Consider the following 112,611-nt stretch of genomic DNA (forward strand, 5'->3'; position numbering starts at 1 on the left):
TATGGCTTACATTTGGCGATGGCTCAAGACGAGCGTGACTCTAGCAAGAGAATGCACCACTGAACTTCTTTTTTTGTTTGGTTTATGGGCCAACGAAAATGCTGGAGTGTCAGGAGAAAAATGCACCCAAAACACTAAGGCAGGCAATATGTTAAATTCAAAACTTATGGGTGGTTTGTGAACAAAATCCTAAAGACAACATTCTAAAGCATTAAAGAAGTACATATAATTGTAAAAAATAATTTGGCAAAGTAGGTAAAAGTAACAAAGAAACATAACAAAAACCCCATCGACAGAAACATTCTTCTTCTACTTAATTCTCCTTCGATCTATATTAAAAAAATGTAAAATGGACATCGGTGATAAGCAATACAGGAGTTGCAAATTTTTTCAAGAGCTCAAAGGAGAGAGGTTTCTCAAATTGCCTGTTGAAAATGTTGGCAATGATCGAAATTCAGGCCTCATCTCACAATGCATTCAGGACATAAGAGCATTTTGGAGCGATCTGTTGTGAAACATCAATTTTTATTTTACTACCAAACTTCATAACTCAATATTTGAAGCTTCTGAGTTAGCTGCAGAAATGAGCTGTAGGAGTAGTTGTTCACTTTCAAAATACTAGACTCGAAAAAAACAGGGAAGTCATCCAAAAATGTAATTCAAGGATTGTTATATCACAGGGGCTGAAATTTGTTGGTTAATTCATTGGTGCTTAAATATACTTCTGACATTGAAAAAACTCTCCTCTAAGCTTGAGCAAAAATTTGTGATAGCTTCATTGTACAATAAGCTTAGATAATTTAATTAGAGTGTTCAAGTAAATTAGTGGGATTTTTGGGTTGGCAATAAGTAAGTAGAATAACAGTTTAAGTACTCCTAGTGAAATGTGTGAATCGTTCATTTTAAAAAGGACCTAACTTGTTTTCTTTCCGATAAGAGGTTCTTTGGGATGTAGTTTGAGGATTTTTTTTCTTTTTTTCCTTTTCCATTTTACACAGAAAAGAAAGGCAAAAATTTCATTAGTTTTGGAAATGGCAAAATTCCAAGGTTAAAGCTCAAAAACGATCATATTACAATACGAAAGGACTAGAAAGTTTCATACTTTTGGCTGTAGGACTCTGTATGGGAACTACATAACATTTGCCAAAAATACTGTCTGCTGAATTCGTTTTTTTTTTCCTAAAAAAAATCTTCTTTCATGGAGGCCGGCCCTTTTCAAAATAAATCATTCATGTAAGGTCTAACGTAAAATAAAAGTATTCGTTTCATAATGATCTAGAAAGGCTGTCGTATCTTTGTTGTTAACTTATATTAAGTGCATAAAACTCTCTTTTGGGCCCTATCTTTGCCTACACTGTTGCTTGGAAAGATCCATAATGGAGACTTGGGATACTGTCGAGGCTTATAAAGCATAGTTTTCAAAATTAACAGATTTTATTCATACCCAATTGCACTAGAAAATATGAAGTCTCTTTCTAATGCTTATGAAGGTTCAAATTTCACTGGTTGAATAAAGGAATACACCTCATCTGAAGTTTACCGTTGAAGGCAAGGGAATGATTTTCTAGGTCCCTCGACTTAAGGAATTTTAACCAACGTTCACAGAAAATTCACTGACTACTGAACCTAATTACTTGACATGCTCAGTTTAAAAATTAATGTTCAATGGAAGCCGAGGATTTTTGAGACATGGTTGAGAGCCAGTGTAATGAGTACGCCACGAGTCTTCCCCCGATGCGAGTAACTCTTTACAGAGTGGACACTTTGCTACGCCATCTAAAGCTAGAAACAGAAGCAACATCATCTTATCACTTGTACTCTCAAAGGAGGAAAGGTAAAACTCTGCTTCACATAGAACTTACCATTATATTCTAGATTGAGAGTAGTTGAGCTGAGACTTACGTCATTTTGACAATTTTCAAGGCTACAGCATTGCAGAGATTTTATTCACAAAAATAGAAAAAAGGATGCAATTTCAAGTAAGTTCGAACCAAGTGTCTATAATTTGCACAAAACAGCATCACAATGACAGCGGGGCAATTATTGAAATGATATCGACTGTATGTCGCCGCTTTGTCGTGTCGCGCCATCGACTAAGCAATAGTCGATGGCGCGACACGACAAAGCGGCAACATACAGTCGATATCATTTCAATAATCGCCCCGCAGTACTGATGGTATTGTTGAGTGCATCAGAGTGCAATCAACATGCACTCAAAATGAAGGAACTTGAATTGATAGGGGAGGAAAGCAGTTGATATTTCTTAAAATTTTTCTGTTTAGGTATCTCTCAAAAAATTATTAAAAAGATGGATTCTTTACCACTTCTTACATCTAACGTTTTAGTTAACTTGCATAGGTTCTTATTAGATAAGAGTGCTGGGTTGGAAAAATTTTTGAGATTCCGATGAGAAAGATTTACTTCTTTGTTGTAAGTATATTCCAGGGATTATGGTCGGCTAATAGAGAATCTTGAGATAGAGATTAGGAGAGAGAATGAAGAATAGTTCATGCTTTAATCCTTCTCCAACTCCTGCCACCCAGAGCAAAAACTTTGTGACTCCATTCTGGTTTTTTCAATTTATTCCTCGACAAAATGCTCCATTACCAGAAAACTAGATATCGTTCTGGGATAACTTGATCAAAACCATTATAATCAATGAGAACTTACAGTGAAAAAAATGAAACTTTAGGATAATCAGGTTTTCATGTAATTGAGCACTTGATTTGAGGAAAATTTGCAAAATCTAGAATGTATTCACAGTGAGCTAGCTCCATAGAGCAGTGTTAAAGTGAGGAGTAGAATGTTTCAAAAAGGCCGTGTGACTCTTACCAATGCAAGAAGAAGATTTTCTGTGCAAGTCAAATTGTTTGGCAAGAATGGGTTCATTGCATTTTTTACACTTGATGTACAGCGTCCTAAAATCACACTCCTCTGAAAAAAAGAGAAGACATTTTTTATAAAACTACATTTTACAAAACTAAAAAGTTATCCTTGAAAGAAGGGTTTCCAGCAAAGTTTCCTTTTCTGAAGAAACCTTTCAGTCTTTTATTAGGTGCTGGGTATATAGGTAGACAATGTACGCAAAGTTAACATAAGCTCAAGAGAGAAAAATACAGATTTCAAATTGATAATAAAATAAAAAAGTTACCTGATAGATGATTATATAGGCCAGAAAGTTCAACAACTTCTTGGCAATGGTGGCAACGGGTGAGCATTGGACAGTAACGCCAGTAGTGGATGTTTAAACCCTCTTCAGAGAAGGAGTCAGATATAGTTAGACAGAATATACACTGCCTGAAAACACAAAAAAATTATGATTGATGACATGAAATCAGGGAATGACATTGAAAAGCTGGGTGCAAAAAGGGCAAATCTTGGTTGTGGTGTCTCAGAATCTGATATCTGATTGCATCTACGCGTTATTAACTGGAGATTTCAAACAGTTTACGAGATTTTATGAAAAATAGCCTGTTTCAATCAAACAATGCATGGACAATTTTTTCCAAATTTGATTTTTCCAAAAACACGTTTTTGGCACAATAAAATTACGTTTTTTGGTGGGAAAATTCGATTTTTCGAAAAATTGATGGATAGGGAGAGAATGAGGTCATTTTCAGTCTCAGCGCTGAAATTTCATCAGAATCGAGGCGCTAGTGCAGAAAGGATAAGTTGCGGTGTCTCAGGATCTCTGTTACAATTTCCATCTACTATAATTAAAGCAAATGCATTGAATTCGTTCTAACTTTTACTGAATTTTTTTCATGATTTTACAATGGTCAAAACGAAAAATTTCGGAAAATTCTTTGAATAGTTTCCTCTCTTAAATATGAATTAGCAATGAAGATTTTTCGACACCGCTACCAAAAAATGCTCTTTCTGCACCCACCGCCTCAATTTAGAGTTGACAGGTGAACTAGTCTAACTTCCTTAAAATAAAATTTAAAGACACTCTTGAGCTGAATTAGGAGAAAATTTACTAAGTAAGCATGAATGGAAAAAAAATATGCTCACTTCTTCCACTGAAGGATAAATAATGTCTCTTTTTGGCGAAGATAACCTGCTTTGGTGCCTTTCCAAAAAAATTTGAGTACATGTTGTACAGATAGATAGTTTAACATCAGGGATGCAAACCTATCAGCTTTAACAAAACCAAGCTTATTAAAGCTCTGCATAGTCATTGCAGTTCCTTTCATTCAGTAACTTAGAATCATAGTCTTTGATCAAAAATTATGCAATCCTAGCTGATTAGGTGAAAAAGGACTTGAGGAACCTACACTGCGAGTCATCGAATTTGAATCAGTACTTAAAAAAAGGACAGAATTCCATTTTTCAAAATCTTTTTTTTTTTAAATTCTTGAACCCTCTGGTTGTCCTTATCATATTACCTACCCAAAAGAGCAGCTGTGGTCCGCTTCTTGGAGCGCAAGTGATAGACGCACAGAAACGCAAATGTCACGTAAAAAGAGCATAAAAATTGCAAAAAAAAAAAACAATTTTTCAAAATTGGACTTCCCCCTTTTTTGAAAGTACTGATTCATTTTTGACTGTAGCCAGCTGAAACCTTGCATGTCATTTCCGTTTTAGTTCAATTAGTTCTTAATACACTTGTCTATGTTTTACCCAATTTTTTGGCTTGATGGTGGCCATCAAAGCTGATCATCGAAACTTTTTGCCGAGGATTTGTTCGATCACCCCTGATCTGGATTTACATGACTACAATATGTATGTTGGATGGATGTGTGAACTTGAACTTTTTCATTCAGAAATTAATTCATTTTACTTTATTTTTATAAGATGGTTGAGAACTTGACACTTTTAATTAAAGTTAAGTAGCAGTGGTTCACCTTAATTTGGAAGGAGAAAAGGATTCATTTTAATGTTATCGTATGAAACGTACTTGTCAGATTCACAAGTTGGAGTTAGATTTCCAGTGGAGGATGAGGAACTACTACAAGTAATTAAGAGATTCTTGGACGGATGGGATGCATTCATGTGCATGTGCGCTGGCAAGACTGGCGTTTTTTTCTCAAGCGTTGACGATGTGCTGGAAGACTGGCGAATGGGTGGTGAATGCATTAATGAATTGGCGACACTTTCACTATTTGATCGTACCATTTTGTTGCTACAGTCCTTTGTTGGCTCACCTTTATTCTGCAAAAATATCAAAAGAGAAGACCATGGTCAATTCGATGGTCGTTGAATCAGTAATTTTAACAAGGAGACTAATTCGTGGATAAAGATACTCAACTATCATTAAACTCAGAAATTAAAAATCCCAACTGCTGAGTTTTAAAACCTCCACTTTTGTTGGGCCTTTCTAATGGGAAGTGAGTCTGTTCGCTGAAGAACAGGGGGTGCCGTAACACTTGAAAAAACATATTTATCAAATGGAAAATTAGGAAAATTCACTATGTTTACATGGAAACAGGAATTTTATTCTTGATGCATTTTTCCTTCTATAATACACATTTCTATTTCACAGAACCAAGCGCCGATGGCTATAATATAATGTCAACACCTCTTTCTCTATTCTGAGAAATGCTTCATACCGGCGCTCGTTCATTCAAAATTGGACAGCACAAACTTACTTCTCTGGAATTCCATATTATCCAAGGAAAATACTGATACGTAAAATCCAACTGTGATTGCATGAGACTAATTACCTGACACATTTTTAAAAAGTGTTTTTTATTTTATTCCATCACTAATCCTCCTGTACTCATGAAAAACTAAACAGAGACAATTCATAATTAACGGGTGGTTTATTGCTATTTTCAACTGTTTTGATAAAAAAAAGAGGAGAAAAATAAACATTGTTGGCTCTCACCTCTTTGTCAATGATGTCAAATTCTTGCAATAGATGGCGATACAAAATGTTTCTCCGAGAGATATCATCATCGGGTGGTAACTGCTTACGAACTATCCTTGGATTTTGCCGATACACATGAATGAGCACTTTTTCCGCTACTTTGCGAACAGCTTCAGCAGGGTGATGGAGACCTGACGACCCAAATTCTGCTAAAATTCGACATGTCATACCACTCTGTTTCTCATTGGATATTCCATGGTTGATAATCAGCTGCTCCACCATCTGAAGGCGGCTCAGTGCTAATCTCGGATGTGTATTAGCAGTCAAAGGTCTTGTTAAATGGACGGGAATGATGTGCAAAGCTTTTATGTCCGGAGCATCAGCCAGGCTTAAAATTGTGTGGACAGCTATGTTGTGAATCCTTGGCATTGTATCTCCACTTTTTGTCAGTAATTCCGGTAAAAGTTTTTCTATACTACGTGATACTTCACCTGTTGTTACCCTGCCTGGGACAAATTCGTTGAAGAAATATCTGATCACTTCAGTTGCAACATTGTAAACAACAAACACTTTGTCTCTTATAGCCCGGTGCAGAAGAAAAATGGTCGCTCGAGCAACTTTATTTGGCGAGTGGATATCTTGACTATCGGGTAATTTCATCTCCTTCCTGACAAGAGTTTTTAGATGAGCTTCTAATAATCGGAGACCTTCTTCCTTATCAGAAAAATGTTTTGAGTAAAATTTTTCTACCTGAAAAATACAAAATAGCAATTAATTTTTGGTTTTTAGGTTTAACGCTTCATTGCATTTAAATAAAAAAATCGATCAAATTTTTTTTTTGTTTAAAAAAAATATACATGTACATGAAATTGAGTACTACAAAGAATGAGAAAATATGTTAAATTACTTACTAATCTTAAACCAAACACAGTGATGGGAAGAGAAGCTTGCTTCTTTTCTCGCTCATTGAGTTTCGAGTGTAAGCCAAAATTACCACCTGCCATAGAATTTTCTCTAGCAGTGTCCACTGAATGCATACTAAAGACAGAAAAAAAACAGAGAAAATAAATCTACTCGCCTAAGCCTGTGACGCAGTCAGGTTGATTCTAGTCAAATCCAGCCTACTTTTAGACTGAATTTGATGTGTAAAAGGAGAAAAGTCTTGTTTAAGATACTGGCTGGGAGGATGTACCCAATAAATTGTCACTTGGGGGTTCTTTAGTATGTTCGTAGTGCTTTATTATTTTTCCTGATTTTTTGTGATTGATCTGAGACTCTGATATTTGTACACAGAATTTTAAAATAAAAAACTAAAAATGATCCTCTGTTCGTTTTGTTATTCTGAACTTCTTAATGCTTCACAAATAACATGATCATTTCTTTCCAAAACACAAATATGTACTACCACAGTTTAACAAGATCAAAATTGATGGATTACTTCTCTACACTGTCAGGAATACAGAACAACAAAATGATACTGACAGGTACTTACTTTCTTTGAGCTGGAACTGTGCGTTCATCATATGCCTCGTAACTATTTCGGCCACCAGCTTGTGGTTCGGCTGATTTGTTGCGTCGGCGAAAGGACCCTGTTTTTATAGAGACTGGCTGGACGATAATGGCTCGGGGTTTCACTGGGGGTGTACCGCTACAAACAATCAACAAAAATTTCAACAAAATCAAATGGTTTGATCCAAAAATAAATACATGGGAAAACTTAAAGGGTCTTTTGATCTTCTCCCTTTCTCTTGCAGACTAAAGTGGATGGTGATGATTTTACAGGGTTGCTACAGAATTTAGAAAATGAAATTCCCTAACATTGCCCTGATTTTTCTGACACATTGTGGTCAATTTCCCTGAAAAACTTTAACAACCTTATGAATATTACTTAAAGTTTATAGCAAAAGTCATTGGGTTTACCCTACAGTAAGAACTACTTACATTAAAAAACTGAAAAATACCATATCTTTAGAATATAAAACTCCCTTTCTTATCTTAAAATTAAAGACATTGTTCACCGCCTATCTGAGGCCCTGTGCTTTTTTTCTTTCCATTCCTAAATTTTTGACCCCCTTGAATTGCTGCGCCCACCCATTTGACGAAAGCAGCAGGAATGATAGTTACACCACTGTATAAAAACCACCTTAAAGGCCGTAACTGAAAAACATTTCACCTCCTATAACTACTGCAACACAGGAGCCATCAATGCCACTAACCATAATCAGCCTACCTGCATTTGGTGTTGCAAAAATTCTTCTTGTTATTTATTTACAAAAAAAGAAGAAAAAAAATGATTGGGTATTGTTGAACCTTGAAATTCTTTAAGAATGCTGTGCATGATTTTGGGAAAAATCAGCAGTTTAAAAATACTATGCTCCTCAGTTTTAATTTAAAAAAATTTACGAGAGAGGAAATGTAGCGCCCTTGAATGCTCTTACTCTAATTTTGATCAATGCTGCTAAAATAGCCATATTCTACTTGGTCATACCCGGAGGGACTGTCAGAAGATCCACCGAAAACACCATGGAGAGGCGAGACAGGAGACTCGTACATGCCTGGATTAGTGCGATCTTTGCCATCGATGTTCACTTCAAGCGGAGGAGACGGGGCGCAACTATTCAGAAGTTGGTGGTTATTCAGTAGGCTTCCGTTCATGTGCGGACCACTGAATTGCTGTGATGAGTTGAGCATATCGATTACACTTGTTGAGTTTGATATTGATCCTTCTTTGTCGCAAACATCACTCTCCTCGTCATTCTCAGCTGAAACCTGAGCAATTAAGCAAATGACAAGCATGAAAGACCTGCGCATAGAGGTTCAATGCCAAACTATAAAAGTAGCAAGAGCGGCTGAATATTTGCATAAAACGGTATGAAGAAACAGGTTCAGGGATTTACTCTAATCACACTCATTTTTTAGGAATATGTATGTAAATCCTGAAGAAAAATGTTTTGTACCTTATGAGAGAAAAAAGGTTGACATGAACAGAGGTCAGATGTGTCCATGGAAATTTAATGAAAATTAAATGAAAAAATCTCACTCATACATTAAAAACAATAAAAGCAGTTCATGAAATTGCTTTTAGAAGTATACTTACTCCATTCTTTTCAAGAAGATTATCTACTTTCACTTTTTCGAGAATCTCCTTCTTGAGAGATTCTATTTGCAACTTTTTCCGTTTTGCCCTAGAATAATCTTCATCTTGAATTGCTTGCTTTTTAGCTATTTCTAGTTTGCCCAACTTCTCTCCAACCACTCGTAAATCTTCAATGGTTACTTTCAACTTCCTAGCATACTCGTATCGCTCGTCTGAAAAGAAAAACAAACTAAGTACAAAGTGAAAAAACTGATTTAAGACGGAAAATTAGCACATACAATTATTAATTTTGGATCATCAATTTAATGTATATTTTCTTTAATTTGATGATCCTCGATAAATCATAATCATTTTTTTCCATTAATTTTCAGGTGTTACTTATTTAATTATTCAATTCAAAATGGTTTATTAATGATTTTTAGACATGAGAAAATTCTCTCATATTTGATGGATTTTTGGTTGAAAATGTTTTGTAGACCATTGATAAATGTTGACCAAAAAGTCTCTATTATAGTCCCACAATGAAATTTTGCTTACCTTGGACAGCAACCTGCTTTCGGGCGTCTAAAGATCGAATTATGTTGGCAATGTCTCGATCAACATACATCTCAAAAGCCAGATCGTCATAGATGGAAGGAGCAGAGGAAATATTGACTCCTGATTCATCATGGGAGCAATCGACTTCAAACAGACCTTTCTTTTCATCGCCTAGTATTTGCACAGCAACAATACTGACCTAGGCATGAGGATGAGGTATGAGGATAATATAAAATTAAATAAAAAATAAAACCAAAAGGACGAAGGAGAGGTAGAAAATACAGAATGAACTTTGCATAAAAAATTCTTAAACCCAAAACCCTTGACCAAGAACTCTGCGTTATTTGATTTAGCAGCATTATTCGTTTTAACCATTCATTCAGGCATCAACTAGGAATTTTATATTTTGAATTTGTCTGCAACAAAATTATGCAATTTTGAAATTGTGGTGAAGCAACATACCTATCCATCAGAATGCTTGAATTTTCACTTTTTCTAGCAGTCTATTCACCTTCATGACAAACTTGCCTTAAACTGAGGGGTTGGCTCCTTTGTTTTCAATTTGATAAGATGGTCGCTTTGCCTCCGTTGAGATTGAAAGAAACCCCCTTAAGGCAGTTCTTCAGCACTTTAGAGAAAGATCCGATAGTCAAATGATAAATTTATAATTTCAAGATTTTACGTTATTTTGAAAGAATTTCCAAGTATCATATCATGCTGTAGTATGTTAGGTATCTGTTCACAAAATTTGGCCAGGAAACACTTTGATATATTGCCGAAAGTACATTTTGAATAGGTATCATGTCTTGACTTACAATTTGCGATGTTCACTTGGGACATACTTTTAAAGCTAATTCAAATATTCCTTGGTAAAATTTTGCACATAAATACCTAGAATGCAACACCAGGATGCGATTTTGAGAAATTTTTTAGTGATGTCCTAAAATCCAGAGATGATTAAGTAATCAATCAACCATCAAATCGTTTTTTTGAAATACTGATCTTAAGTGATTTCCTACACAGATAAATTTTGTTTTTCTTGCTACTTACTTGGTTAAATTCATTGTACTTGTTTGCATGATTCTGATGAAGTGATAGCTTGACAAAACTTGTATATGGCGAGGACGGGACAGTAATTGATTTCAACTCTCTCGATTTAAAGTCAGATTTTGTGTTGTCACTCAAGAGAATATAACCAAGAAATTCAAAACTCAATTCATGGGCAAAGTCACTGAAGTCACTGAGAGTTCCTTCAATTTCCGGTCCGATCCATAAGTCTATTCTTTCAGCTAGAAACAAAGATGTATAATCTGTATAAGACTAAACTTTCAAGACACATTAAGAACTTAAAAAGACAAAATTTTAGACATAACTTATTAATTCTAAAAAGTTTCTTAATGCAACTTTGGGCTCTTCTTATGACCATTTGCTCACAGGAAGGGATTTGGGCAGCGCTGGAATGGCAGAGGCAGTGACTAGAAATTATGCAGTACCATATTAAATCAGTCTATGCATACTGGTTTGTCATACAATCTAAGATTTGCACAGAGGCCAGTGCAGGATACATGCTCTATGAATTAGCACTGAGATAGAGCTCACATCAGCTAAGTTGACAACTATTTACTTTCCATTTGCAAGTGACTGCATTGTTGCCGCCTGACATCGATCAAGGATGGATCAAGTGCAACACTTATGTTGGGCTACCTTTGTGCACAGATACCGAAAACAAACACCTTCCTCTGAGGAGAAATTGCTAAAAATGTCTACGGTGCATGACAGCCAAAAATAAACAACTGCCAACTTATCTGGACATGAGTTCTGGGTACAAATGAATAGAACTGAGTTATTGGGTAAATTTTGAATTATTTCTACTACAAATTTCCATTATAGATAAAAACTATGCACCCCTCATTTATAGAGCAAACTCAAAACAGGCAAAGATTGAAATTTACAGTTTGGTAGTTTCGCCATTGATATAAATGTTTCGTGGCATTTGATATTAAACAGGGACGCATTTTTCTGAGCAACATTTTTCAAAGTCACTCTCCTCAAAAGTTCAGCGATTTCTTTATAAATACAGATGGTCTTACGTATCAAATATTGATGAGCTAGGATTTGGATCTGCTGAAGTACTGCTGGCCGATGCAGAAATAATATGATCTCTTGTGGAAAGTCACAGTTCCTACTAGATTGCCATCCTCTAATAGCTGGACCATGTTTGTCCAGCTCATCAGCTTTGTGTTTTTCATCTTCTCCTGATAGAAAACATAGTTCAATAGTATTATCAGAGTGTCAAAAATGAAAAAGAATCTCAAATTTTAAGAAAAAAATGGTGACTGATTTTTCCTTGCAGAATAGAAAGTCAATGGTTGAGGTTGAAAAATATGTACCTCAATTGCAACTTAATGTAAAAATCTCCAATTACGCATGATTTTCTTAAAAGACGACTAGCCAAAATGATTCCTGAACAATTGTTGAATGAGTGACGAAAATCCTCAGGAAATTTCGAGAAAAACTGAAGCTTGCTTCCTTTTGAAAAAAAAAAAATTAAAACTTGAAACATTGCAATCAGAGATATGCATATAGGTATCAACTTCAGTCATTGATGTGCTCCGGTATACCTAATTTTAGCCCTAAATTTTAGAATTTAAGACTTTTTTGATTTGAAAATTAGAAAGAAACTTGCCACTTACTGAACGATAAACTTTTTTATAATCTTGTCATTATATGAGAAATGACTGACTAATTGGAGTGCTCGTGGTAGTATGCTTTGTAATCAAAACAGTACAAGCACGCAGTGTGAAGTTAATAACTCTGAACTGATACAACAGATGGCAATTGAGCGATACATGATGAAAATACCAATTATTCTCATTACTCACACCATTTAAGGCAAAAATTAGACTATGACTGCTTTCCGCTTCAAGAAAAACACTTCTACATTCATGATCCTGGTGAAGGTCAATTAAAATGATATAAAGTATTCAGAATGCAGTTGTACCTACTCAAAAACAGAACGTTTTTTGGACTCTACTCTTCTAAATCTGCGAAGAATCAGCACAAACTATGGAAAAGCATTCTCTTAGATAACATTCATGATACCCACTGCTTGCATTTGTCACAAGGCAAAAAAAAATTAAAAAATCTTCACAGCTCATGCAATTCTGGTTAGAAACACAAACCTGAGGCATGGATCACATTAAATTTTATTTTCTTAGTCATCATGTACTATACAGTCACCAACATCATTTAAGAAATTATGAACCATTCAGAAAATTGATAGATTTTTTTATAAAAAGAGGATGTTAGTCTCCTATGTTAGTAAGATCCTTCTTATTTCAGAAATCAGATAGTTCAAAATGAAACTCATGGTGGTCCACTCACGGGTAAATCCTATCACTGAGAGGACATCTACAGTGCAAAGGCTCCTGGCAGCATTTGCACATGTGCAAAGGAGAGGAGATATTTGCGAATCATGGCATCTCTACAGGGACCTTGGGTTTCCCAAGATGCTGAGCTCTCATTTTGAAAATGAGCTTGATAAGAAAAGTTCAACCCTTTTGGGTAGCTTTTACCATAAACCACTTACAGAAGTGACACAATGAATGTCACTAAAAATTGCGTGTAAGTCGATGGATTGTGAATTTACTTACAATGATAATAGTGGTGATATTGGTACATCTAGGTCCAGGCATATTTGAAACGAAAGTGACAAGAAAATCAATAAGTTCTTCGAGAGAGATGACGTGCGCGTGCTCAGATCTTTCGCCGGTTTGCAATCAAAACATTGATAAGGGTGTCGGCTCGATTTTACTGATAACGAAACTGGAAAAGAAACGGGGTGGGGAGGAAGCGTGTTGGCCGACATCGTTCGTGACGTAGACAAGATGTAGTGACGTCAGAGAATCAATCGTTTCGATTCTACGCGCCATTTCAATTCTGGCGCGAATATTTGAAAAATGCACGACTCGTGACCCGCGCCTCCATAATAACACTTCGTCTAGCGTTGAGAGTTCAGTAATTACTTCTCTCACACGACCAATGTATAATTTTAAAAGTAAAAAATTTAAAGAAAAAAAAAAAAACTACCCGAACAGCCCGATACACGAGTTTCTCCGCCAGGAAGCTCTCCCCGCAAGAAATCGTTCACCCCCCGCCCGCCGGGATAGCCTAGAGTCCCTTTATACCCAGAGTTACGACAACTCACTTTCGGTTGGGCCAGGGTTGGGCTGAAAGTGGCCTAAAAAAAAATCCAATTCTGATTGGTTCTCGCTCATGGAGGCCGAAACGAGTGCACCAAGATGGCGGTACCTCGTATGTGAACAAGAATAATGAAAATATTACCTAATTGTGGTTTATCAAGAGTAAATTGTTATTGCCATCGGTCCAAAATGAAAATAGATTAAGAAATTATTCACAAACCAATCTCATTTTCTTTTTAATTGATCAATTTGTTAATGTTGTTGTTTCTGTGTGACAGACATCGCAGGATTCCTGATCCTTATCCCCCAATATCGTTCGTTTGGGTGCACTCGTTTCGGCCTCCATCTCCATCATGGCCAGCCAAGGCCGGCTGTCAGTCAGCTGATAATCGAGTTGTCGTAACTCGGGGTATAAAGGGACTCTAGAATAGCCGTGGCGCGGCAAGTTGCCAGCAGCGCGAAACGCGCACCGACGACGCCTACAAACCTAAAGGGCTACACCACGCATTGCGCAATGCTTGAAGTATCCCTTTAGGTTTGTAGGCGTCGGTGCGCGTTTCGAGCTGACAGCATGCCGCGACGCAGTGTGCCTGTTAAAATGTAGGCAATTTGACATTAAATTCAAAATCAGCGACTCAAAAAACAACAATTACGAAACTTTCGTGATCGTTCACTTATTATCCGACTTATTTCTTCCTATTCTCGAGTTGTGAACCATAGTGCGCCGCGGATGGCGGCGCTCATGGAATTCTCCCCTGTGCTCAATCGCATTCCACCACAGGAGAAGAGGTGTTCGATAAGTTTATCCTTTGTAGAATTATATTTTTCTGGTTAGCGGTCAATATCGCACAGCTCAGTCTCACACAAAATGAGTTGGGTTCTATCTTTCCGAAAGACTGCTAAAGTACTCAGTTGTTGTTCAGTAACTTGATAGTTCAAAAAGGTCCACGGTCAAATAATTCAAAATTCCTCTCACTTTCTTGAAAATATAGACAGTCGAAAATGCAAATCTCAAGTGCAATGTTTAAAAATTTCCAACCATTTTTTACTTAAAACATAACCAACATAAGTACCTCCTTAAAATTTCCTTTAAATATTTTTGAATGAGAGAAGAAAATTCAAAGATTTCGAACTGTCCATAAATTTTCTTCAGTAACATTGAACAAGAGCAAGGATTTAACACACTGCTGTCGGAGATGTCTATTCTTCTGCTTCAGCAATCGATATACATCATTTGTCTGAACTAAATAAAGTTAAATGGGACTGCAACCCTCACTCGCCAAAAAGACGAGTAAAGCTTAAGGAGCAAAATTTACATACTTACAGCTTTACTAAGTGAAAACTTAACGAACTGTAAATTTTACATGGGAGATATGCTTGCAATTTGTGAGTATGGAAATTGCAAATTTTAGAATTTTTGACAGATTTGCAGTAAATAAGGGAATACTACTTGTTCAGTATCCATCTTTACTTATTCTTTTTTCTTTTCCGTCGTAAAAAAGATGTCACCGATGGACGTATGTACCTCGCAAATTTGTTGAATTGATGTACTTAGATTAAATAAGTATTTAGTTTTTTGAAAAATGTCCTCTTTTCGTTTGGAATACCAGCTCAGTATTTTTTCAGTCTGCTTTTGTAAATTAATAGTCACCAACCTTAAAATAGAGTTCCTTCCCTATTTAATAATAAAAGTGGGTTAAGATAGCCATGAGATTCGGATAACCTAACAATATTTCTTAGAAAAGTCAAAGGTTGAAGGTCTCATAAGAAATACTTCAGTGTAGAGCTCCAATGTAGCATTACATAACCTGATCTGACAGATTTCTGTAGCTAGGATGGTAAATAAAACATAACAATTGGAATCAATAAATTAACTCTTCACTGATAAGACTGCATAAAATGCAGTTACATATTTTTTCAATCCACTAGTGCAAATATTACGTTCATTTTTGAAGCAACGCAAATTCAGGATGGCAGGCGGAATATGACTAATTAGGTACATACAGCGTTCATAATTTGTGGATCAACCATTTACAAAGGGTCAGCAGATGGTTAGTTTTGAGTACGAGGTTGATAAGATTTTGTACGTTGCGAGAGTATCAACTTATTTTCATGACATTGAGGCACCGAATGCAAGAACAGCTCTTTAAACTTGTGTGCTTTTAGAATTTCCACTGCTGATTTATCTTTTAAAGAGGCACTCCTGTGTAATTTTTATGGAATTTTTTATTTGGAGCTCTGCAAGATCATAAAGATTACTCAATGAGAGTTTCAACAAAGTAAGTACTTACATTTGCTTTCCTTAGATGCAATGGTTAAAGCATTGGAGAAAATTCTACGACACTGCAACTAAAAGTGCCCTTCCAGCACCCAGTGCTTCAAGTTTAAGTGAATCTTAATTTACTACGGTATTTCTTACTGCATAAATTTACAAATTACCTGGTTTATAAAAAGGATTTGGACAAGAAAGACGAAAAATACAAGTTACTGAGACTAATTTATTGACTGATTTGGTGAATACCGTAGTATTCAAATATTAAATTGAGGATGTAATACAAATACATTAGGAAAATTGTTTGAAGTTTAGAAGTTGTAATAATGTAACTCATTACAGTCAAAGGTATAAAACATGAGAAAAATTGAATGACAAAGATAAGAGTGAGAAATACATAAACCCGTTTGATTTTGAGTTTGAATTGTTTGCAAACAATGCACTGGTAAAAAGTTAGCGGTGAAAAATCACAGAAAATAACCTCATGAATGATCGTATCGATTTTCTTTTACAGATTGACATAAAGAAAGTAACAAAATGAAAGGAAAAAAGAATAAATATGAAAGTGCTTTGAGAGCTTTTCATTTCGGTAATAAAATCTGGAACACAGATATGATGAAAAAATAAGGAAAAAAAACCTACCTAGTCACACTAACTCTAGCAAAGAATCATTTGCAAAAGAGAATCTTAGCATATTTACAGATTTAAAATCTAGGATGAACGATGAAAAGGAAATTATAATAGCTCTCAGGACGCAACTAAATTTTCACAAGAAGAACTTGACTAAGCATGTTCTTAGTAGATCATAAGCTTTGAGAAACTCAGAGAGATGGAAAAATTCTTAGCCGCATCCAAGTAATTTCCTCGAGTCCGGGAGTGCAGGAAAGAGAAAATATTTTGATGCAATGTCCATACAACGAAAAATGAGTTGAAAAAAGATCTTGATGCAGTATCCATTCATTCATCAGAGGGCAGTGTCTACCGTCCTTCAACTGTAAATAGATAAAAAGGATTTACATTAAATTCAACGTTGCTCATTAATGCAATTTGAATAATAATTAAATGGGTAATTATTTAATAGACTTAAGCTCCATAAAATCGAGAATTGAGTTTTCGGTGGTTCGATATTGCTTAGGCATACATCCATCTTGTTGAAGAAAGACAAGCAGAAAAACCGACTCTTAAAGCCTATAAGACATCTGAGATGTTCAGTCTTCTCAATTGGACTCAAGCGCTCAAGGGCTACTTGGTACTTGCTTATCCGTATTTGCTCTGATTCAAATCCCTCCAGCAATGATCTCAAATTTTTGAGAATGAGGGCGTAAATATTTGTTCTTTCTGGGCAAACAGGTTTCTGATTTTAAGATTTGAATAAGTTTTTGTACTTTTTTTTTTATTTTATTATTTTATTTTATTTTGGATGAAACGAAAAATTCGCTACAGTGCCCCCATCATGAGGGTTGCCGAGACGCCCCCCATGAAAGGGGCCCACCAAATACCAGGACGGCAACGGCCATCAGCTGGTGAAAAGCCACCGAAGCGACCCGACTGCTGAGAGAAAAAAAATCCGGTTATGTGGGGGTGGAGCACGCCGCTGTGTTCCGTACCCACTAAACGATCCCTACAGGCCACACCCCGTGCAAGTGTGGCCCATCAGACACTCTATCCTGCCGTTGGATGTCCCTAAGACACTCTTCGAACGGCAGTCCCTGACCCCTGCCCCGGTGAAGCCGGAGCCCCCCAGGCCCTCCATTTGGGGGAGGGTCCCCCCCCATCTCCCGGGACCGATCTGCCGAAGCCATCATTGTACCCGTAGTCAAGAGCGTAGGAGGAGAGCCTAGGCCTGGCTTGCGCCAAACCCAAGTTTTAGTGCTTATAGTAGATCTTCGGTAATTAAGGTATCATTGAGTTTGAGGTGAAGAAAGTATAAATGTAAGTTTTTGTACATATTGTGGCTTGAAACATTGGAAACTTGACTTAAAATGGGGAAAATATGTTGAAATAAGTCTGTTCGTTCTCAAAAAGACTCTTGCACCAATTCATTGTTGTCCTTATTATCCCCATTAAAATCACAGGTTTCTGCGAGAACCACAATCCATTTAAAATTGCAACCTTCTCAAAAATTCATTATTCTGACATCTGAGATTTGGAACGGGTCGATTAAAACAGTTTCTATGATTGCTTGTGTCAATGTGTTGGTAATCTGTTTATGAATTTAATCATAGGTGTTTATAATCACCTAAGACAGAGCAGGAAAAGGGACAAACTTCAACTTTTTTGTCCAATTGACCCACACAAAAATCAAGTTTTTGCAAAATATTGGTCAAGTATTCAGGAGGCAAGACTCTGGTTGGTTCTTCAAATTTTCGGAACGATCTTTTGCAACACACCCAAAAGAAAATCTCCCCCCTTTTTACAGTTTGTGAGACATAAAAATGTAAACGAAATAGATGGAACTTACTGTAAGAGGAGAGATCAATTTCATCGGGAAGGAGAGAAATATTTACATCGAATCGGTCTTGCACGTCATTCAAAATTTTGGCATCATTTTCATCACTGGCAAACGTGATTGCTAAACCCTACAAAAATAAACGAAAGGCAGACATTAGTTGGGAAAGGTAAAAATCCTGCACTTAGATATAAATAAAATCCTGATAAAACAACACAACTGTTAACCTATAATAACTTTAAATAAATAGGAAAAAATATGGACTACATTTTGAGAAAACAAACTAAACTACCATTTGAGACTCTTTTTGGAAGAATCATACTTGCTATTAGAATTTTTATGAAGAAAAGAAGTTTGTTTCGTCGATGAGCTAGAATGGAGAATTTGCACGCAATTTTTTTATTGCTTCATCTGAAAGTGCCTAATGAGCTGAGTTCGCAATATTTCTCATAATTTTTTTCTGACATGGGAAATTGGAGAAAAATTGATTTAAAAGTGAGAAAATGTGCCGCCTTGTGACGTCATCTGGCGGCATTTCCCATTTAAACACATGTATTTTAGCAGAATCGGTTATTTTGTCATATCTCCTCTAATAATTGCTCAATTTATGAATCAAGGGTATCTTCGTGTTCAGTTCACTCAGAGGATTCCACTTAAACAGGAAATTCATCAAATTTCAGACCCTTGCAAATTCTCCATTAGTAATTCTTCATTGAAAAAGGTGGTCAAATTCAAAAATGACTGATTGAATTGAAACTCTAAAATTAGTGAGGTATGCCCTCCAGGGGGGGGGGCAGAAACTTCCCAACCATGCGACCAGCCGTTTACGTGAAATGGGGGAACCCATGTGAGGACGAGAAAAATGGGGGAGCCCATGCGAGGACAAAAATATTGAGGGAACCTTGGGAGGTTTTTTTGGGGGGGAGGGGGGGGGGTCAGGGGGAATTGACTGTCAAGCGCGCTGTTTTTAGGGGAGCAAAACACTCAAGCGCGCTATTTTTGGGGAACCAAACTGCTGACCGTGCTGTTTTGAGGGAACCCAACCGTTGACCACGTTACTTTACGTGTCGGGCAAAATTCTGCAAAAATTTGCACCCCTGATGCACTCTTACGCTGTAATTTTCCCAAGAGAAAGTAAGTTACTAGGTTAAGTTTAATTCCTCAAAATTTGCTCAGTTGGCTCATAAAATATAAGTGTCTTTTCTCGGCTGAGATGGTGTTCAGTTGTCCCTGAAAAAGGAATTGCATAACTGCATCTGGGGCTTAAAATTAAAAAGAACACAAAATTAGAATCTTACTTTGGTGCCAAATCGCCCTGCTCTTGCGACTCTGTGAAGATAGGTATCAGAATCTTCAGGCATATCATAGTTAAATACAATATTCACTCGTTCAATATCCATTCCTCGTCCAAACAAATTAGTCGCAACTAGAATACGCTGCAAAAGACATAGAGGAAAAGAGAAAAATAATTATCTTCCTCACTATGAAATGACATTTAAAACAAAGTGGAGAATAATTCAACTACCTATATAATATCAGAAAACAGAGTCACATCATAATTCAGATGTCCCTATCTGTCTTGTTGTCATCATTCATGGGATAAAAAATAACAGCATAAGTAGAAGGAAATAACCCAGCGAAGTTGAAAGTCATTTTACAGTCAGTCAGTCCACGAAGCTAGCAAATTTTTGCTGAAAAAATTCTGCATGAAATATGATACATATGGTTGATTTGGTAGGCACTCTAGCTTATCATCAGAAAACAGAGACGCATCATGTATCAGATGTCCCTATCTGTTTTATTGTCATCATTTGAGAGAAAAATTACAGATGAAAATACAGCCAACCATGGGTAATGCCACAGAATTTCTATTCCACTAGGTCAAATTTTCGCACAGTTCCGCACGGCTATAGCTACAGGAGAATAGTATCTACTTGGCTTGAAGGAATTTCTTCCCAAAGGGATTTTTTTCACATAAGTCATCAAGTATTTCAACCCAATTACTGCAAGTTCAGGGGAAGACGGTTATTATCTTTTTGTTCTGTATCTGTTTGTACCCACAACTGCGCCAGTCTTTCACGGCTACCAGCATTTCTTGGTGAACAGCGAGAAGGATGAAGTAAAATGATCTTTGCTGTTCCAATGCAGGAAAATAATAAATGAATGTAGCCGATACTTTGTCACATTGTGATAAAACTGTCTCTTTTTGCTGTGTTCCGAATTCACCAAAATACAAATAGCCAGTCGTATTCCCAGAATGGGCCTGTTGCAAACTTTTGCTAGAGCAAAACTAAGAGTTGTTCCTTACAGATAATGCTTCAAAAATCACGATGAGCGCATCGGCAAAGTCTGAAATGCACTCATAACTTCACAATCTGCCCAAGAAATTTGCGGTTTTTTGAGCTTCCCGCTTCGAAAACGATACTACGGTACAGGTGAACATTTTGTTAGAGGAGTCGTTCCATTGGCGGCAATACTCATCATGGCCGACGCCAGTCCGCCGAAACACCTGTGATGGGACGAGAAAACATCTGAACAGGATTAAACCAGATAACAATCGGCGTGTTTACGTTTATATTTTCCTCGCCCGCCTTAATTGATCTTGAACTCTCCTCGAATTACTCGCGGAACTGCGCAAGCGTCGGCCATGATGAATATTGCCGACGATGGAGGGACTCATCTAACAAAATGTTCACCTGTGCGGTAGTATCGTTTTTGAAGCGGGAAGCTCAAAATAACGCAAATTTCTTACGCAGATTGAGAATTTATGAGTGCATTTCAGACTTTGCCGATGCGCTCATCGTGATTTTTGAGGCATCATCTGTAGGAAACAACTCTTCATTCTGCTCTAGCAAAAGTTTGCAACAGGCCCATTGGTAAGAATTGCCATTACAGTTACTCATCATGCTTAGTTAACTTTCTTTCGGTGAAAATTTGACTATTGAGGTGGATGCTAACTCAAATTTCCACTTGAGTCAGACTTAAGTTTGGTCTCACAGCGATTCAACTTAACAGGGATTGACTGTACCTCCATCAAAATTTCTCAGCTTTAGAGGGTAATTTTAATTTTTTTTTTCCTGTTACATTAAGCTCACACAATCAAATCAATTTCTCAGAAGACATTAATTCACAAATTGGTTGGAAAAATTCCTGGAAAAGTAATTCCACAGAAAAATGATAACGACTAAGACTCATGATTAATATCAGAAAACAGCATCACATCATAGATCAGATGTCCCTATCTGTTTTAATTTCATCATTTAATCAGCGAGAATTAAAGTTTCGATGATATAGCGGGTTAATTTGAGTCTTAAAATAAGGAGCTGATAAGAAGTTTCCTTGCACAAAGAAACAGAAAAATAAGATGTAGAAAGTATGAGCGGTACTCATAAAGTGCTGTGAGCTGTGTTGATAAGAATGAAATTTGACAGACACACCTTTTGGAAATCTTTGAATTCTTGATACTTCTTCAGCCGTTCGTCCTGTGTCATGCCTCGGTGAATAGCCACAGCAGGGAAGTTCTGTTCCGTTAGAAGCTGTGAGAGCGCCATACACCTTGTTACGGATTTCACAAATATCACCACCTAAAAAAATCGAATTTGATAGATGCAGGATTTGAAGTGAATTACAAAAATAGGTTTGCACATGCAAGTTCAACTGAATCCCCATTTGATAACTTTCATTCTTTGAAAGTTTCTAAAAAGGTTTGACAATAATCATTTTATCCATATTCATTGAGCATCATCAAAATGTTGGCTATTCGGAAAGTTTCGGCCATTGAAATGAGACTTCATGAGTAGTATAATTGTCTCATTGAGCTCACTTCAAGTCACAGCCGAAGTAATAACTATGGAATACATGCCTGCGGCTACTGCCACCACTAGATTTTATGCTCGGAAGAAAATATGAGCTTCATAAAATCATACAGTCCAGAAACATGCTCTCATGTCATTTTACAGGAATGGGGAGGCATACAGAACTCATTAGAAAAAAAAAAAGAAAGAACACTTCTACAAGACAGTTGTATCGTAATTTAATATCTCTGTTGCAAATAATAACTGTCCAGCTGCCATCTGAGAGGATTAAAACTTAAATGATTTGGGAGTAAGATCAAAGCAAAAAGTCTCACCAAAATGTGTAATGCAGTATTGATTAGGTAGTTTGATTGACGATCTATCCTATGCCAAGTTTTGAGCAGGCACGATGGCAAACTAAAGGGCAATCTTTTGGACCCTTATTTTACAGTTAAGGAAATTAATAATCAAGGTACATCAATTTCTACTTCGCCCCCCCCCCCCTTTCTGAAGAAATCAATCAAATCTGTAAAAGCATGAAGGGGAAAAATAGGTTGATAATTTTACGTGATGCTGTCGCAGGAAATTTTGACAAGCTCCCGTTGCCCAGCTAGATCATTTTCCATGAGGTGGGAGGAATTAAGAGGGTTATTAGGGGGAAATTTCATGTACATGATAGCATCGAGCCTAACCGGCACATCAGTTCAATAAAAAACGTTTCCCTAGAAAAAGGTCCACAATGAAAGAGGTGGAACATCTGATAAGAAGAAAATGGGTTTCATATTACCTGATTGAATTCAAGGATATCTAACAATTCAAAAAGTTTCTTATTTTTCTCATTTTCCTTCAACTTGACGTAATGCTGCTGCAATCCGTGAAGGGTCAATTTCGCTTCATCATCTACGTACACTTCCATGGGCTAAAAATACAGCAAGACATAAGTAAAGGCATCAAAGAAATGAAAAGCAAATGGACTGATAACACTTTGAGTCCTCCACTCTGAAATTCTTCAACTGACGATAGGAAGAACACTTAACAAACTGTGCTCAAAAAGTCTAAACGCTGCATTCTGGAGATGGTAATAAAGTATCACTGTGGCAAAGAGCAGTACTTTCCGCCATACACAGGGTGTCTACTGACTCAGCAAAAAAACATTCATGACCAAAATTATCAAAATTCCTTGCTTTTCACATTGTCAATTTGCAAGCGCAGAAATAAAAAAGATAACTATTGGCTTTAATTTAACTGCAAATAATAAAATATGAGAACATTTTTTCTTCAGGTATTAATTATTCAATTGACTAAAATTGTAATTCTTTGTTGAAACTTATTTCTCTGCTCACTTTCTAGGGTATATCGCATTGAGCCCGAACCAAACTAAGACTCACTTTGATTGTGTGGACAGAACCAACGTTTAGTCACATCTCAAGTTTCAACATTTTTCAAAACTTCAGTTTTTTTAAAGCATAGTCCTTGACTTTTCCCTGCCCTGATGAAATTCTCTGACGATTCCCTGCCTTCCAGGTTTTGCTAACCAAAAAACACCCTGCATACACTGTCTTCTCTGCAGACTTTACTTTTAAGTGATCATTTACGGGAGAGACCTTAGAAGCTTTAAAACTAGGATACTGCTGACATTGCAGGAAGGAGAGCCACCAAATTTATTCCCTTGTGAAACCGATTGTTTCATCAAATATTTTGGCAAAGAACTCTCAGAAAAGAAGAGCAATAATGCTATTGCCATAATACAATGATGCAATTAATTTCCTATGTTCAGGGCTCAAAACTATCGGATTGAGATGCAACTTTACAACCCACATTGGCTCAAAAGGAATTCAACTGCTTGCAACACTTTCTCTTTCTGGGAATACAGATATATTTGTCTAGGGAATAGGTAGATTCTTGTCCTCTTACAGATCATTCCTGCCTAAGACTTAAATTTTGATTTATTAACTCAACCTGACAAATAAGCTTCTGAGCATGAGGGTCTCTTTTAGTGTTGTCAGTCACGCATCTCAGTGAAGTATATCACAATGATAGCAGATAAAGAGGCAGGAACCATTATGTCATGGAGGTTCAAATTCTCATTTTGATAAAATCAGAGTAATCACTATTATCGACTGAGGACTTGATTTTCTGAAATTCTCATCTCCTGGACATTATTACAGTAACAAAACTCTTTGCATTTAAAGAACCTACAAAATTCTCTGATCAGTGTGATTTGTATTTAAGACTTGGACCAAAAGAGCAGCAAAAAATCAGTCTTTTCATTAGGACTCAAAGGGTTAAAGCAGTTAGGCGCTATTCAAGTATTAGATGGGCTACGAAGAAGGGGAGGGGGTATCGAGCCCAGTCCATCTTCAGCCTCCTGTTTAAAAAAAAAAATTCCGAAAGAATTATTTTCTAGCCATTTTTTAAGCTTTCTTTCCTTATTTTTTGACGAATTGAGTATACAGGGAAGGGTCAGAAGCAGTCTTACAAGGGGGAAGGGGAGGGGTCAAGAAAAGTCGACGAGGGAGCCAGATCTAATACATGAGCAACCCCTTACATATTAGACATAAATCAACAGAACTTAAAATAAAACAGATCACAGCAGAAAAACTTAAGGTAATGGCAAGATTATGGCAGTTGAATGATTGACTTGACATCTTAGTTTACAAATCTGAAGAAGGTTCTTCTGTCAGAAGATTTTAATACAGAAAAGCTGCGAGGGCAGTGAAAAACTGAATGGACTAAATTAATCTGTTATTTTTTTTTCGATGCTGCAGCAGGGAGGCCCTTTGAAATTCAATAATAAATTGCCTTGGCATTTTTGGAGCTTAGCAAATCATAGAGGAGAAAAGTGGTTGCTAAGCAGACCAATAACATCTGCATCAAGAGATTTGCGAAAAGACCTGTGTGTAATAATGTGGGACTGGTAACATATGCTAGATGGGAGCTTTTACAAAATCTGAGGGCAGTGGCTGGAGTAGAATTGTCATAATCTATTTTTAAGATCACTATCTCTGACAATAAATTTCACTACAAGATGATTTTGTTTTCTGCTCTACCCTGAAAGCGTATTGTTCATATTGCCTTGTTTCTACCCTAAATGCAGTGTTGTTCCTTATGCTACAATTTGCCTTAAAAGTTCTATAAAAAATGTCTTTATTACTTCCTGTTTAGCCACAAAATAATTAAATGCTCCAATGTCGATCTTTTAGAAAAGTACACGGTATATATCATTTCTGGTCTAATTTTTTTTTTTTTTTGTGTGGGTGTGTGAAACTGAAAATGCCAAGTAATTTATAAACATCAGATCAAAATATTGATAGAATCCTTTTTAGACTAACAGTTTTCCTCCTGATAAATCTTAGAATATTAAAATCCTGCTACTGCTTGAGCACCGAGTACAAACTGAACGACAGCTTTTGAAAGCTACTGACGCAACTTAGGGGATTATCTACGCATCCAGCAAAAAGTAGCAAATGTTGATGTCACTTAGTATGTTTGCAAAACAATAATGTAGACCTAAATGAACAGTTTTACACATTTCATACTGGTGCGTTTTTGAGTGGCAAAAGTTGACAAAAGAGGATGCTTATGACTCACTTTAACTAACTGAGAACTAAAAAGACCAGCCTGGATTATGGAAATATTTTGGAAGAGAAGAGAATGTTTCTTTCAATTAAGTCAGCACAGACAACTGGATGATTCTATGTTCAACAGTTGAGTTCAGATCATAAACTGGAAATTGATCCTATAGGTAAATCTGAGCCTCTTTGGAGGTTCTTTTTTTTTGTTTTTGAAAATTTGCTGAAAATTTTTTGACTAATTTTAACAAATGTTTGAGATGTTTGGTGTATCACAAGAATGTTCCTGACAAAATCTTTACCTCAAGCTTTCAAGAGCCCTTTAAATGGTAAAAAAAGAAAAAAAATGTGTAAGGAGACATAAAGTTTGATGCAAACCTGAGCTTAAAAATAGCAGAAAAACTAATAGAATCAGAAGTTTCGTACTCACAGAGAACATTTTGAGGCAGAGTAATAAAATACATAATAGGCTCAAGGTAGTCAAACCTGTTCAGGAAGACCCAAAAACTAGGCCGTTTCTGTTTCCACCGATCGATGATGTGCAACCAGCACCATGAGGAGTTGAGCTCAAGCAGACAATCAAATCATCAGATGGAATGCCGAAACGATGAGCACAGTATTCTCCATGAATGCGTTCATCATCCAACGTCATCTTCGATTCAAATTCAGGAACCCCACCCTCCCTCTCCGCGAGACGCTCGGACACGTTTGAATTCTTGCTTTCACGACTTACGGCCAGCGAAAAAAAAAACTTTCAACTCCACGAATTACTAATCGGCACTAAAGTAGCCACTTGCATAAAAGTTCTTCCACCATAAGTTGTAAACCGCTTTGTTTTTAGATGCACATAGGAATTGAAGGAAGGAGTCAGGAGGTTGGAAAATAAACCTAAAGGAATTGACTTGGAAAATAAGGATTCTTCCTAAGGAGCCTATGATTCCGCAACTGCAAAGGACGGAGTAGATGCGTTATTGGCAGATTTTTAGGGTGATGGAGCAAGTGTTTCCTCCTTAGGATTTATGCAGAAAAAAATAATACATTTTTTAAAAAATTGATGGACGACAAAAAATTCCCCTAAGATGAACAATGCGAAACTGATGTAACACAAGACGGCACGGATAAACGAAGAATAATCGACATGGGAGCCAACCGTGGAGAGCTGTGGCAGAGCTTAGAGGTTGAAAGGGAGCACACAATACAGATGGAATGATCGACACATGTAGTCACATCGTTGTACGTTTGATGGTAGTAGGAGCCGAGATAGGTTTAAAAGGTAGACACTAAATGAAGGTATTAATAATATGAAGCGGAACGGTAATTACATCTTGCATGAATTTTTTGCAGACTGGACGAATCTCCTTGCTAAGGGTGGCACTGAACATCATAACTTGTTTGCCGTGTGGTGTGTTTCGGAAGATTTCTTGAACATCTCTTCGCATGTCTGTGGAAAAAAACAAAACAAATATATTACAAAAAAAATAATACATAATTGACTAAGCCTGATAAAAACATTATCAGATTTGAGTAATTTTACTAGCCACTGCTTAAACACTATATCCCTCACATATGAGTACCACAACACTTACAGTACAGTGCGGTACAGCAATTTCACTGGTGACAGCCTTTATGATGTATTTTTTAAAAACGAACACAAAAAGTATAACAAAAAATATTCCTATTTTGATAAAAATAAAAGCAAAAAAGTTTTATGAGAATCATATTTTTAAGGACTCAGCATTTGTGGCCGGTAGAATAGTCAAATTTGAGAAATTAACTTTTGGCAATTTCACTGTAAAAATAACAAAACCCCCAGAGCCTCCACACTCGCCCGGTAAATTGTTGACTTTTTTGTTAAATAAAAAGGTTGGAAGGTTAAATGCTAGAGTTGTGCTTTTACAGATGTTCAATTTTTAATTTTTCTGTTTAATTTTAGTCTGAGATACTTAATACTGCCATCATCACCTTCCAGTCGAAGTATCTCGAGCACCATTAGTGGTCAGGGCAAACTTCTTAAACTTTTCCGATTCTTCACAGAAAAATTGGTGAACATAATCATTTGAAACTTTCACGTGATATTTTTTCCGTTATCAAGATTAATTCTTGAAATTTTTGTAGAAGTAAGGGCAAAATTTTAAAAGAAAAAATTAAGACAGTAATGAGATGTAACGCAACTTGGCGTCAAAGTGTAAATAGTGCTTGTGATACTTTGGCGGAAGGTGGCAACATGGAAAGAGTAGAACATCAGGTTCATAATAAGAGTAATTCAGAAAACTTTAACTTGGCATTAATTTTTAGAAAGCAGATTTGCTGGAGATTAAAATTTGTGCTTGGATTAAAGAATGCATGTGGGCAGTGACGGTCTCAAAATTTTTTCATCTTCTGCTTTCCTGACTCCCAAAATTTTTTTATTCCCTGACTATTCCTAAACTTCAAACAAAACTTCTTCTTGGATTTTTTCCATTAAATTACGCTGACTTCTGCAATAAATTTGAGCAGTAGAATCTACTGAAAAGTTGGGGAAGGGTCACTGAATAGACTCAATCACCTATAAACCCATATTGCTGAGACGCAGTCTGGGTTTCTGCCTAAATGGGAAAAACAAGCATGGCGGTTAGAAACAGTGCTCTGTGTTTCCTGTCCAGACAACACCTCAGCTGAAAATTGCAAGGATGAGACAAAGTGATGTCATACAGAATTTTAGCTCCTCAGTTCCCATGTGAACGCAGTCAGCCCGGAAAATCAAAGTCCCGTGTAAGGCCCTGATTGGCCAAGAGGATTGGGCCGCAGGGGAGAAGGAAGGCTAGGGCGACGCTACTCGCAATTTTCAGAAAATCTCTGAAATTAGTCTCGTCTTAGCTCACCAGCGATCCTGGCCAGGCCGCGATCAGCCCGTCACGCCAAGCTCTAAACGAACTCCGGCTCCGGCTGGCCCTGATTGGCCAAGAGGATTGGGCCGCAGGGGAGAAGGGAGCCTAGGTCTAAGAGTGTGTTTCATTTGGTGTTGTTATTTCAAGTCTGGAGGAGAGGATTCCGTCGAAAGTTTAGAATAAAAGTGTCTGTAGAAACTCTAGTAGCAATGTGTAGTTCATTTCGTCAAAGTTCCCTACCTACCTTTCGTTCCAAGGAGCAGCAGAAGGCTCCTCGCTTCTCCCCTAATAACTTTTACCCTTCCGCTGGTGGAGCTACCCGCCCCCCTTTCTGAGAAGAGATCGAGTGTATGTGTCTCCGTCTCTTTTGCCTCGGCGCCCTTTTGGTTGTGTGTGCTTTATTCCAGCGTTCCACTTCTGCTAAACGCTGCTCATGAAAATCCCTGACTTTCCAGGTTTTCCAGACTCAAACCGCCAGAAAACCAGATTGAACATACCTGTACACTTGGCTTACTTAATTATAATTGAAAAAACTTACCGAGTTGTTCAAGCATTTTGTCGCACTCATCTAAAATGAAGTGCTTCAGATTTTTAAGATTCAATTTCTTGCTCCTGATCAAAGCCAATATCCGTCCTGGTGTTCCAACCACTATGTGAGGGCAGTTAGTTTTTAAAACCTCTTCGTCTTTTTGAATCGGTAACCCGCCAAAGAATACTCCGACCTGGAAGTTTAATATTTAAATAGACGTTAGAAGGGCGTAAAAAAACAAGATACAGAGAAAGCAAATGCTGACAAGGGGAGGAAAGTTTAAAAAAATTCTACTTAACAGTTAGTCTAGGTTTCAGTTACGTATCTCACTGATTAGGTTTCAGTATTAACACTGATGCAATTCAGGTAGCTGCCGAATGGTGAAGTCAACTAAAAACAGTCCTTTTTTCACTAATTAAATGGAACACATAGTTGAACAACGTTTGCAAAAACGTAAGAAGTCCCGAGCCAAAGTTTAAAATTACATTTAAGGACAGTTTCTGAAAAAACTTTCCTTCTTTCAGCTGGCATTATTAAGTAATTTTCTGTGTCAACTTTTCAATTTCATAGATTTTTGACAAGATTAAAGAGCGCAGAATTTCATTTGTAGAAATGGGCGGGAAAATTTAGAAGCATCTTGAGAGTTACAAAGTATAATATTACAGTTCTATCTATGCTACATAAAATTTGAACACTTTCTGGGGAGAATGTTACTGAAGGAAATCATACCTTAATTTGAGACATGTACTTGGAGAATCTTTCATATTCCTTGCTGATCTGGAATGCCAACTCTCTTGTGTGACACATGACTAGCACATAAACATGATTTTCTGTTGCTTCCAACTGTTGTAACGTTGCTAGCACAAAGACAGCTGTTTTACCCATTCCTGACTTTGCTTGGCACAGAATATCCATCCCCAAAACAGCCTGAGGAATACATTCATGTTGGACTGTAAACAGAAGATCAATTAAGGAATCAATCAATCATAGGTTTTAAAAAACATCATTACCTTCTTTCCTAGTTACCTGAACTATGAAAACAATATAAGTATTGTTAAAAATGAATTTCTAAGAGAATTCATTTAAATGACTTTAAAATTACGTATAAAATCATAGAAATAATGCGAGGTTACACTTGTCCTGGCTAGCTAGGGCAAGCCCTGATATTATTGTAAAATTTTTCTATCCTAATGGAAGGTTTTTTTATGTGATTGTAAGCTTGTCACACAAGTTTCACGTTATCTGTTATCTACTGATTTGTAATTTTGTTGTCTTTTCTGGAATTAAAAATTCTATACTAAATATTTTTAAATGGAGCACTAGACAAGGTACGAATTTCAGCATTCTGATTCATGTTTCTCAACCAAAATTTTACGTAAAACACGATGCGCACAACGAAAAATACCGAAATCAACTCCTTACGAAGATATTTTATGATTTCTGATGCGTAAATTCAAACCACCCGCTCATGAAAACTCAATACTCTACGTGATTCACATCGTGCGCTAAACGTTGTCATGACAGTATCTGCGATTTAAAAATGTGGCAACCTCAATTTTAACGCTTTGGCTCAGCTATAGCAAATTGCTCATAATTTGAACAACACATGGTGGGAAATGAACATTGCTCAATTGAGAAGCTTGCTGAAACCGTTTAAGTGCGCGATTTGACTCACGTAGAGCTTTGAGTTTCTTGTGAGCGGGCAGTTCAAAGTCCTCGTACCGTGTGAAATGAAAACGTTGATATCTTCGTTGGGAGTTAGTGTCAGTAATATATATTGCGCTAATCGTGTTCTACGTGAAATTTTGGTTAAGAAACATGTATCAGATTGCTTTAATTCGTACCTTGTCTAGTGGTTCATTCCTGCTCTGACATCAGTTAAAAAAAACAGAGGTCTAAAACAATTACGCTTGTGGGATACATTATAATTGATAGTGTTACATACCTTCAGAGGGATGTTCAAAACCACAGTCAACAATAGCTCTTAGTATTTCCGGCTTGAGAAGAAAATCTCGGAAACCAGAACTGTGGATAGAGACATAATTTCCCTTAACTTCCTTTTTCGGCTGAACACCGGTAGTTCCATCAGCAATCACTGGTTCTGCCTGCTCTTCATCTTCGTAGTCTAAAAGATCGTCGTTGTCTGCCATTTTTTCTTTAGAAGGAAGTTGTCTCTAATTAGAAGTACAGGTAAGCCGGAATCTGAATGGACAGTGACTGAATCAATTAGGAGGGGCATTAATGACATCAAAGAACAAATGAGAGGAATAAGAAATTCAATTGGAAATTAAGAACAGTTATTGATTGATACGAACTAAGTTCAAAACTACATTCTGTCCTACACTGTTGGCTACATCCGAGCAGTGGAGTATTAGCAGCAAAATCATTGTCACGGCTAACCTTTGATCAGCAATACTAAGTCAACAAACAGTGGCTAGACTGGACATGACTGGTCAACTGATCAATACGGATAGATGATCAGTGGTACTGTCCGTCAGAAATAAAACCCACTAGAGCTGTCTCGTAACATGTAGAGACCATTGTCAATATCTTACGAGACCCGAACATCCAACGCCAGACATAGTGCATACATTCCTAGCTTCAACAGTGAATTACACAAGGTAGTACAGTTACACACTTACAGATAGTGACTTACACAAGTGTTGACTATTAGATCTGGACATAAAAAGGGAGAGCTCTTAGAGAAACACTGTCGGCTGAACTGACTTTCAGGCATTGCTACAATTATCTATCTGAACTTGGCTGCAGGTAGAATCTCATCTACATACCTGATATGTACTTTGACAGCAAGCAAATACCAAAACTCACAGAAGCTAGGAATTTCTTTTCATTCAGTAGAAGTTATCAAGTTATCTGTTGCTGTAACCAGACAGCTGTCAAATAATGGGACTTGGTTAATAATTGACAAGTATCAAAATACGAAAAGGTCAAAATTAAATTCAGCAGAGTGAAATAGGCTTGCTGGGTGGAGGAAGATGAAGATAAACAACCATCTACGCACAAAAGAAGCCGGCGAACTCAACAGAAGACCACATTAAATTTACGATAAAAACAAAAATTAACAGCACTAATGATAGGATAGTTTAAAGATTCTTACTCAAAAGAAGGGATTGATTAATAGAAAACGGATAAATTGGCTCACTTACACAAGATTGAGAAAGAAATTTGGACGCTTCTTAATGCGACCATGAACCGTGAAAGGAAACTAAAATGGCGGCGGTCTTTGTCCTGCCGATTGAGCGTTTTTGCAGGCAAAGACCCCCTACGATGTGCAGGCGATCACAGAGCGGGAGTAGCTGGTGGAGCGTGCGTGCAGCTCGCTCGGACTCCATGATTCTGCTCTGTTGCTCTCTCCTCTCCCCTACTCTTTGCTCCTAATGGCGCCAAGCACAAATTTCACTCGCGGAGAAAAATTAAACTGCTCAGCTCAGGGAATTGGCATTTTTGATTGAGATTAAATTTCTAAACGAGTCCAACCCAAGTCAACCAGGGTAATTCTCAAAATACTGTGGCAAGATATTTTTCTGATATAATTTAAGGATATAATATAATTATTGACATAATTATTATGATATAATTTATTTAAGGATTGAGGATGGAGAATCTTTAGAATTTATGGAGAAATCACAAGCTTGTGTGGGGGCCCCAGCGTTCTGAACTTCTGAGGCATTGAAATTAATCTTAAACGTACCTATTTACATTTTGAATTTTGGTGGAAAATACGGGGGGGAGGGGGGCTTTAATTTATATCTGAGCCATGTATGTTTGATTAGAGGATTTACTTATTGCTAAATAGGCAGAGGATGCCAGATGATAAGGGATGAGTTTGAGGATTGTATGCGCACAAGGTATAAATGCTTTCAGGATAAAGCTATGGCAGCTAAAAACTAAGATAGCATCCTTCCTTCCTTATTGGAATCAGGCGTAGATCTCAGGAAAAATTTAAAAAATAAAAGGAGGCTATCTACGTGTGGGAGAAACACACAAGTTACTTAGAGTACTTAGAGTTAAATTTTAGGTAAAAAAGATGTGTAGTTGGTCGGTAAAGACGCAGAGTTGTACTTACGTATTTGCCAGGCTGTGTACATGCATGCAGCACCCACTGCAGCCTCCTCCAGAGAATACTATCGGTGCTTAATATTATCTCAAACATGCTTCAGATGTCAAATTTTGAAATCATCCATGTTGTGAATACCTATCTATTAATTATACCCAGAGTTGCTAAAAGAAATTTCATCGAATGAAATTTCATGAAATTTCACAAGAAATTTCATGAAATTTCTTTTTTCCCAATGAAATTTCTTTCGACCGACAAAATGTCAAAAATGCTTATTTTTTCTAACAGAATTTGTTATTATTTTTAAAGAGAATAATATTCGTCAATTAGACCAGTTGGAGCGCGGTCTTCTCTCAGCTTTTCTCTTCTGGTCTTCTCTTACTCTTTCTCTTCTGGCAGTACTGGCTCATCAAGGGGAGGGGGACCGGAGACCCTAACTTCAAATTTCAAACTGTTAATTTCTGAAAAAAATCAGAGACAAATGAAAAAATCATTTAAATTGTTTCAAAGATAGTTCAAGATCCCTCCCTCCCTTTTGTACAAAAAAAGAAGGATATACTATTCGGGGGTACTTAGTACTCGGATTCTTTATAGTCAAGAAATTTGTTTTGCTCCAAATATGAAAGCTAACGTCTTACTTTATCCGTAAAATGTATTTTGGTGTTCAACCGGTACGGCTGTGCGCTGTGTGTTCAACCAAAATTTAAGAAAAAAAATTCAAAATTATGTTTTTGCTGTTTTACTCAACTTTCTGGGCATTTCTAAAGTTCCCTTTCACAGTTTACCACGTGCATACAAATGAACTTAAGGAGATTCATAAGTTTCAAGGGTTTAATCCTGAATTCTGCGTGTAAAATGAAATTTCACGAAATTTCATGAAATTTCATGAAATTTCATTATGAAATTTCTTTTTATAATCTTTCATGAAATTTCTTAACTCTGATTATACCTGTATCTTTCCCTCTGCTTTATGCTGCTTATTAGTACATTCTGTGCGCATTGGGGGAACTAGTTGAGAGGAGGAGGGGGGGGGGGGGGATAAATCTTACCCTCACATCTGACTTAATTCCTAAGAAATATGAGGGATTTTGCTAAGTTAGCTGTGTTGCCAGACTTTCATTGTGGAAATTATAATTGTACCAAAAATATTTCCATGTAAAGATGAACCATCAAGCTAAAACTAACCCCCCGTATTTTCCACCAAAATTCAAAATGTAAATAGGTACGTTTAAGATTAATTTCAATGCCTCAGATGGGGCCCCCACACAAGCTTGTGATTTCTCCATAAATTCTAAAGATTCTCCATCCTCAATCCTTAAATAAATTATATCATAATAATTATGTCAATAATTATATTATATCCTTAAATTATATCAGAAAAATATCTTGCCAAAGTATTTTGAGAATTACGAGCTGGGTGGGGTAGGGAGGCGGCGGACGATAGGATAGGTTAGAGTAGGTATTGGGAAGAGAGTGCTCGAACTGCCCTGAGTTCCCGTCGCGCGACGCAGCCATCTTGCCTGCACATCGTAGGGGGTCTTTGCCTGCAAAAAGTAAACATCTTGTCCTGCCCTGCACTGCAACGAGCGATGTTGTTGTTGTTTGCTATTACCACACTTATTACCACTGTTCACTGTTGCCTCATTTCATTTTTTTCACAAAAACGAAAGAACCGCGCCTGCCAAGGCCAACAGCAATTCGTAATTTCGTTTATTGATATTGACCGTGTCGTGACTAAATGCTCTTTTTGCCTTTGATCTATAATCAGCAGTGTTCTCTTACTCATCATTCAAAATTTAACAGCCCCGGAGATACTCTATGTGGAATCGTAGTAAGAAAAGCAACTCATTTGGATCGCCACTAAGAACAACTGTGCATAGTGCACCATGCAGCAGGAGAAGGTGAGCTCTCAATTGATTTGTCTTCAATACATTGATATTTATATCGAAAAAAAATATTTTTTCCTCAAGAAGTCATTTTCATCATATATGCATCTGCTTCTTGTCAATCAGAACCTCTACGACGTTGGATCCTGAGGTCCATCTGCACTTGTGAGTTGCTTATAGTGCGGTTATGAGTGTCAACAATTACCTGCTGTAAAGACGAAATCTTGAATTTTAGGTATGCTTAGCACTAGCTACTCCAAATTTTTGAACTGGCCCGAGAATTTATGGCCGAATGACAGTTTCAGCGGCCATTTCATTGTTGCTGTTTTTGACATTTCTGCCGGTGCACTCCTGAAGTCTCCGGATAGCTCTCCAGCATTACTTGAAGACAACAACTGTCGTTCGACTCAGTAGGAGTAACCCAGAGACTTGCTGCATCTGTCGCCAAGCTGCTCTCAAAGTCTTCAATTTCTTGAGGTCGGAGACTACTGGAAATCACAGTGAGTGATGTGAAAGTAAGGTTAGCTTAACTTTCTCCTCACTGCGCGTCTTTTCGCTTAGATAACATCTAATAGCAGCTTGAGGTTCAAGACCTGCCGTTCATTTCTGGTTTTGAAAGTTGAGAAATGTGGAAGATTTAGTCCTTTTTATGCATTTGGAATAACGTGTTAATAAACGAGGAAGAATTTGGCAGATGATGTCAGCAACGCGAGCGATGGTGGCGAGTTATCGGGTAATCCTCCAAGCTCTCCGCTTTACAATCTTCCGGAGAGTAGACCGAAGACTTTAGCAACAAACCTTATTTTCACTGATTTGATCAGTATTAATAGAACTGGGGAAAGAAAAGAATAGACAACAGTTACATCAGTCTGAATGCATCAATCATCAGTTGGCCCATTGGTTAGCATGCAAATATTGGGGTTTTCTTTTATTGACCGGCGGTACCACTGATCACCAAACTGCGTTCTTTAACTCACTGGTCGGTGCTGATGTCATGACCGGAGGAGCCACCGCCGGTGGATTTGGTACCACCAATCTACCGCTTAGAGCACCAGAGATTTCTCCGGTACTTTCAATTCACCGATGGACCATCTAACCCTACTTCAGACAGATCTCAGGCCAAAAATAAGCAAACTAACGAGAAATTGTGGGTATTTCGTGCCTCCTGCCGTCGCTAAGTCTGATGACTGCTCTGCATCATCACTGTCGCCTATGTATTGAACTATGTAATATTTTTTAGTGTTATTTTTCCTTGTACTTTAATTATGGCAGAAAAGGAGTTAATGCTGATACATTGAGTATACATTTGCACTATTGCAGTATCATTGCGGTAAAGGTTTGAAGAGAGGAAGAAATCCATTTGTTCACATTGGTGGAAAGTGTGTTCTTAAACTCCCGACTGACCGCGGGCAATTTCGTACCAAAATGGCGATCGGTGGAATGGTGGTTTCACCAATCAGAAAAAGAATAGCCCTTATCTGTTGAATGGTACAATCTTTGGAGATGACATTTGTCTATTCTTTTCTTTCCCCAGTTTTAGATCATAACCTCACATCTTCAAACTCTCACGTATAATTCATTTCGACACTTCATTTCCATTTTATCATTTATTAATCATAAATCAATCAGTGACTCAGTGAGCAAGAAATACTTGCTCGCTTTCCAACAAAGTTGTGTGCCTGTTTTTCCATCGGCACCATAGTAAAGCGATGTACATCAAATGATGTCAGTAGCTTTCAAGTGCAAACCAGGGATAGCAATTTTCAGTTCATCATCTAAACTCATTCTTTTTTTTGTTGCTTCTTTTTCCATGTCCAGACTCCTGCGTTAACCGATGAAAAAATTTTTGATCTTTTTCAAGATGGTGGTAACAGCCCCGCTTCAGACACCAGTAAGCCTCTTCCATCCTTCTTTTTGATTCTTAAATACTTTTTTATATCTTGTCTAGAGGTGTTGTCAGCTAATTTGACAGTTGTTTACTCTTGGTTTGCAAGCGCCAACAATAAATTGGGGCCTTTGCACAAAGCGGCGTCCACTACTATCCACCTTGAAAACATCCGTCTCATGATTGTATCGTTAAAAAACTACTTATCAGTTATGATTTGCGACTCTGATGTGGTTGTGATTTCTGTGTGGCTAAAAAGTAAAATGTTACAAGGTTTGAAAATATTAAAAAACCTATCTAAGTTTGTATTCTAGCTTCTGCGAGAGTCGGATGCTTTTAAGTGGATAGTAGTGACGCGAAAACACTTGCAAACGGAAAGTACACAACCGTCAACTTAGCTGACGACACCTCTATGAATATTGATCAGTGGTTTTTGTTTGCATCCATTTTTCAGTGAGGCTTCACATAATAGTTCATTAGCATTTATCTGTGTCGTAACTCTGCAGCGAAATGATTTCATTGGTATCAGGAATGTTGCGTCGGTAAATCTTTTTCTGCTATTCACAGCAGAAATGCTGTAAATGCATTTTAGATTGTCTCAATTTTTCTGAAAATTTGTTCGATCTCAAGATAATGAACAAGGGCCAATCCTTCATATTTTAAGGAAAACCGACGTACCACCGAGAACTCAAACTAAAAAAATGAATACTGGTGGTTAGGTGATCAGGTTATCTTGTTGGAAAGTGCAAGAGCTTGTTGCGAGTATCAACCAAAGAAATATGCAAAATCTGCACTGGAGTCGAGGTGTTTTTACCATTTATTATTTGTTGAGCCCATGCAGAGCATCTAGGCAGAGTGCACCCTTGGCTGAATAGTTCAGTCCAGGCAGAATCACTTTTCTAATATTGTACATTTTGGGTTAAACCAATGTTACAACGAAGTCCACTTTAGGGATATAAACATTTTCTAGTCTAATTCACATAGGAGTAAAAAGGATTTCACACAGAAACTGAATTGGCCGTTGCGTAAACAGCAGCATCATGCTAAACCCAGGTTGGAGTATGCTGAACAGTCCCTTTAACAGAATGTATTGTGCCCTAGAAAAATGGCTGAAGCATAAAGAACCAGTTGGTAGAGTAGAAACCGGTTTGTGATCAGGGTGATGTCAGAAATCTGCATTATGTAGTATAATCTCATTTCGAACCGAGAAGACGGACAGAATTTTTACTGCTTTTGCAGATTTTAAATGCTGCCTTGGCTAACCGTCATCTGCGTCTACCATGCGTTTTGCCTGCAAAGCAAGGCTTGGTGTTAACATCCATATTTGTGCTTAATTGTTTCAATCAATCCAATGTTCAAAATCTATTTACTCAGCTGTTGCTCTCTACCAATCCTTGTACTTAATTTTTTTTTGCTTGGTTTTTTCTTTTTTCAGCTCAGATGCTGTCTCCTGAGAAATCTGAAAACAGTGAGAAGATAGAGGTTAGTAGAATTTTACAGTCACCAAAAGTAATTGATAATTTAATCCATTGCTTGTGTTTCAACTGAAAGGAAAAACTAGGGTGAAAATGAAAGAGTAAAACAGGAGGAAGAATTAAAAGGGTCTACAACAAAAATTGAAGAAGTTTTGATGTTTTTTCGGAGATAAATACTGCCCATATGAAAAAAACAAATATATTTATGCTCTTTTGAGAACAATACAATCTCTGATGCATCAATCAAAGGAAATCAAAGCCAGAAAGATTAAAACTTAGAATTTAATTAGACTCAGTTTTATTCCAAGGCTAAGGAAGCAAAGCTTACTTAGGTAAGTGCATGGAAGTATTGTGCCAGGGTCCACAATTCTTTATCGAAAAACATTTTAAAATAACCTCAGAAGCATGTCCTAGGGTTATGTAGGAAATCAAAAGACCAAATAATGTGCAATATTCATTCAGGACGTTGTTTTTGAGTTTTTAAATAAAAAACTTTCTTCGTCAAATCTTATGAAGAAGTACTTGACATTCTTCAGTGTAAGGTGATGTTTGAAGATTCTTTAAAAATGATCCGGAAATCCAGAAATTATTAATTAATTGACAATTGAATTGTTCTCCTCAGTGCTGCAAAGCCACTCTGAATCAAATGGTGCTCTTGCTCAGAAAACTCCATTAGGTATAAAAGTTTGATCGTGTTTTTCAAAAATTTATTCATTTTTAAAGAGTATGGTTTCTTTTAAAACTTATATGTACCCACTAAGATATTAATAGAGAAAATAACTGAATTTTCATTGCTGTAAAAAGAAAAAAACTTTGATAGCATTGGCTCCTCATCAGCGTATAAGTTCTTAAGAACTTTCTGTGCAAGCAGCCCCCCCTAATATGCTCTGTCCTAAAGACCATAGATTATCATCCTTGTCATATTCAGGAACTGAACAGCATGGTGCTAAATGACAGCATAATATTTGCCGCTGTCTTTGGTAAAATACAACTCGTATTGTATCCTAAGAGAGGAATTCTTGTTTTTTTGGTTTATTTTCCCTAACTGTAACGTATATTATTTTTCAACAGGATACAGATACTTCAAATGACAGCGCAGATATTTTTGAGCGAGTGCGAGTGTCATCCTCGGCTAAAGCAGAAAACTCTTCTGCCCTTGGCAAAGCATGTGGTGTATCCCCCAAAAATCTCGAAAGTCCAGTCAGTAGAGGAAGAAGTAGTCTATTTGCAAATGACTCTATTTTGGAGCACAGAAATCCAATTAGGCCTTTTGGCCCAATGGATACATGGAGCAGTCGATTAAAAAATTCCAGTCTAAAGTCACAAGCCAGCTCAAGCACTGAGGGGCAGTTCACTGATGTAGATTTTTTCAAACAGAAGTCGAAGTGGGTGCCTGTAAAGTTTACATATGAAACCACAGAAATCCGCAAAAAAAAGCAGTCAGCCTTTTTTATCAACCCAAATCTTCCTCTTGAAAAACGTGTCGAGGAATTCACCAAATCATGGGATCAATGGGTATGCACCTACTTGAGTCAGACACAAGATTTGCCAGATAGCAAGAAGTTACCTTTTATCGATACGAGCCGTTTTAATGTTTTTGAAAGGGCCAAAACCCCTGACCAAAGAAAAGGACAGAAGACCAATCCCCGACCGCAAACAAACAATGGTAGAAAACCTAAAAATCAGAATCAAATCATTGATGAGAGGAGCAATGTATCTGTACGAGAGGATGGAGGCTGGGTGTCTCGTAATAAACCAATGTATGAAAGAGGAAACAGAAAATCGTTAGATGAAGACCACAACCAAATCAAAGAAAAACGTCAAGAAAAAACATCTCCGTACGAGTTCTCCGAAGACGAAGATAAGCCAGGTAACTTACATTTTTATCATAAATGACAATTATTTATCATGTTAATAATTATTGATTAAATAATGATACTCTCAATTTCATAAAAATGAAAATATAGTGAGGAGCCTTCTAAGCCTTTTTATGTTTGTTATGCTTTTTTTTTACATAATCAAGCTTTGCTTATCAAGGAAGATTGAAGCTTCAGTCCAAGCCTCGAGAGTAAATTGTCAAACAACTGGTGTATTTCAGTCTCTAGTGTTTGACCAAACTGTTCAAATTTTAATCATGACCATTTTCATAGTTCATCACATCATCTTGGGAAGCACATGTTATACAAGGAGTTGCTTATCACAGAAAATTTATCGGCTTTTGTTTCTGTCACTTCAATCTGTGCTTTTCTGATTTCCGTTTGTTTTATAGGAACAATATTAAAAGGAGTTGAAAGTACAAAAGGATCAAAAGCAGAGCAATCTAAAAGCTTTATCTCTGAAGGCAATAAAAGTAACCCCCAGCTAGATGTTGAATTTAATTTCAACAAACGACTCATGGATGAGAGTTCTGTAAGTTAAATGATTTTTCTTATACTGTTTTGAATGTTTCATCTTTTTAAATTCTTCAGGCACATTCATGCACGATTTATTTTTTTGTTGCATCGTAAGTGCATCTGTTCAAGTAAAATAATTATTATAAGCTTTGACCCCCTAAATTTTCATTTTTCATCAGTGCGTTCTACCCTTCTCCCGGACTGATTGTCATGATTTTTGCAGCTATTCACAGGTGATAGTATCTAGATGAGCCTGTTCTGTTTATATTTTGGAACTAAGATTCAGGTCTTTCTATATTATGTCATATGTTGAGAAACGGCAAAGGGGCTTACCCCTCTAATTTTGAACTAAATTCCAATTTAATGAGGAAAAGAATACAAAATGGTGAAAGGCTGTGATCTAAAAACCTTAATGTTTTACATGTTTCTGTAACTTGTTCATCACTCAAATATAACCATTACATTTTGCAGTCCCCTAAACCTAATCAACGTCTCTTCAAAGAAGCTTTAGCACGAGGGAGTGAAAGAAAAGGCTCAAGAGATGAGACACATCAGAATAGCCCCTCTGGTTCTGCATGGCAAAACAATGAAGGGCCAATAAAGGTAGGTCTGATCAGTCATTAGTGATGTCCAATCAAGACACAAAATATGTTCATACCAAACCTGATCAGGGTAGAATCAAACGGCACGCTTAAAGAGGAGCGAGAAATATTGAACTTAACTTCATGTAAGTAAGTTAGCGAAGAATTTTCTAAAAGAAATCATGTGAGAAAATTTGTAAACATCCCCAAGAAGAAATTGTGAAGTGATAACTACCTCGTTGCACATAATTTATAAAAAAACCTTTTGTTTTGATTTGTTTTTTTTTGTTATTTTGAAAAAATTATCTATTTGTATGTTTGGGAACAAAATTCTGTCCTTCGTTGCTGAAAAAAAATTGCTTCTAAGATTATAAGAAAACAAAGATTTTTAGAACCCCCCCCCCCCCAAAGATGTTTGGAGGAAGGAAGTAAAAATCAAGGAAAATATAATGAAAAAGCAAAGAATTTAAATGGTTTTGATTTTGCAAATCTTCAGGAACAAGACAAATTGCATTGCACAAAATAAGGTCGGAAAAAATGTGCGTCCCTCAAAGTCACAGAATATTCATCTTCGCTGATCTAGTCAGTAATGAATGAAGTTCTCATTTGTAAAAGTGATCCTCCACTTCATTTGCTTAAGATTGATTTTTTTGTCCCATTATTGTAGGGAAGGGATAGTTCAGATTTCTCAAGAGGTGGAGGTAGAGGAAATTCTGGTGGACAAGATTCGTTTAATGGCACTCCAAGAGCGTCTCCTTCAAATGCCGATGATAATCATCAGCAGGTATGTTATTTATTTGTATTTTTTCATATATTATTTTAATTAATTAATGTAATTAGTTCCTATTGATGGCGAAACTCCAGGGATGTGTATCTCTTTCCGTTTCTCAATCTTAATGTGTTTCAAAATCTCTCCTTCTATTTTATCGTAAGTCGTAAGTCCCTACCCTCACCATGTATAATGTACTGATGGTAAAGTACACTTTTTTCACGTTCTACTGGATTAATTTTCTAAACCTTTTTTTATCAATTCTTTTGATTTCTTTCTAGCTCTAAAGGAGAGGATTTTTAAAAATACTGAAAACTAGAATTTTCATCAACTTGAAACAAAATTTACAAATGAAGCCCTCAAACTCATTTTTTTTTCTGAAGAATGAAAAGAGAAACCCCTCTTGTTTGTAGTCAGCAAAAATAGTCAGGAAAAGAAAACAAAAAAAATGTTGAAAATCCATCCAGTAGATACTGACATAAAGATACCTTAAGGTCAATTAATGTTGTCCAGTGAAAAACCTGTTTGAAGTTTTTAATATACACACAATGATTGCATCACTCAGTGTGTCACATAAGGTTGTACATATATAATGACTCATTCGGTGATGATCAGAATTTAAAAATCTTGGTTTTGAATTACAGCTGAGGATACACAAGAATCCATTAGAAAAAAACCCAAAAAAAATTTTTTCTGAAAAAGTAAGTGGCATACCTACTACTCCTCTTTAAGAAGAATGAATCATCAATATTGCTTGAAATTTTCACAGAATATTCTTTTTGTAAAGGAAAAAAAAAAATCTTATTTCTTATTATTAAATATTATTTCTTATTATTTCTTATTCTTATTAAAAAAAAGGAGAAGGATGACAAGAAGTCTGCAGCATTAGAAACAGAGATACACATTCCTGCAATTTTACGGCCATTATTCAATATTCATTGTATACTCAATCAATTGACTCACAGTGGAAGCCTAAAGTTTGACTCTCTTGGGATCTTTTAGTCTGTCTTGGCCTAAGATTTTTAATTCATGTCAAAGACAGGTTTTCATTAGATTATAGGAAAATCCAAAGTAGAGTTTGAATCTCACAGCAATTTTACTGTTTTTAAGAATTCTCAAATTTTTTAGCCATGTTTTCAGAGGTCACTTTGCCGACAGCATCAAAAAAATAGGAACGCTTTCTTCTATGGAAGAGAAAAGTTGCGGCGGGTGACACAAGTGTGTTGAGAGATAGAAGAATTTTAATACCAAAGGAGCACTGGTTCTGCAACCACTAAGAAAAAACTCAGGATAGCATATAGTTTGAACCTCATTTGCACTATGGAACTAGTATTTCTGGCTTATTTTAGAAACAACATATTTGCCATTAGTTTCCCTACGCAGAGAGGTATTTTTTCAGATGAACCAGAAATAGTAGATCCTAATTGTAAAAGATGGTCCAGTCTTGAATGAACTAGATGAAAGAGCTGAAACTCACCATCTTTAAGAGTTTAAATCGTGTCTAGAACAGTATCTACCTACTTACTGCTAGAAGTGGTCAGCACGCCCTGTAAGACTTAAAACTTTGCAATACATATTGGTCTCTATCGATGGAGCTAACTTGCATTTTGAGAGAGCCTGATTCTATTCAATCAAACTGACGATGAAGTTTGCAACAGCAAAATACACACTGTAAACTAAAGGTAATTTACACTAATATCTAAAATATGAACACCTCTGAAAATAACAGAAGTTTAAGCTCGTCTATGTGTCAGCTGCAGCATAATTATTCTAAATATAATTACATTCTGTATCATTAATAATCTCTCCACTTTATTTTGTCATTTTTCCTAGGTGAAAGACAGTGACAGTATGGCATGCCCAATTTGTTCAATGGAATTCAAAATGGGCAATGAACTAGAGGTAACTTTTTTTTCATTTTATATTAGATTTAAGAGCTTGTTACCCACTCTAGGCTAAAAGATAATATGAGGATTTATGCAAAATCTTAAATTCATGTAGAAGTTAACGGAAACTTCATCCTTTTTGAATGTTTAGTTCTGTATTTCAATTTATCATTTAAACTCCCACCCATTCAAACATTTTGAGTTAGTAAGAAGAGATAAAGAAGTATGAGCACCACACACTGGTTGAAAGATAAATAAAATTGTTCCATGAAAACTATCGCCCCATGACTTTTGACCCAAAATTTAGTTTTTCATTCCTATACATATCTGGGTCTAAAGTTAATCAAAATAGTTTCTCCCACTCCAAATTCAAGTCCCTTTTGATGGGAGAGAGCTCTCTCCAGCTTTTTTGTGGCAGTCGATTCAAGATTTTACTACAACAGCCAAAGTTATGGACAAGCTGTTATCTTTTTATTCTGTCATCATTATAAATTAATTTTGGCTTTTTATTTTTAATGTTCATATATTAATTGAAGTATTTTGTTCTGGACAGAATCATGTAGACCGCTGCCTTATGGGTCAAACTGAACCTATTGTAACCAGAAGTAGAGACCAATCTAATGCTCCAGGTAAAAAAAGGTGTGACTTTTTATTTATTATTTTTTTTCTCATCTGTTCATTTCTGTATCATTTAATTAAAGAAATATCCTTTGGTAAGGGTCAATTTTAGATCCTGATGTTTGAAGAAATGTTCTTTTCTCTAATGATGTTTGTTAAAATTTCCACTTTAACGCCCTCAGCTTGATGAGGTCAATAGATCATTTGAGCTCAGGAAGAATTAGCTTGAATATAGTTAATTTCTACAGTTAGTGGTATCAAAAAATGATGTGCATGATAAAATTGCACAAAAAATCGTTCTTGTGGAGAACTAGTGCTCCTTTTGCACAGTTGATACATACAAGAATGTAAAATATTTAAAATGATGAAAATTGTGGATTACCAATCATAGCGCAGATTCCTCCTGTAAACTTAAATTACCGCCAAGTTTTTAAGCTTGAAAGTTTCTCCTCAGAAGTTCAAACCCCGTTTTTGCCTACCCTGATTGTTTGCACTTTCGCATAAACTTTTCTCCCGGTTGCCATTATCAAAGAAAGTTAGGAAAAAATAGGAAGTTAGTTTCACTTAATACTAACAAACAACATGATAAAGAAAAGTGACTTAACTAACCCATCGCATCCAAGTTTGACATTCCTCAATGTGCTCAAGAAGACTGCGAGAAAAAATATGTCTGTTATGATCACATATTTGGACACATGAAATGTAAATAATTTAAAAATTAACTTTTTTACCATACAGTAAAATTTTTCTTAATTTCTCCTTTATTGCAGCGTATATTTTTCCCTTTCATTCAGTTTAATTTGCATGGTCTCATTCAAGCGAGGTCTTCTGTTTTGCACAATGCTAACTGCAAATACTGTTAGGTTTGCCTTGTCTGTTTTTTTTAAATATATTTAATTGATGCTCATCATTGAAACATATTCAGAGAACAGACTCGAAAGTATAAATTTTTTTCCCCTCATAATTCCTTGAACAAGTGTCTTCCATGTACCTGTGCACCTGTCTTTGTAACAATGTATTTTACATCATAATAGTGTCACAAGGGAACGTGACATCATATCATTGGTAAATACTTCAGAATCCTCTGTCATTATCTATCACCAAGTGGGTTATAATCTTAGAAAACTAAGCATCAGTTGAAACATGTACAGGCTGATTCAAACCACCTGTGCTTGGCTTTTTTCTTAATTATTCTGGGTTGCACCTTTCACATCAGGGTTTGTAAGAAAATTCATCCTCAAGGAATCCACATTTCATAGCTCTGCAGCAACCTAGGCTTCTCTTGGAAGGGCAAACATTAAGTCATGGTCTTGGAAGATAAAGCTTCCAACCAAATTTCAAATTAATTTTGTCAACACCAAGAAGTTGGTCTCAAAAATTTTATCAGAAATTGTTCTCTTGTTTTAAAATAACCTCATTCTACGCAAAAATACAATCCTTTAAGGTAGCGTACAACGCTTCCCTCCACCTCATGTAGTTTTATCGCAGAACTGATCTAGCATTTTCAGAAAATAGTGATCCTTGTTATCGCGCCCCAAATGATCAGAATTTTACCATCTCAAAGTCTTTATGGCTGTCCAAAGAGATTATACAGGTTGCTCTGACCTTGATATTGGAGATTTTCATCAGAATTTTAAATATTTTGTAGAGTCACTGATCCTGTCCCAACTGAATGGCTTTGTGTTTGTTGACACCGAGTGTTTCTTTTTTAAATTTCTTTTAAAATGTTCCCTTAGTTTATTTTCGATAAAATGAATGTCCAATACATAATTGGACAAGCACTCTACTTTTAAGGTAAAAACCCCTCTGTTTATTTAAGGTAGTTTAATGAAGGGATATTTCTCTGTTCATCTCCCCTCTCTGTTACGGAGGCCGTTTTTGGACTTTTAATGGTCGATGATTCTATGGTTGATTATTTAGGACCTCTTCTCTTTTTGAGATCATACACCAATTTTGGGGAAAAATGACAATTTTGCAGAGGAAAGCACACTTTTCCTCCACAAAGGTCGTATTTCCTCATAGAACAGGTCAATTTGAAACTCTGAGGTAACAATTTTGGTCACGTTTTCTCCACTCAAAATTTTGAGGGAATCTGTGTTAAATTTGATCGGAAACGGAGACTGTTAGAAAGAAGGGATACCACATTTGCTTTGGGACCATAGAATTTGGATTTCAATCGTGATGGAGTCCTTATTAGGTCCCCCCCCCCCCCAATCTTTATTTAACCTAAAAGAATATATTCAAAAAGGCCTGGCCCTGGGTGGCTTAGATCAACGTTCTCTTCATTTTGATCAAACTGCTGACTATTTTTTGAAATTGCATAGGTTTGCTGTGAAGGAGGGAGCATGACCCTCCTCGTTAGATGAAGAGCAAAAATAGTTTTGATAATGTTGTGTTAGTTTTGTGTCAAATTTCATAAATCCGGAGGTTCTATTTTCAGTTCAAAATGCATTTGCTCTAGCACCATCCGTTAAAAGTTAATGTTTTAAACAACTCGCTTGGTTGCATGGTTTGCTTGGGGAAGAATTCTTTCAAATTGTATAAATTCCATCTAACCACCACCTGTATTCCTGTGCTTTTTAATTTCACCCACCAATAACTAAACTTTCATTCTTGTATTCTGCTTTTTGAAATGTTTTCATGCCAACTTTGAAAATTTTAATCTGTTACTAGGCCATTAGATCCAGTAAGTGACAGTCCAGAATTACTAAGAACAAATGATAGAGATCGAATTTACAGTAAGTGTTGTTATTTACAATCACTGATTTTCTCTCACAATCCAAGTAGCAGAAACGCTGATTACTGCCAATGTATTATAGTGATATCTTGTATCAATTTCATAGTAAATCAATGAAAAATTAATCACAATTCTTGGGTAAACTACTCACAAGTTAGATTGATGCAGATTTGTTTATTTGATGCATCAGATTATTGTTTTGTTGATTCTCTGTATCTGAAGGATTCTCTGTAAATTTTCTGAAAATGAGAAAAAGTCAGGAAAGAAAATTTTAATACCTCCAGTGGGATACATATAAGGAATTTTTTTTTTTGCACTCCTGGAGAATTTCATTGCTTTATGGGTTAAGAGTGGTTTGGTTTTTGGGTGCTTGTTTTTGTCTAATTCAATATGATGCAAGAAGGAGAACGTTATCCAGTTTAATTTGTTTAATATTAGTTTAATTTGAGCCAGATTTCAATTCATCTCTCTGATTTTGGCCGAATTTTTTCCAAGCAATCCTCTGCAATTCCTATTTTCTTCTTTGTTGATTTCCTCATCGCACATCAGTTATGTTGCTGATCATGCATCTCCAAAGTAAATGTGGTTTTTCATTGCTGATTATTTTTATTGAATGATGGCCAGGGGAATTTCTTGAGTCAAATAATAATCTCAGCTCCATGTAAAATCTTCATTTCATAATATACCGGGTGCCATCAACAATGTGTCACCTCTTCATACAACATCATCCTACCATTTTTCATTCATATTTTTTTTCTCGTGCTTCTTCTTTTTTCAACCCATGTCAGTTATAGCCTTTCTTCCATTTGTTCAGTTTTACTGTATACTTCCTCTTTAACCAATAGAAAACTTGCAATGTACATAGCACAGTTTCATCACTTCTCCGCGATTTATTTCTCATATTAAAACTGTATCTAAATAGTTAAAAGGAAGAGCGAGGTTCATGAATACTGGAATGAATCTCATGACTAATTTAAATATGACTAATAATTTGCCATGCCTGCTAGCTATTTTTACACCACACATCTATCATATCTACTCGTAACAGTCGTTTCGAAGTGTAAAAGAATAATAAAAGCTGTTTATCAATGGGTTAGTTGCTTTAGTCATGAAACAGTGTTTGATGACTTCAGATTATCGGTTTGCAAAAAATAGTGAAATTTGTCTAAACACTAATTTTCCGTATTCAATATTAGTGAGGTTCCGACCCTTGAAAAACATGGTGTATGACATCGTCCATTGCGGTGGTGGATACCATGATTTCTTCTACCTTCGTTTCATCTATGTTTTTAGTCAAGCAGCCAGTGCAAATGTGTATATCACTAATTGAATTGTTGAATTCAAAGTGGCACAAACTGCTGTTGTGGTTGATGTCATACACCATTTTCTCTTTCTGAAGGATGATATCTCTGTTAATATTGGACATAGAAATTAGGCGTTTGAATCAACCTCATCATTTTTTGCCAGCTGTAAACTTGGATCGTCCAGACACAATTCTGTGAGTAGCGCAACTGTCCAATTGCAAGTTTTCTGCACCACGGCTTTTTAGATTTTTGCTTTTTTCATCGGAAAGAAAGAATATTTTAGGAGATAATATATTTTTTGGGGTGAAATTAGAATGCAGCGCGTCTTTATGCGTATCCTATTTTTCTTTTCTTTTCCTTTTTATAAATAAAAAACTTCATGTCTCTGTGCTTGTGAATAGCTCGCTTCATCTCTGATGTTCTTTGTTTCGAATTAATTTACCCTCTTTTTCACTAACTTAATTATTTATCGCAAATTCAAAGCTAATTGATTGGCATTCTTCAATCAAACAGTGACCTTGTTCACATCATTATGATAAATGATGTAAAGGTAAATTTATGTTGACAGCCAACACCTTTATTTGGACATTGAGGGAATAAACACCGCAATCATTTCGTGATATTTTCACAAAATTGTGATTTACAGGGTCATTAAGCATTTAAAAAATTCTTTTATTTTATGTTTTTTTTATTTTTTATTTCTTTAAGGACTGCAACTGTGCTCAACTTGTTTAAGTGTGTAACCCTTGGAAAGATTATTTAATTTTAAGATCCTGAATTCCTTCAGTAAAAATATTCCTTAAGGTCATACAAACGAGTGTCATCTGGTTAACAGTTGCGCTCAAATATTAGCTCTTTCAAATCTCTCTTGATTCTGAGTATCATCATGTTGCTTTAGTTCGAAACTATTATTGTTAAAAATTATGGATTATTATACATATTGACGGTGTAATTCGGCAATCACATAACTCGGTCTGGGACGTCGCAGACTTCCTGTCATACTTTATTTTTTAAACAAGAAACTACTCTAAGGCAATTCTTTAAAACTGCCGTGATTTGTCTTTTCTGTGCGAATAAAATTCTGCAAAAACTTCAAGGAATGATGTCAATTGGTCCTCCCTAAAAAAAATAACATAGAGGCGGAGATTTTCAGACAGCGCAAATGAGATAGGTGATCGCGGACTTACGCCGTCGATATATTATGAACATTCAATTACTTATCAACTCTTTTACTGACTTTGTTTCAGACATTGACAGCTCTGATGAAGAAACAAGTTCTATCGTTCCACCCAAGAAAGAGAGGCGGTAGTATTCTCAAGTTCTCAAGGCTGTTTTTCTTGCAGTTCAAGAATATGTGTCACTTGTTACCAGGGTCAACATGCGTTTTATTATTGTTAAGTAGTTTTTCAATTCGTTCCTATATTGTTCAGTTTCCCTCTGTGATTACTTCATTGGTGAGGATTGGGTTACATAGATATTCTTAAATGGGTCTGTTGCATTTGAGAGATACAACTAACCGATTTCACCTCATCATGATGAATATTACATGAAAATCACAATAAGGACAGCAGGAATGTCTAAAATTCAAGCCTAAATGCACAATCAGCGCAGTTCATGTAGAATTTTTTCAGATTTAGCGTAACGGAGCGCTGTTTTTGTCAGGTCCTGGAAGTCAGGTTTGTTCAGAGGAAGGCTGAAAAAAACCCAACCTACATAAACAAGCAATCCTTTACATATTGATGGTGAAACTTTCAATCCATATATCTTATCCTGCAGAGTTACTGACCTCCTGTCTTACTTTATCTTTTAAAAAGATACAGTAAGAAAATTTCTTTCATTCTTGAAAACTGCTGTGATTTTTCCTCCGGAAGAAATTTCTGTGACAACTTCAAGAAATGATGTTGATTTGTTCACCTTTAAAAAATTAAGCAGAGATTGTAAAACATTGCAAACAAGACACGTCGTCTGCGAGCTTCCTCGTCGATATCCAACATATCCTTCTCTTGTATGTTCAATTGGTTAAAAACTTTTGTCATTGCAATGCAAAGAACAAGAAAGGAAGAAAGCGGTCGTAATCATATGTCTTGTAAATTTTCTTCTATCGCTCTCTGGATGGATGTGACTGCCAAGAACTGTAAAAACTGTCCTTGGACGCAGAAATTTTGAAACAGTGTATTACAAACTTTTACATCGTGCGTGATTGAGTAGATTTTAGACATTGCTGATGTGTTCAACAAGATTTTTGTAACCTCTAACCTTCAGAAAGTAAGCCCAGCTAGCAGTATCTTCTGTGATAATTTGAAATAACACAACTGTGTCAAAAAATTTCACAACACTTCTTTCAAGTCACTCAATTTTTAAAAAAAGAAGAAGCAACAGCACAACCAGGGATAATTTGAGCCTGGATAATCAGGGTTTGACTGCATTTTTCTTATTATCTATACTCTTTCTTTTGTGTAACTTGCTCTGCTGAGTTTAAATGTAGAGGACACTGGATGTGAGTTTCTTGATTTCGAAATTTTGTAAGATAGCTGTCCAAAGTGCAAAACTTTACAGAATGTCCAAGTTGCTCAAGTATTAAGAATTAGTATGACACTGAAACATGAAAGAAGTTTTGAAAAAAAGTGTGCTAATCAAAACGTTGATGTTACATTATGTTAATTTCTTCCTCTTTTTATGTAGGCTAAAGTATTTTATAGTTAAGTTTTCTCTTTTTTCCTTCTTATTCTTAATTTTTTGAAGTCGTACATGGAAATTTCAAATTATGATTCATGGGAAATATTTTTCATTTGTTAACACACTTTTAATTTTTTAACACTCACTAGTTGGGTTTTATCTCTTTTGTACAACCAACTCATGGTTCTTTCTAACTTCCAAGAAAAATAGTTTTTGTATTTCATGGGGCTGTGCAAATAGTGAATTTTCCAAACGAAACGAATAGCGAGTAATTTCGGCAACTATTCGCGAATAGCGAATAATTTAAGTCAATTATTCACAGTTACGAATAGTAAAAGGAATAATTTGAAATGACTTTTTTAAGTGTGAAAATTCGCAAATATTACAAAAGTTGACAAAAAAAAGTGGGATTACTTTTATAAGAATTTTCCATTTGCTCATACACCTGCTCAGAAAACAATAAAATGCAATATGATAGTAGCCTAGGCTGTTAAGAATGTGCTTGAAGATCCCTAGATGCTGACTTGACTGTCCCTGCATTTACGCATGCATTCTCAGGATTTGAAGGTAACTGCGGGGGCAGTCAAGCCAGTATTGAAGGATCACCAGACACATTTTAGTATTTAATTTTTTTTGGTGTAAGTGAAAATGTGTTTATGAACTTTTTTTTTCTATTTCAGACACTTCCGTGTCTTTCAATCTTTAATTTGGGCTCTTTGCTTATTCCCACCTTCCCTTCTATCAAGACTTCTGCCAGATATTGCTATTAATTTAACTTTCAGTGTGTAGTACTCTTGGAGCAACCAAGATACGCGGGCCAATCGCGCTTGCACTCACTGTTCGTAAAGTCGGCAAAGTGGGTAAAGATCAGAGGAGATCCGCCGTTTGCGATGTCTCGAATGGAAGGGCAAGTCTTGCGCAGATCATCGCAACGTTTCACGATTGCCACTTGGAAATTCGTTTCTCGTGACGGCGCGAATATTTGAAAATGTCAGTTCAAAAATCCACGATTTGCAATCGCGCAATTATTCGCAATTTGCGAGTAGTGCATAAGGCAGACGAAGCGAATATTCGCACAGCCCTAGTATTCCAACAAAGCAGTGTAAGGATATTGTGAGAGAAAACTGCCCCCCCTCAAAACTTAATTGAAAATGGTAGACAGGTCAATTTGTTCTTTCACGCAGGCGTCACTGCTTGCGTGATGACTTTTAGTGTATTTTCCGAAGGAATTTGTAATTTCATTTATATTGAGGCTCCCAAGAGTCCACCCCCGGTAATTGAAGTTCTTTCTGTATGTCTCTCATCTTATTCTGCTATAAAGTTTTATTTTCATATCTCTTATTCCTTTGTTAAGCTTCAAAGTTGCCGATTATAAAAGAATCACTGATTTTACATCGCTCCTCTGAATGCCTATGCTCAGAGAGATTCTAGGAATTGGCCATTTTTCTAATTCTTTTTAGGCGCTTTTTTCTATAAATTTCATCAATAGTGAGGTGAACTATTCAATGTCGCTGAAAACAGAATTTGGAGAATAATATTTTGTGGTTATTTTCCAAGAAAAATGGAATCGTGTGGAATCGTGGTAGTTTAAATATGTAAGTCATTGATGTATACCACACACATGCTTACAATTTATGTGCCTTACCATACAAAACGAATGAAGTTTTATTTTGTTTAAATATATATCTCAGTTCTATAGTGCACTAAGTAAATGTTTATCATTCCTCGCTTCCCAACATGTGAAGTCAGCTTTTTTAATTGATATTTCGTCATTTTGTTCTGCTGCGCATTGATTCATTTTATTTTAAATATTCCTTTTTTTCCATTTCAACAGGTTGCATTTATTTTTGTACCATTTGTATTCATATTTTATTACCCTGGGTTTCACTCAGTTATGAAGCTTTTTTGTTAAGTTTTCTCCAGGTTCTCAATTTTCTACTTAGTAAAGTGAAAATGTTTTCATTACTTGTGGAAGAAACTCCTCACTATGACAAATTCAAGAATATATTATTATGATCTAAAATGTCCTGACATTTTTTACCCTCCCCTACCACTGCCTTGAATTCACTTGCAAATGCAAGAGTCTCTCAGGTCACTCTGGTCATTGGAGTATAATTGAGCTTTTCACCTAGAGAATTAAAAAACAAATATTCGTCAGTCCTCAAATCTTATCCAAAAAGATTTGGGACACAAAATTTAATTTCTTGAATCTGGAGAATAAAATCTGTCCTTTCTCTAATTTTGTTCAATGTCTCTACAGAGTTGATAATTTTTTCCAGTTACCTTCAGAATTTCAGTGAAATATCACTCGAATCGCAGATTGGCTCAGTATTATTCAGTATTCACAGCTTTAGTTCAGTAAATGATACCCTAAAATTTGACAACTCTTCCAATTTTCATTCTAAAGTTTTTTGCTTTCCCTGCTGCAAAAGATGCATAAACAATGATGTAAAGGTGATACATGATAAGTTTTGATCCGTTTCGCTGACTTTGTCATCAGGGTGTCTAGCATCAGGATTTTCTCGATTCTATTAGGATTTGAGGTCAATCATGATTTAATCCCGATTTCATCAGGATTTGAGGAAAACGGTCGTAAAATCAGAATTTGAGAAAAGTCAGCTGTCCGATCGGATTTTTTTATGCTTTTGTATATGCTTATGCAGTTTTAATTTTTCTCTGCAAAAAATCAGGATTTGGAAAATTCTGATTTAGCAGTCAAAAATCAGGATTTCCCAAAATGAAAGAAAACTAGACACCCTGACATGTTCAAAGTTCTATTCTCGAACGGATTGTTAAATCAAATTTGATGGAGTGCTGTAGGTACTCACATAGTTTTCTGGTTCGAGGATGGGTTCTTTAAAGGAAAGAAAGTATTAACAGGGCATTTTGCCTGTAACATTTCTGACTGAAATCCTCTGAATGTTCGAAGATTTAAGCAATGTCTACCTCAGTGTGTAGCGAAATGTTCACCTTTTTAATAACATACTGGCGCTTTCTCGCTGCCCTCTTTTCGTCCACAGTATGTAACTCCGGAAGAAAAGATATTCGGGTCAATTTGACCCCGGTTTGGGATTTTTAGGGGTAGTCGTTGAAAAAAATTCCTCGGAAGGACAGAGCTCTCGCCAAAATACCAATTTTTAGGCGTATGTCCTTGGAGGCGCTTGAGAAACCTCTAGACTAATTTTTTTTTTTTTTTAAAGAAAAATTGATTATTGATTTGGACGATCACAGCATATTTTGAGCAAACTTGATTTTAACCTTTCTCAAATTGCAAAAATTAAAGACACTTCAATGCGCGTTGACGGCGCGGAGATACAACTATTCGTGCTTGATGGATGTCCGTGTTGCATCTGCAGAATGGAGATGATGCATGTGTGAGGATCTTGCGATTTGACAACGGATTTTTACGTAAAAGTTCGCGAGAAACACGATGGTGCCACTGGTTTTCTCTGAAATTAACTCCAAAGCTCAAAAAAAGCTTTCAAGTTGAGGCCAAAACGGAGGAGATGCGATATCCCATGCTATCCTGAGAGTCTTCCTCTACATCAAGACAAACTCTCCATGCAAAGATAGGGAGCAAATACATTAGCAGGGTTGCCGTGTTCTCAGTTTTAGAGTCCCCAAATAAAGTGGCAGCCCTGTCAATGTATTTGCTCCCTATCTTTGCATGGAGAGTTTGTCTTGATGTAGAGGTGGACTCTCAGGATAGTGTGAGATATCCCCTCCATTTTGGCCTCAACTTGAGAGCTTTTTTTTGAGCTTGGAAGTTGATATCAGAGGAAACCAGCGGCACCATCGTGTTTCTCGCGAACTTTCACATAAGAATCAGTAGTCAAATCGCAAATTCCTCACACATGCAACATCTCCATTGAAGGCGCGAGACATGAACTCGCACTGCTCTACTCTTTACCACTAATGAGGTGATGCTGAGGCTGAGATTCGGGAGAAAAGTTAAGAAAACGAGGCCCACTTGCGTCTTTTTTATATTCGGTTATGTTTGCTCCAAGTACCACACTACCACCTCAAATAAGACGAATGCATGTTTTTTTTTCTCTTGGGATACAACATAGAAATGGAGCTGGAGAAAAGGAAAGGACGCGTGTTGATGACGGCGCAGAGATACAACTATTCGTGCTGGATGGATGTCCATGTTGCATCTGCAAAATTGAAGGCGCGATAACGCGAGGCGTGAACTCGAAAGTCACAATGCTCCGCTCTATGCTTCGCGGACAAAATAGTTTAAAATGAGGCCCGAATACGTCTCTCTTATCTTTGGCTGCATTGACATTCGATTTCTTTTTCAATTTGATGCAAGTAATTCTTATCTTAGGTTTTATCAGTGGACCACCATACAACCCGCTGAGCGGAGCAGGAGCATGTGTGTTTAGCAAGGCACAGGTCAACTTGACCCGGCTTGGGCATCCAAGGGTTAAACAGCGATTCCTGCTCTTGGTAGTTAGACTGAGCATAAGGTACAAAATACATTTTTGACGTGAGTTTAAGGTCACTCTACTCACATAAATCCGCTTTCACAGCGCTTTTTCCTCCTCTTTTCGATAGTGACTCAACCTCCGTAAAATCGATTTTCGAGCGGTCCTAAGCGAATTGGGACTATCGTGTATTGTCAACCGCGTTTCCTCGTTTCATTTGAGGTCAAACGTACGAATTTGCGCGAAATTATTCGGATAATTGCGGGCTACTTATAAATAGCTGGCAGGTCGTGGCTTACCTATTGAAGCTCCTACACAATACCGCTTATATTCTGTATTTACGCGGAGAACAAAGGGGCCATTCAAATATTAAGTAGACTGCACAATTTTTCAGCTCCCTTAACCTTCCACTATATTAATTGAACCGGTTTCTGTTAGATGGGCGTAAATCCAAAAATTCATGGGCCCTGGTTATCATGGATCACGCCGGACGCTAGGGCTCTTGAGTTTTTGGATTAACGCCCGCCTAACAGAAATCGATTTAATTGTAGAACAGGGATTGAAATGTTGATACGGGAAGGAAAAACCCTCCCCCAGGACTTTACGTGAAGGCGTTTGCTTGAATGAAAAAGTTGAAGAATGCGTGTATCATTGCAACGTTGCGTAACCTCCGATTGTGCTTTATTTATTAAAAGAAATTTATCCAGAATATTTCCGAAAAATTCTCTGTGAATCTTAAAGATTACCTAAATGAAGAAATTCACAGCAAAGTTTGGAGAAAAATTGTTGGTCAATAATAAAAACTAAAGAGACAGAAGGAGAAGAAGAAGAAAATAGAAAAGAGAAGGAAGATGAGGCAAAGAGGAAGAAGAAAAAGCAGGAATGAGAATGAAGGAGATAAGAAGAAGAGGACGCAGAAAAAAGAATTAAGAAATGAGAAACAAGTGGTAATCGTGGTATAATTGTGATATTGCTCGCTTTACTCGGATTACTCGTATAGACAAAAATCGGCAACGATTATTCGATTATTCGAATTTGCGATAGCGAATACTTCGGAATCGAACATTCGAATGAGATGCGATTATCTCGGTGCCGATAATTCGAATATAGAATATTCGATTATCCAAATATTCGGCCATCCCGACTCTCGTGATTGAATATATAGTGTTATCTTCGTGAAATGGTACGCTTACTCGAAATCCACTCTGAAAATTTCTTTTAACTCTTCCGGAAGAGGTTACTTCAACGCTATATCAGTTCGCCTTCAATTTTCAGTGTAGGCAACACAAGCTCCCATTTGGTGGAATAGTGATATCATGTCTCGTGAAAAAGTCAGACGATCCCTGTCAGTGAAGTTGTTTTAGACAGGATGATTTTAGTTAAAACTGCGTCAACTTACCAAAGTTCTCAATGGTTACGCTGTTTTCCACTTGCAGCTTTTACTCCTACGTTTTATTTCCCGTCCAAGAAAACGAGGATGAAAAGGAAATGGAAAAGAGGTAGTTCAAGAAAAGGAAGAGTAAAGAAAGAAGAAGGAGGAAAAATGAAGTAAAAGACAAGAGCCGAAGGAGAAATCAAACAAGAAAGAAAGAGTATAACACAAGAAAAAAAAAGAGAGGAAAATAAGAGAGAAAGAAAAAAAGAGAGAGGAACCAGTAGATAAAGAAAATAGGAAAAAGAAAGAATATATGCAAATTACGAAAAAATGAGAAAGAAAGGGAGGAGGAAGAAGAAAGAAAAGGATATGGAGAAGGAGATGAGAGGGAGATGAGGAAGAAGAAGAAAAGAGCGGGAAGAAGTTATGAGCAGAAAAGAGAAACAAGAAGGAAAGTAGTGGTCGTGGTAGCAGGGCCGGACTAAGGGGGTGGCCACATGGGCCGCGGTCCATGGCAGCAAATCTAAGGGGCGGGAAAAATTTGCAATGTTTTAAAGTGTGGGTATAAAAAAAATCGGATTTATAAAAACAAAATTACAAACGAGAAAAGACGACAAAATCTCTCATTTCCTGAGAGTATAGTAATTTCTAATTTTGTCGTCTCTTAGTGATACAAGAGACAGCACCTTCATTGCGTCATTGCGGTCAGCGTGAAACGGATAGCGCCTACAAGAATGCATGAATACTTGCGTTCAACACAGTGCGTTCAGCAGCGGTCGGCGTGAAACGCATAGCGCCTACAAGACTGTCGGAATACTTCAAGCATTGCGCCAAACACGGTGCGGTCTGCGCGGCGCGGCGGCGGAAGTTAAAATCATTGATCCACATTTATGTTTGTTCTGTCATAATGTTTTCGTTCATTTTTTATGAATGGAAGGTCTCGTCCACACAGAGATAGGTTTACGGAACTGAAGGAAGATCAGCAGGTTCGTCGTCTCTCGTACGAACGTAACCCTATTCCAAGGTTGCGAAATTGATTCAAACAATTCAATTTTTTACAAGAATGTAACCGCGCAATCTTCGTCGAAAATTTCTCTGATTGTTACATGCATTAGATCAGAAGAAAAATCAGTGGAATGGAGATGTTGCATGTGTGAGGGATTTGCGATTTGACTGTTGATTCTTGTGTAAAAGTTCGTGAGAAACACGATGGTGCCACTGGTTTTTTTCTGAAATGAACTTCCAAGCTCAAAAAAAGCTCTCAAGTTGATGCCAAAATGGAGGGGATATCCCACTTGGGTGGCCCAATTATACACAGCAAAATTTATTTTGCGAATTTTTTTGGTCTTACCCCCTAGAACTGTTCCATTTGATCAAAAAACACTCTCTGCCAAGTTTCAGCCAAATCGGATAATATTAACCCGTGCCGACAGAGCCATCTTTTTTATATGGGATTTTACATTGAAAAACACTTTTTCCAGAAAAATTCATTTTTCGAAAAATGTGTAATTTCTAGAAAAAATCTGAGGTCATATTCGGCTTTAGCAGGAAAAATTGAGTAGGAAAACATGTATTGGACACTTCAAAAAAATTTTTACCCCTCGTTAGAGCGGCGAAACAACTGAAACATCCAGAAAACGCTAAAAGAGGGTAAAATGACGGTGATAAATCCCAAATAATTACGTACGTCTGCATCCGAAAACGAAGCTCAACATATGGTAGGTGTTTCATAGGTACTTTTTTACGCTGAGTCCGAAAACGCTATCCATTTTCCTCTCTTCCATCAGGATTTTCCGGAAAATCGATTTTCTTGGATAAAAAGAGGGTTTTCCGGGGAAAACTCAATTTTCAGGAAATAAACCTCAACATGTGACGGATGTTTCTTGTGTTTTTAACGGTGAATTCGAAAATCATAACCGTTTCCCTTTATTCCACCAGGAGTTTTTGAGGGACTAAATTTTTCCCGTGAAAAAAGTAATTTTCCAAAATATTTAATAAATTGTCAAATTTACTCAATTTTGCTCACTTACGCATAGGTTTTATTCAGGAGTATGCAATTTGTGTTTTTATGTTTTTTTGCAACTGAGTTAAGAAATGACCTTTTTTTATCCTCGAAATTCACAAGTTTTCCAGGGTACCGAGTTTTTCCTGGAAAATTACCTTTTTACGGGAAAAATTTAGTCCCTCAAAAACTCCTGGTGGAATAAAGGGAAACGGTTATGATTTTCGAATTCACCGTTAAAAACACAAGAAACATCCGTCACATGTTGAGATTTATTTCCTGATAATTGAGTTTTCCCCGGAAAACCCTCTTTTTATCCAAGAAAATCGATTTTCCGGAAAATCCTGATGGAAGAGAGGAAAATGGATAGCGTTTTCGGACTCAGCGTAAAAAAGTACCCATGAGACACCTACCATATGTTGAGCTTCGTTTTCGGATGCAGACGTACGTAATTATTTGGGATTTATCACCGTCATTTTACCCTCTTTTAGCGTTTTCTAGATGTTTCAGTTGTTTCGCCGCTCTAACGAGGGGTAAAAATTTTTTTTGAAGTGTCCAATACTTGTTTTCCTACTCAATTTTTCCTGCTAAAGCCGAATATGACCTCAGATTTTTTCTAGAAATTACACATTTTTCGAAAAATGAATTTTTCTGGAAAAAAGTGTTTTTCAATGTAAAATCCCATATAAAAAAGATGGCTCTGTCGGCACGGGTTAATATTATCCGATTTGGCTGAAACTTGGCAGAGAGTGTTTTTTGATCAAATGGAACAGTTTTAGGGGGTAAGACCAAAACAATTCCAACATTGCCAAATTTGGGCCACCCTACCACGCTATCCCGAGAGTCCACGTCTACATCAAGACAAACTCTCCATGCAAAGATAGGGAGTAAATACATTAGCAGGGTTGCCGTGTTTTCAGTTGTGGAGTCCCCAAATAAAGTGGCAGCCCTGTCAATGTATTTGCTTCCTATCTTTGCATAGAGAGTTCGTCTTGATGTAGAGGTGGAATCTCAGGGTAGCGTGGGATATCCCCTCCATCTTGGCCTCAACTTGAGATCTTTTTTTGAGCTTGGGAGTTGATATCAGAGGAAACCAGTGGCACCATCGTGTTTCTCGCGAACTTTTACATAAGAATCAACAGCCAAATCGCAAATTCCACACATGCAACATCTCCATTCACACGGGGAATTTTGGCAACCTTGGCGTAGAGTTACGTTCTTCCGCCCGCGAAACGACGAATTTGGGAGCGCGGAGAACGAGGCGCATGAGTGCAGTTTTTGGAAAAAATTAAATATTCCTAATTTCAAGTGAAACTAATCCTAATGCATATTCTGTAAAAAATTCACCCCCAAATTCCAATTTCGAAGCATCAAAAAGTCAGTTTGAACTTTCTTTCCGCCGTAAGGATCCGTGTAATTTCGAAACTCCGAACACTTATTTCTCGAAATAGCATACACTGCACCTATGCTCCTTGTCCTCCAAGCTCTTCAATTCTGCTATCAAATGCAGATTTTTTTTTGGGGGGGGGGGTGAAGTAGCTTGTCCCGATACTTTTTCACGTTTTTAGATTGGCGTAAAGCAGTGTTGCCAAGTTGCGAGAATCATGAGTTTCCATGACGCGGAAATGCGGGCGGGGAAGTGGGCGTGTGGCACTCGTGCATGGCAACCCCACCAAGTCAGTCGTCCATGCACGAGCATGTCAAAGGAGGAAGCCTCGTCGAGGGCTTTGAAGAGAGCTAGGAGCGGGACCATTGCGAATGTTTCGCGCTGCAAATCCGAATCTATCCGAAACAGTTAATAATCGCGAAATATAATTAACGGACTTACATTCGTAACTTTGGGAGCCAAACTGTACGCGAGCCAAGTTTGTCGTGCAAGACACTTGCGGGCCCGCCGCGGCCCCGGTAACAATACCTACTCGACTGCACCAACACATCGCACCGGCACAAGGACTGTCCGTAAATAGATCCATCGCCGACGAAATAACTCTAAATCACCATATTAGCCCTTAATGGAGCCACCTCCACCGCCGTCTCTTTCGGCTTTCCCGTTTATACAAGATTTTCCCCTTCAAGGTTTTTCCGCAGCCGACTTCTTCTTCTTCGCTCTTGGCGGCGCTCGCGTCTCTTCTCTAGCGTCGCGACGCCGCCGCTGGAAGGTGCTTTTGCGGCAGTCACCTAGAAAATAGCATAGACAAAAAAGAGGAGGTGGTTACTTTTTTTTTCTTTTTTCTCTTTTTCCTTTTTTATTTTTTTATTTTTTTATTTCTTTTAATTCTTTTTTTTATTTTATCTATTTTTCTTTTTTTCTTTTTTACTTTTCCTTTTTTCTTTTTTTTTCTCTCTTTTTTTCTGCTGCTTTATTGGCTTATATGAATCGTATTCGATAGTGGTTCGATGTATCGTTTAGTTCAGAACAATAGAGTACAATTAAGTTGGGAAAGCTGAATGAGAAAATTTCTAACAAAATCACTTTTAATTGCCATTTCGTACTCATAAGAATCGAAAATCTATCACAAAAAACCCGTTCCCTCAGATTACTCAATTAGTATATGTTTACATGTTGAACCAGTCGATATCTATACAATCTCACCTGTTCGATATATAGAATGCGATCCATTTCGTTAGGACTTGCAGCCATCGATAGACTATATTTATTGTCCGTTAAGAGAATATATAGTAAATGAAACCATGGTATGCACTACCGCGGTGGTTGACGTCATACGCCATGTGTTTCGATGAGTGAGGTCTCCATGTGATGTGATAACCGGTTATATCATTTGTGAATAATCTGAAGGAGAGTAATTTTATATGTTAAAAAAAAATAAAATAAATAATCGATTCTTCAAGGGAGCCTCCAAAGGTAAATAGAGATCTTGCTTCAGCCGCGAAAACTGATGAAAACTTCTCCTTTTATATGGCCTCCACGTTCGCAACCTTGATTGGAATTCTGTCCAAGCGGTGAGCGTGTATTAAGCAAAACGTTGGTAAACATGAAAATGTTTGTTGAGCTTATCGGGTGCATGGCATAATAAGTTGCTCATAACAGCCCTCAAGAGGGTAGGATAAGTGTTGCTTTCTTGTCGCGAATCCACGAAGTAAATCTTTTCACGAATGTCGAGATACATGTGGAGGGTTTCTACTTGTCTCGAGAAAGCATTTACTCCCGGTAGTGCAACACATCGATTTAAACCTACTTATTTTTCAACTTCTAGTTGTCTGATACAAAGACGGAGGCACTTTTGGACAAAAAACTCCTGAAAGTAGTCTGAATGTAGGTCACTTTGCTGCTTCGCGGTTTGCGAATGTGAAAAACTCCTTCAAAAACTGAGGTATGCACAAAAAACTCCAAAGAGTCGAAATAGTTGCTATCTTGCGCCGTGTTCCTCAGGATTCGACGATCATCTGCTTCGGTCGCTCTACGTCTGCAGCACGTATATCACATTCATTTGAACTTTTACTCCAAACTTACTTTTTATTCAAGCTCGGTATTTTAGCACAAAGGAGAAAATTAAAAGTTTTCAAAAATGTGTTACTTACAAAGTCTGTTCAGGAACATACGTAAAACTCTGGGGAGTGACGGGGGTTAAGAAGATCCTTACGCTATTTTGTTCTTACGCATCAAAAGATATGGATATACGTCACCAAAACGTCCCGAGGTCGAAAAGTCCAAAATTTAGCGTTACGTATTTTATGAACAGACCAAAAAGTATATTTAAGGATAAAAAAAAGGGGGGGGGGAGAAATCCAACTTTTCAGTCATCGCCGAATTCTTCCTCCTCTGCGTAAATTACACGGGAGGGAATATGTAACGTTTTACGCATGAGCATCAAGAAGTCTGGAAATGAATTATTATTTCTCTATCATTTATTCATTTCACCCTTATATGAACAGAGAAAATCGTCCGATTTGAGTCCGACACTATTTTTTGAGACGGAGGATGAGTATGAAACAATGACCATAAACCCTTGAGTAGATAATTATCGACGAGTGGTGGATGTTTTTGGCCTACCTCAAAAATTGAAGGCGAAATAACATTGTACATGCGTGACCTGTATATTCCCTTAGACTTAGGGTGAATTCTACTTTTTCTAAACTTCCATTCAGACAACCTCATTGATACGACCGATTTCAGAGCGAATTCCAGTGTAATACTATTCTTCATGTAACTTTTCAAACTCGTCGTTTCAGAAATTTACGATTCTGGGCATGCGGTAGAGAAGATTGTACCGGTCCGTTGGAAGATGGACGTTCGGGTTCTGGCCCGGTAGTAGTTGGCAGTGGCGTGGCGTGCTTTGCGATATATCGATTGATTTGTCATTTAAACCTATGGAAAAGGATCGATTAACAGGGCATTCGCAGCGAACACCTTAATAATCGATTCTTAAGCACGGATTCAAATGGGGAAATATCGATAATCGATCACTCATGCCACGCCACTGGTAGTTGGCAAAATGTACTGTGCTCACCGGCACGTGTGTTTCGTTGTTCCTCCCCCCCCCCATCCGCGTATTCCCGCCCCCGCTTTATTCTTCAATATCATTTATTCAGCAAGCCAGCCCTTCCTGGTAGGTTGACACGTCGCCCTGTTTCCCACCGCTCGAAACAAATGCAAATTAATGCTTGAAATATGCCCGACAACCGGCACCGCTGCCGTGCATCTATCGTACGAAATAAAATTGCAGGTTATTTCCAACTGCATTCCAAGGAAATGGAGACAACTTGACTGCGTCCAAAATAAATCGGCGCCTGTAAATACACTTGCTCGGGAATATTTATATTCATAAGAGTGTGTAACCTTAAAACCGCCGGGGTTTAAGCGCGGCTAGACACTCAGACACTGAATGACATTATCCGCGGCGTGTCCTAGAGCCAGAGCAGATAAGTCACTCAATCGTTTAGGATCTGCTGTTCACACATTAGACGGAACACATTTTGGATACATTTCTGGTTGAAACGTGGCTGCCCCACACAATATCTCTTGTCACTTCCTCGCTGCGAAGCGTGACAACATTTTATTTCGTAAAGCCGTTCGCGTCGGAGGTACAAGGAGTTTTGGTAGGAAACCGTTACTTCAATACTTTACCTACCTTTCCTGCGTCTTGCACGCAATTTGCGATTCAGGACAGAGACTGACTCATTAATGTAGGCCGAACAATTACTCGAGCTCACTCTCTGCTTCCTGGCAAGTAAATCGAACAAGTGAACAGTCTCTGTGAGGGGGGTCCTCAATTTCCGCAAATCCTGCAGGTTTGCACATCAGTATAGACCAATTTGACTACATTTTGCAGTTCGGAGCTACAATTTTCGGCTCATCGTCAAAAACACTTATAAGCACAAGGAAACTGATGGTACTTACATCGTTTCTTAACTGAGAGAGAACTTGTAGTTCCCAATTTCAAAGTGCAGTCCAACCGTTCTATGCGAAACAGGAAATCCCTGGTAAAAATTGGCGGTAGAATCTGTGTTCCAAAATACCATAGACTTACAGCCGGCTGTAAGATTTCCAATAGCTTCTATAGCCAGCTACACAATTTCTTATAGCCTTTTATAGCCGATGGCGATTCAGCAACAGCCAGGCGATAAAGTGTATGCTGAACGTTATTAATTACGGATGCTAGGACTTAGTGAGTTTTTGGAATACTGCTCTCTTTTTGGGCCGTAGTATCTTGATGCGAGGAAAGCTCCGTACTTTTGATGGATGCCTGCCATTACTAAGATTAGAGCGCTTTCAATTTTGTATGATACTGTGCAATACCTCTGGTGTGAAATAGTTGCTTCAAGCGCCGTGGCACGCTGCGGCGCGGCAGGCGGGCAGCCAGCGCGAAACGCGCATTGGCGCCTACAAACCTAACTGGGATACTTCACGCGTTGCGCAATGCGTGAAGTATCCCTGTTAGGTTTGTAGGCGCCAGTGCATCGCCGCTCCGCTTTGTGTTAGGCTCTAATATTTAATCTGGCGGAGTCAGCGTTATTCAACTCATGATTTTGAAATGTTTGCACATCCTGTATGGATTACTCTCATTTTAATTGATGAAAAATAAAAATATGTATTAAAGGAAAATATAATGTGTGTTTTGTAAACATTAAGGTGGTTCCGTATCAACCTTAATGATTTCCGAAGCACACGAATTTCTACGCAATTTCTTATAGTCTTTTATAATCGATGGCGAAAAAGTAACAACCAGGCGATAAAGTGTAAAGCCCGGCGATAGGAGCAATAACCCGGCTGCATAATTTTTTATCGCTTCGTATAGCCCGGCTGTATGATTTTCTCCGCATTCTACAGCTAGCTATATGATTTTCTGTAGCCTTCAATCGCCGGCTATAAGAATTCTTATGGTATTTTGAAACGCAGCTCTTATCGCCAATTTTTACCAGGGATAGGTATCTATTCACTTTCCTACTAAGTCTCTTGTTCCTCTAATAGTAACATGAACTCGATATTTTTCTTCGATTTTGGCACTTTATTGTTTGGTTACTTGTTTTTCAGTTATGTTGACCAAATCTTTGGGCTGGAAATTTGCAACCTCGTTAAAAATGAAGCGCGAGCCGTCATGCTCGAACCTAGATCATAATTAGGAATACTACTGTGCTGAAGAAGAACGCCGTATGATCATTCGAGAGTTGCCAAATTTCTTTCGATAAGATGTTTATTTTTTTGGAAAGTTATGGATATTTTTCCTTGAAATTTTCAGAAACTTTAGGTGAAATAGCGAACGAAATTATCTGAAAAATGGGAAGAAAAGTATTTATAAATTTTCCCGAGAATACGTTTTCTACGGAAGGAAATTTGGCAACGCCTGAAGGTTCATACTGTGTTTTTCCTTATCACGGCCGAATAGTCCAATGCGCTAGCCACCAGCAAGTCGCAACCGCTGAGTGACAGAGAGAAACTTGAGTATATTAGTTTAGCAGGACGCTTTCTTCATACCTAGTGGTCCAGTTACACGATCAAATTGAGCCATCAAATTGAAGCTCTGATTGGTGGAAAAAGACCTGAGGTGAGGATGCGACCGATGAGAGGCCCAATTTGATGGCTCGATTTGATCGTGTAACTGGACCTCAAATGTCTTAGAATAACATACGATTTCGGTAAAAATTCGGTCGATGCACCAAAAGTCCTTTCGATTGATCTGACCAAAAAAAAAAGTAACTCAAATTGAGCATAAACGTACATTTTTAACCGGGTGGACCAACGCAAATTTAGCGAAAATGTACATCGACACACTGGGTCGTAGAAAGAGCGAGGGGGAGGGGGCACGCATTTAATTTTCGAATCCGGTAAGTGAACGACACATTTATAGCTTAATACAAAAATACATTAGACCCGACTCAATTGTAGGACGTTGGATGGATTTGGCTTGAAGCTCCGAATCTGTGTGATTAATTGATCGAATGAAGAATTTGGCCCGTTCGCCCCACATTTGAGTCTCGATAAGCGAACGAATTATAAATTACCGATAGGAGGAGGAACCGCGCTTCTGTCTCGCTCTCCCCGCTGCAAATTTTGGTCGGACAGGGAGCGGAATAATTCTCACCGGTGACACGGTGCGGCGTAAGTGGCCATTAACACGAGCCATTTAAAATTAAGTGGCTCTGTTCTTGTTGAACACAGGCTCCGTACAGTGGCAAGGCGTGAATCGATTATTGATATTTCCCCATTTGATGCCATGGTAAAGAATCTATCGTTAAAGGCCTAGATACACACGGCGATTAATCGCCGCGAGTGAAAGACGAAAGCCAATGGGGTTCCTTGATTTCGATCCATTGACGTCAATATATCGAAATCAAGGCTCTCCATTGGCCTTCACTGAAAAAAAAAATATATCGGTGTATTGACTAAGAAAAGGATAAAATTACCAAGAATTCAGGGTTCTATTTGATCCCAGTTTTTTCTTGGTAAAATTACCATTTATGGAATTGGTAATTTTACCAAGAAATCTCGGTAAAATTATTGAACTTTCTCGGTAATTTTACTGGACCTTGGTAAAAACGCCAATATTTTTTATTGACTGTGGTAGAATTACCGAGATAAAATGGCAAAGTTACCGGGAATTGATTACCAATAAAAGTGGTATTTTTACCTGAGAAAAAACCAGTAAAAATACCTGTTTTTAGGTAAGCTTACCAGTCTGTCTTGGTAAACTTACCAATAATTGGTAAAAAAAGTGAGATGGTAAAGGTACCAACGGACCTTGGTAAAAACGCCGATAATTTTTTTCAGTGTAGATACACACGGCGATTAATCGCCGCAAGTGAAAGACGAAAGCCAATGGAGATTCTTGATTTCGATCCATTGACGTCGATAAATCGAAATCAAGGCTCTTCATTGGCCTTCGTCTTTCACTCGCGGCGATTAATCGGCGGGTGTATCTAGGCCTTAAGGTGACTCGATGGACGCTCAGAACAACATGCGATAAATCGCATCGATTGGTTCCATTTGTTCACCCACTCGTCATTTTTCTCTAATTTTGAGATCGCTATTCTGTTGTCAGGTGAGAATGAAGAATTCATTTACCAATTTTGACGAACAAATTCAAGGTAATAAAGATGTTTTTTTTCCGATGAAAAATATCGCACTCGAGTGAGGTTTTGATATCAGCATCGAACAGGACCGGATTTACCTACTTGCCGCCCATGGGCCGCCTGTATTTCTCCGCCCCCTTCTCCTTCTCATTCGTTCCGAAACATCAATAGATCGTATTCGACAGTGGTTCTATGTATCGTTTGGTTCAAAACAATAGAACATAACACCAAACAAAAATTTTAGGATTTAATTCGGAAAAGCAGAAAATGATAAAATTCCTAACAATTTCAATTTTCATTGCCATTTGGTACTCGAGAGAATAAAAATTCGATCACATAAGGCCCGTTACCTCAGATTTCTAAATTGACTTTTGAGGCTGTGGTCACATATTGAACCAATCGATATCAATATAATCTCACCTGTGTGATCTGTTGAATACGATCTATAAAAACCATAAAGTGAACGTACCGGCGGAGAAGGGGTGTATGAGACGCGTTTACTCGTGATGGGCACATTTTTTGTGAAAGCACTGTCAACACTAACAAAAGTTCAGTTCCGTAAATCCATCCCTGTTTGGACAAGGCCTTCCATTTATAAAAAACGAACGAAAAAAATATGTAAGAACAAACATAAATGTGGTTAATAATCTTAACTTCCACCGCTGCCCGACCGCACTGTGTTGGCGCAATGCGTGAAGTATCATGCAGTCTTGTAGGCGCTATGCGTTTCACGCCGACCGCTGCTGACCACACTGTTTGACGCAATGCGTGAAGTATTCATGCAGTCTTGTAGGCGCTATCCGTTTCATGCCAAACGCCGCACCGCTCCGTTCTAGGTCAAATTGCGTGTTTGGTTTCTCTCTTAACTCGATTAATTAAAGGTGTTGTCTCTTCTATCACCGAAATACGACAAAATTAGAAATTACTATACTTTCACTCTCAGGAAATGAGAGATTTTGTCGCCTTTTCTCGTTTGTAATTTATTTTCCGAATCCGATTTTTCTCTCTCTTTCTTTGATACCTATACATTCCAAAAGATTGCAAAATTTGCCGCCCCCTACATTTTGCCGCCATGGGCCGCGGCCCATGTGGCCACCTCCTTAATCCGGCCTTGGCATCGATTGCGATATTTTTCTTTTACAAAACACGCCTTTATAACGCTGAATTTACTTGTCAAAATTGGTGAGTGAATTATTTCCGTCTCTTGACAGCAGAATTGCGATCTCAAAATTCGGGGAAAATGACAAGTAGCTAAAAAAACGGAACTAATCGATCCGATATTTTTTTCTCTCAAAAATCCGCGCCTTTATTACGTTGAATTGGTTTGTCAAAATTGGTAAGTGAATTCTTTCGTCCCGTGACAACAGAATTGCGACCTCCAAATTCGAGAAAAATAACGAGTAGCTGAAAAAAGGGAACCAATCGATGCGATGTATCATAAGTTCGTCACCTTCCAGGCAAAGTATCACAAGCGCCATGCGACGTTTAAAAATTTCCGCCGCCATTTTATTTCTTTACTGAGAAATTGTTGGTTGAATCTGTTTAGAAATTTCACTAAATTTTATCGGCAGCACAAAGAAAATTCAGTGAAATTTTTGGACAGCTTCGTTGAACAATTTCTCTGTAAAAAAATAAAATGGCGGCGGAAATTTTTAAACGTCGCATGGCGCTTGTGATACTTTGCCTGGAAGGTGACGAGTTGTTTTGACACAAAATGGCGTCCATCGAATCACCTTCAGGTTTTCGTTGCCAACATGTACCGTATTCATCGATCCATTTCTATGGGTTTCAACGGCAGATCGATCGATACATCGCGTAGCTCGCTTCAGATCCGCAGCTCTCTTTTGCATTCTGCGAGAGCGGAAATCGTTGAACGCCTTTTCGGAGAATCCATGCGTGAGTAAATACGTATTAAAGGAAAAAACAAGCGGAAAATTCCAAGAGTTACGGTTGGATAACTGCTCTTCGCGACGGAGTCATTAAAAAAGAATTGAACGAATTAAAAAATTGATGTTTTGCACAATTGCTTTGATCTTCAGAGCGATTTATGGACAAAGTATATGTAGTTTTTAGCTTGTTTTTATCAAATATCTCATCATACTATCACGTGACTTGATGTGCTTTATTCGAAGTCCAGATGAAAGAAAAGTTTTTATTTTCTGGCGGGAAAAACAGATTTGAAATGCTACTCTGGGCGCTATTACTACGAGGGCTCTAACCCCCTGAATTTTCATGTTTTGTCACAGTCCACAGGGCCGGATTAAGGGGGTGGCCACATGGGCCGCGGCCCATGGCGGGAAATTTAGGGGGCGGCCAATTTTGCATTTTTTTTTTTAATGTAGGTATAAAAAAAATCGAATTCAGAAAAAAAATTATCAATGAGAAAAGGGACAAAATCTCTGTTTCCTGAGAGTGCAGTAATTTCTAATTTTGTCGTTTGTCGGTGATACAAGAGACAGCATCTTTAATTAGTCGTGTTATGACAGGAACTAAACACACAATTTGGCCTGGAGCTCAGTGCAGAGAGGAATGACGACGAGGACTTGAGATGAAAAGGACAAACCCTCGGCGTGGCGGTCGGTATGTGACACATATTGGCGCCTACAAGACTGCATGAATACTTCACCCATTGCGTCAAACAGTGCGGTCAGGAGCGGTTGGCGTGAAACGCATAGCGCCTACAAGACCGCAGGAATACTTCATGCATTGCACCTACAAGACCGCAGGAATACTTCTCGCATTGCGCCAAACATAGTGCGATCAGCGCGGCGCAGCGGCGGAAGTTAAAATTATTCAACCACATTTACTTATGTTTGTTCTTTCATAATTTATTGGTTCATTTCATATAAATGGAGGACCTTGTCCACACGGAGATAGGTTTACGGAACTTAACTTTCGCGCAAAGTCCCGTGTGAACTTTTGCTAGTAGTGTTGACAGGGCTTTCCCAAAAAATGTGTTCTACACGAGTAAATGCGTCTTATGCACCCCTCCCCCTCCGGCACGTTCACTTGATAGTTTTTTTTTTTTTTTTTTTTTTTTTGATGTTTCAAAACGAATGAGAAGGGGGTGGCAAAATACAGGCGGCCCATGGCGGCAAGTAAGTAAATCCGGTCCTAACAGTCCGTTCTACCATTTTAGAAACTAAGCCGATTTCCATGATTTTTCCGACAGTTGATATTCTTTAGATGAGCCCGTTCTATTCAGATTTTGGAAATATGACCCAGGTATTTTTAAATTACGCGATAAAGTTATTAATTCTCTCATTTGTTCAAGGTAAATGTTCAGTTTTCGTTCAAGTTTGTTTCTATAGATCCTCAGGGCCAATTTTCATGATATTATATAGCAGCTATCGCCAAGAGATGATCTTCAGATGAACCCACTTTATGTAGGTAAACATACGCGGCGGCGAGAATCAGTTCTTGGAGGTTGGGCCACGCAGCAGCGTGTCTGGCTTTACCTTTGGTTTCGCATTAACGTGTGGAAAAATTACGGAAATGAGATTTTTGCGGGATTTGATTAATGGCGTCATTAATGCCTAGGTTATTAAAGCCTTTATTGAAGCTTCTCACGGCAAGGTTAAATGGTTCTGCAAACGGGGGAAAGCTGCAGCGCGTCAAACTGAGAAAGCGCATTTTTCGCTTTCCGCCGATTCGATTAGCGCGTTTTTGAGGGAGTCGTAGATGCTCAAAACCCATTACTTTTGGTTTACTTAACTTCCTTTCTGGCTTAGAATAGGATTATTTTGACATACATTGTAATGTATGTTGTATACATTGTATGTATCGTATATTGTATATTTGTCTCAAGTAATTACATACTCCCCTTACGGTAAGTCAAAGTGGCCCCAAAACCCAACTTGAGCTCTTAATATCGCATTTTTTCGAAGATAGACGCTCGTTATTGGTAAATTAAAATATATTATTGCAACATCTGTGAGCTTGTGAGTTTCACAATATCGATTTTTTTTCCTGCATTTATTGAATCATCGTACTACTTCCCCTCCTTTATTGCTTTGCCGCATTCCTCCCAAAATCAGATTGCGCTTCAAATGTTTGGATGCGCCTTCAACTAACTGGCTATACAATATGTGTTCCTAAGTGTTAAAATAGTTGCTCGTTGTGTGCCGCTCCACGTTGAAGGGGCACAAGAATAGGAATCATCGTTTGAACCATGACCTAGAGCAACATAATTATCTTGGCGTTATTGACACGAGTGCAACGCTCGATACTTGTAACGCTAAGACATAAATGTAGCTGGCGTTCATAAAAAAGGAATCATATTTTTTGGCTCATTGTGAAAACGACAAACTCGCCGTTGGTTATCTCATGCAGAGAGGTGTTTCCACAGAAATGCCTATGCGTTTAGTTGGTTTCCGATAAAAAGTGACCATATTTGGGTGTATAATTGAATCAAAACAAAATAGAACGCGTACAACCAATCAACGGGCGCCATAATTCAACTGTGGGTATCGCTTATTATGCAGGGATAGGTAAAACACGGAGGATTTAACGTTAATTTTGGCAAAGTATTCATTTTGTTTTAAGCTCTAGTAATGTTTTAAAAATAGCTTTAAATGATGAGAGAAAGAGCGAGAGAACCGAAGAAAGAGACGGTCGGAGAGAAAAAAAATTATGCAGAGGAAGATTCGGAGTGTTGGTGCGGGCCCGTGTTGAAACACGTCAGTGTGTGAGAGTGGGCGAGAGAGAGAGGGCGGGCTGAAGAAGACGGGAGCAGACGATAAAAAGAGAGACAATTATTCAGTGGGGATAGGCGAAAATAAACTGAAGCCAACTAGAACAAGGCAGGGTATTTATTTATAATTATGCTTCGGATATAAAGCTTTTCATACGTTTTAACTCGTTTTCCGTTAGACCGTTTTTCGGAGCTTTTACGTTAATACTTCAGGAAGGGAGAGAAAACACGGCGGGCTAAACTTCAGGCGACGAGCGTTTCGCTGCCGCAGAATATTTTATACCCACCGCGAGGTACCTATCTCCTCGATCAGTTACCTGCAATCTGCAAATTTTGGTATGATTATGGAGTTGTCGTTATAAGTCGACGTAATAATGTCGTTGCATTATTTCGTCATTCCCCGTGGAAAGAAACGTATTTCCATTCCAAGGTTGCAACATTTACTAAGAGGATTCATTTTTTTACTCAAAACGACATCGAAATTTCTGTCCAAAATTATGCTGAATTTTCACATTATTCATGAAAAAAAAAATCTGTGAAAGTTTCAATTAAATATGCCGAGTAGTTTCCGGGTAAAAATAACAATTTAAAAGAATATTTGGCAACGTTGAAATATAGTCACGTTCCTTCGTCTGGGGATCGATACAGGGTGGTGCTTAAGAGCATAAAATTATAAGGGAGGCTAGATAAGCAAAATAATAAAAAAATTCGTTTATGGCTACACTCTGCCTCGATTTTGTGAGATAGCGAGACCACGTATCTCTACTTCGGTGTCTCAAAATTTCTGCTCCTATTTTGTTCTCCCGAAAAGGAACAAACCAACTATACAGCTTGAAATTTAAACTGAATATTCTGCTAACAGAGAAGAAAAATTTAGAGAATTTTCAATATTAGGCTGACTAATTTTCCAAAGAAAAAATAAAGTATGACAGGAAGTCTGTAAATTCGCAGTCGGAAGCACGTGGTTCTTCACTTTGGCCATCGATAAGCCATAAAATATAGATGGTGAAACTGCAAAAATGCGTACCTCGTTTTGCAACATTGCAGGCCTCTGTCAAGATGTATTTGCTGAATGGGAAAATACCCAACGACATCTCTTGAGAACTTTCATGATATCTCTTCCCTCCGTAAAGAATATTCCGCGGAAAATGTAAAGTATCTACGATCGTCTCTTCTGATTTGATAAAATAGAATGAAAGCGGGGCTTTTGAAACACCTCAAGCGAGATACGAGTTTTTGCAGTGTCACTGTCAATATCCTGCAAGCAATAGTAAAGCTTCCCCCACCGACGACTTACGTCAAACATACTCGTAGACGAATTGGGAAAGCAGAAAAGGAGCAAAGTCACACCAGTTATTGTATTTCATCGGACAGCTATTTTTTTATTTTTATTTTATTTTTTTTTATTTATTTATTATTTTTTTTTTACAGAAGAACAATTGGACATATCTCTGTCAAACAGACCTACATTATGCACTAAAACATGAGCCCTGAGATCAATAAGAATATATGCACAACAGGGCTCACGTCATAATGCACTTACGTCTCTAGCCGCTCTTTGGCTGTTTTGACACTCGATTTTTCTTCATTTTTCGAAAAAATTCCTTTGACACATGCAATTTTTTTTTTCTCTCTCTCTCAATTCGATCTCTAATTTTTTTTAATGATTATTTGTCGACCTTTATTTAAAGCTCGATCGTACCGGCCTCATACAACCCACGGGCCACGTGTTTTTAGGAAGCCTGGGGTCACTTTTGACTCGGCTTACGCATCTTAGATTTATCTAAATTGAACCGATTATTTACGAAACCACGTGAGCGCCAAACTTGCGAATGCGAGAAAACAATAAAAACCGTTTTATTCGCTTTGTTGACAATCTTCGAATTCCAACAAATGTATGTTCTTTTGGAAGGCTGTTTTGAAACTAGACATGATTGATTATACCAAAGAAAACACAGACGTAACAACCCCTCTACCACCAAAATAGAGATTGGTGCTTACGTGATTTTGAAAATAATCGGTTCGATTCATCCATGTTTAAAAGGATCATGTTGATTTAGTGAAGCATAGTAGCACAACATGTTACTAGTACAGCTCCAGGTGGAGGTCGGTGGGACCAATACGGTAACTTATGGGTTTTATTTATAGTGGTCTCTTTGACCAAGTCGATACCAACATGATTGGTTGACCTAGTTAATACCTATCATGTTGTTACCGGCACGATCCTTTTTACCACGGCAGTTTCTATTTTCAGGGACCTGCTTGCCTGACTCAATCACATTTGGACCTATTTCTACCAAACGGAACTATGTGCATTAAGACATGAGCCCTGAGGCTCTTAAGAATGTATGCATAATAAGGCTCACGGCATAATGCACATAAGTTCCGTTCGACAGAAATACGTCCATTCGATGATGCAGCTCGTCCAACTATCCTCAGAGCAGCGTGAACCGCGTGCATATCAGTAGCGTGGCGTGCTTTGCGATATATCGATTAATCTGCCACTTAAACCTTTGGAAAATAAATTGAATCGATAAACAGGATATCCGCAACGAACACCTTAATAATCGATTCTTTAACATAGCTTCAAATGAGTAAATATCGATAATCGAGCATTCACGTCTCGCCGCTGGTGCACAAATCGTCACCTTCCAGGCAAAGTATCACAAGCGCCATGCGACGTTTAAAAATTTCCGCCGCCATTTTATTTTTTTACTGAGAAATTGTTGGTTGAATCTGTTTGGAAATTTCACTAAATTTTATCGGCAGCACAAAGAAAATTCAGTGAAATTTTCGGACAGCTTCGTTGAACAATTTCTCTGTAAAAAAATAAAGTGGCGGCGGAAATTTTTAAACGTCGCATGGCGCTTGTGATACTTTGCCTGGAAGGTGACGAAATGACAACAACGGACCGAACCTTTCTTTCATAAATTACAATGTAACAATCGTGATGTCATCGAGCAGGCCCAATTTTAGCGCGATCAATGGAGATGTTGCATGTGTGAGGAATTTGCGATTTGACTACTGATTCTTACGTAAAAATTCGAAAGAAACACGATGGTGTCACTGGTTCTCTCTGAAAGTAACTCTCAAGCTCAAAAAAAGCTCTCAAGTTGAGGCCAAAATGGAGGGGATATCCCACGCTATCCTGAGAGTCCACCTCTACAGCAAGACAAACTCTCCATGCAAAGATAGGGGGCAAATACATCAGCAGGGTTGCCGTGTTTTCAGTTGTGGAGTCCCCAAATAAAGTGGCAGCCCTGTCGATGCATTTGCTCCCTATCTTTGCATGGAGAGTTTGTCTTGATGTAGAGGTGGACTCTCAGGATAGCGTGGGATATCCCCTCCATTTTGGCCTCAACTTGAGAGATTTTTTTGAGCTTGGGAGTAAATTTCAGAGAAAACCAGTGGTACCATCGTGTTTCTCGCGAACTTTTACGTAAGAATCAACAGTCAAATCGCAAATTCCTCACACATGCAACAACTCTATTCCGCATTGAGAGGTGGCGCTCCTGACCCTGACTCCCAACTAGGATTGACAACGACGAGATAGTGACAGAATGAGCGACACGCTAAAGCATGAAATAAATTCAAGGAGGGATTATCCCAAAAATAACTGAGAGACTAATGCAGAACAGGTGAAATGAGGACTGAGGGAGGTTCCGCGCTGGACCCGAACTCGCGCCATTCATCTGCTCTCCCCCGATCGGATGTGGGCCGAAATTTGACTGACGGACGGGTTCAAGGTGCCCGCTATATTTGAGCAACTATCGCACACATTTTCCCGCCGCACAGAGGAGTAAGAACACTAAATTCTGGATAATCAATGCGAGAAAACCTACTACCCTGCTAAAAATGGTGAGTACAAATGAGTAGAAAATCAAAGTCACATGAATAGAATTTCAATTCATATGAATAGAATTTCAACTCATGTGAATAGAATTTCAACTTATATGAATAGAATTTTTAAACTCATACGAGCAGAATTTCTCTATTCACTCTTCGCCGACTCATTTGACTAGAAATTCCAACTCATATGATTAGCGATTTCAACTCACATGAGTTCAGCGTTGAATCTACCGTGTCCGATATCTCAGAGACTAGTCACCGCGCGTCAAAAAAATTATAAGAACAAAATTTTCTTATTTTTCAAATTTACCAATTATGTCGGTGTCTCCTGGTCAAAAACGCCACTTCTGAAAAATGAAAAAAATTGAATTGATAGGAATTGAACTTTTCCATTCTTACGAGTAGAATATTCTAGTGATATGAGAAGGATTTCTACTCATATAAGTAGGAAATTCTACTCATGTGAGTCGGCGAATTCTGAATAGCCTACTCATCATTTTTAGCAGGGTACGAATTGCGAGGAGCAGAAAGATAATGTTGATCAGACGCACTTGCTAAGTGAAAATATACAGGGAGCAAAATTGACTCGAGCCTGGCACTGGAAAAAAACTCACTTTACATACAGGCGGATCCAGCAAATGGGCAACACTGTTTTTCGCCATTTAAACCTATGGAAATGTATCGATTCCTGGAGGGGTCAGGTGCCCCGACAACAATCGATTATTCAACATGGGTTTAAATGGAAGGATTCCATTGTTGCCAAATTGCTGGATCCGCCCCTGTCCAGATTCCGGACTCTAGAAAAAATACTCCCGTGCTCGGGAAAAGGAAGAACGTCATATGAACATTCAGGAGTTGCCAAATTTCCTTCGCTAAAATGTTTATTTCGAAGGAAAGTTATGAATATTTGTTCTTTAAATTTTCAGAATCTTTAGGTAAAATTGCGGACTAAATTACTTGAAAAATTGGAAGGAAAATATTCATAAGTTTACCAGGAAATTCGTATCAAAGGAAATTTGGCAACGCCTGGAGGTTCCTACGGCGTTTTTCCTTCGCACGGCAGAATACTCTTGATTCCATACGCTTGAACCAAAAAGGAATCCGCTTAAATTAAGCGACTGGGCTCTCGATTCAAGTAAAAATTTCTTGTGAATCAAGAATATTTTTTTCTTGCCGAACTTTTTAAAAGTCTGGACTCCGCATCCAAGAGACTTTTTTCCTCAGTGCGGCTGTATTGAATGCTAAGCATAAAAATCGCTATTTCGCTTTCAATTTTCGAGGTAGGCCTGAATGCATCCTACTTGCAGAGTTAGTTATTCTCAATCCAACTGTGTTTGATAAATAACCCTAGTCCTTTTGATCGCGATGTGGACAGTGAAACGTCATTATTCCGACCGAATTTAGCAGAAAGGAACCAAGCCACGTTAGCTGTTGCCAAATTTAACTAAGCACTTTAATTTTTTACAAGAGAACGCGTCTCTGCAGATTTCTTCGAAAATTTAAAGGAATTTGCATCGCACTATGAAAAAAGTTCACTAAAATTTGGAAAAAAAATTCGCACAACCGTCCTCATGTAAAAAATTAAATTGCCCGATAAAATTTGGCAATAACGGATGTGGCTTGGCTCCTTCCTGCTGAACTCGGTCCATTTCTCCGGGCTAAACTACGGAAAGGAAAGGCAGTAAACAGAAAATTATGCTAGAAAATTCATAAAAAATATTTTGCACGGAAGTTCATTTACGTAAGCGGGAGAAGCACAAACAAGCCCACTACAGAGAGAACGCCATACGTAAGATGGGAATACATGGGCAAAATCGTATTGTTGAACGGCCAATAATTACCAAAATGTAAGCTCCAAAGCTATGTTTCAGCATTTAGAATGATTTGCTCAGTCTGAAATACGGATGAAGTCATCAAAATTTGATGATTCGCGCTCAGTTATGTTAACTGCGACGCATTTTGTCACGCTGAATCGGATGTGTTTAAATCAACCCTGGTAAAAATTGGCGGTGGGAGCTGCGTTTCAAAATACCATAGGAGCTCTTATAGCCGACTGAGGAAGGCGATAGAAAATCAGATAGCTGGCTGTAGAAAGTGGAAAAAATCATACGGCAGGGCTACACGAAGCGATAAAAAATTATACAGCCGGGCTATAGTTCCTATTGCCGGGCTTTACACTTTATCGCCTGGCTGTTGCTTTTTCGCCATCGGCTATAAAAGGCTATAAGAAATTGTGTAGAAATTCGTGTGCTTTGGAAATCCTTAAGTTTGTACGGAATCACCTTAAGATTTACAAAACGTACATTGTATTTTCCTTTACTACATATTTTTTTTCATCAATTAAAATGAGAATAATCTATACAGAGTGTGCAAAAATTTCAAGGCCGTGAGTTGAAAAACGCTGACTCCACGAGATTAAATATTAGAGTCTAACACAAAACGGAGCGGCGGCACACTGGCGCCTAAAAACCTAACGGGGATACTTCACGCATTGCGCTATGCGTGAAGTATCCCAGTTAGGTTTGAAGGCGCCAATGCGCGTTTCGCGCTGGCTGCCCGCCCGCCGCGCGGCGCCGCAGCGTACCACGGCGCTTGAAACAACTATTCACACCAGAGGTATTGCACAGTATCATACAAAATTGCAGGCGCTCCAACATGTTAGGAATGGCAGGCATCCTTCAAAAGTACGGAGCTTTCCTCGCAAAATAAATCAAGATACTACGGCCCAAAAAGAGAGCGGTAGTCCAAAAACTCACTAAGTCCTAGCATCCGTAATTAGTAACGTTTAGCGTACACTTTATCGCCAGGCTGTTGCTTGGTCGCCATCGGCTATAAAAGGCTATAAGAAATTGTGTTGCCGGCTGTAGAATCTATTGAAAATCTTACAGCCGGCTGTAGGTCTATGACATTTTGTAACACAGATTCTACTGCCAATTTTTACCAGGGAAAAGAAACTATTTATTCTGACTTGAGCCCTAAGATCCTTGAGAATACATGTATAATAGGGCTCATGTCACAGTGAATGTAATTCCTTTTAATTTTAATGCATCTAATTATCCGCTTATATTCTACATTTTAGTATTTTCTTTTGGAAGGAACCCTGTGCAACAATTACCTGGAATTTTCAATAGTTTCGATCACTGGGCATTCCTGGGAATACACATATCAGGTACTCATAATTTTACTGTGATCATGTTTCACAGTAAGAGTTAATAAAATCTCCAGTAGACGGTCCTTACTTACTGCGAATGTTGGTAATTTCACTAGTTCATTTGGACCGCGTCTAGCAGAAAGGAACTGAGCCTCATCGGTCATTGCCAAAAAGTGAGGGATTGAATGTTTAACTAAAGAACGTTTGTGCGGATTTTTTTTGAAAATGTTAAAGAATTTGCTTCGCACCATGCGGTAAATCCTCCAAAACTTTCAAAAAAAAAACTGCACAATCGTTTTTTTGTAAAAAATTAAATTATCGAACTAAATTTGGCAATAGCTGATGTGGCTCGGTTCCTTTCTGCTTACTCCATTTAACAGTTAGTGTATGTTTCATCCGTGAAATAAGAAACCAACCCATTTCATTGGTTAAAATAGGTTTTGATGACTATTTCCCATATATTAAAAAAATCTTGGAAAATTTCAAGAAATTATGCTCGCCGGTTTTCTGTTTAAAAATAAAACAACGTGGGAGACAATTTTGGAACGATGCACACAGGTGATACTTACAATGTAAACGCCGTCAAACAACTTTTACGTTCACTTCCCTCAAGAATTTATTTTCGATCCTCCCACTATGGGTCTCGCGTTACGAGCACAGCAATACTTTTACACATGCAAAAATTTGCTGAGGAAAATAATTTGTAGATAAGGTGCATTGTCTCTGAAATGGACTGCGTTCAACCATCAGAAAAGAACCGAGCCACACCAGCCATTGCCAAATTTAATTGGGCAATTTCATTTTATACAAGAGAAAAGGTTGTAAGAATGCCTTTGAAAATTTTAAGGAATTTGCTTCGTGCCGTGCAGATTTTTACTAATATTTGCACAAAAATCCGCACAGATATTTTCATGTAAAAAATTAAACTGGCTCATTAAATGTGGCAGTAGCTCTTGTGGCTTGGTTCCTTTTTATTTAACGCGGTCCAGATAGCCTAAGAAAGTCTGATACAGATTCGAATTTTGAAGGGAAACCATGCGTGAGAAATCGCTGAAATTCAGACATCGAGTTCGAAAACACACCAACTCGGGTTTTTTCGATTTTCACTTTTTTACGGTTTAGCAACACTTATGGATAGAAGCATCTGCACGCAAAAGGAAATTTCGAAATTGCGATCGGAAGTGCTCGAAACAGCGACGGGACAAGGGAAAAATCGAAGTATTTCATTTGAAATACCAATTTTTGGCCATTTCAAGGGTAACGGGTGACCATCCGATTTTGTGGTTTTCTTTTTTCGGTTCAGTTTACCTTGTACCAACAAGTTTTATAAATATCCAAGCGTTATTCAGGTCGAAAAATATAAATTTTTCTGGGTAGACTATGAAAAATCAGTGTTTGAAAGTCGGTGAGAACGAAAACACACCAACCCGGAAATTTTTAAACGCTTAATTCTCTGTCATCAAACATGGTGTATCGATTTCAACTTGGTGCTTTACAAAGTCTCTAAGTACTTGTCCTTTGGCGCCAAAGAGGTTTTTCTTAAACTAACTTCTTCGCCCGCTGCGCAGTTTTAGGTGTTTCCTTAACAATTTTTTTTTCCGGGTTGGTGTGTTTTCGAACTCACTGATTCATTTCTTTCTGTGTAGGGACTCGTTCGACCCACCGAGCATGGCCGTGGACGATGCCTCGGAAAAGAACCGGGTCTTACTCATCATTGGCACCTCGGACCGCGTCGTTCCGTTGATCCCCCATCTCTAGATCGGACGTCAAGCGTCCCACCCGGACTCTCATTACATTGTCGGCGCTTGAATTTTGGCCCAATAATAGGCATCAAATCAAATTGCATAGCTATAGTCTCTCTCCTTGCGTAGCACAACAATCGCTTTGACGTCAGAGGAGCTCTAGAAGACTTTCTACGACTCTCATTTGAAAGCTCAAGTGGATGAGGGAAGTTAGAGTAGATTTATTTAGTTTGGGCTGTCTAAACGTCACGGTCCAATACTGCCGTGCTAAGGAAGAACGCCGTATGAAAATTCGAGAGTTGCCTAATTTCCTTCAATAAAATGTATATTTTTGAGCAATGATATGAATATTTTTCCTTGACATTTTCAGGGGCTTGAGGTGGGTGAAATTGCGAACAAAATTATCTGAAAACTTGGAAGGAAAATATTCATGAGTTTACATGAAAATTCGTGTTTTATCAAAGGAAATTTGGCAACGTCTGAAGGTTCATATGGCGTTTTACCTTAGCACGGCAGAATAGGTGGAGCTAGAGTCCCTTTATACTGAGAGTTAAGACAATATGTGGATCCATTTCTGATTGGTTCCCGCATTTTAGGCCTCCGCAGTGTCACAAACGAGAATAAAGATTACATTTTCATTTACATTTAATAGACCGGGGAATAACGGGTTCGGCAAGAAACAGACGGAATGAGAGAAGGAGCAGGGAAAGGAATTTGAGAATGAGCCGATCAAAGATTACGAGAAACTATCAATTTGTGTAATCTTTATTCCCGTTTGGGACCTCATGAGGGGGGTTGTTTTAACTCTCAGTATAAAGGGACTCTAAATGGAACACGGGTCAAGACAAATCCAGCGTCAGGAAAAATCAACGTGTCCCTATAGCACAATGGTACTTGAAAGATGTTTTTAAAGTATTCCTTTGCAATAGGTTGAGCCTGTGACAAGAAGATCGTGAACACGCGGTTTCACTCGAGCCCTGAACTGCGAGCTAAAGAGAATCGTCCAGATTAAAAGTATGCTACGGGTGCGACAACACTTCTGTTACCAAGAGATATAGAATACATGTATTTAAACCCTTTTTACCCAATACAAACCTACACATACTCTGTAACTGTTCGTCATATAACAACTCTTGCCTCAGCTGTTATTAAAAGAATCACATTTGTTTTGAGTAATACCACTATTCGATCATACGGGATTCTGTTTTGCCTACCGCCAAAAATGAAGGCGAACCATGCATCAGACTTTCCCTCTCGCTCGCTCATGACTTTTCAGGCGTCTAGTGTCAGAGTCAGACGACGATGCATTTTGTAGAGGGAGAAAGTTAAAATTTCTGATAAGTCTTGAAATGCATGTATTCATATGGAGTCCAGGGCTCATCTTGAAATTAACATGATGCCTTTATAAGAATATGGATTCATCACGTGATAAACCTAATGGTCAAGGTATGCTTAACTTCGCAACTGATGATTTTTCGACTTTTTCCGTCTCGATATATATTTGCACGGTTTGAACATTTTTGCCGACATTAAATTTTTTCAGATTTGAACGGAAGTTGGTGAGGATAAAAATTTCAGCCCGATGTATAAAGATGTATAACATTCATACTCACCTTCAACGCAGGTTTTCGTGAATGTTTGTATTTATGTTATATTAATTATTCTGTGCAGGGTCTTGACTGGGCTATGTTTATGCTAACTATTGATTTTTCTGTGCGAGGGACGTAACGTGCTTTCAGTGGCGATTTTGCAAGTTGGCAACATTGTTTTCCCTCCGTTTGAGTCCATTAGAAATATCGATATTAGACGAAGCAAGCTGCCTCGCCATCGATTATTTGACATACATTTAAATGGAGGAAAAACAGTGTTGCCGACTTTCAAGAATCGCCACTGAGTGATTTTTCCAATTCCTTTATAATTCTCTCCTGTGCCGTATTCATAATAAACAGTCGATAAAAGAACACGCCCTAATTTTCATCGCTCTTTGAAAATGGCTTTGAAAACCATAACTCTTTTGAAAAACGGTTTTCTTGAAACTCTCTCGGAACTTTCTTCATTCACTTGATATTGCGAGTATTTGCTGACAACTTCTGGTAGACATTTTGATTAGTTTATTTTTTAGAACTAAAATATGAATAGGGATTTTGAAACATTGCTATTGACTTACGCAATTTGGACTCAAGGTGGACGATTTTGATAGTCGATCGATCGATTGATAATTTTTAATAATTTTAGGAAATGTTTCCATTACATTTTCGAGCATCACATCACGCTGCTGTGCGTCAGGTAATAATAGTACACAGAATTTCACCAGGGAATATTTTGAAATATCTTTGAAAGTGCGTCCCGTGGGAAAACCGCAAAGCGACTGTCAGGGCGATTTGCCTTACGATTCGCTTTGCCCTCCGATTTGCGATATTTTCGCGGGACCTACTCTCTAAGCTATTTTCATGAATTCCTTGGTCTGTGCACAAATACCCAACATATTACAGCATGATATGATGCTTGAAACTTGTTGAGAAAAGTCCGAAAGTCCAGAGCTCATGCATGATCGAATATCGAATCATTCTCCAAACGCTGAGAATCACTTTCGGCCATCGATACATAGGTTGCCAAATGGAGTTGTTGCATGTGTGAGGGATTTGCGATTTGACCATTGATTCATATGTAAAAGTTCGCAAGAAACACGATGGTGCCACTGGTTTTCTCTGAAATCATCTCCCAAGCTCAAAGAAAGCTCTCTAAGTGAGGCCAAGATGGAGGGGATATCCCGCCCTACCCTGAGAGTCCACGTCTACATCAAGACAAACTCTCCATGCAAAGATAGGGAGCAAATACATTAGCATGGTTGCCGTGATTTCAGTTTTGGAGTCCCCAAATAAAGTGGCAGCCCTGTCAATGTATTTGCTCCCTATCTTTGCATGGAGAGTTTGTTTTGATGTAGAGGTAGACTCTCAGGGTAGGGCGGGATGTTCCCTCCATTTTGGCCTCAACTTGAGAGCTTTTTTGAGCTTGAGAGTTGATTTCAGAGAAAACCGGTGGCACCATCGTGTTTCTCGCGAACTTTTACATAAGAAACAACAGTCAAATCGCAAATCCCTCACACATGCAACATCTCCATTGAACGCCCGCGATGGGAGCGAATTCTAGTGGTGGGCGTCGGCAGTAAATCCCGAAAACTCACGTGAAGCGCACGCATCGGAAAAATGCAGCGTAAGTATTCCCGCACAGCCTTGCGGCTTTGTGTCAGCGGCGAGGCATGACCACCGACTATCGATTCTCCCATTTGAAGCTATGGTAAAGAGTCGATTACTCAGGTATACCCTGATAATCGATCCTTCTCCATAGGTTTAAATGCGGGTTGCCGACTAATCGATTCATCGCGACGCCGCCGCTTTGTGTGAGAGGCTCGGAGACACGGCCCGGGACCAAAATAGCTGCTCAGGTCACATGGCGTGTGCGGAGGAACTTGCCGTTGATTGCCGCACTGAGCGAGCACACCCCACCTGTCTTCTAGTGGTAGCTTGAGGTGAGGTGAGATCATCAAAAATAACTTCGGATAAGTCGAGTCCGAGACGATTTGCGTAGAGACATACGCTTTTAAGGTGATTTTGAACCCCCTGGAAAAAAAAACCACATTGGATCTAGAGGCAACATTGGGTCTCACCTATTTAAACGCATGTAAAATAATCGATATCCATCGATTCTATGTGAGGAAGGCTGCCTTTCCATTGATCGATATTTTTTATATGGTAGATTTAAAATGTACAAAAATAGTGTTTTGCAAGTATCATCTCTGTCTAGAAGCAGATACAAGAGGTGACTTTGATGTAAAAATGGTCTGCAGAAAGTCTAAAAAAAAACACATTGGATCTAGAGTCTAGACTCTTGAAAAAATTGACAAGAAAAAGGACTCTTGATTCAATCAGATTTAAGCTTAAATCGAAAGGAAATCCGCTCAAATTAAGAAGCTTGGTTCTTGATTTAAGCTTAAATCTGATTGAATCGAGAGTATTTTTTCTTGTCGATGTTTTTAAGAGTCTGGACTCTAGATCCAATGTGTTTTTTTTCCAGTGCCCATTCAAACTCCTTCCTTCACACAAAGTGTAGTTAGAAAAATTCTGTGGTGGGCCGAGAAGGGCCCGTTTACCATTCAAAGGAGTCCACCGGTTCTGGTATGAAGCGACAATAAAATACGTAATAGTTCAAATGGAGAATTTGCACGCAATTTTTTTATTGCTTCATCTGAAAGTGCCTAATGAGCTGAGTTCGCAATATTTTTCATAATTTTTTTCTGACATGGGAAATTGGAGAAAAATTGATTTAAAAGTGAGAAAATGTGCCGCCTTGTGACGTCATCTGGCGGCATTTCCCATTTAAACACATGTATTTTAGCGGAATCGGTTATTTTGTCATATCTCCTCTAATAATTGCTCAATTTATGAATCAAGGGTATCTTCGTGTTCAGTTCACTCAGAGGATTCCACTTAAACAGGAAATTCATCAAATTTCAGACCCTTGCAAATTCTCCATTGGCTTTTTGATGCTTAAAAATTGGAATTCTGGAGCGAATTTTTCTCAGATTACACATTAAGACTAGTGTTACTTGAGATCATTAGCATCTTAGTTTTGGCCAAGACTGCTTTTATGCGCCTTGTTCTCCAAGCCCCTTAATCGTAACCAAGAGAGACGCAAAGTGACTTTTGGCATAGCGTCAAACGACGATAAAAATTCGGATATAAGCCCTTGCAAGGTATGAAAGTTCAATGCTACTACAAAAAAAAGTACAAATACAATCATGGAAAAATTGCGGACTTCGCAAATCTTGAGGTATAGGTCTGTACTTGCCTTACATTAAGTCTAGCTCGTAGTATATTTCTTTAGTATTTTGAATTTATGCAGTAATATTGTCATCCCTTTTAAATATCTATTATCATATCATTTTTGCTGTTGAATACTCGAGGATCCTGAAAATCGTCCTTTTATGTAATTATGTCAACGTCCTCCTCAGACCTCCCTAAGTTCCAATGCAAATCATATGTACAAGTCATCACGGTGTTTCCGGTCTTATCGTAAATCCTAAAGAACAATGGAGATTCTTAAAAGAGGCAACATTGGGTCTCACCTATTTAAACGTATGTAAAATAATCAATATCTATCGATTCTATGTGAGAAAGGCTGCCTTTCCATTGATCGATATTTTTTATATGGTAGATTTAAAATGTACAAAAATAGTGTTTTGCAAGGATCATCTCTGTCTAGAAGCAGATACAAGAGGGGACTTTAATGTAAAAATGGTCTGCAGGAAGTCTAGACCCACATCTATTAAATCTTCAGTCGTGTAAAATTAAGAGGCGGAATATTTATCCACGATCACGGAAATATCAGTCTGTCAGTATATGACGGTTAACGCGCGCTTAACTCAAGAGAGACTGCGTGGCATCAGAGAGGAAATTTATCCTCCAAACACGAATGATCTACTGCAACTGCGTCTTCTCGCAATGCAGGTATTCACATCTAAAATGTGTGCGCCACTCTAGGGGTCGTCCACAAATTATTACGTAACGCACTTTTCCGGCATTTTTGACCCCCGCTCCCCAGGGCCGTATTAAGAGGGTGGCCACATGGGCCGCGGCCCATGGTGGCAAATTTTGCAATTTTTTGAAATGCAGGTACAAAAAAATCGGATTCAGAAAAACATTACAAACAAGAAAGGGTGACAAAATCTCTCATTTCCTGAGAGTTCGTTAATTTCTAATTCTGCCGTATTTCGGTGATACAAAAGACCGCGCACCTTTAATTAGTTGAGTTAAGAGAGAAACCAAACACGAAATTTGGCCTGGAGCGGTGCGGCGCAAAGAGAAATGATGACAAGGACTTGAGATGAAAAGGAGAAGCCCTCGACGCGGCGGTCGGCATGTAACACATATTAGCGCCTACAAGACCGCATGAATACTTCACGCATTGCGTAAAAAACAGTATGGTCAACAGCGGTCGGCGCGGCGTGGAACGCACAGTGCCTACAAGACTACATGAATACTTCACGCATTGCGCCAAACACAGTGTGGTCAGCGCGGCACGGCGGCGGAAGTTAAAATTATTGAACCACATTTATGTTTGTTCTTTCTTAATTGTTTAGTTAATTTCTTACAAATGAAAGGCCTTGTCCCCACAGAGATAGGTTTACAGAACTGAACTTTCATAGCACGGCAGTACAGCGATACTTAATTTATGGACGGCCCCTAATGTGAGCTACTAATGGAGCAAAAATGTTTCTTTCTCGCTCTTACCATTAGTAGAAAAAAGAAAATGTAGCACGTCCGATCTAAAATCACGTGGTAATAATGCCTTTCCTTTAGTAAGCAAGCAAAGTGAACCTCCAAAAAATCAGCCTTTTGAGGTACAGCTACCTTTCAGGAGCGTGTTTCCGCGGTCCCGAACGCCGCGCCACGCGAAAAACGCTGCAACCGAGTCGTGGGCGAGAAGACGCTCAGATTTGGGCGCATGGCACTCTTGAAGCGGAATTTGTGGATTTTTCTCGCAACTCTCCGCTGTTAGATATTGAAGTTTCGTAAGCTGTGCCGTCATTATCAGTGTCAATTGAGTCCGCAATATTTCCAATCATTCTTAAGGAAAACTGAGAAAAACTTAATAAAAGATAATCAGCTTCCAAACCTTTTATAATATTGAAATAGAATGCAAAAGATGAGCCAAAGACTATACCATTTGATGGACTTGGAGGGAAAGGCGCATGAGAGCAGGTTTTGAAAAAATTGAGATATTAATGATTTCAAGTAGAACTAGTCTTGATGCATATTCTGTGAGAAACTCGCCATCAACTTCCGATTTTTAAGCATCAAAAAGTCAGTTTAAACTTTCTTTCCACCAAAAGGATTAATGTTATTTCAAAACTTTATACACGTGGTTCTCAAAATAGCAAGGATTACACTTATGCGCCTTGTCCTCCAAAGTCCCTAATTTGCCCTACACATTTTGGACACTCTGTTTCACCAGTTGAACAGGGGTCTAAATGCGTTTTAGAAAGGTGTCAAGCTTCATATTTGAGGAAAAAGTAGACTTACTGCTGGTTTTTAGGAAATGATGCATAAAATCAGCGCTTCAGATCTTTTAGAGTCAAATACGTCAAATTTTGAGCGTTTGGTTGCGCGTACACCTCGCTGCAGCACAATAAAAACACAAAATGTAAGATATAAAAGTGAAGTGCTTTGGAAATCATTAAAATTGTACACGGAACCACCAATATTTGAAAAACACGCATTATATTATCATTCTCCTTTGATAAATTGATACATATTTTTCCCCCCATCAATTTAAATGAGAATAATCAATGCAGAGTGTGCAAACATTTCATAATCATGAGTTAAAAAACGCTGACTATGCGAGTATAAATATTAAAGCCTAACAGAGCGGAGCGGCGGCGTGCTGCCAGAGCGAGAGGCTCACTGGCGCCTACAAACCTAAGTGGATACTTCACGCATTGCACAATGCTTGAAGTATCCACTTAGGTTTGTAGGCGCCAATGCGCGGTTCACGCTGTCCGCCCGCTCGCCGTACGGCGGCGCCTGAAGCAACTATTTCACAACAGAGGTGTAGCGCATTAAACGAAATTGAACGTATTAATAATAACAGGCATCCTTTTAAAGAGCAGATCTTTCCTCGCAAAATATATCAAGATACTTATCGTACACAGGAAAAATCTAAGAGCCTTTAGTTGAGGCAAATATAAGGTTTATCCGGTTTAGGTATAACAAGGTGGGAATTTCTTGAAAGATAATTAAGTCCTGTTATATACCAAAGAGGTGTAGAGAGTTTTAGTGAATTTTGTCTCATGGAATTGATGCTCCCCCATTTTTACCAAAACTCCCAACTATATTCTCCGTCGGACCAAACAGACAAAACAAAAAAAAAAAACAAGCAAACCCTCATTCTTCCAAGACATTATACATTTTCATCCAAAAACGTCGTGAGCAATTGTCGTGTGTATTCAGTGTATTTACATGTGAGCCAATTAACTTTGGGTCTCAACTGGCACGTGGACCAAAACTCCCGTGCCGAAAAAACGCGTGGACGTAAATTACTGGAAAAAACAGGTGCGCGGACAAAAAATCGTTGACGAAATGTCCTATAACCCTTTAACTGCTTATCGAACACCCTTGGTTTCATCAAGCACGGTGAACTTGACTCTCTCCATGAAATCATTCTAATCGAGAATTCGGAACTCATCGTGTATAGGTTTTTTTTTTTTTTTTTTTTTTTTTTTTTTTTTTTTTTTTCTAATTTGAAGAAAAGTCCAGCAAAACACCGACACTTAAATTTTTTTGCCTTGAAATCTGTAGCCCATGTTCTGTTTTTGCACAGTTGTCAGATTGTGCGATAAAATATACTTACTTTACATGTGTTTAAAACAGGTTTTTCAGTACACTCTGGCAACTATGATATTTTGGTAAATTCATCGGTGTTTTCCGCAGGCGTCAGGCACCACGAAGGGCGCAAGGTTCCGTACCTTCAACTTCAGGAGTGTTAGTGTTACGCAACTTTTACCACGCATTCATAAAAAATATAAATATACTCCGTCATGGAAAAATTGTAGTAAATTCTTTGAATGTCCCATAATTAATTGCCATTCAAACTGCCATCAAAATACAAAAACATGACTGCTTAAGATGCGATTATAAAGGCGGAATGGCGTAGATTAAATAAATAAATCGAATAAATAAATTCATCATTCCAAAACTGTCGTTTCAATAGCCATTGGACATGCATGTTAATGATTTTTGTTTGTTTCAAGTTTATTCTCATACCGTATAGCACATCGCAGAATCGACATAAATATCGATGAATTTCAAATTGATGAAAATTCAGATTGCTCGTAATCATGCTGTTGCCCACGAAAACGTCTTCGATCAGCAATTCGCGGATAATCGAAACTCGACTGTCTTATATTACAGTACAGTGCAAGACTGCCGTGCCTACTGGGGAAAATGCACAGCACGAACGTTCGAAGTTTGCCAAATTTCTTCCGACGAAACATTTATTTTGAGAAAAGCTACAAATATTTCGCTTCAAAATGTATGAATACACTGGAGTGAATTTGATATGAAAATCTTGTAAAAGATTCAAAGAAATGTATGCACACTGGAAAAAAAACTCCAGCCGAGGAGGCCACCTTTACGGGCTGTGTAGACATATCATGCGCATTCCCGGCTCAGAGGCACAAAAAGAAAGAAGGCAGAAGGCAGAAAGTTCCGGGTGCAGCACCCGGAGTAATCGAAGCTACGGCTCCAGCACCTGAAACTTTCGGCCTCTGAGTCTGGAACGGACGGTATCTCTATATAACCCGTAACTTTTCTTTCAGTGCATATATCAAGGAAATTAAGTTTTTGTCAGTAGAAATTCAGCAACGTGTAGACGTTCCAACGTCATTTTCCCGCCGTCCGGCAACATACGTTCAATGTAACGAACGATTAATTCGACGAAAGCTCATGTAAAATATACGTCCCTCGGGCCGGATTTGAACCAGCGACCTATGGATCTCTGCCACTCCTCACTCTTCCGACTACAGTCCACCGCTCTGCCAACTGAGCTACCAAGGGCTCTTGAGCGGCGAGACCGAAATGGCGGGTTTTAAAACTGCGCTTGTGGCGCGCTCTAGTGTTGCACATGGGAAGTCAGCAGGTGATTTGCGGCTTCAAAGTGTGCAGTGTGCAGCGTGCCCTGTGCTGTCTCCCTCCCCCCGCAATTCGCAGTTGCGCCCCCCCCCCCCCCCGGTCAACCACATGTATAGCCGGTCGCAACCGCCGCGCCGATTGCAGCTTATGTTTGGCATATCAAGGTGTACAGTTACTTGTATTGAACACGCCAGATCCTTAAAATTTAGGTCCCCTTGCCGTAACATTTAATTGTAAAGGAAGTGACCAAAGAAATCCGGCCGTAAGAACAAAAATATGGAAAAAATAAAAGAAAATAAAAAAATATAAAAAATTGTGTATTTTCTGAAGAAAAAAACGAGGTCCGAGAAGTACCATAGCACCCATGCGACTTAAAATAAATAAATAAAAAAAACCCTTTTAAAAACCTAATTAATTTCACTAAGACAACTCCTAGAAAATGGTTAACTTCATGTTTTAGGTACTTCTAGTTTTTTTTTTCTTTTTTTCTTTTTTTTTCTTTTTTTTTCCTACAACCAGACACGATATTCATAGATCTACTATTATTCTGCAAATCTAGGTGTTTAAGTATTATGCATTTTAGGGCAGACACAGGGGTGGGGGCGTAAGGGGCACACACCCCCTCCCCCCCCCCGTTCGCCGGAAGAAAAGGAGGAGAATGAAAGAAAGAAGGAAGCAACATAGAGAGAATGAGGAAAGACGCTTAGATTTGGTAATTATTCATGATTAAATTGACTCAAAGTGCATAATGGTTCAAAATTTCAAAAAATTCTGGGGGAGGTTTCCGGACCCCTTACGCTCGGTGGATGCGGATTCGGTTATGGTTAAATTTAAAAGTTAAATTTTTAAAATAGTTTTTACCATCATATTAGCCTCTCAAAATGAACATTTATGCAACCTGCTTTACCTAGGGTAAATCTAACACTTTTTCGGGACATATAAACCGCATCTTTTCTGGAACTTCTCTCACTGGCGATCGTTGGAGGTGGAGAGATTGTGCGCTCAATTGAGATCAAAGTGAGAATCGTCCGGAATACTCAATCGAAGTGGCTAACACTTTTCGATGCGTCCAACATCTGCTTGATAAATTGTGAAACAGATGCACTTATACCTACTGCTCGGGAAAAGGAGGCCGAAAGGGCAGTATAATTCTCCAATTCAGTCACAAAATTGGCAAGCTTTCATGTAGTACGTATGAACCCTCTTTGTTGCACTGCTTGCTCGATATCTCTCAAATCGTCGCTCCTCTAACGTAAGGGCGTATCTTGATTTTCACATGAGCCTTAGGAAGCATGGATTTATATGTAAAACAGAGCTCACGCGGATATTGAGTTACGTCCTTACTCCAGAGGGGTGACAAAATCTTTATACGCTAACATGCTAACTCATAGAGTAAACTTCAACTGATAGTGAGTGTCCCGACTTTAAGTTTGGCAGAGAATATGCCGATTCAATTTTTGCGTGGAAACTGTGCTGAAACTTAACTCGAAACGCACTAAAAAAAATTCTCGGCGTTTCTACCAAGGTCCGGTGATACCTTCACCATCTCACTTTTTTTTACCAATGATTGGTAATTTTACCAAGACAGACTGGTAAGCTTACCTAAAAACCGGTATTTTTACTGTTTTTTCAGGTAAGAATATCACTTTTATTGGTAATCAATTCCCGGTAACTTTGCCATTTTATCTCGGTAATTCTACCACAGTCGATAAAAAATATTGGCGTTTTTACCAAGGTCCAGTAAAATCACCGGGAAAGTCCAATAATTTTACTAAGATTTCTCGGTAAAATTACCAATTCCATAAAATGTAATTTTACCAAGAAAAAACTGGGAGCAAATAGAACCCTGAATTCTTGGTAATTTTACCCTTTCCTTGGTAGGTAAATACACGGAGATTTCTTTTTCGGTGCGGTAGTTTTCTTCATAATTTTAACGTGCGGAAAACAATAATCAGGTACTTATTCTGAGAGCAATTAAACAGCTGAGCCCCGTTCGTTTACGATACGCCCGAGTGCCAAATATTCAAAATCCGGAAAAACAGTAAAAGTGTTTCGTTTGAAGTTCGTAAACTTTTAAGTTCACCAAGATTAAGGGACGTAAAGGCTTTGATCGAGGGGGTTTCATAGCTTTACGTGCGATTTTAAAATATGAAGAATGAATTGACACTTAGGTCTTTTCGTAAACGAGCGAATAAATTTTGTGTTTTTATCACGATTAAAGTGAAATTTTTATCCTCTCAAACCAAAGTGCGCGAGAATATTGCAAATGATATATATTTTGTACCACCTGTTTTCTATAGTGTTATAGAAAAAACACCTCACATTCGATACAGAAATCGATAGCTGAATCGAATGTGAGGTTTTTTTCGTAACATACTATTCTGCTTTCATTTCTCTGAATTTTGCCGATTTTTGGGATTAGAATGATTCTTTGGGCTCATGCGCAGCTAGGGGCTATCGTCCTTTTTTTGCTAAAAATCCAAAATCTGCCGAAATTTTTTACCTAATCGATGCGATATATCGTGTGCCAGTTCGACCACGTCACTTGAGCTTAACGAATCACCTTAAGGTACGACTGTATAAACAAGTCGGTCATTTTGAGTTCACGAATGACGTTTCCAATGCTCATGCTGGGCATTGGATGTTCTCCCAGTAAAGTGTAAAGTCTCCAAATACGTAGGTACTTCACTTCAAATTAATTTTTTTAAATTATAAGGGTTCGAAAAAATGAATGATCATTTAGGTATTCCTTTGTAACCACCACAGTCCTTTTCTTTGATTATTGTCCCAGTTTGATTTTTGTTGCCATCTTGAAGTTTTGTGACGTCAGGCGGGTACCACTTTTGCCAGGCGACTACCGAATCTGTAGCGCGCATTTCAAATCTTCGCCTGCTCTCAACAAGATTAGAACAAGATGAGGACGAGAAGCATTGTTTGATAAGTGAGATGACGATGAGATATACATTAGATATAAATGATCCGTCACATTCCTTCCTAGAAATGTGCCTGTTCCAGCTGAATTTAGTTTTTTATTTCTGAATGATGAAAGAATCTCAAAGGATCGAAATATGACTAATTACTAGCTCTGTAGCTTGCAAGATAACGCCCTTACCTGAGTTATGAATTTTTCCAGTATCGTTGAAATGTAAGTAGAGTACCTAGTAGCGGCACCCAGTGTCACAGTATGTCCTACCTATTTGATGTACCTAGGTAATTCTCATCCAAATAAGAGAAGAATAAATATTTACCTTCATTAACACCAAGTAGACTAAGTAGACGAAAGTTCCACTGTGAACTTAGTTGGCCAATAAAAATGCAAACAATGAAGCAATTATTTTTATTTCCTGACTCCAAATGGTAAGAATTACGGTAAGAACTCTAAGGCATAGTGAAAACTGTATTTATCATTCCTCAATAAATACAAGGTTGACTGTTTGCATGGAAATGATAGTACATTAGTTGGCGGCTTATCTATTATTTTAAACTTTAGATTAAGTTGATGAAGGTAGCAGGTTGTTGTCAGCAAGAGCTGTTGATATGAGTATGTAGTTTAGAATGGTCAATTTTTAATTCTGCCAGAGGAGCATCATTAGTATTTAATACAAAACTCTCAGGGGTCTCTGGATACTATGCCACCTCTTATCAAGAATGTTTATGCTAATTTTGTTGCTATGTGGTGATGGGAGAGATAATTTCAAGATTATTTTGGTAAAAGTCGGACAAATATGAGGATGCCAAGTTTATAAGAAAATCTCACAAACCAAAGTGAACATTGTTTCATGCCTCTGCAATTTTCAGCTTCGGGCTAGGTTCTCGCAAGAAGGTCAGCACAACGCGCTGATCAAACTTTTGTGGAATTTCTTGTTAATTTTAGAATGTGTGCCAAAGTCACAGTAAGTATTCCACAAAAATTGCAAATCTGAAAAATCTAGAAAAATAACAAGTACCTCTCAGCCTCCGCGCAATTCGCACCCCTGCTAATAAATGTTGGAGAATAGAGAACACTTTACCCTCAAAACATTACTCGCACTGATTTTAAAGTAATATGTAATTATATGTGTACGATGGTGGATCTGAGCTGTACTTACTTACCAAACTTTGTTGAGCGAAGTTGTTACTTAGGGGAAATTCATTAACTGCTGCCAAGGATTCACAAACTCTGACCTTGATAAATATTTCCGACATATACTTGAGATACAGTCAGATGTTTGGAATTCTGGACATTCAGTTATTGTTCACATACAAAAGAAATTGACTAACAAATACAACCGTTTTATATTTACATAACTGCTCAACAGAACATACCGACAGTTGTGATTAGTTTCTCGACAGCACTCTGATAGCGGTAGGATAGCTAAAGGATCCCTACCCTGCGGCAAAAATGGAGTTGATTGAAATTTTGATTCACATGGTGCTAATGCTGTCAAGACTCAAGACAAAATTACACTCCACGCACAGTCAAAGAGTATTTTGATAAGTAAGATTATCCATTAAGGAAGTTGCACAAATCACAAATCAAACCGAAGGACACGGACAAACCAAGGAGCCAGTCATAGCCAGCTCAGAAACTCGGCAATTCAGTTTCTCTCACTGCAAAAGGTGGAACCATCCAAAGTACCATCAATGTTAAGTTGAAGGGGTGAATTACTTATTTAAAGAGTGCTAAGTCATTTTGGGACTTTTTCGAAGAGATTTAAAGGAAAAAATTGGAAAATGCTCAACTATAAAATGAACGTAAACAATCCGCCATTGTATTAAAGCTGACGCACAAATGAAACAAGCGCTAAACACAAGGGTAAAAAGTACATACGTAAATTGATTTTGTTTTATAAGGAAAATGGTGAAAAAGTTAGGAAATTCATATTGGAAATTGAAGCTTTAAGATATAAAGAACTTCAGATAATTAATACAGTTTATTTAGAAACGGAGTTAAAGAAGGCAAAGTTAAGGGAACTCAGAAGGAACAGGGTATTTTGTAGGAAAGGGTTGGTATGTCTAGACAGTGGCGTAACGGGCGCCCCCGCAGACCCTGCTATGCAGGGGGGCCCAAGCGCCTAGGGGGCCCTCCAGGCCCTCGGCCGCCGAAATTTTGTTTTTCTCTGTCTCTTTGACGCTTAGCTTTGGTTTCAAACTTTGGGCCTTTACTTACCGAGATGGGGCTTCTTCCGCTGATTTTTATTGTTAGCTCAGGGTTTTACATACTTCTTTTGGACTGTTCCTAACTTTTTTTTTGCTGAAGGGCCCCTGCCTTCCAATGTCCACTCATTGATTACTAAAACTTTTCTCTATTTTGTCACTTTTCGTAGGTATTTCGGGCTTTGGGTGACCCATGAATCTAAAGGGCCCACTAGGCCCTTCGATTCTTGGGCCTGCATGGGCCCTTTTGTAGATCCTTGGGCCTGGGTTGGGCCCCCGCCACCCTTTAGATCCTTGATCCTTTAGGGGCCCCATTTAATCGGGTACGGCATCCGGGACAGTGAGGGGAGAGGCATTCCAAGTCCAAGTCCGTGATTTGAAATTTCTCGGGCCAAAAAATGGGAAGGGGTGAGGGAAGTAGAGGAGCGGGAGGGGGGATGATTTTGGAATTTTATCGACATGGGGGGGGGGGGCTAGAAAAAATTTTGCAGGGGGGCCCAGCGGAAGTCCGTTACGCCACTGTGTCTAGAATTGAATCGACGTATCGACGTATCGAACAGCGACTATCGATAGTCTCGAAAAACCCCTGTAAAATACGCACTAATACGATAAGCGGTTACATCAGATCTTATGGGAGCGCACTCACACATACAAAAAATCGCTCTTTCAAGCGATTTTTTACAAGAGAACAGAGGAAAATCTCACTAGCGATCGAGATTTTACGAGATTTTACATTGATTAAACGGCCCAGGGTGAAAGGAAAGTTCTCTCCAGTTGATCACTGGGAGAACAATACGGCCCTACGTTAGAAACGACGTTAAGGTGATTCGATGGACGCCATATTTTGTGTCAGAACGGCATGCGATATACATATCGCATCAATTATTGGTTCCATATTTTCAGCTACTCGTCATTTTTCTCCTATTTTGAGATCGCAATTCTGTTGTCAGGAGTCTAAAGCACTCACTTACCAATTTTAACAAAGAAATTCAACGTAATAAAGGCGTGGTTTAATCAGAGAGAAAATATCGCATTCGAGTGCAGTTTCGATATCAGTATCGAATGCGATGTTTTTTCTCTGAAAAAACCACGCCTTTATTAAGTTGAATTTCTTTGTTAAAATTGGTAAGTGAGTGCTTTAGACTCCTGACAACAGAAGTGCGATCTCAAAATAGGTGAAAAATGACGAGTAGCTGAAAATATGGAACCAACTGATGCGATATATCGCACGCCGTTCTGACACAAAATATGGCGTCCATCGAATCACCCGAAGAAGATATTATATAAGATTTTAAAGTTTCCGAGAAATGAGCGACTTTTTTAAAGGCTCGTTCCGCGCCGTCTACTTCATTTCCGTGAATGAATTTATAATTTTGGGAGATGTGCGACGTTTGTGACATAGGTGCGCACGGACACACAAAGCTTTCATCGAGGTGGTCGAAATATGCGGCTCATCCGAACAACGCCCCTTTGATCTACCGGCTCGCTATGATACATTAAAAGCATTGTTAAATATAGCACACCGCACGAGAATTGATTCTACGAGTATAGGAGCTGATCAGAATCCGTGCATTCAGCCTTTAGGTGGATCTTCCAGATTTTGCGCGATGAACTCAGGGTAAGATCGATGTATTTCAAAGTTTGAAGTGTTAAGTGTTTAAGGTGTTTAAGGTTTAGGTATTAGGTGTTAGGTGTTTAAGTATTAGGTGGATCATTTGAGGCATAGAGAAAAAAAAGGAGGTGTTTGCATTTCGGGCATCTTGGAAGTTTTTGATTACTTGATGACGTAGGTGGGTACAGCTGGGTACAGCGACGTCCCCTTCACGCTGTACCCACCTACGTCATTAAGTCATCAAAAAATTCCAAGATGCCCGAAATGCAAACACCTCCTTTTTTTTCTCTATGCATTTGAGGAAAATCGCAATATCAGTTTCTGGATCAATCGTTAGGGAATGATGCTACGGGCCCGCCACAAGGGGGGGGGGGGATACTGGGTCCCTGGTTCCGGGGCCCGGGCCCTGGAAGGGCCCGTGCCACTGGTGAAAAACCACTACGAATTCACATGTAACCCTTGTCTCGTAAGGAAAAGTGAACAATTTACCCTAAAAATTACCTCATACCAAATCGTTACTAACCCAAGTAGCAGTGATCGCGATAAATAGCGATTTAATTTGTTGCTCATCGCGATTATACCGGTGGCAATATTTCGAGGTATTATCGCATTAAAAATCGCGATATACGACGATTAAATCGCTAAAAATCGCAATTTTTGGTTCGATATAATCATAATCAATTTTTGTCAATAAAATCGATATTAAATCGCCATTTATCGCGATTTTTATTTCGAAATTATCGCGATAAATCGCCGGGCGATAAAAGCGCGATTTTATCGCATGAGATCGATGATAATCGCTCAGATGCTGATGGTCCTGGCGATTTTATCGCCGATAAAATCGCAATATATAGCGATTTTTCCGTTGAGAAATGCTACTTGGGTAAAAATGGATCGCACTTAGCAAAAAGGAACCAGCGCTATTACAGTGTTTGCAAAACTGCGCAACTTCTCATTTTCCTTTAAGAGCACGCAATACATGCAAGTATTAAAATTCACACAATTATTCTCCTTTAAAATCAACAATTTTTTGGTGGGAAGTGAAAACAATGTGCTATTCAGCGAGATTTTTTTTTTTTAGATACTTATGAAGAAGCAACATTTGGATCTCATTTAGCAAAAGGAACCAGCGCGATTAAAATGTTTTCAAAATCGTGCGACTTCTTTTATGCTTTTGAAAATACTTAATTTACGTGCAATATTAAAACTGACACCCTTACTTTCCTTTAAAATGAACATTTTTTCAGTGGGAGGTAAAAACTATTTGCCATTCTGAGAGATTTTTTAGATAATTCTGAAGAAGCAACATTTTTCACATACCGTAATCGCGCTGGTCCCTTTTGCAAAATGTGATCCTTTTTTTCAACACTACAATTGCGCTGGTTCCTTTTTGCTAAATGTGATCCAAATTTTTGGCTTCTTCCATTGGGTCACCGGCAAAAACGTCAATTAATACAATAAAACTGCCTCGTGCGGAAATGTTGTCAAAATCTGCCCATTTAGGTGGTCACGAATGATTCATTTTCTTTTTGCCACGTGCATCCATAACTGCATAGATAGCATGATCAACATTCAAGAACGACGTCGCATATTTTGGCAGGGGCGTAGGTCAGCTGGCTCAGGAATGAGGGGTGGAGCCTAGGTCACTTGACCACCGTCGCGGCGCAAGAATAAAAAGAATATATATGTCGCTCTAGATATAACGAGGGGCCCCCTTCTCCCCGCCCCCTGCCCCGCCCCGCCCAATTCTCCTAGCCCTCCGTGGGAAAACCCTTTCGGGGGAACAAATTGCGGGTTAAGCACGATTTCGATCAGCGTTGCCGGATGAGTTGTGAAGAAAATACGAGCCACAGTCTGAACCACGACTTGTGTGGCAACCTCTACCCTTTGCGCCGGCGAGAAGATCCTGTAATTGGCTACGGGCTACGGTTCACACCAATAGACCACTAGAATGCGCAAGAGTCAGTGACGTAGCCAGGAGAGGGAGGAGTGGTCCAGGAGGTGTGGAGTGGACCTCAATTAACTGCATGGGCGGATGCTGCGAGTTGTCAATATCGTTCTCTCTCCATTTAAACCAATGGAAATGTACCGATTTTCGGAGTGGTAGGTGCTCCGACTAGAGCGAACCACTAATTTCGTTCCGGTGATTGACTGGGGCCAAAATTTTTAATTTTGATAAAAATTCTTTACGAATTCCTCTTTTTTGCGATGAAATAACTCGAGAAAATAAAACAGCTGTAAAAGTTAGGAAACTCAAGCTCGAAAACTGTCTGAGAGAATCACAGGTGACAGATGATCCTTTTTCCCCCACCGTGATTAAGAAGTTCATATTTTGAGTTATCTAGATCAATGGACATTGGACAGCGGCAAGCAAGGAAACGATAGCAAGTTGCATGATGCACCAAAAATAAAATATTCAATTCCATATCGAGGAATGTTGAAAGGAGTATCTTTGGAATTTTCTCGCGTCAGCTGTAGGTTTTGGTCAGTTTCACTTCTGACACATTTTCGGAAAAAAATTTGACTTATATAGGTTTAAATGGTAGGTCAATCGATATATCGCAAAGCACGCCACGCCACTAAATAATAGTCCAGTCAATTTAGCTCTAAATAAGGGTCATCTGGGAAAATCCATATATAGAAGGTTTTTTTGCGGAAACATGTTGCATTAGGCTACCAGAACAACATATCAAAAGTTTACCAAAATCGGCCGTCCGCTAAGGCCGCCATCTTGAAAAAAGGGGGGGCGGGGGGCCAAAATACGCCGCCGGCGACCGGTTTTTAGCTTATATCTTGAAAAATATCGATCCTACGGAAAAATGTCACTGAACCTTTTAAAAAGATCATAAAATTTCCTGTTAGAAACACTATACATTTATCAAGTTGCGACTTCTGGTTCGTGAGATATGGCGGTAGTTTCCTGCGGCTAGGAAAGTCAAATCTTGCGAGAAATCACGTTTTTTCAACAAAATCTGTAATTATCTTAAAAACGGCGAGTCTGAGGCAAAAAAGTGTTCTCACCGGAGTGAAAGAGCATGAAATTTCCATGCTAAAAATGCTTATGAATTCACTAGGGGGTCCGCCCCCGGAGCGCTATGCGGTCCGAACCAACGGCGGATACTACGCGGTGAGGCTCGGCTTGGCCGCGCCATGAACTGTTGCGGTCCAAGACGAAACGGCTTCACTTTTTTGGTAGATTTACCGCGAGGGTAAGTCATTTTATCCATTTAAATATGTGCTAATTTCCTTTCATCATGAACCCCCCCCCCCCTCTCCCCCTTTAGGTCATGCATGTTGTATAGTTAACAAATGTCAACGGTCGCGCTTGAAGATAATGTTATTATTTTATGCTTTCTTATTCAAATTAAATTTGTCAAACAACAAATCTTCTTTTTTCAAAGTAACTAAAAGGAAATGAATTAATAAAAAATATAGAAATAGGAATAAGACAAGCATTTCTTCGTTTATTACCTTAAGCGGTGGAATCGTTTATTAATACCTATGTGTTGAAAAGCATGATGGTCTTGAAGGTTCAATTGTTTTTGATGGATACGAACAAAAAGCGCAACAGATTCTACAAAAAGCGTTACGACGTTATAGCTTTAAGAAATGTCCTGCCTTAATTTTTTGTGAGGACACTCCTCTATCCGTGGCCCAGGACTTGCTTCTATCTATAATGAAAAGAATGAGGCGCGTTTGATTTGCTTGCTATCGAAACACTTTACTACAGGGAGTCAAGTTAAAGTATCTCAAGCAGAGGACGATGCGGATACTCTCATCGTAAATGAAGCTCTCAGTCTGCCGAGAGGAACGAAGAAACAAGTTGTTATCGTTGGTAGAGTACCTATATTGAGAGAGTATGGCCACTGGGCCCCATGGAGAGACTTTTAGGACCCAAAAATGGCGGTGCTTTGTTTTGGTTTTTGTGGATAGGAGGGGGGTCATTGCCAACTTTTGACGGTTTTCACCAACCGCACTTGCTGCCAACCTTACTACATCTAAGATAATTTTTCTCAAAAATTGCACACGATTAGCCTTAAAAATATGTAAAGAATCGCAATAGTGCATTTGGGTAAATTTCTCGTTACGATAAGCAAAGGAAACTACAATTTGAGTCATTTTGCATCACATTAATTTATGGCGTCCGCCATTTTTGGGTCCTAAGGGCTCCATTCAGCCTAAGATGGCTGAGCCAATCAGAGGTGGTAACACCGGTGGCCATACTCTCTCAATATAGGTACTCTAATCGTTGGTGAAGACATTGACCACCTTGTTATAATGATAGCTTTGACGCCTGCATCAAGCGACGTCCTATTACTCAAACCAGGTAAGGGCAAATATGCAGCCCAAATTTTTAGCTCAAATAAATTGCGAACATCGAATGTAAATTTGAAGAAGAGCATTCTGTTTATCCATGTCGTCAGTGGATGTGATACTACTTCAGCATTTCGTGGCAAGGGCAAAGGTAAATTCATTAAACTGTTAGAAAAATGTGGCGAAGTCTCTTGTTTTGCTGAGAAATTTGATGAAACCGACTGCACTCAAGATGAGCTTTGTCAAGCGGGTGAGCAACTCGTTCTTTTGCTGTATGGTGCTGAAAAATCAGTTACTGCTTTGAACAAATGCAGATTTCAATGTTTTAATCGTGCTTTGGCAAGGCAAAAACTGAGGTGAAACTGCAAACGTTGCCTCCAACTTCAGATGCGTGCAAACAACACTTCTTACGTGTATATTATCAAGTTCAACTCTGGAGAGGAAGAAAACGGAATCCCAAAGAATGGGGGTGGAAATCTTCGGAACTCAGGCTTCTCCTTGTGCCTATGCTCAACCCGCCTGACCCCCCCCCCCCCCCCCCCCCAAGAACTTTTACAAATCATCTCATGTACATGTTCGAAAGGCTGTAGTAACCGCTGCTCTTGTAAGAGAGCTGGTCTACCATGCAGTGACATTTGTCTACATTGTTCCGGCTTGGGATGCAGCAATCAAGCAGAAACACTGATCGAAGAGGAAGCAGAGGATGAATTTGAACTCCCTCTTTCTATATTTTGTATTAATTCATTTCCTTTTAGTTACTTTGAAAAAGGAGGATTTGTTGACAAATTCAATTTGAATAAGAAAGCATAAAATAATATCTTCAAGCGCGACCGTTGACATTTGTTAACTATACAACATGCATGACCTAAAGGGGGGGGGGGGGTTCATGATGAAAGGAAATTAGCACATATTTTAATAGATAATATGACTTACCCTCGCGGTAAATCTACCAAAAAAGTGAAGCCGTTTCATCTTATGCTTTTTGTTCGTATCTATCAAAAACAATTGAACCTTCAAGACCATCATGCTTTTCAACACATAGGTATTAATAAACGATTCCACCGCTTAAGGTAATAAACGAAGAAATGCTTGGCTCATTCCTATTTCTATATTTTTTATTAATTCATTTCCTTTTAGTTACTTTGAAAAAAGAAGATTTGTTGTTTGACAAATTTAATTTGAATAAGAAAGCATAAAATAATAACATTATCTTCAAGCGCGACCGTTGACATTTGTTAACTATACAACATGCATGACCTAAAGGGGGAGAGGGGGGGGGGGTTCATGATGAAAGGAAATTAGCACATATTTAAATGGATAAAATGACTTACCCTCGCGGTAAATCTACCAAAAAAGTGAAGCCGTTTCGTCTTGGACCGCAACAGTTCATGGCGCGGCCAAGCCGAGCCTCACCGCGTAGTATCCGCCGTTGGTTCGGACCGCATAGCGCTCCGGGGGCGGACCCCCTAGTGAATTCATAAGCATTTTTAGCATGGAAATTTCATGCTCTTTCACTCCGGTGAGAACACTTTTTTGCCTCAGACTCGCCGTTTTTAAGATAATTACAGATTTTGTTGAAAAAACGTGATTTCTCGCAAGATTTGACTTTCCTAGCCGCAGGAAACTACCGCCATATCTCACGAACCAGAAGTCGCAACTTGATAAATGTATAGTGTTTCTAACAGGAAATTTTATGATCTTTTTAAAAGGTTCAGTGACATTTTTCCGTAGGATCGATATTTTTCAAGATATAAGCTAAAAACCGGTCGCCGGCGGCGTATTTTGGCCCCCCGCCCCCCCTTTTTTCAAGATGGCGGCCTTAGCGGACGGCCGATTTTGGTAAACTTTTGATATGTTGTTCTGGTAGCCTAATGCAACATGTTTCCGCAAAAAAACCTTCTATATATAGATTTTCCCAGAAAAATGCTAGATTGACTGGACTACAATCGCTACCCCCAAACAGAAAAACCGTTTTCTTTGATTATCCAATTCTTTGGTTAAAATTCAAAATTCGTCACAATTTGAAACAAGTTCGATCTTCACCGATCGAAATAATGCCCGAGTTTTCTCTCGGTTGGAGTTGGATCTAAAAAATTCCTCCTCGGCTCCAGACCCATGACGTCACGGTGTGGGGTCGACACATGGTCTCAATCACCGTGGATCCCGGGTAAACAATCACGAATATCGTACTTACTTTTCTCGCACTGAGCGGCGTCAAAATACGACGGAATAATGGATTCGTGAGAGTGTTTTGTTTTCATGTTTTCCATTGGAATATCCCGTAGGAAGTTGGCGAGCAGCGAAACTCAAAGGAAGGTGCTCGAAAGAACCTCTCTATACATTGACATTGCTCCACGGTAGGACTAAGCCTCAAATGTCCCGGAACCAAGTGTGATTCCATGGGTGCTGAAAAATCGTCGCTCTTCTAACGTTAGGGCGTACCTCTATTTCCACATTAGCCTCAGAAAGCATAGAGATATTCGTAACACAGGGCTCACGTGAAAATTGAGCTATTTTTCACGACAGAGGAGCGAGAAAAATGAGCGGAGTGTCTACCCATACAATTTAAGTTACGAAATTTAGAGATGTAATATTTCTTTTCCAAGCCGTGTCATATATTTATAGGATAAAAAATACATTATAGGACGCCGTACTTCTACAGCGAATCTACTGGAATCTTCAAAATGGGAAACTGATTTTCTTTGTCGCAGAGAGGACATCAGAACACGTGACGAAATCAAATGATTCTATACTGGGAAAATAAGTTAGGTCGCACATGAGCCGTAAGTATGGTTTCTATATTGGGCGTACTACCCGGTACAAGCGGATTAGTTGTTCCTGCAAAAAATCGTTCCGCAACCTGCCACACACTGCTCAGGTGGCGATATGAGATGATTCTCCTGGGGGGGGGGGGGGGGGGGGGCGAACTTCAGGATGAACTTGGTTGAGTCTTATTTTCTTCAGCTAGCGCTAGATTTAGGAGGCAAATGATTTTTGCCCTCCCCCTCCCTCCCCCTCCCTCCCTTCCCCTCCTCCCTTCCCCTCCCTCCCTTCCCCTCCCTCCCTTCCCTCCCTCCCTTCCCCTCCCTCCCTTCCCCTCCTTCCACCCCCTCTCCCTCCCCCTCTCTTCATCCAGAGTCCAAGCGGATGAAGTCCAAATGGATCCAATTTTTTTCCCTTTTGCAAAAAATTGAATGACCTAAGGAAGTGACTGACGCTCCATACGCAAGAATCGTTTTCACCATCTAATCTCTTTGGAAGAAGGATTTATAGGGTTAGCGTTGTGTAGTCTATTGGGGTGGGGGGGGAGATGAGGGGAGATCTCGCACAGCGTTGTGGATCACAAGGGGATCGGGCGAGGGGGGGGGGATAAAGGGGTGAAAGCCTCGCAAGTTTACCGTTACGTAATATAGAGATAATCCATTAAATCGATCCATCCGCATTTCAGGGGAGCTTGTTCGGTGGTAGTAGTAATCATTTATTAACTAACTTCTTTATATTTTGTGGGCAAAATTTTTGGTTGCGTGGCAACAGGAAACGGTATTTTTCATTCTTCATTGTCGCCCTGGTAAAAAAAATAAAGTTAAAAAATAAAAAAGCATACATTATTGCGTGATCAATTCTTAGGAACACCCCTCTGATTTCTCCCACAGTTTTAAATAAATTAAAACGCAATTTATCCAAAATCTAAGCTCAGATTCGGACTCCTCGTGAAAAATCGATGCCAAGTCATGTATCATACCGTAACATAGCATGGGGGAAAGAATTCTAACATATCGGTCAAAAATGGGTGAGTAGGTCAGCCGAAGACCAAGGAGGAAGAAGAATTCCTTTTATCTACGCCGCCGCCAGTTCGTGGAACCTGCCCGGGCGCCGGCGCCTAGCACTCGGTTTCGTCCCGAGGAGTTTCCGAGAATTTAGATTTCTTCTTCTTACTTATCAGCTGACCCACTCACTCAGTGATCCTCCATGTTGCCAAGTTAAACTATGTTTGATTCAGTATGCCTATGTTAAGCATCTTTCCATCACGCTATGCTAGCGTATGATACATGAAATGGCATCGATTTTTCACGAGAAATCCGAATCTGAGCTTAGATTTTTGATATCATGCGTTTTAAGTCGAATTATCAACATTCGAAAATTCGAGATGACGAACGAGGTCTATAACACTATCTCAGCTCCTGTTCGTTCGTCTTTTGTGGAAATCGACATCAGTGAGTTTTTTTGTGAGAAACTCCGATTTGTAGCCAAATCTTTAAAATTCCAAAATCCAAGATGGCAGACGCGGCCTAAAATGCTTTCCCGGCTCCTGTTCGTTCTCGATCCGTCTGGACTCTGAGGGAGGTACGGAGGTAGAGAGGGAGATAGAAAGATAATTTGACGTATTTCTGTCAAACGGAACTAAGTGCCATAGGGGGAGGAAGGTAGAGGGGGGCTTCGATTGGCGGCGGAACCAGGCGTCGGACCCATTCCGTCCTACAATCGCAATGCTTTTCCATGGCGCTTAGTTCCGTTTGACAGAACGCGCTATCCGGCATTCTAAATTCCTCAAAAGGAACTCAAATTGGCGCTAGTTCCGTTTGACAGAAATACGTTCACTTTGGCTTCAAAAATTGGCAATAGCTGAAGAAAAGAAGACGCAAACAGCTTCATCCTGAGGCCCGATTCCCCATGTCCCTCTCCCTATTTCGATGGTGAAGCTGCAGGAATGCGTGTATCGGTTTGCGGCGTTGCAGACTTCCTGTTATACTTTATTCCTCATATGGAAAACCACTTAACATCATTTATTGAGCACCTCGGATATTTTTCTTCTCTGTGGGAAGAATATTCTGTGAAAATTTCAAGCCACAATGTTGCTTCGGTTTCCTTTTAAAAAGTAAAATAAGAGCGGAGATTTTCAAACATCGCAACCGATATACGCACTTTTGCAGTTTCACCATCGATTTGTGACAGGGCGTCTTGCACTGGCACTGGCACTTATATATCAGCACGTCCCATAGGCGGATCCAGACACTCAGAACGGGGAGGCGGAGGGCAGAAAGGAAGTCTGGGAGGCTTCCGGCTACCCTTATAAAATTTACGACATTCTAAAGTATCTAACACGCAATTTGAGTCAATTTCGCCATGAATTCGTCAAAAATAAGCGTCCTTCTGTTTCTTTCCTCCGTTCTCCCCTTCTTTGTTTCTTCCCTTTTTCTCCCTCTTTATTTTCGGATGAACGGGGAGGGGGAGGGGGAGGGGCGTATGTCCTCTGTGTCCTCCCCTCGGAGCCGCCTGTGGCAAATCAGAGGCGGATCCAGCAATTTGGCAAAACTGACTTTTCTCCAATTAAAGCTGTGTTAAATAATCGATTCTTGTCAAAGCACCTGTCCCTTCAATAATCGATACATTTCCCTAGGTTTAAATGTGGAAAATACAGTGTTGCCAATTTGCTGGATCCGCCAATAGGTAATAGTTTCCTCTCTTCTCCCCGATGGAATTGGACCAACAGTTGACTCCACCAAGACAGTCTTGCTTACGACCCTCCCATGATCGGCAAAGACGAAGGTGACCGATTTTATCAGATATGATGCGCGGTCTTGATATCCGGTCAATTGAAATTTGATGCAAGCTGCAGTGGAAGAATAAGAAGAGAAAAACAATTACGACCGAGAATATATGCGGAAAATTTCTTAAATGAACGGAAGAAGAGAGAGCTATGAGTGAAGAGAGGTGCTTTTACGCATAGTGGTGAACAGAAGTCCAAGAACTACTTTCTGAAGCGTAAACACTTTTCTGTGAAATTGTCACCTTTTTGATGACCTACAGGCGCTTTATCATCCCTCTCCTTCATTCTTTATATGTGACTCCCGGAGAAGCTACAGCCGGTTCGATTTTTAGACATACGCACACTTTATAGACCTCTCGAGACACCTTAATACATATTTCTTCCTTTTCAAAATGACTATTGATTTGGACATGTCATAGCATATCTCGGGCAAACTTAACCTTAATTTATTTCGAAATTCAAAAGTAAGAGACATCTAAAGTGTAAACGCGATACAACTATTCTCGCAAGATGGATGTCCACATTGCATATGAAAAATGTTGGACAGGATGGCGTGAGTCGTGAACTCGCAATGCTCTGCTCTAGTTTACAGCAACATTACAAATAAGCCACACGGAAACAAACACAACATGCAAATAGAGGGAGTGAAAGGATGCGCATTAATGACGGCGCAGAGATACAATTATTCGTACTTGATGGACGTCCGTGCTGCATCTGAAAAATTGAAGGCGCGATGACGCGGAGCATGAGTTCTAAATGCTCTGCTATATGCTGCCAATGAGGTGTCGCTCAGATTCGGGAGAAAAGTTAAAAAAGAGGCCCGAACACATCTCTCTTACCTTTGGCTGTGTTATTCACGTAGTGCTTGAAGCACGATTACGAATAAGACAAACGCAAACAAACACAATATGGAAATAAAGCGAGGGAAAGGATGCGCGTTAACGACGGCGCAGAGATACAACTATTCGTACTTGATGGACGTCCGTGCTGCATCTGAAAAATTGAAGGCGCGATGACGTGGAGCGTGAGTTCTCAATGCTCTGCTATACGCTGCCAATGAGGTGTCGCTCAGATTCGGGAGAAAAGTTAAAAAAGAGGCCCGAACACGTCTTCCTTGTCGTCGGCTGTGTTGATACTCGTTCTTTCTTCTTTTTTCAGGTTCTTGCCTGATTCTTTTTTAGGATGGATTTTTAGACCCACGTCATGAGCTCGTGTAAACCGCAGCACTGACACGGTTCTTATGGAAATAATGGTGCAAATATGCGTCTAGTGTCTTTATTTTTTTTTTGTGTTCTTTAATTTGAACCCCTCTTTACGAAGGGGATGCCCCATCAGGAAATATCACATTACGCCCCTTTAACCAGCCAAGGGTCTGCGCTCCACGCCCTCAGATGCGAGCCAGTCCGACCGTGGGTTCACTTACCTTAATGCAAGCTGCCTCACCAAGAGTATGTTTAAATGAAGGAAAGACAGCCTTTCCAACTTTCAAGACTTGCCTCTAGCGATGAGGAGAACCGGAACGGAGGAGAAGGAGGACCAAAGATCATTTGAGATTGAAAATTAAATGACGATTCTCGATGGTTTATAAAAAGCCGTTGGGAAATTGGAGGTTGCATATGCACAACTTGACCTCGGTGCAGCCGGTAAGAAAGGAATGATTAATTGTCATTGTACTTGGCACCCTCTAAAAAACAACGCTTGCTTCAAACGTCGCTTGATTTTGCGGCGGGCCATGGCGCGGGCGGGGGCGGGGGCGGGGGAGGCGGCGGCAGTGGAACCCCGAAAGTTCGGACGGCATACCGTTCCGGCAGGCTGAAGAATCAGCTTTTGTGCCCATCGGTGACGTACTTATCAACTTCTTTTCACCTTGGATTAAGATCCATGGCTAAAAAATCCTAATGGGGATAAATAATCTACCCCGCTTAAGTTAATCCGTCATGCACCTGTAACTAACTCCGACAGATTCCAAACATCCAAGCATAGAGTACATAGAGTCGTAATGTAAATGGGAGAGCTGGCGCCATGTTCTGCTCGACAAGTTCCGAGCCCGGTGTGCGCCGAGTTCGGGTCACTTTTTCGATACATGTTCGATCCAAAATGGCGGTGTGGAATACGTGGTGATTCCTATCCTTTTTGTTTACATCGGATGGCCGGGTACCCGTGTATCGCAAACAATCGATTATGTATCGAAAAAGTGACCCGGCGTCACACAGGAGTCTCGGAATTCGGGACCTGGAAAATGCTTAAAAATGGCGCCAGCTCACCCACTTACATTACGACTCTATGCACTCTATGGACAGATTCCAAACGAACTTGAGGTCCAAACTTAATCTAACCTAATCATAGGAATCTAACTGAGTAGAGTGTTGGTGGTTTCTCCAACGTGCGCTCAAAATTCAGTCTAAAACAAAGGCCTTATTACAAAGAGAAGAGGCTCGTCCGAACACAAATTTTCTCTCAAGAGAGTTATGCTGTTTATGCTGAGAAAAAGGACGGGCACGTCGTAATATGGACCGCATTTAGCAGAAAGGAACCAAGCCACATAAGCTATTGCCAAATTTAATTGGACAATTTCATTTTTTACGAGAGAACGTTTGTGCGGATTCCTTTGGAAATTTTAAGCAATCTGCTTCACACTATGCAGAAAATGCACTGAAATTCGCACAAAAATTCGCGTAACCGTTTTCATGTAAAAAATTAAATTACGCAGTAAATTTTAGCAATAGCTGACGTGGCTCAGTTCCTTTCTGTTTAACGCGATCCATATGTGAGGATGTTGGGGCCCAAAAAGGCATCCAACCTTTTGATACAAAAATGTCACCGCCAATCTTCTGATTCCAATATCAAACCAAGATGGCCAAAAATGTGTGTGTGTTTTTTTTTAAAAGTGCTAGGGTGCATGCACGAGTGCATCACTCAATCAACCAATCAAACACTGCCTTTACTGAAACGACCATTCATTTTATGAAAATTTGAGGTTTCTTGCCGTGAAATAGAGGGAAAAAACGAATAGCTGAGCAGACACTATTTTATAGGTAACTAGCAACCAACCCGTGCTTCGCACGGTGATAAACCGTCATTAATGAAATTACACCATGTTATAACAATAACTTTTGTATTAATATATTTTACTATACCTATTATGCCCATACTTATATTTTTTAATATAATTATTCAGAAGCTACAAAATATTTTTACATATGGGGGCTGTTGTTGTACCCATCAGCAAAAACAAAAAACATGTTTGCGAGTATCAATTTTGTAAATATGGTAGTAATTTATAGACCCAGCAGTCTTGAAATTAAAAAATAAATAACTGCTGTAAGAAGATGTATTTATTCATTTTTGATAATTTTATCGAAAATGATTATCCGAAAAATAATTTCGGACTTTTAAATGTAAAGTGCCAGTATTGTAATGCCTTGCATTTCAAAAAAGAGGAGGTGAACGGCCATTTTAACAGATGTTGTCATAATGGTCTTCTCAGACTTGCCGAGCCTGGAATCAAAGACCAACTTCGAGACCTCTTTTCCAAACCCATTTTCATGACCAACATTTTGAGGTACATCAGTTGTATGGCTTCTGCATCTCTGTCTGCTTCCAAAGCCTATATAATTTTGAACCAAATCTTCTGCTATCGAATACGAAAAATCATGGAGAATTTAAGTTTTATGTTGACCAGCTTCTCGAAAGAAAAATAAAATTTCAAAGGAAGTCTGCAACGTCGCAAATGGAGAAACGTCGTCTCTCATTTTGCCCAAAAATATGTATGTATAAAATTGAAGGCATTATGACTGGCCCCTCTCAACTTATATTGGTATGTATCGATGAACAATGGGACGCGTTTGCTACGGCGCCTTGATACAACTATACAACCTCGACGGATGTCCGTATTGCGTACAGAAAATTGAAGGCATTTTGACCCCCTGCTCATACTACCTGCGGGTCGATTGTTGGATCGTTATCGAATGGACTTGATCGATAAATCGACAAACGCGTTGGTCGGCGGTGACGGGGACTTGATGCATTTTTTTCTACTTGATGGATTTCCGTATCGCACCGACTGAAGAGCGAAACCACGTATCTCCATTGCGGTGTTTCAAAATTTCCGTCCTTAATTCATCTCTTCCATGAGAAACAATCCATATTTACGACTTTAAATTATGAACCAAATCTTCTGCTATCGAATACGAAAAATCACGGAAAATTTAAGTTTTATGTTGACCAGCTTCTCGAAAGAGAAATAAAATTTCAAAGAAAGTCTGCAACGTCGCAAATGGAGAAACGTCGTCTCTCATTTTGCCCAAAAATATGTATGTATAAAATTGAAAGCATTATGACTGGCCCCTCTCAACTTATATTCGTATGTAACGATAGACAATGGGACGCGTTTGCTACGGCGCCTTGATACAACTACACAACCTCGACGGATGTCCGTATTGCGTTCAAAAAATTGAAGGCGTTTTGCCCCCCTGCTCATACTACCTGTAGTTGATTCGATCGACAAACGCGTTGGTCGGCGGTGACGGGGACTTGATGCATTTTTTTAAACTTGATGGATGTCCGTATCGCACCAACTGAAGTGCGAAACCACGTATCTCCATTGCGGTGTTTCAAAATTTCCGTCCTTAATTCATCTCTTCCATGAGAAACAATCCATATTTACGACTTTAAATTTTGAACCAAATCTTCTGCTAATAAATTAAGAGCAAATGACAATGTGGGAGACCACGCTTTAGCAATTCAATTACATAAACATGTGCAACAACTCTACCCAGAACATTTTCTTTTAATACATCTCTTAGTAATTGATCCAATTTGCAATGAAAAACTCGTGAAACTACTTAAATCTGGACGATCTCCAGCAGTTTCTTTTGGCGCTAAAGCAACGGTTATTTCCGACCATTTCGGGTTACACGTCATTGTCAAAAAAATGTCTGGTCTGCCATACACGCAGACAATTGCCATGGCATCTTGATATCTTTGAATAAGATTACGGGGGCTGCCTTCAAAGGAAGATGGTAAAACTACAATTCTTCCAACATTCATATTATCGAGTCGTGCTTTATTCAGAACAAAATCTTGCAACCCAGCATACTGTTCAACTCTGAGTTCGGACTGA

At 38.6% G+C, this 112,611-nt stretch overlaps 3 protein-coding genes and 1 non-coding gene across 9 annotated transcripts; 1 reads left to right on the forward strand and 3 right to left on the reverse strand.

Moving 5' to 3' along the window:
• Positions 1 to 201: 201 nt before the first annotated feature.
• On the reverse strand, positions 202 to 12,880 carry LOC109042225 (centrosomal protein of 104 kDa). The gene is made up of 13 exons (XM_019058868.2): positions 12,629 to 12,880; positions 11,537 to 11,701; positions 10,497 to 10,735; positions 9,447 to 9,645; positions 8,910 to 9,121; positions 8,301 to 8,581; positions 7,305 to 7,460; positions 6,724 to 6,850; positions 5,831 to 6,562; positions 4,901 to 5,154; positions 3,152 to 3,297; positions 2,833 to 2,934; positions 202 to 1,782 (listed from the first exon to the last, which is right to left on the reverse strand). The coding sequence occupies exons 1-13, from the start codon at positions 12,669 to 12,671 to the stop codon at positions 1,649 to 1,651; spliced, it is 2,790 nt and encodes a 929-aa protein (XP_018914413.1). The 5' UTR covers positions 12,672 to 12,880; the 3' UTR covers positions 202 to 1,648.
• Positions 12,881 to 16,126: 3,246 nt separating this feature from the next.
• Positions 16,127 to 32,385, reverse strand: Hel25E (ATP-dependent RNA helicase 25E). 3 transcript variants are annotated; one of them, XM_019058743.2, is made up of 10 exons: positions 32,299 to 32,385; positions 31,077 to 31,333; positions 29,861 to 30,081; positions 29,141 to 29,324; positions 27,058 to 27,176; positions 22,951 to 23,082; positions 21,807 to 21,953; positions 19,668 to 19,805; positions 18,382 to 18,499; positions 16,127 to 16,912 (listed from the first exon to the last, which is right to left on the reverse strand). In XM_019058743.2, exons 2-10 carry the CDS (start codon positions 31,279 to 31,281, stop codon positions 16,899 to 16,901), a joined length of 1,278 nt encoding a protein of 425 aa, XP_018914288.1. In that variant the 5' UTR covers positions 31,282 to 31,333; positions 32,299 to 32,385; the 3' UTR covers positions 16,127 to 16,898. The 3 variants fall into 3 exon arrangements, with proteins under 3 accessions (XP_018914288.1, XP_018914289.1, XP_018914290.1); XM_019058744.2 differs by having other exon boundaries at positions 32,250 to 32,379; XM_019058745.2 differs by lacking the exon at positions 32,299 to 32,385 and adding an exon at positions 31,921 to 31,937.
• A 2,472-nt stretch (positions 32,386 to 34,857) lies between these two features.
• Positions 34,858 to 53,442, forward strand: LOC109042155 (uncharacterized). 4 transcript variants are annotated; one of them, XM_019058740.2, is made up of 11 exons: positions 34,858 to 35,110; positions 36,914 to 36,986; positions 38,416 to 38,462; positions 39,527 to 40,325; positions 40,725 to 40,864; positions 41,320 to 41,451; positions 42,097 to 42,213; positions 44,032 to 44,100; positions 44,638 to 44,723; positions 47,376 to 47,440; positions 49,991 to 53,442. In XM_019058740.2, exons 1-11 carry the CDS (start codon positions 35,096 to 35,098, stop codon positions 50,050 to 50,052), a joined length of 1,605 nt encoding a protein of 534 aa, XP_018914285.2. In that variant the 5' UTR covers positions 34,858 to 35,095; the 3' UTR covers positions 50,053 to 53,442. The 4 variants fall into 4 exon arrangements, 3 of the variants coding, with proteins under 3 accessions (XP_018914285.2, XP_018914286.2, XP_018914287.2); XR_002010048.2 differs by having other exon boundaries at positions 34,859 to 35,110; positions 44,638 to 44,713; XM_019058741.2 differs by lacking the exon at positions 47,376 to 47,440 and having other exon boundaries at positions 44,638 to 44,713.
• A 37,265-nt stretch (positions 53,443 to 90,707) lies between these two features.
• On the reverse strand, positions 90,708 to 90,804 carry TRNAY-GUA (transfer RNA tyrosine (anticodon GUA)). Its single transcript has 2 exons — positions 90,768 to 90,804; positions 90,708 to 90,743 (listed from the first exon to the last, which is right to left on the reverse strand). It is a non-coding gene; the product is annotated as a tRNA-Tyr (tRNA).
• Between the last annotated feature and the right edge of the window lie 21,807 nt (positions 90,805 to 112,611).

The sequence above is a fragment of the Bemisia tabaci genome, chromosome 5 (assembly GCF_918797505.1).
Source record: "Bemisia tabaci chromosome 5, PGI_BMITA_v3".
Lineage (NCBI taxonomy): Eukaryota > Metazoa > Arthropoda > Insecta > Hemiptera > Aleyrodidae > Bemisia > Bemisia tabaci.

Excerpts from the sequence above, each read along its gene's own strand:
- Hel25E (XM_019058743.2), bottom strand. The coding sequence starts at position 31,281 with ATGGCAGACAACGACGATCTTTTAGACTACGAAGATGAAGAGCAGGCA. Across the intron at positions 23,083-27,057 it reads GCAAAAAATTCATGCAAGAT|CCCATGGAAGTGTACGTAGA; the intron begins GTAATTACCGTT and ends CTGTATTTTTAG. Across the intron at positions 21,954-22,950 it reads ATATCCTTGAATTCAATCAG|GTGGTGATATTTGTGAAATC; the intron begins GTAATATGAAAC and ends CGATTTTTTTAG.
- LOC109042155 (XM_019058740.2), top strand. Across the intron at positions 41,452-42,096 it reads ACAATGAAGGGCCAATAAAG|GGAAGGGATAGTTCAGATTT; the intron begins GTAGGTCTGATC and ends CCATTATTGTAG. Across the intron at positions 42,214-44,031 it reads CCGATGATAATCATCAGCAG|GTGAAAGACAGTGACAGTAT; the intron begins GTATGTTATTTA and ends CATTTTTCCTAG.
- LOC109042225 (XM_019058868.2), bottom strand. The coding sequence starts at position 12,671 with ATGATGACTAAGAAAATAAAATTTAATGTGATCCATGCCTCAG. Across the intron at positions 9,122-9,446 it reads AAAGCAGGTTGCTGTCCAAG|ACGAGCGATACGAGTATGCT; the intron begins GTAAGCAAAATT and ends TTTTCTTTTCAG. Across the intron at positions 5,155-5,830 it reads TTGACATCATTGACAAAGAG|AATAAAGGTGAGCCAACAAA; the intron begins GTGAGAGCCAAC and ends ATATTTTTGCAG.